The following is a 144,179-nucleotide window of genomic DNA, read 5'->3' as shown; positions in this document are numbered from 1 at the left end:
CACATGTGGAGCTCATTTAAACCCACCAGTCAAGCACCTGAGAGAGAATTCTGATTACCACCTCAGAGCATTGGCTCACTCCATCCAGTGTCCCATCACTGACGCAACTTTTGCAGGTCAGTTGGTTTGTTTGCAAGATTTTTAATTTAGGTGGAAATTTGGGGGGAAATTATATTTATATTTTGGGAAATTCCACTGAGGCACTTGTGGAACATAGCCTTGCCTAAATCTATCCTTCCGATCAGAATAATATATAAGGGATTTTTTTTTTCTTTATTTCAGGGCCATTGCCCTTTTTATTCCCCTGTAGCTGAAATTTTACTTATCAGTACATCTGTTTCATGAAATTCTCATGTGCTCTTACAAGTTCTTCAAAAAGCATAGTTGAGCAATACTGCTTTAACAAGCACCTTTATTTGTACTTTATTATTTGAAACATTTGTTCTGTAAGGATAAAGTTTTTTTTATTTTAGAAAAGCAGGGCTGGACCACTCACTGGGATTGATAATGAAATACAGACCCTTTACTTCTGGGTCACCACTTCACCTCTAGATCCGGTCAGTCAGTAGTGGCCAAAAGTTGATCTCATTTGATGTCTGTTTCAGTTGCCCTTGTGGAACAAGAGTGGTGATCTCAGTCTAGTTCTCAGTGAACAGGCATCCACAGCAAAAAATCTATCATCTTAATCAGAGTGAATTGGCACTCTTGTTAGTAGGCTCACCAGAGGGGACAACAAATGAATGGCCTGTGGATCATGAACAGGGATTTCTCCTGGTCTCACAACCAGTATTGAAACACGTTGGCAAGACAACGTGAGAGGTATGTTCTTCTGTTTCCAGATCCATTATGTAGCATTTATCTCTGTTGGTTACATATGATGTCCACAAGCTCAAGTTTTTTCAGCTGTAGATGTCAAACCGGCAATAGCTAATACAATCATGGCTAGCAAAACTCATAACTTTCAAGAAGCAAACACTGTCATGGCACTCTTTTGAAACACGCTCAAGCATTTACAATTCATATTCATTCATTTTAAGTGGTGTCTTGATCATTGCAAAGGAATGATCTCACATTGTGAAATTACTCATTTAAAGAAAAACAGCTTTTCAGTTTGAGTTTAGCTCTTCTGTGCATTATAACAAAGGGAAAATACCTCACTGGGGCAAAAGAATTGTTCGATACTTTGATGCAGCTGTTTGTTGCAACAAGCTTGTGTTTAACAAAAGTACGGTGATCAGTGTTATAACTAAGACTAAAAACAACAGACAAGGTAGCAGCTCCAGCAACCCTAACTATCAGCAACCCTAACTATCGCCCCTTCCATTTTAATGCTCTCGATCAGAGTACCTAAACTGAGAGGTGAGATGATTAGCCAATATGTTTTTCTTTTTCTCAAAGAACATGTTCACATCTCTGTATCACTTTTTTCAGATCCAAAAGATATGTAAATGTAATTAGGTAACATATCATTCACTGCTCTTTGAGGTAAGTAGTTAACTATTTTCCCATCACAAGAACTTGGGCTTGTCTACACTGGCACTTTGCAGTGCTGCAACTTTCTCGCTCAGGGTGTGAAAAAACACACCCCTGAGCACAGCAAGTTTCAGCACTGTAAAGTGCCAGTATAGACAGTGCACTGGTAGCTATTCCCCTCGTAGAGGTGGGAGGGGTTTGAGCTCTTTAACGTTGCTAGTGAAGATGTGCCCAAGGGCAGATGTATTGTGTAATACTACATGAAGACAACAGTGACAATTGATGTTTGTAGAAGGCACCTCAGTGTTATGAAAAACTGATTAATAGATGTTTTGTGTAACAAAAGATATCACTGACTAGCTTTTGGGAATGTTGGAGGGTTTGGTCATGGGATATAGAGCCTTTCATTGTCAGGTCATCAGTGCAAATCCAACTCCAGGATAGTAACAAATGAAAGTTGTGATCATGTGATAGCTCTCTTGTGTCTCATAGGAAATGAACTTGTGGTTCAGATGACAGGTTTCCACAGCAACAAAACACAGTTGCTGCTAATAAACACCCATCTTGACAATTTCTGCAGAAATAAAGCTAAAGATTCACTGCATAGAAAAATTACATTAGTCTTTCAGTGTAAGAGGTCACCTTTCCTGCGCTGTGGAGGAGCTGTGCTGGTTTCATAGATAAAGATATCATTCCCATATTTGGCGCTTTGTGTGAGCATTACATTGACTAACACTGGAAATAACTCGAGGATATTGCACCATCCTCTGATGAAAAGGTTTAGAATAAGAAACTGATTTAATTACAACATAAATATATGCCAAGACTCTAATGGTCCTTGGCATGTATACTATAATGTGAAATTTCCTTAGCGGGAAAGGTGGGGAATTTATAAGAAATTTGGGATTACATGTAATTAAAAATCATATCTATAGCACTATAACCTTACATAAAGTTTTACAAACAGTTGGGTGTGTTTGCTGTCTGGAAGATATAAAATAAGGCAAACAAAGGCAAGGCACAGTCCAATAGTGTGAGAAAGAGAAGTTGGGAAATTAGAGGTGGTGAGTAGATGAATTCTTGGAACAAGGGAGTTTCAAGAAGGGAGTGAACTGGAATAGGGAGAGAGCCATTGGCAGATGATGATAGGGAGAATGCCCTGTTAGAAAGGAGGCAGAAAGTGGAGAGTGATGGAAAGAGATGAAAGGAGCAGTAAAGCAAGGAGATTGGGGAGAACAAGAGGAAGTCAGAGAAAAACATACAGGGAAGCAAAATTATGTAAAGCCTTGTACATGAGGATGAGGGACTTAAGTTTAATGCACAAATAGTTAGGATGGCTAGATGGGTCTTTCAGAGTGGGTGACCTGGACAGATATTGGAAAGATATTTTAAACAGTGCCCCTTAGAATAGAGTGGAGTGGGAGAAATGAGGTCAGATTTATACTACTCCAGGCAACAAGTAGCCAAGACCTGGGCAAGGGTTTACCAGTAGAGTAATGAGGAAAGGGCAGAATGGGTGGTATCAAAGGGCAAAAAGCAACACAGCACATTGAGAAACTGGTCATGGCGAGAGGAAAATAGAGGATGTGTGCCCAGCAGATGAGAAAAATGCTGAAATTTTCATTTCAGGAAACAATTGCTGGAGGAAAGAATCTCTCCAAAACTTAACTTGATGGCAGCATTTTCCATGGTCTCCTCTCTTCCTGAACCACTGCATATGTTATAAGTTGCTGGTCATGGTGTATCATGGGAGATGTAGTCTAGCTGGGGAATCCAAGACATGGAGAAGAATGAGGGAATAGGGCACCCAAACTAGAACTGCCATAAGTAAGGCTACAATTTAGTCACTAGTATTTTTAGTAAAAGTCATGAACAGGTGTTGGGCAATAAACAAAAAGTCACAGTCCCTGGCCTGTCTATGACTTGTACTATAAATACCCCTGACTAAATCTCGGTCAGGGCACCACCTCTGCTGCTCGGGGTGGGATGGGCGGGCGGATTGCTGCAGCTGCTGCTCGGTGGTGGCGGGGGGCCACTGCTGCTGCTCGGTGGGGTGGGGGGGCAGCCCAGGACACTGCTGCTGCTCGGTGGGGGCAGGGGGCAGCTTGGGATGCCGCTGCTGCTGCTCGGTGGGTGTGGGGGGCAACAGCCCCAGTTGCTCAGGAGGCTCTGGGGTCAGCTGAATCAGCCACTGCAGAAGTCCCAAAGGTCCCAGAAAGTCACAATCTGTGACTTCTGATCTCTGTGAAAGACTTGCAGCCTTACCCATAAAACAATGCAGAAGCATTTCAGAAATTACATTTTTCAGCCAAAATAAGAAAAGTGTAAACTTTTAAGTTTTGGCTGTTTGGTTTTTTTCAATGAAAAGTCAGGATTTCTTCAGAAAGCAAACATTTTTTCATGAAAAATTTCATTGAGTTGAAAACCCAATTTTCAGTCAATAAACAGTTTCAACAGAGTTTTTTTGACCGTCTTTAGGCAGGATATGGAAGAGAAGAGGGGGAGCAGGACAAAGGCTGGTGGTAGAGAAACAGATACAGGAATAATCTCGATAGGGGTGTCAGAGGAAACTGTGGAAGTACGTGAGGGTGCAAAGAGTGAAAGGGTACAAAGAGAGGAGGAGAGAACCATAAATAGAATTCTGGAGAACACTAACAAGTAGGGCACAATTAAGGCTTAGGAGATGCTGAAGGAGCAGCCAGCTAAGCAAAGCATAAGCAAGAGAGCAGAATTATACGCGGAAACCAAGGGAAAGATGAGGAAAGGGAGAATAATCAGCTGTGTCAAAGCTACAGACAGATCATGAGAAATAAAGGTTGGAGAAGTGAGCGTTTGATTTGCTGTGGAAGAGGTCATTGGTGTCCTTTGTAAGAGCAGTTTTATTGGAGTGGAGAGGGCAGAACCCAGATTGTTGATTCTGAATGAATTGAAGAGGAAGTACAGAGTCTGATATTAACACCATGCTCTAGCACTGTGGAGTCAAAGGGGAGAAAAACAATAACTTGATCCCCCTTGCCTAGTAACAACCATTGTGTTTACTTTTGGTTTCTCCCTACCTCAAGATGAGGAATACAGGACTAGGTTTGAAGGCAGAGGAAAAATGGTCAGAAGGGAGAGAACAATTAAAAATCCCCACTCAGGCTGGAAAGCAGGCAGCATGAGGCAGCTGCCATTCCCTCAATTCCCTGTGGGCATGCAGAGAGGGGGAATGGGTGGGAGGAACCTTGACTCTACTCCTTCCTCAGCCAGCACTTGTTTCCTGCCCTGCTCAGCACCGATTGTGGTTATAATCTAGTTCTTTTATTTTTAAGCAAACTCACTTGTTTAAATGTGTCTCTAAACCTCACCCATCATTTTACCACCCCATGACAGATTGTCTCTTATAAACATCTTACGAAAAGGTGTTTCTTCCTTTTAGGAATATAAATTGGGAGCTGCCTGCAGTGTGTTAAAAGGAGTCACAGTTCTAGCACTGCTTCTTATAGTTTAATGATTTAATTAAACACACAGGTCTGGGACTGTCCAAGTTTGCTGTTGGAACTAATTTACTGGTAATCATCAAGTACTAACATGGCCTGATTTCTTTTATTTTTTAACCTCTTATTTATTGAATACCAGTCTTTCTTTCTTTGCTCAGTATACAGGAAATGGCTAGTAAATTGGGTTAAAGTTCCAAAAGATCCTTTGAAGATTACATTTATAGGGCTTTGTGGTGTACATGCCTTTTATGAGTTTTTCTCCTGTACCTTTACATTTAAAGGCATCTGGATAAGGATGGCAGAGTTGATGCAGCACGTCACAAAAAGGGAAGTGCTGTGCTCTCATTGTGACATTATTTTTGTTCTTTCTTGTTTTACTGTTTTTTCTCATGTTAAGTAATTCAGACTGGAAATATATGGTCACTGTGTAAGGAAAAAGCTAAGAGGACTATGGCTATGTCTACACTTGCAGATGTAGAGTGCTGGGAGTTAAACTCTCTGAGACAACAGCAGGGAAAGCGCTGCGTTGTGTTTACACTGTCAGCTGCAAGCGCAGCAATGTGGCCACATTAGCAGCTCTTGCAATGCCACAGAGAGCAGTGCATTGCAGTAGCTTTCCCAGTGTGCAAGTGGCTGCAGCATGTTTTTCAAATGTGGGGGTGGTAGAGTGTGACAGGGAGTGTGTTGTGTGTATGTAGGGGGAGAGACAGTGTGTTTTGGCGGCAGAGAGTGTGTCAGCATGCTGTCTTATAAGTTCAGACAGTGGCAGGGGGAAACCCCAACATCAGCCCACACTCCCATCCCCCACCTCTCTCATGCACACATGCCTGCCTCCACTGCAGCAGCATTCTACAGTAATGGTTTGCTTTGTGTCCCAGAGCAGATAAGCATGCTGGATGTCAGAACAGAGCTTTGAAAGGGGCTCTCCGCATGCCTGCAGCTGAGTTCAAAACAATGACCAGAGTGGCCACTTGACTTCAAGGGATGTTTCCAGAGGCCGATCACAGCACAGTAATGCAACACATCTATAGTGAAACTCGGGCATTTCAGCCAGGGTGCAGCAAGCTCTGTGCTTCTCGTTGAGGTGGTTTACAGGAGTGCTCCAGTTGCAGAGTCCAGGCACTCTAAGTGCCTTGCCAGTGTAGACACCTCAGATGTTAGGGTGCCTGGGACTGATTTAATGTGCTCTAACTTGCAGTGAAGCCAAGCCTTAAAGCTTACACTGGTGTAAATCAAGAGTAGCCCTATTTAGGTCAATGCAATGACACCACATTAAGTTGGTTTGAGAGTAGATTCAACCAATCCAATTAAGTTCAGCTATGACTTAATTTGCATAGCTGTCTGCACCGTAAGCCTTGTTTTCATTCTCAAATTTCTAATTCCTACCAACAGAAATAAGGTGAATTTTCTATTGTCTACCTGTTCTATTACTAACTAGAGAAGTGGTTCTCAAACTTTTGAATCGGTGACCCCTTTCACATAGCAAACCTCTGAGTGCAACCCTCCTAACAAATTTAAAATACTTTTTTATATCTTTAGCACCATTATAAATGCTGGAGGCAGAGCGGGGTTTGAGGTGGCGGCTAACAGCTCGCAACCCCCCATGTAATTACCTCAAACCCCCTGTTTGAAGACCCCTGAACTAGAGAAACAAATCTTGCAAGTTATGTTATCTGAAACTAAAATAAGTAGTTTTATGTCATGCCAACCACAGTCAAATTCAGAAAATAGTTTGTTAAAAAAGATGAGTGAAAAATGTCAGTGTTCCATTTCAACATTTTTTAAATGACACAGTTGACTTTTCATTTCAAAACAATGTTTCATTTTGAAAATTTATCTGTTATGTGCTTTTTAAAAAGTAAAAAACTCAAATAAAAAAATGAAAAAAAAATTGTTTCAGGTTTTGTTCAACCTAAAATTAATTTGTTTTTGTTTTAGTGCGGAAAAGCCAAAAAACGTCCATTTCAGGTTGAATTTCCATTTTTTAATATGTTTTCGGTTCAGCAAAAAAATTGAAGCAAAAAAAATCAGTAATGCACTCAGTTCCAACTGAGTGCTCTGTAATTTCCAAAGCATTTCTTATCCACTTATTACATTTCATTTATTTCTTTATGCAAAATCTTTGCTTACTGTGCCCTTATTATGTGTTCAGAGCTCTGTGGGTCTGATCTAAAACTCATTGAAGTCAAGTGCTCTATGCTTATATTATTCTTACACTGGAAAACCACATGCTCATCATCTGTAAATAAAACCTCTTGTACTAAGGTACCCATTATGTGTACCAAGACCAAATGTGGGCTGCAGACCACCCTCTGACCACTGATTCCCTGGAAATGCAGATTGCTAGCCAGCTGCAGGGTTTTATTTCTATGTACATAAGCCACAAACAGTTTTTATTCCTCTTGCTAAGAAGACACATTTCAAGTTAATATTGTGGTGCCCTTTTATTTTTGATTAAAAACAATAATGTAAATGTACATAAAGTAACAGAATAATGATATTTAGCTCTTTAGCTTCTTCCCATGAAGTGGTATTTCACAACACATATGGGAAGTGGGGGCACAGAAAAGTTAATGGAGAGTTTAGCAAGTTGTGGGGTGTGATGTTCATTCTCTAACCTCTGTGACTTCCTGAGCTGGGGGAGCAGGTTGAACAGTGCCATAGAGATGCATTTCTCACTCCACAAGCAGAGGCGGAGAGCCTCTCTTCCACACTGAAAAGGAACAGCCCCAAATAAGAACAATCTGTAGTAAGCTGCGAGGCCATCAGGAAGTGTTGTGCTCTCCTTGGCTGTCTTTAGGCTCTCCCCAAGCCAGTTCTTTCATACAAGTTTTTCTGTCTATTTTTTGATACCTTGTGACTTTGACGCTTTGTCTGTCTTGAATTTTTCTTTAGTACCTATCAACGTAATAGTTAAATTCTCTCTAAATTCAATTGTTTCTAGCTAATTCTCTTGCCAGTCTTTTCCTTGTACTCTTCGGGATACTTCTGCTTCCCTTTGATTTTAAAATGTTGCTCCTCTTCTGAGACCTCCTGGCCTGGAGTATATTTTCTATTTCCTTGTCTATCATAGGCATCCTGAAAGTACCCATTACTGCTAATATTACTCCCTCCTCCATGTTGTTTTTTACTGCTTCGATATCCCAAGTCTCCTAGTGTTTTGCAAAATCCACATTTATTCATGAGTTAGGGCCTATAATTTTCACAAGAGGAAAAAGGTGAGATAAGAGTTTGAACTAGATGAAAAATGCCCTATATTTCCTTCTTCATTAAATATCTGCTTCAGAAAATCATCTCAACTTGATTTGAACAGAATGCAACAGAGAAATGCGCCTCTCTTCCTAGTACTTAATTCTATCCCCATTTAAGTAAGTATCAAAATTTTGGCTGACCTCAGAAGAAATAGGATCAGATGCCCAGTGATTTCCCAGATCTTAATGATTTTTATATCTTTGGTATATATTTTCCTGGAGAAAAATGCCAAATCTATTTGCTCTCATTTTTCACTACAAAGTTTTGGCATATCCAGTTAACTGAGAGATCTTTATATGTTCTCTCCAGAAGCTGCAGATTATGACAAACCTGCTCCATTGCAACTACAGCAGAATCGCCTATTGCTTTCCTCTGGTTTTGTTTTAATTTGACCGCAGGGAGCTAATTGCAGGAGATGCATGCTGAGCTTGATTTTAACGCAGTTGGGATATCCAAATGTCCCTGTTTTCTCACCATGATCATAATGTCTTTGTTGAAGGTGAAATAACACATTTTGCCTCATTATCAATATTACGAAGCTCGGTTTGAACACCAGAAGGAATTAAAATATTGAATCTGAAGGTCCTTAATTTTCTTCTTTGTTTTATTTTCCTTCTTGACCCTTTCATTCTGAGAGGATTTAGCAATAAGAAATGATTGCCATCAATATTATGGGAATGTCACTTACCCAGTGTTGCTTTCTAGAAAATCTAAAACTTCAGCTTTTTTACTTTGGTTCAGAAAAATTCCGATTCAGGAAACCAGTTAACCATGCTGTTATTAAGCAAGTGCTTTCCTGAACTGGGTTTTGAATGACTGTACTGCATAAAGGTTGAATGGACACTCTCTTGAAATACTTTGCTGACCATAAGTGCTGCTGAAGAAACAAACACATGCACGCACACAAATCAATTTGAAAATGAAACTGAATTTCTTGGTTTTTTCTTGCTGAGATGAAAAGCCAAAATAATTTTGTTCAGGTCAAACAAAATGTTTTGAATGTTAATTCAAATCAAAGTTTCATTTTGAAAATGTTGTATTGAATCAGCATTTCATCTCGACAATGGTGATTCAAAATGAAATCTTGAAATGTTTCATTTTGATATTTTTGAAACAAACCCTGTGAACATTTCTGAATTTTTTTTCATTTTTTTCCACTGAAACTATTTATTTGAATTCAACTCATACTCACTAATAGATTCACTGCTTTCCCCCACCACATGCATTTTTTTGTGAATTTACTATTTGCTGAAAAAAATCACCCAGCTACAATCATAAGTAATGCAGCCAACCCAAACTCGTGCTAAGACCTTCAGCATTAAACCATATAGGTGTTTCTTTTTGTGGATTCTAAGAGTGAAAGACAATTAGAAAATAGTCTCCCCATCAGTTGTTATAAGCTCACCATGGTATCTGCCTGCCTTCCAAGAGACATCAAATAAAAATAGTTTCAATCTCTGCTAGCCAGAGCAAGTTTAAAGTTATTGCTGGGATTTTTCAAAATGTATTTTTATTAATTGAAGTCAACAGAACTACATTATACCAGGCAGATAAAGCATAAAGATGCTGATGTGATTGAAATGGTTATTTGAGGAAAGTTAAACTGAAGAGATTCAACTCTTAAACTATTTGATTTAATGCAGTGCTCTAAAATATGAGCTAATTTCTACTCTCAGATTAGCTTTAATCTAGAACAACTCACTGAAGTCAATGGAGTTATTCCATTTTTCTGTTGGTGTAGCTGAAACCAACTTTGAAGACATTTCCAATCAAGAGTACCTCCTACAGTACCGCCTGATGGTTTAAATGTAATAGTTTTGCTTTTGTCATTTATGATGCAGTTTAAAGGAAACAAAAAAATTGATTTGACTAATGGGGTTAGTGGATTGGGTTTTAGTTTGGGTCTGTCCTTTGAAAGGAAGTGAGTTCCTAGAGAAGAGAGACAGAACTGAGAATTGAGAACTATGAAGTAAAAGATGAGCTGCACAAAGCCATGACTTTGCTTGTTCCACCATGATCCATTGATCTATGTAGTATAAGGATAAACCTATGATTGTTAAAACCAATAGCAAGACTCCCAATAAGAGTGGTGCAGGATCAAAGTTTATATGTATACCCTTGTGCTAGCGGTGGACAAGCTGAGAATATAGTACTGTTAAGCAGCAACAAGCCTCTGCTATCCAGTTTTTCTTCCTCAACAACATTAACTGAACTGTAGAAAGCCTTGCATCATGAAAGGCTTTAGCAGTGATGCAAACTGAAGAGTTTGTGGCAAGCTGAACCAGTAGAGTTTTGGCTGTATAATTTGCACCATTGATGAGGCATGAATATTTGTAAAGCACTTTGAAAATAACATTGCTATGTGGAGTAAGGGCTGTTTTGTTTTTTTTATTTTTGTTCGTGGTGATGGCAACTCTGGCAAATCTCAGTATCAAGCAATGTCAATCAGATTTTCTAGATATATCAAGATACACTAATCAATGTTCTTCCACATTGATTTGACTAGCAAGCTCTAAAATGCATATAAGTAAGTAGTCAGATTTGAAACTTTAACACTTGAACACTGGCGATAGGCCAAATCCAGAATCTGGATTCTGAACCCCTTGAATTTCAACACGTCAGAGTCCCTGGATTGGAAATGTCCACTCTAGTTTCATTTGCAAGCAGATCCAAGTGCTGAAGGAGTCTATGTTCTACTTCAGATTTTAAAGCAGCTGAAACCTCATAAGAAGAGCTGGTCTCATGAAATGTATACCATTTGAAGGACAATATTTTCAAGGATGATGTTTGAGATTTTGCCGCCATTGGACCTGAATCCCCACCTGATCTCAAGCTGAATACAGCTCCACAGCTCATCCCTTCTTAAAACTGGAAAAGACATTCTCAGTACATGCCTTCTGGACCTTGATATTATATTGAGTTTGATGGACATCTTTATCTCAGCTGTATTTGCAGATACATAATGATGCAGATATAAGTATCAAGAAGTTAATAATAAACTCAAAGATACACTGCTTGATCAGAAGTCTTAGTATTTTGTTGAGTTGACAGCACTATAGACAATAATTTTTATGTAGACACCAGGGTGATTTTTTTTAAAGTTCTTCCAGTACTAATCACCTCTCAATACTTCTCATCCATAGCTCACCCAGACAATTCTCGAAGCATCCATCAGAGCTTACATAATGTTGTTCAACAAAGCTGGTACAGTCCCAACAAAAGAGGGGTCCAAAGGTGAACCCCTGAATGCGGACACCCCTGAATGCTCTGTGCTCAAAATCCAGAATCCCAGTGTTGTACATTGGGCCAATCTCTAATACAAATGGGATTTCTTGGCAATCAGTCATTTCTTACCTTGGGAAGGGCTGGTTCTTTCTGTTGCCTGAAGGGAAATACAAAGGCCAAATCCCCACCCATTATGAGCACAGCATTCTTCCTTTATAAAAGCAGCAGTTTATATCTGAAAGCAGACTAAAACATTGCTTCAGTCTCACCTCAAAGAAACTTCCTGACTAGCTGGAAGAATGAAGCTCTTCACGCTCTTTGGCTTACTATCTGTCTTGATCCTGTGCCTCAGTGTTTTCTCTACAGAAGGTACAGTAACCTCCTACTAGCCATATCCGTGATGCTCTTATTTTTTTCTAGTCTTACATATTTGCTATTTTTAGGCTGATTTCACAATCTCTAAAACTACCAACACCTGCTACTCTGAGTTTAGCAATTAACTTTGCAAAGGAGTTAGACCTGAAGAACTTGGTCTTGTACCAGAGCTTTCCATTTGTTTTATACTGTCATCTCTGCACTGCAGAGCCACCTGTCTTGCTCTCTGTTGCACAGTGTGTAGTATGCTAGTTTAAATCTTTCATCAGCTAAGTAACCTATTGCTGTGTTTCCCAGAGAACACGTGTTTGCCAGTACTTTCATGTGAACACTATTATAATCATATTTTCTGATTAGTTCACACTGTGGTGGGCACAAAAGGGGCCAAGCAGGGACATGCCCTTCTCAATAATCAGTGTGGTCACAGAACTCCTCTGGCCCAAGACCACTTTATTGCAAGAGCAACTGTTAGAACTAGCACCAGTCCTAGAGCAATGATGGGAGAATTTCTGAAAACATTGGGTGTACATGTGGCATCTCCTGCTGATCCTTCACCTTTCTCAGACTCTCCTCTCACTCTCCAGTCCTCAAACTCACTTCCTGTCCTATAAGTTCATCTACTTTGCACCTTGTGACTGTCTCTCTGTAATAGATTTGAATGAAGCTTAGTGTATTAAAAACAAATCTTATTGTACAAGAGCTTGGTATGCACTGTTCAGATCTAGTGATCAAGGAAAAAACAAGGCTTAAATGGCTAGATCTCTTCAAATCAATTCTCCCTACTCCCCAATGTGCACTGAAAATCTATCATTTCTTTGCCTAAAGCAGTTTGTCATGCATTGACTGTATTGACTGCCAACATCTGACTTTCCGAGAGAGAGAGAAAATCTTTGTGATGTACTTAGCCAATTGTATCAACTAGCAATGATGGATGAGCAGCAAACTCCATTCCTATTTCCTGCTGGTGATCAAGTTCTACACTGAAGCATCGCTTCTGATGACCCTTTTACTACGTGTTCTGCTTCGCAGTAAAGCTCCAGCTATCTTTGCTCAAAGATTTTCTATAAATGAAATAAAATCAGTATCTATAGATTATATTCAGATATACACATTTACATACTCCACATCTTTTTGGTAACGTTATTTTTCACCCCTAGGTCGGGACAGTCGAAAACACTGCTGCAGACGGATTCAAAAAATGCGCACAGGTAATAATATATCTGAGTTTTTAGGTAGATTAATTACTTGGTATTTCTAAATTAATCATAATACCTAGCACCATAGTACTTTTTATCTGTAAATCTGACAGCACTTTAGCAACGGTAAGTAAGCAATATTATCCTTGCTGTACAAACAGGGAAAATGAGACACAGAGAGGTTGTGACTTGCCAGTATCATGCAATAAATCAGAGGCTGAGCTATGAATAAAAGTGATGTGTTCTGATTTTCAGTCCTGTGCCATATCCAGTGGATAACATTGCCTCCACTTGAACATGTTAATTGCTAGATAAGTTTTAGTGTTAATATTAGCTGAATAGAAAGAGGAACAACAAAAAAGTCTAGTATTACTGGTATAAGATGTGTGTGCTCTTCTCAGTATAATCAGCTATCCTCAAACCTTCAGTGTTCTACAGGAATTTGGATCCATCACAATATCACCATGTGTAGTTCACCTTGCTTTCTTCCATGCATAGTCCTTTATCAAGCTTTTGCCTTTTCTACCCATCTCCCAGCTAAGTCCTGTCATAATAAGTTGGAGTCTTGGGCTTTGGCACAAGTTTTAAAAGAGTGGGTGTGTAAGGGAAATAAAAATATATATACGTGAGAGGTAAACATACCTTTTTCCACGGCATAAGAGTGAGTACAACTGAAACCACTTTAGGCCAGAGAATAAAACAATCAGAGAAGGCTAATTCACTCCTGTTTTAATTTGTAATGACCGTCTATCGGTACATGCTATGCAAAAAGCATTGCTATTGTTTTGAAGGCAGGTATAACATTTTTCTGATATCAGTGTTTCTTATAAATAAGAAGAAGAGAACCCACAATGGCAAATAGGGTCATTCTGTGGTTTGCATGGTCCTTCTCTTGTCCTTTGTCTGCTCAGGTCCCACTTGAATTCTCAGTGCATATTTTATTAGAGATTAAATAAAGCACATCTCTGTGAATCAAAGAATTTTATTTTGTTTCTGTTAGGCTTGTAGCTATTCCTGCACCCTTCAGCTTACAAATATCCAACTCAGCCTTAGCAGGGAAGTTAAAGAATTATGTGGGCAGGAGTGCACTTGTATTCAGATAGAACTGAAATGTTTCTAATAAGATGCATTTCCTGCTGTGACACAAGGAGAGCACATGTTCCATAGGGAAATGAGAAAGGAACATTGTATAGCATGGGCAAGACATGGAAGTATTCACAATTTAAGCTGTCTTGGTCAGTAAGACACAAACCAAGATTTTCAAAAATGAAAAATGCTGGCCACTCAACTTCACTCTCTAGTTGAGCACCCAAAATCATTAGTCATTTTTTAAAAGCTTGACCATAGCTCTATGGTATTTTTGAGGGTATCAGTGTTTAGTGTCAGAAGCCGCATCTACATTTGGAACTGGGGGTGTGAGCCCCAGCTTGAGTGCGAACACATGCACTAGCTCTCATAGAGCTGGCATGCTAAAAATAATAGAGAAGCCATGCTAGCAGGTGTGGGGTATATATGAGGTGGGTAGCACATGCTACCACTCACCACTGCCATGCTGTTGCAGTCACACTGCTATGCTTAGTGCAGTAACTTGACGAGAGTTCGCCCAACCATGGCTACTTGAGCTGGGAATCACCCACCCCACACACACACCTACAGGTGTAGACACAGCCACAGTCAGGATCTCAGTGTAAGTATTCACATCTACAATTAAGCATTCACTTTGTGCATTCTCTTTTATTTGTTTAAAATTTCCTGTATTACTGCCCATTCTTGCCAGTCAGCTCACTTGTTGGGATGTCACAAAATGCAAACACGCAAAGCATGTATTGATGTATTTTCCCAGTTCTAGTTAATGATATTTTTGGCAGCTAAAGAAATATTTCCTAAAGAAGAAATAAATTTTCAAAGCTGCTTTTCAAAACATCTGTCTCCATTTCACTAGTTAGTGAATCTGGTGGTTGACCCAAAATAAGACCCTGCTCTTGAGAATACTCAGTGCTTACCTTTCTGCATGTCAGTGGTCTCATTAACATAAATGAAGCACATGCATAGGTCTTTGTAGATCAGTCTCTGTATTCTTTAGAAATCACTACATGTATAAAGGGCAAGAGTAAATATTGCAGAATAAAGCTTTTAATTTTAAAATGTTTTCAAATTAATTTTGAAATTACCTTTTTGTTTACATTTCTTAAATTAACCTTTCGTTAAAGATTTTGTTAAGATTTAACTTTGGTTAAATTAATCTTTTTTCTTTTTTAAGTATATTGACTTGGCAAACTGGGGATGGCACCAATTCCATCTTATCTGAGTAGTGTGAAGATGTGATTCTCTCAGAAATATGATTTAATTATCGTGCAGAATGGAGCCTGAGGATTTTTCCGGATACTGACTCAGTTATGCCTTGCAGCATTGCCAGTGCATTCCCAGGCAAGCCTGAACACACTTGGCAGTGTTACTCTCCTTTTCCATGTAGATCAAAGAGAGGAAGGGTTCATTCTTTGCTACTGATTGGGATAGAAGGGAATGGATGCTTTGTCCCAGTTGAATCTACTCTCTCTTCAGAGTACTGAACTGAAATCTCCAGTCTTTGTTAATCTGACTGAGAAATCTTCTAGGGTGTCAAGTATCAGGGTGTAGCCGTGTTAGTCTGTATCCACAAAAACAAAAAGAAGTCTGGTGGCACCTTAAAGACTAACAGCTTTATTTGGGCATAAGTTTTCGTGGATAAAAGGCCCACTTCTTCAGATGCCTTCTAGGGTGTGAAGATCTGACAAAATTTCAAACTCCATTTGTAAAACAGTCAGTTGCTCTTTCTGATTGGTTTTTGGAGGTGCTAATGGAGTAGAATGTCCCTCAGGTGAGGGCTTTTTCATTGTGCCCCTTTACAAATTCTTAGGTCTGCTGTTTTCCATGTGCAAATACCCATAAGTTTCATGGATCATTGGAGAGGGCTCTGCTGGGAAAAAGAGATGTATGAAAGGAGCTCCTCATAACAATCTACAAAGCCACCACATTGTCCTTAAACTTCTCCTCTGCCATGATGCCTACAAAAACTCATTGATGGTTAGACTGACAGCTGGTGTGCTGTGACCTCTGCTTCTCACATTGTTTATCTCTCACTGTTCCCTCGTGCTCCCCATAGTCTGTCTATCTGTATCTTTCTGTTGTCTTTTGCCACATACTCAGATTGTAATCTCTTCAGAGTATGAGTTTGCTCAGTTCCCAGCACAATGGGCCTCCTGAGACTGCTAATTACAAATAATAAATAATTATCAGTAGCTCCCCTTTCTCCACTGCTCAAAGTGTGCCTCTTAATTGTAGGTTCACCTATACAAAAACACCACATCTGAACCCACTCTGATCCTGATCTAGAGACAGGTCTTTGTCAAAATTGGTCAAACCAGCATTCAAATATGATTCTGGAGCTGAACTTCCCAGCCCAGGCCCATCTCTTCTGTGTTCATATTGAATTACTGGGGTAATGGTAGATCTTGTGTCATAGGCTTGCCTGCTGCTTTCTCTTTAAGTAAGAATGATTTTTTTAACTTTTTAAGACATTTTGAACAAAAACAAGATAGTTGTTCCTTAAACATTCCTTGATTCCTGTTGCATTTTCCCTAGATCAAGTCATACTCATCTGAGGTTTGGTCTATGCTTAAAACTACCAACATAGATATGTCAGTCAGAGGTATGAAATAAACCACACCCCGGACTGTCATAGCTATGCCAACAAAAACTCCAGTGTAGACACAGCTATGCCGACATAATAGTGCTCCTGTCAGCATAGCTAACATCATTCAGAGAGATAGTGTTTCTATCCTATCAGAAAATCTCCTTCTATTGGAATGTACATTGTGTCCATACAGTTACCATAGGACCATGCGTGCAAAGGCCTTAGTGCAGACATAGCCTGAGACATCGGACAACCAGATCTGGGGATTCAAATGGAGAGTATGACTTTAGGGGGAAAATAAGCAACCAGTTTCAGATTAAATTTTAACAAACAAAGATCCTGATTTCCTAAATACAGTTCTAATACAAAAACTGAGGCAATAAAAATGATGAAAAATATAAAACATTCAATATTGTCAACCAGATAGTTCATTCTAAGTGGGCTGGAGTGTGTGGTGGGGTGAGCCAACATGCACCAGTTCATTTGCTGTGAGTAATGGGTTAGAGTCGGGGTCGTTTTGGCCCTATGCCCATCCAGTCCTTTGCCTTTCTGCGGAGACGGCCAACAGCAATGATAAATACAATGGCAGTTTCTATGATGGGGCATCTGTCCATTGGGAATTAGTCACTTCCATCAGCCAAATGGTGAAAGACTTTGCATTCTATTATCAAACCCCTAAAATATCCAATCATTCTTCTTTTGGCTTCTAGTGTATATAGAGTAACGGGATATTTTCAGATCACTGATGTTCTTAATACTAGGCTGTCAGGGCCTGATCCAAAGCCTGTTCAAGTCAATGAGAGACTTTCAGGTGACTTCAGTAGACTGTGGATCGGACTCTAGTATCGATTACTCTAATGTAGCAGGTTGGTATCCAAAGGCTGAATTTTTTGGGTCAAGGTAAAGGCTTCAATTTGTTCTATTATTAAAAATGTACACATTTCTGCATCCTTGTAGTTAAACATTTCCTCCTCCTCTCTCTCCTTTCCATCTGTATTTTACAGACACAGTTGGCCACCTAAAGAGACGCCACTGCAGACCATGTAATCGCCCAAAAGGAATCCTTCTGCCTCCTTGGAAAGCAGGACCGCTTCCTCAGAGTTAAAGTGAACAGCCTCAGCATCGCGTAAAAGGCCTGTGGTCCATAGTAGTCTACTTGTCACCACATATCATAACGCTTTTATTTGGTTTGGGGCCCTCTATAGGGGAATCATCCTTTCAGTAGACAAATCAGGAGTGTATATGCTTTTCAGTCACTAATGTTAATCTATTCATAGCGTTCTCTCCTCTCCTTTGCATAAGGTTAAAATTCTCCAGCTATGGTGCTAAAGCCTTTCTGTGAAGTGAGCTGTCATTGGTCTTCAAGCTTTCCACAGTTACACATCAGCCCTCCATTCCATTAGTGGATCTCTCCCAATAAGTGGTAGAGTGAACAGATCCAGCTAGAAAGCCTTCCACACCATCACTCTGTGTGACATAATTTTGGCACGTAAATCTGTGCTGGTTGGGGAGGGGCAGTTTGTATTTCCTTTCGTCATTCAGTTTTTTTCCCTAAACCCATGTTTCTGGAAATGATTTATCTTAGATCAGCAAATGGATCACAATTTTAGACAGATTTCTGGATGCTGATATTTGCCTCTATGCAGAGGACGGGGATGAAGCCCATCGAGGCAACGCTTAAGTCTTGCATGAGTACTTAGAATTTGTGCTGGCCCTCTCCAGAAAGCTGAATTTCTTCCACGTGAGAAAGAGCTCTACCTTTTGAGCAAAAGCTCATAACCACGACAGAGGAGCAAACAGGTCAATTTGAAGTATTCATTAAGGACCTGATATAAAGCCAGTGGAAAGCTTTCCACTGACTTCATTGGGCTTTGGATCAAGCTCTAAAATGCAGACGCCTTATCTCTAGGAGAAGCATTACTTGGTTGATGAGCAATATTCAGAAAATGCCGTAATATTAATTATTTAACCCTGTTCTTTCTGAAATTCTAGGGCAATTGTTCCTCTAAGTACTCCTGAACTTAGTGTTTCATGGCACATAAACAAAAGCACATTTTGAAAGGGTGGAATAGAATGATACCAAGGCAGTGGAAAATTGAGGACAACAGAAAGTGCACTCAGACCTGATTGGTAGGGCTCCTTCGCAGTTAATTCTATAAGTATCGTGATTCCCAGTTCAGACATTAGATGGGTTCCATCATTTCTTACATTTACATTTTTGCTTGGTGTTTAATACTCTCATTGTAATATAGGCTCCCTATCTCCATGCGCAGGAACTAAAGAATTGGCTTTCAATGAAGATAGACAAGTGCCAAATATCATTAGTCTCAGAAGTCAGAAATGTGAATCAGCCATTTGAATGTTCTAGTTCATTGGCACATGTTAATTTCAGTTTGTTCATTGTTTTGTAGTTTGCTGAATGAATCTTTCTAATACAAGTAAATGTAACACATATATTTTGGATTGTGAGCTGTTTGGGGCAAGGAGGATGACTTACTGTCTAAAAATCACCATATACATTTATAGATGAAGAAATTATTTTAGTAGTAATAACCAGTACTGGGATTCTGGTCTCTAACATTAGTTTAACTCCATTTGTTTTCATCTCAAAGCAAGTGACATGTTCTCTGAAAAAATTAGCCCTTTAAAACAATATATTTGAAGCTTAGTGCCAGCTGGGACAGATGATGATGGTGGATGCTTCCACAATAACCCAATCCCAGCTGATGGGAGAAGGGGAAGAAAGAGAGTTTGAAACTGGATAACAAAAACTTAAGTTCAAAAATACATTAGCAGTAGTAGAAAAATATATTCTGTGGAATTTTTCCCATTAAAGGTCCTGACTCTGCAAACTCTTACACATGTGAGTTACTTTATTTACATCTATAGTCAAACTGAACACAGTAGGACTACTTGCATGAATAAAGTTACTTGAGAGCAGGAACATCTTCAGCATCAGGCTCTAATCCTGAAAGGGCAAACTAAAGTATTTTTGCTACATAATAGCATGCAACTAGAATCTGCATGTGGCATAAGTTACAAGCACTTGTTCTTCCCTTCCCGTTCTTTTCTCTTGGATTATGTATGTTTAGCATTACTTAGATCTAAAAATATTTTGCTTGCTGCATTTAAAATAGGCCAATAAATATATTGTACAAAATGTAGGCTGACCAGATAGCAAGTATGAAAAATTGGGACGGGGGTAGCGGGTAATAGGATTCTGTAAAAGAAAAAGCCCCAAATATCAGGACTGTCAGGACATCTGGTCACCCTAACAAAACCTACCCTCGCTTATCTTGCAAATGTATTAGGTTAAATATGTTTAAATAGAACAACCATGTACCCTACAAGTTACAATAAAGATATTTTTGAATGAATAAGTGTTGGACTCTGAGCTTCTGTGATTCCTGGAGTGACCCATAGGATAGTCCAATAACCAGAAATTGGAAGGAGGGTAGTAAGAGCGGTAATATTAGAAAGTAAACATCATGACAGGCAGAAGTCTTTACTGAAAAGGAGGAAGAAGGGTTCTGACTTCTTTCAAAAGCAGTTATTAGAAGAAATAAAATGGCATACAATCATGTTTTCCTTACACCTGAAGGAATAAAAAAAAGATTATTATGTAGCCACTGGTCATTGTGTGTTGTTTGTCCCCCTTTTCGGTCAACAGGCCTTTTAAGTATAGAAGACTCAAGGGATGAGATGGGGGCCAGGCTACCCCATTCCAAATAACACCAACTGTACAAAAGCCCTGGTGACAGCAGGAGCAGACAAAGGAGAGAGGAAGTGGTACCAAGGTAAGACTGAGTCTCAACAAGAAGACACAGCTGTCTCTTTAGGATCCAGGGCCAGGAGCCTTATAATGAAGGGTAAAGTAAGGTTCCCCTCCCTCCCAATCAACCAATTAATTCCCCCAGCCAATCAAAACAAAATCCTATGGGGGAAAGCAGTACTTAAGACTCCCTGCTCTCAGTGAGGGAGGGCTCCTGGAGGGATACACAGCTCTGCTGGTAAACTGGCAACCCTCTGGAAGTCTTCATCCCAGGCTGTGGGCAAACAATGAGAAACTACTCCAGCCAGAAGACACCCTGGCTGCTTTCAAGGTTTGAGTTTAAAATAATTATGATTTTATAAGACATTGTCAGCCAGGCCACATGGGGCTGGTGCCAGGAAATGTAAAGAGCCCACCAAGGAACAGACAGGCTCCAGGCAGTAAGCCCACTGCAGTATCGATCCAGTTCACCAATGTACAGATACAGAACAAGAGTGCTGCCATCTTACTTTTCCCTAAGAACTTGACCCAGAGCCCAGTGAAATCAATAGAGAGACTCCCATTGATGTCAATGGACATTGGATCCAGCCCTAAGTGCTCTCCTTATGATTCCACTTCATGCATTATTGCTATGGTACACATCATAATAATCATCTCACAGTTGAGCACAGCAGTCCAACACCAGCTGAGCACAGCAGTCTGGGAATTTTTAAAGGGTGCACTATTAAGAAAACTCATAGAATTGTAGGACTGGTAGGGACCTCTAGAGCTCTTCTAGTCTAGTTCCCCTGCACTCATGGCAGGACTAAATATTATCTAAACCATCCCTGACAGGTGTTTGTCTAACCTGCTCTTAAGAATCTCCAATTATGGAGATTCCACAACCTCCCTAGGCAATTTATTCCAGTGCTTAACCACCCTGACAGTTAGGAAGTTTTTTCTAATGTCCAGCCTAAACCTGCCTTGCTTCAATTTAAGCCCATTGCTCCTTGTCCTATCCTCAGAGGTTAAGGAGAACATTTGGTCTACCTCCTCCTTGTAACAAAACTTTTATATACTTGAAAACTGTTATCATGTCCCCCCTCAGTCTTGTCTTCTCCTCCAGAATAAACAAATGCATTTTTTTCAATCTTCCCTCATAGGTCATGTTTTCTAGACCTTTAATCATTTTTGTTGCTATTCTCTGGACTTTCTCCAATTTGTCCATCTTTCCTGAAATTTGGTGCTCCAAACTGGACACTATACTCCAGTTGAGGTCTAATCAGAGTGGGATAGAGAGGAAGAATTATTTCTTGTGTCTTGCTTATAACACTCCTGCTAATACATCCCAGAATCATGTTTGCTTTTTTTTTTTTTTTGCAACAATGTTACACTGTTGACTCATTTAGCTTGTGACCCACTATGACCCCCAGATCCCTTTCTGCGGTACTCCTTCCTAGGCAATTAGCTCCCAGTTTGTATGTGTGCAAGTGATTGTTCCTTCCAAAGTGGAGTACTTTGTATTTATCCTCTATTGAATTTCATGCTATCTATTTCAGACCATTTCTCCAGTTTGTCCAGGTCATTTTGAATATTAATCCTATCCTCCAAAGCACTTGCAATCCCTTGCAGCTTGGTATCATCTGCAAACTTGATAAGTGTACACTCTATGCTATTATCTAAATTATTGACAAATATATTGAACAGAACTGGACCCAGGACTGATCCCTGTGGGACCGCACTTGATTTGCCCTTCTAGCTTGACTGTGAACCGCTGATAACTACTCTCTCAGAATGGTTTTCCAACCAGTTATTCACTCACCCTATAGTAGCTCCATCTAAGTTATATTTTGCTAGTTTGTTTATGAGAAGATCATGTGAGACAGAACCAAAACCTTTCTAAAGTCAAGACATACCACATCTAACACTTCCCCTCATCCACAAGGCTTATTACTCTGTCAAACAAAGCTTGGTTTAACACAATTTGTTCTTGACAAATCCATGCTAATTGTTGCTTATCACTTTATGATCTTCTAGATGTTTGCAAACTGATTGCATAATTATTTGCGTCATTATCTTTGTGGGTGCTGAAATTAAGCTGACTGGTCTGTAATTCCCTGGATTGTCCTTATTTACTTAGCAACAAACATCCGGGAAGTTTACCCACCAGGAAAGGATGTATTTCCTCATTCCATTGGAAAAACCTTAACTGATAAGCTCTTATCTCCCAAATCAGACAGCTGGACCCACCAGGTATGCACAGTTGGCTGAGTCACTGATACTTCATTTGTAGAACTCTGAAATATTAGTTCATCTCTTTCCAGTGCCTGTGGGGGGAAAGTGAGTGTTCCCCATGCAACTCACCGACCATGCTATGACTTCTTCTCACTGCTCTCCTGTGGTACATTTTCTTTTTCATCCCAAAGTCACTTGTGCTCCAATTCAGAGCCTGTAATTAATACTGTAAGATTTAGTACTGAGCTATCAAGTTTATTGATTGTGTCCTGCCTGGCTGATGATCTACACAGTACTGCATAAACACCACTAAGGGGTCCTGTCTTTCCAGGTGCTAAAGATTCTGATCTGGCAGCTATTGGCACTGAAGAAATCCCCTAAGTATGAGTTCTATCCCCTCAAGCATATAGGTGCAGGAGTGAAAGCACTCTTTCCTGGAAAAGCAGAAAGATGGGTTTGGGAACAGGGTTGAAGTTTGAGCTCCTGAGTCATAGCTCAACCCTCAAAATTTATTTTTGCCTCACATGCATTTCCTTATAAATGCCTTCAGGTGAAGGGAGATTAATGTCACATTTTCTACTTGACTCATCGTCTGTGCGGGAATGGCTAAGGACAGGGATTTGCTGTGGGATAATCATCTTATAGTCATAACAACACCATCTGTCCAGCCTACAAAAGTGTAAATCAACAAATTGGGTCACTGAATGTCACTGAGAGCAGCCAAACTGAGAACATACTCATCTTGCTGTATGCAGTGTCGTTGTAGCTGTGTTGGTCCCAGGATATTACAGAGACAATGTGGGTGAGGTAATATATCTTATTGGACTAATTCTTTAGTGAGAGAGACAAGCTTTCCCATCATCTCAAACACACACACACACACACACACACACACACACACACACACACACACACAAATTCTGGAATTGCAACATACTGGTTCCAATTTCTGAAAATGAGTCAAACAATCTGCTAGTCACGTTCCTGAGAGCTGGTTAGCACTTGTTTATAGAAATACAAAGCAGATGTCCCTGGGGGAGTTGAATGTCTTTCCTCCATCATGAGTATCTTTAAGACCAATGTTGCAGAAAAGGAAGGAGGAATTAGTTTGTATGGAAAAAATAGATGCACAACATGTTTCCATAATTACAAGTGCAAAATGGGCTGTTGTGAATGGAACTAGACAATTATAACCTGCTAAACTACCATTTGCATGTGCAACTGTGGTAAATGTAGTATTTGAGTACACTGAAGGGAACAAATATTTCCTGAGCCCTAGGCTCCCTGAATACAAATGTTAACTTTATCTAAATGTTAACCATCTTCCCCTTCTCTACTTATAAGATGGCTGTCTGCTATGAGTAAAGGGGCTGCAGTATTCAGCAATGTCAATCCAGCAAATTTTGCTACCCTAACACTTTTGAAAGGGGGACTATCTAAAGGTCATTAGGAACCAAGGCCCTCAATTAAAATCTGTCATAACTTATTTTTGATTGTACTTTTCTGAATTAGGCGGGCAGGAGGTTCTCCTCACTTTTGCTTTTTGTTCCTCCTCCAAAGGCTTTTTACTGTACTGACCCAGCAAAGGATTAAACACAAATCCCTCCAGGGTTTATCAAAGCTGTTCTTGGGCAAACACAAAGGGCTACCTTGAATGAAGCGATGTTCCTCTTATAGTGTATTCAGAGCCCAACACACTGCCAGCCCCCCCCAAGGGATTGTTAACTGACCATCTTTTCAGCCTACACCTCCATGCCTAATAGTATTAAGATGACTTCCTGGGTAATATTTGCATAAGAACTAATCTGTAAAGTGAAGATCTCCCCCATAATTATCTTCCATTTCCCCCACCCATGCTCCTCATTAATAATCCACAAGTATAACTTTGACATTTCCCCCCAATTTTATTGCATACTGTGTTCACATGTTTCTCAGTAGATTTATTACAGCAGCTCAATAGGTAATTATGCCTCTTTGATGAGCCTACTGGAAAGTTCCAGCAGTGGTGGTAGTTGTTTGGTTTGTTTGTTTGTTTGTCTTTCCTTGTAGACCCTGCTCATGCAAACTTCCTGTGTAGCAGCAGGAAGAGGCGGCTTCCTTCCATCTTAATAAGGAAGAAATGTAATCATTGTTAAGGAGCTGGAAAGGAATATTGCTGATTTCTGGTGAGTTTTTATTGAAAGAGAACCATTTCTCTAAGTCCCAGCCAGAAATCATGTACGCTGTGTAAATGCGAAAGTCAGATTTAAGAGCTTTGGTTTTTTATATGTAGAATGTAGCTATTTTCATAATAAAGCATTAGGTTAGGTAAGTGCTGGCCATTTAACCATCTCCATGTCTAGGACCTTGGCTACACTGGCACTTTACAGCACTGCAACTTTCTCGCTCAGGGGTGTGAAAAAAACACCCCCCTGAGCGCTGTAAAGCGCCAGTGTAAACAGTGCCGCAGCGCTGGGAGCGCGGCTCCCAGCGCTGCAAGCTAAACCCCATCAGCATGTGGAGTATGTGCAGCGCTGAGAGAGAGCTCTCTCCCAGCGCTGGCACTGCGACCACACACACACTTCACACTCGCTGTGACCACACTCGCCGTGGCAGCACTTTGAAGTTTCAAGTGTAGCCATACCCTCAGATGAACCAGTTAGGCTCAACAAAGGACAATATGCCCTAAGAGAAAGTTGGGATATACTAGCACAGAGCAACTATATGCTCTCACTTCCTGACACTTTATGGTCTGGCCTTTATTGCTTCATGTACCTAACAAGGGTGTGACTGGGGTTATCTGAGCTTTATAGGTCCAGGGGTACAGACCCAAGTGTTATTTCAGTCAACTGTACATTATTGTGGTAGCTCTAGGGCCCGTTTCAGCAGGGGCACAAATATAAGGTACTGTGGACAGCAGGTGTTCAGCAGAGGGGCAAAGGGATGCCAAGAGTGAATGGTGCTCTAAAGGAAGGGGAGGGAGAGGAGAGAATGTCAAGAAACTTCAACTGGATTGAAGGACGGTCTTGCTTCGGTAACATGTTTGCTAAGCCTTAATAGTAAATCACAGAGCTGCCCAGATACCGTCTGATGAGCAAGCCAGAAATGCCAATAAAAAAATTAACTTACACTCCATGTTAGCTTCCTTTACAGAATCCTTTCATTATTTATTTTTAACACTTTATCTGACACCATTACCTGGAGAAGGTTATCTGAGCTGCTGGCCTGTGGCACAGCACAGCCAATAAGGGCACAGATCGGGATATGGAGCATAGCAGAGTAAGCTGGTGACACAGAGAAGTGGTGTTTGGCTGTCTGAGCTACTCAACAGTGGGGAAGTCCAGTCTGTGGTATGACTGTGTACAGATCAGGAAGAACCAATCTCCTCTTAAAGGGAAAAAAGAAATGCATGTGATTCCGCACTTACTCCCTGTCCCAGATTCTCAGCCACTCTCTGGTTACTTTATGCAAGTATACATAGATGGGGTTTTGTCACCCTCCCACTTGCCCTTTAGTCATGTGATTGCTCTTTTTGTGGTTTTATTATTCCCCAGAAGATCTATAGGGGTCACTAATTGTGCACTACTACACATCTCAGTTTAATGTTTATTCACACAAGTAGGGAGCGGGGGCAGAGCAGAAGGAACCTATGGCAGAGAGAACCCAGAGTGTTCTATTGTTCTTGATTCCATTCCCGCCCAACCTTTGCTGCCCTGAGAAACCAGCAGCTCCTCCTCCTCTCTGATCACATTTCCTGCTGGTGAAGGTTTTTAAGGTGGTTTTACACTCATGCTCTGATATCACAATAACATCTAAGCATGGATGGCTATGAAAACAAACTTCTTATATAAAGGACAGGAGGTACTGAAACACAGTGCCATAACAAGGGCGAGGCGAGTGAGGCACTTGCCTTGGGTGCACAAAGCTGAGGGGTGCAGCCCTACTGCAATCGGCGGTGCTTCGGTGGCAGCTCTACAATTCGGCAGCGGGTTCCTGAGTCCCTGTCAGAGGGAAGGACCTGCTGCTGAATTGCCACCGCTGCTTCATTCATTCTTTGGCGGCAATTCAGCGGTTGGTTCTTCTCTCCAAGAGAGACACAGGAACCCGCCACTGAATTGCCACCAAACAATGAATGAAGTGGCAGCAGCAAATCCTTCCCGCCCACAGGAACTCACAGACCCACCGCTGAAGAGCCTGCAGCCTGGCCTTGCCTCAGGCACAAAAATTCCTTGTTATGGCTCTGCTGAAACCTGTAAAGGCTTCCTGGGTAACCTTTGCTGGAATCCTCTTTAAGGCCTTTCTATTACAGTTTTGCTTCTGAATATTAGCTAGATTCAAAACACTTGTGAAAAGATTGAATGCAATAATCATAGATTAGATTATTAGGGTTGGAAGGGACCTCAGGAGGTCATCTAGTCCAACCCCCTGCTCAAAGCAGGACCAATCCCCAAATGGCCCCCTCAAGGATTGAACTCACAACCCTGGGTTTATGTGCATACAGAAAACTTGTCTCTCATTAACCCCTACAAGAGCACAGGCCATAGTTAGTTCAGGCATCCCTCTCTTGTTCTTGTGTTCATCACAACTATAGTTAAACCTTTTCAAAGGAGGTGCAGGAATGAGAGAGAGAGGGAGTTAGTTCAGACCCCATTGCACCTGCAGCTGATATAGACATCCTGGAATTAATTCATTTTATACCTAATCAGTTTGTTTTTTTTTCTTCCAGATTAATGAGAAAACAATCACTGAATTGGAAAATTGAGATTTTTAGAAACCTTTAAACCTGTCAAATGAAACTCTGACCAGCCACATTTTATGCATGTCCTTAACTTTGCATAAGTGGATAGTCCCAGTGAAGTCGATGGTTATTCATGTGCATACTGTTAAGCACCCATAATTGCTTTAGAAAATCTTGGCCTTTCTGTTTAGACTCTTAAGCCATTCCCTTGACCACTGTTGCAGATCCCTCTCTGAATAAGTGCAGTGACTCTCAGTCATTTGGTTTGTCAGTTTTCACCATGGAAATGCTGCAGTGTTGTAAAGTCAGAATCACTATAAGATCTCATAGGAGATGAAAATGTGAAGGCAGAAGCCTGTTTTAATAATACAAATATCTTTGTTAATTAAGAAAAGTAGTAAGAAAAAGGAAGAGACCATTCAAAAGCCCATAAATGGGTTGAAGTTTACCGCAACAGTATCTGGATGATTTTTACTAGTGTAAAAGTCCCTCTTTAAAAATTGTGTTTTGTTTTGTTTTTTTAAAGGTACTAATTTTTTGTAATGGTTATGTTTCTATTGCTCCAGAGGACACTAGCTATGGGTTTAGAATGGCTGAAATGGAATATATTATTGATCTCTTATCTCCATTGTTAAACATAGCAAAGTTAAGCAAGTAAGCACTAAACCCAGGTTTAACTGTGCCTCAGATAAAGTTGTATTGACCCTTCATATTCCAATAGTAAACATCTTTAGCTAAGTGACTGGAAGACAGAAAACAAAAAGCAGAATGACAGCCTCACCTGAAAGCCCCACAAGCAAAAGTGCATAAGCATGTGCTTAACTTTAAGGCATGTAGCCCCATTGACCCATTTTTTTAAATCAACTCTCTTTGACTTCTGTGAGAGTAAAGTTTGGCCAATGCTGAGCGTTTTTTAAAATCCTGCCCTGAATCTTGAAAAGGGAGATCAACTGGATTGTTGTGACTATAACCTGATACTCTCTCTTTAGACTTATTTCAGAGTAGCAGCCATGTTAGTCTGTATCCGCAAAAAGAACAGGAGTACTTGTGGCACCTTAAAGACTAAGGGTATGTCTACATCTAAAATTTTGCAGCGCTGGTTGTTACAGCTGTATTAGTACAGCTGTATAGGGCCAGCGCTGCAGAGTGGCCACACTTACAGCAACCAGCGCTGCAAGTGGTGTTAGATGTGGCCATACTGCAGCGCTGTTGGGCGGCTTCAAGGGGGGTTCAGGGAACGCGAGAGCAAACCGGGGAAGGAGACCAGCTTCCCCGCGGTTTGCTCTCACGTTCCCCGAACCCCCCTGCAAACCGCAGGGAAGGAGACCTGCTTGCACGGAGGTTCGGGGAACGCGAGAGCAAACCGGGGAAGGAGACCAGCTTCCCCGCGGTTTGCTCTCGCGTTCCCCGAACCCCCCTGCAAACCGCAGGGAAGGAGACCTGCTTGCACGGAGGTTCGGGGAACGCGAGAGCAAACCGGGGAAGGAGACCAGCTTCGCCGCGGTTTGCTCTCGCGTTCCCCGAACCACTCTGCAAACCGCAGGGAAGGAGACCTGCTTGTTCGGGGAACGCGAGAGCAAACCAGGGAAGGAGACCAGCTTCGCCGCGGTTTGCTCTCGCGTTCCCCGAACCACTCTGCAAACCGCAGGGAAGGAGACCTGCTTGTTCGGGGAACGCGAGAGCAAACCAGGGAAGGAGACCAGCTTCGCCGCGGTTTGCTCTCGCGTTCCCCGAACCACCCTGCAAACCGCAGGGAAGGAGACCTGCTTGCTCGGGGTTCGGGGAACGCGAGAGCAAACCGGGGAAGGAGACCAGCTTGATTACCAGAGGCTTCCTCAGGTATGCTGGGATACCTGCTTATTCCACGGAGGTCAAGAAAAGCGCTGGTAAGTGTCTACACTTGATTACCAGCGCTGGATCACCAGCGCTGGATCCTCTACACCCGAGACAAAACGGGAGTACGGCCAGCACTGCAAACAGGGAGTTGCAGCGCTGGTGATGCCCTGCAGATGTGTACACCTCCTAAGTTGCAGCGCTGTAACCCCCTCACCAGCGCTGCAACTTTGTGATGTAGACAAGCCCTAACAAATTTATTTCAGCATAAGCTTTCATGGGCTACAGCTCACTGCTTTGAATGCATAGAATGGAACACACAGAGAGGAGATATTTATACAAACAGAGAACATGAAAAGGTGGAAGTATGCATACCAACTAGAAGAGTCCAATCGACTGAGATGAGCTACCGTCAGCAGGAGAAAAAAAAACTTTGAAGTGATAATTGAGATGACCTATAGAAGGCATGAGGAGAACTTAACATAGGGAAATAGATTCAATTAGTGTAATGACCCAACTATTCCCAGTCTCTGTTTAAACCTAAGTTAATTATATCTAATTTGCATATTAATTCGAGTTCAGCCGTCTCTCTTTGGAGTCTGTTTTTGAAGGTTTTTTTGTTGCAAAATTGCCACCTTCAAGTCTGTCACTGAGTGGTTAGAGAGGTTGAAGTGTTCTCCCACTGGTTTTTGAATGTTATGATTCCTGATGTCAGATTTGTGTCAATTTATTCTTTTGCGTAGAGACTGTCTGGTTTGGCCAATGTACATGGCAGAGGGGCATTGCTGGCACATGATGGTATATATCACATTGGTAGATGTGCATGTGAACGAGCCCCTGATGGTGTGGCTGATGTGATTAGGTCCTATGATGATGTCACTTGAATAGATATGTGGACAGAGCTGACATCGGGCTTTGTTGCAAGGATAGGTTCCTGGGTTAGTGTTTATATTGTATGGTGTGTGGTTGCTGGTGAGTATTTGCTTCAGGTTGGGAGGCTGTCTGTAAGCGAGGACTGGCCTGTCTCCCAAGATCTGTGAGAGAGAGGGATCATCTTTCAGGATAGGTTGTAGATCTTTGGTGATGCGCTGGAGAGGTTTTAGTTGGGGGCTGTAGGTGATGGCTTGTGGCCTTCTGTTATTTTCTTTGTTGGGCCTGTCCAGTAGTAGGTGGCTTCTGGGTACTCTTCTGGCTCTGTCAATCTGTTTTTTCACTTCAGCAGGTGGGTATTGTAGTTTTAAGAATGCTTGATAGAGATCTTGTAGGTGTTTATCTCTGTCTGAGGGATTGGAGCAAATATGGTTGTATCTTAGAGCTTGGCTGTAGACAGTGGATCGTGTGGTGTGTCCTGGATGGAAGCTGGAGGCATTTCATTATGTCCCTTTGACAGGCCTGTCGATGTTATAATCCACATTAGCAGTAGTAACTTCTGTTAAACAAATTAGATGTTTATTTATTAGTTGATTGATTGGATAGCAACATCTCATTCCCTCAGAATAATAAACAATAGTTTTGCAGGCAGAACAATAAAAGAGAGCAATTCTTGCAGGCATGGCCTTGGACTTGCTCCTAAATGGAGTCATTTAAACAAAGCCATAGCACATTCCATTGCACCACATCCATCATTGGCCATGCTGCCAAGTGAACATGCCCTAAACAAATACCCTGGGGTATTCCAGAAGCCATCCACTGTTTCCCAGTCCCTGTCATATCGAAATAAATGGAGCCATCTCTGTGTCTGATGTTTATCTTGAAAAATAATAAGACTGTTGAAAATGTAAGTGAATTTTGCAGGAGCCCCTAAAAATTCTCTCTCCTGCAGCAAGGTGTTCATTATTGAGCTCAAGTGACAAATACTACCTTTTTCTGCAAGAATATAGACTATCACTAGAACACTATAAACAGCTAGCAAAATGTAATCAGGATGAAGCACGTGGGAGCTGAAATGCCAGCAGAGATACTTCCGCCCCTTCCTCCCCTACCCAGAATGAATGATTATACAGAAAGAACAGGTTGTGGACAGGTGGTCTGAGATTTTTATTGCTGCTACTTTGGCAGAATTATCAAGGGGTGGAAATTTAACTGTTCTGTACCTGTCATGATCTATAGCTGCCTCACAAGTATGTTGGAACGTGTATCTGATTGTTGCATGAAAATAACTCTAGAAATGCAACATCTTTTTTCTTAAGCATTTGTCTTTTTCTAGTCTCCCTCTGTTTTGTCCTCCATTTGAAGTTCATTAGTTACATTGGAAACAGGGACATCTCTGTTCTGGCTTCCTCCACAAGAGCTGTTTGCACCACGGTTTGTGAAATACCAGTGTTCCCTGATGTGAAGGGAATACATTTTGGATACTAAAAGCAGAGAGGTCTAAAGAGCCAAGTGTAAGTTCTATTCATTGACAATCACTCTGCTTTATTTACTGTGTTACCTAGGAGGATTCGTTGGTTCCTGATGTAGTACAGTGGTATTGGCACATAGTATGTGCTAAGGTAGCGCTATATAAACAATTCAGTATAACAACTTGCATCGAGAATATTCCCAAAGAAGGAAAGTATGATGCATTTCCAGATTATGATCCAGCTGAAATATGAGGTGAGGTTTGAGGCATTAGAAGAGGAACCCACAGCTATTTTGCAATCTGAAATCTGATTGTAGGTGCTCATGTTGTACCTCGGCCTCATACTGAGAATATTTAAGTTATAAAGTGAATATTTACTCCTGCAAACTTTGGCTGTAAAGTTGTGAGAAGATTTCTTTAATTGTAAGTGTTATGCTGGTTACAGTTTTATTTAAGGTTAACTGAAGTAATATATCTCATGTTATATGGCTCCTTTCTTTGCTCTTTCATCTTGGTCTAACTGAGTGCAAATAAACACTTTTACGGCCAGGTGGAACTCAAATTCTTTCCTGTTTAAAATCTCTTCTCACCAGACTTGGTAATAGCTACACGGGGCAGTTCAATTAACTCTGTGGGGTGGGAGGAGAGGGACTGTGGATTTTGTTTTTCTATTCACTGCAGTGCTTCATTTGTAATGAAAGAGGTGCCCGGGATCAAGCAATGTTTTACACTTTCATAACTTATGCAGCAAGCCGAGAGGTGCTGGGGCTATGAACTGCCTAGCTTAGAGGGGCTGGGGCTCAGCCCTGGCAAACTCTGGCACAAACTAAACACTGCTTCACTGTTACCCTAGCTAGTCATTGTTAAATAAGGGAAGATGTCTGGAATGTCTATTTTATGCTGTATCCATGGGACATATACAAGATACACGATAACCTGGAAAACGTGTTTAAAATCAAATCCACACACGTTGCAAATTTCTAGGGATCTCATCTCTTGTGGAGGGACTATTCTAAAACAAAAAGGGGGGCTGGGAAGGACCTATATGTGATCTCCACTGGGCTATGGGCAGCCTTTTCCTCCTAAGCAGGATAGTTATTGTGTGGGGCACAGTACTCCAGGTCAGTTATGTACTTTCCTTTTTCTTGCAATTGTGGTAGATGCCTTTGAGGATGCTGTTGGAATCTGTCTCACTATAAAATAGCAGGCTCAGCAATATTTTTTTCTACTTAATGTCTGCAGTTAGGGAAAGCAGCCACACCCCCTTGTGGTGGCAGCAAAATAGCACAGCCTCTAGGGAATGAACTGAGATTAACGAGTATCTAGAGTATGTAGAAAGGACTGTCCTATTATCCCATTCACCTCCATTCCCTTGGTGTGTATGAACCAAGGATACTGTCATGGGTAGGAGAATGGACATATAGAGGAAGGGTACTGTAGATACAATTCTAATAGGTGATACTGGCAGTAGAACCTCTGGACCTAATCAGGTAAAGAATGTGAGTGAAGCCAAACAGCAAAAATTAAGATGTTTGTACACCAATGTGAGGAGCCTAGGTAACAAGATGGAGGAACTAGAGTTACTGGTGCAGGAAGTGAAACCTGATATTATAGGGATAACAGAAACATGGTGAATAATAGTCATGACTGGAGTGCAGGTACTGAAGGGTATGTGCTGTTTAGGAAAGACAGAAATAAAGGCAAAGGTGGTGGAGTAGCATTGTATATCAATGATGAGGTAGACTGTAAAGAAATAAGAAGGGATGGAATGGATAAGACAGAGTCTGTCTGGGCAAAAATCACATTGGGGAAGAAAGCCGCTAAAGCCTCCCCTGAGATAGTGCTTGGAGTGTGCTATAGACCACCGGGATCTGATTTGGATATGGATAGAGACCTTTTTAATGTTTTTAATGAAATAAATACTAACTGGAATTGTGTGATCATGGGAGACTTTAACTTCCTAGATATAGACTGGAGGACAAGTGCTAGTAACAATAATAGGGCTCAGATTTTCCTGGATGTGGTAGCTGATGGATTCCTTCATCAAGCAGTTGAAGAACCAACAAGAGGGGATGCCATTTTAGATTTGGTTTTGGGGAGTAGTGAGGACCTCATAGAAGAAATGGTTGTAGGTGACAACCTTGGTTTGAGCGATCATGAGCTAGTTCAGTTTAAACTAAATGGAAGGATAAACAAAAATAGATCCGTGACTAGGGTTTTTGTTTTCAAATGGGCTATCTTTAAAGAATTAAGGAAATTAGTTAGGGAAGTTGATTCGACTGAAGAACTTGGGGATCTAAAGGTAGAGGAAGCCAGGTCAAAGTAGCAGAAACTATTAGAAGCTTGCATCCCAAGAAAGGGGAAAAAATTCATAGGCAGAAATTGTAGACCCAAGCTGGATGAGCAAACATCTCAGAGAGGTGATTAAGAAAAAGCAGAAAAGGAATGGAAGATGGGAGTGATCAGCAAGGAAAGCTACCTTATTGAGGTCAGAACATGTAGGGATAAAATTAGAAAGGCCAAAAGCCATGTAGAGTTTTCCCTTGAAAAGGGAATTAAAACCAATAGTAAAAGGTTCTATAGCCATATAAATAAGAAGAAAACAAAGAAGGAAGAAGTGGGATCACTAAACACTGGGGATGGGGTGGAGGTTAAGGATAATCTAGGCATGGACCAATATCTAAACAAACACTTTGCCTCAGTCTTTAATGCAGCGAATGAGGAGCTTAGGGATAATGGTAGGATGACAAATGGGAATGAGGATATGGAGGTAAATATTACCACATCTGAGGTAGAAGCCAAACTCCAACAGCTTAATGGGACAAAATCAGGGGTCCCAGATAATCGTCATCCAAGAATATTAAAGGAACTGGAACATGAAACTGCAAGCCCATTAGCAAGAATTTTTAATGAATCTGTAAACTCAGGGGTTCCACCATATGACTGGAGAATTGCTGACATAGTTCCTATCTTTAAGAAAAGGGAAAAAGGTGATCCGGGCAACTACAGGCCTGTCAGTTTGACATCTGTAGTATGCAAGGTCTTGGAAAAAATTTTGAAGGGAAAAAGTAGTCAAGGACATTGAGGCCAATGGTAATTGGGACAAAATACAACATGGTCTTACAAAAGGTAGATCATGCCAAACTAACCTGATCTCCTTCTTTGAGAAGGTAACAAATTTTTTAGACAAAGGAAATGCAGTGGATCTAATTTACCTTGATTTCATTAAGGCTTTTCATATGGTTCCACAGAGGAATTATTAGCTAAATTGGAAAAAATGGGTATCAATATGAAAACTGAAAGGTGAATAAGGAATTGGTTAAAGAGGAGACTACAACGGGTTGTACTGAAAGGTGAATTGTCAGGCTGGAGGGAGGTTACTAGTGGAGTTACTCAGGGATCGGTTTTGGGACCAATCTTATTTAACCTTTTTATTACTGACCTTGGCACAAAAAGTGAGAATGTGCTAATAAAGTTTGTGGATGACACAAAGCTGGGAGGTATTGCCAATAAAGAGAAGGACCAGGATATCATGCAGGAAGATCTGGATGATCTTGTATACTGGAGTCATAGTAATAGGATGAAATTTAATAGTGAAAAGTGCAAGGTCATGCATTTAGGAATTAATAACAAGAACTATTGTTATAAGCTGGGGAGGCATCAGTTGGAAGTAACAGAGGAGGAGAAGGACCTCGGAGTATTGGTTGATCACAGGATGACTATGAGCCGTCAATGTGCTATGGCTGTGAAAGAAGCCAATGTGGTCTTGGGATGCATCAGGCGAGGTATTTCCAGTAGAGATAAGGAGGTTTAATACCATTATACAAGGCACTGGTGAGACCTCATCTGGAATATTGTGTGCAGTTCCGGTCTCCCATGTTTAAGAAGGATGAATTCAAAGTGGAACAGGTTCAGAAAAGGGCTACTAGGATGATCCGAGGAATGGAAAACCTGTCTAATGAAAGGAGATTCAAAGAGCTTGGTTTGTTTAGCCTAACCAAAAGAAGGCTGAGGGGAGATATGATTGCTCTCTATAAATATATCAGGGGAATAAATACCAGGGAGGGAGAGGAATTATTTAAGCTCAGTACCAATGTGGACACAAGAACAAATGGATATAAACTGGCTATCAGGAAGTTTAGACTTGAAATTAGATGAAGGTTTCTAACCATCAGAGAAGTGAAGTTCTGGAACAGCCTTCCAAGGGGAGTAGAAGGGGGCAGAAGACATATCTGGCTTCAAGACTAAGCTTGATAAGTTTATGGAGGGGATGGTATAATGGGATAGCCTAATTTTGGCAATCAATTCATGTTTGACTACTAGCGGTAAATATGCCCAATGGTCTGTGATGAGATGTTAGATGGCGTGGGATCTAAGTTACTACACAGAATTCTTTCCAGGGTGTCTGGCTGGTGAGTCTTGCCAACGTGCTCAGGGTTTAGCTGATTGCCATATTTGGGATCAGGAAGGAATTTTCCTCCAGGGCAGATTGGCAGAAGCCCTGGGGGGGATTCGCCTTCCTCTGCAGTGTGGGGCACAGGTCACTTGCTGGAAGGTTCTCTGCACCTTGAAATCTTTAAACCATGATTTAAGGACTTCAATGGCTCAGACACAGGTTTGATACAGGAGTGGGTGGGTGAGATTCTGTGTCCTGCATTGTGCAGGAGGTCAGACTAGATGATCATAATGGTTCCTTCTGACCTTAAAGTCTATGATTCTATGATTTAGTGCCATGATATCCTCTTGCAGGGAAGAGGTACGGTTTTCCAGCTGATGAAATGGGAAAGGGCATGAGCCAAAGGGAACTCTAGAGATTAGCTTTGCTCTGCCAGAGAACATAGATTCAGTGCAGTGAGGCTGTAGGGATGCATGCTGACCCAGACGGAGGTTCGCACAGTGCTGGAAGGAGGTTTGAAGTTTGTTTCTCTGCTTTTCTTCCTTGTTCCCATTTGCCCCAATTCTCACCTCCTTCCATCCCTCCTGGGACTGTGGGACAGCTGAACAAGGTACCAGTCCACTCCTCTTCCCAAGCCAGTCCAAACAGCACTCCTCACTCTTCCTGATGCATGGGGCCAAAGCAGGGAGCCTAGTCTGTTAAAGAGTCCGTAGAGTTGGGGAGAAACTAAGGAGTTTTTCCCGCATAGAAAAGTCAGAGAAAATAGTTGTTTGTTTATTTTTCACTGAAAATACAGACGTTTCTGTTAAAAAATATATTTCTGTAAAAAAAAAATTCAGTTCCAAATGGTACCTCCATGCTTCATGGGAGTTGTAGTTCAGATCTAATGCTCCCATTCTCCTTTATGGGCCAGGGATTTTAGCCAGACTACATCTCCCACAATGCTCCGCTTTCTTTTGTGAGGGGAAGGGAGAGTATCTTAATAGTCCCTGGCCAGGGTGCATCAAGAGAGATGTAGTTTGGCAAGAGGGTCTGGCCCATAGAAAAGAATGGAAGTTTAAATCCCCCCAAGTACAACCTCCAGGAGATACAGTGGCATCCTTTTCAATTGAAATATTTTAGTTTTCAGATGAAAATAAAACTCTTTTCAGTTTAGGCATTTGTTTTTTCAATAAAGTAGTGAAATTATCCACAGGCAGTGGATACTTTTCACCAAAATCTTTGTTTAGTTTAAAACCCATTTTTCTGTTTAAAAAAAAAAAAGTTTTGATGGAAAAATGACCAGCCCTAAGAGGCAGGAAGGTTTTGAATAGCCCAAAACATAAGCTCAATTGCTAATTTTCAAAGTACTGCTGCCTTTATTTACAAACTATACACAGTTTATTAGTGAAAAATGGATCAAAATGCAATATGTTGAGCCAGTAAAAAAAATCACAGATGGTCCAAATCAGAGAGTAATTAGGAAATGATTAAAAAGAAAAGCAGTGCCTTCTGCATACTGAGAAGTAGCAAACCCCCACTCTTCAAAACTCACATGTGCTGAGGGAAACTAACCCTTTCATTAGTTAATTCCAGAGCTGAAGATAATCAACTGTATCCTTCCTGAAGCAGTTTCAGTACATGACTATCATAACCTTAGTCCCAGATTTGGACCTTAGCGTCCAAAATATGGGGGTTAGCATGAAAACCTCCAAGCTTAGTTACCAGCTTGGACCTGGTACTTGCTGCCACCACCCAAAAAATTAGAGTGTTTTGGGGCACTCTGGTCCCCCTGAAAAACCTTCCCTGGGGACCCCAAGACCCAAATCCCTTGAGTCTCACAACAAAGGGAAATAATCCTTTTTCCCTTCCCCCCTCCAGGTGCTCCTGGAGAGATACACAGACACAAGCTCTGTGAACCTACCCTCTCCGTTCCCAATCCTGGAAACAAAAAGGACTTTCCTATTCCCCCAGAGGGAATGCAAAATCAGGCTAGCCAATTCAACACACACCGATCTCCCCTGATTTCTTCCTCCCACCAATTCCCTGGTGAGTACAGACTCAATTTCCCTGAAGTAAAGAAAAACTCCAACAGGTCTTAAAAGAAAGCTTTATATAAAAAGAAAGAAAAAATACAAATGGTCTCTCTGTATTAAGATGATACAATACAGGGTCAATTGCTTAAAAGAATATTGAATAAACAGCCTTATTCAAAAAGAATACAAATCAAAGCACTCCAGCACTTATATTCATGCAAATACCAAAGAAAAGAAACCATATAACTTACTATCTGATCTCTTTGTCCTTACACTTAGAAACAGAAGACTAGAAAGTAGAAACTACTTCTCCAAAGCTCAGAGAAAGCAGGCAGCCAGAAAACAAAGACCTCAGACACACAATTCCCTCCACCCAAAGTTGAAAAAATCCGGTTTCCTGATTGGTCCTCTGGTCAGGTGCTCCAGGTGAAAGAGATATTAACCCTTAGCTATCTGTTTATGACAATGACAAAAACATGTTTTTTTCCTGTTTTGTCTAAAGCAAAAACAGCTAAGAATTTCCACAGTAACTAACAGTTTGGGTGCCTCAGTTTTGGCTGCCCTACTTGAGAAGGTTGAGACCTGAATTTTGGACTCAGGTTTGTTTTGGGGGTGGGGGTGTTTTGTTTTATTTTTTTTAATCAGGTCCTTTAAGGTGTCTTAAGTTGGACACCCAAAAATGGAGGCACCCAAAGTCTCTAGTCACTTCTGAAAATTTTGGTCATAATTCACTGTCAGTCAAGTAACTTTTCTTTTTCTGTTTCTCTGGTGCATTCAAGAGCCCTAAGGGAAAGAGAGGCTGTGGCTGGGAACAAAACCTTGCCAAGCAATTCTGTATCTTAGCAGTGGCATGACTTAATACATCCCTTCTAGTGTCTCCATCCTGTGTCTGCAGCCATACTTGCCTCCAAAGCTCCTGAATAGGGAAGGCACAAGCTGCTTCCTGTCAAGCAGCAGCACAAGGGTGAATTGGCCCCTCTGTATATATCTTAGGGCTCAGTGAAAATAATCATCAGATTATAAAATGTTTAACTCTAAAAGGTTTCTGTTTTCTTGTGATGTTGCAAAAATGTAAGTTTTTGTGAAAAACATGCAAGTTTTGGATAGGATTTTTGCCTTGCAAATAGGATTTTTTTAAAAGTTCACCTACAAATGGTCCCATTTTAGAGCAAAAACCTCAACATTTGGAAATTCCTTTTGATCCAAAAATCTATTTTTGCATATTTCAAGAGAGGAAGAGGCTTTTGCAAAATGTTGCAGAAATGCAAAACTTAGCAGGTGCAAAATCACCCACAATTAAATTGTAAAAATGTTCACCCAAAACATTCTTGAAAAATTATTTTAGTTTTGCACCACCCTAATTTTACTCCTGAGCCTTGAATCTTGGGACAGAGTGACATTGCTCTACTTCAGATATTAAGCTCTCCATTGATACGCTGGGTGCTGGTTGGTTTTTTGGACTAGTACTTTTTATGCTGTTTTTGTGGATTGTGCTTTTACTCCATATCAACCCTAGGTATGCTAAATCAGCTCAACTGAAATCAAGAGCAAGACTGTCTAGCAAAGTAGTGAGATGAGAGCTTGCATGCAAGTACTGAAGTGAAATTTGTCACACCTACTGTACTTTAGCACTTCCTGCTGCAGACATGTGAAAATAGCTTGAACAATTCACACTCATGCAGTTCTGTGAGAGTTGCTAGTGAGATACAGTACACAATTCCTCTGAAAACCATCTGATATACATTAGCAGCTACACCAAGCTGAATCATATAGGGCATAATTCTGCCTTGTCCCGCATGGATGTGGGAGACACATCCTCCCCCATTCTCCCCCCCAATACTCCCAAATGGCTATTTTCTCATTCTCTAGGAAGGGGCATGCATGCCTGATAAACCTGGTGGCTTCAGTGGGAAAAGGTCAGGTTCCATCCCCTTTCTCCCAACTACTGGCACTGCTGATTGTGCTGCTCTGTGCCATTCTCCCTATGTGAGGCAGAATGGCTCCAGGAATCTCTGCTTGGCCATTACAGCTTCTTCTTCATGGCCCAGACAGGAAATGCAGGGTGTAGCTTCAACTCATTCTTGAGATTTTTTAATACAATGCAGAGTGCACTTACCTGCTGAATTAACTTTAATGCGCACACACACACACATAGTGAAGAAAAGATGCAATTTTCCTCTGGAAGTTTTCACCAGGAGATGATCTGTCATGTGTATCCAGTGCAGAAAGAGAAGGCTTATGTAGAAGGTGGTGTTTCAAGCTATTTAATTTGAATGATTTAATATGAATATACATCTTTTCACTCATAAAAAGGTAAAGGGGTTAGAGCAGGTGTGTGTCTAAACCTTGTCCAAGTGAAGGCTGCATTAATAACTTGCAGAAGACTGAAGGCCACACCTAGTTCACATGAAGCAGAGCAGAAAGCTGATACCCTCTACTCCCTTTTTTTGTTTGTCTCTCTCTTTAAAGTGTATACTTTTAATTTAGCGCGGGTGAAAGGGACCAGATTGGCAACCAAGGAAAGCAAAATCCTGTATTTACCCACTGAACAGGTACAGCATGGGCAGACTTCTCCATAACATCTGGCTAATGTGATGTGCTTTGACATGGAGTGACTACCTATGATGCTGAAAATATACTTTATCTCCATGCCCATTCAGCCTTTGGCCTCTGTGCTGAGACTGCCAAAGCAGGTGACAATTAGTGCCTCTTGTGGTGATGGTGACTAATCTGGGCCCTTATTCGTTGCCCCATGAACTCTAGTACATCTCCCTTCTGTGAACAAACAACCATCCAAAAGAGTCTCTCTATACTCCATTATGGGAACTGCTGTTGCAGAGAGACTCTTGAGAGTATTATTGTACCTCTCCTGATAAGAAGAGTTTTTATTTATACTTACTATGCTCAGATGGGCTGGGGCTTCATGGAGGTTTTCATTCAACTGCAGGAGTGTTGACTGCAGCTGTTACTGATGTTACATCCTGTTTCTTCTGCTTTATTCATTTGTCTTCCAGGGTGCTAGCCATGATGTCCTGGAATGGGACGTGCTCACACAGAAATCTTAACTGAAATATAGTAGGTATTAGAAATGGTTGGATAATTGGTGGGAGAGAAGAAAGTTTGCAAATATATTTGACTTTTTTTTTCTGGTTTCCATCAATTTCAAAACATTCCACATTTTCCAACCAGTTCTGCCAGGTGTAGGTATGGGGGTGTACACACAAAAAGGGTGTTGGCTAGGGCAGAGGTTGACAACTTTTCAGAAGTGGTGTGCCTAGTCTTCATTTACTCACTCTAATTTAATGTTTCATGTGCCAGTAATACGTTTTAACATTTTTAGGTCTCTTTCTATAAGTCTATAATATATAACTAAACTATTGTATGTAAAGTAAATAAAGTTTTTAAAATGTTTGAGACATCATTAAAAATTAAATTAAAATGCAGAGGCCCCACCCCCACCCCGACCAGTGGCCAGGACCTGGGCAGTGTGAGTGCCACTGAAAATCCGCTCGCGTGCCGCCTTTGGCACGTGTGCCATAGGTTACCTACCCCTGGGCTATGGTTTCCAAATGAGTCTAAGAAATTAGGGGTACAAATCTAGTGAAATTCAGGGGGAGTTTGGTGCCATGCTTCTTTGAAAATCCCAGCCCTAGAAACTAAGAATTTGATCCTGTTCCCTCAAAATCAATGGTCATGCTCTCACTGATATCAGTGGGGCAGAATCAGGCACTAGCAGCAGGAAAAACCTACTGCCACTCTTGCTGGTAAAGTACCCTATAGAAATAACTCACTGCATGTTCTCTTTATCCTGCCATTGTGTCCTTCCCTTGAGATCCTTGTCTCATACTTTAAAGGCCTGACGGCAGCATTTGGGCTCAGTGGATGAAGAGCTTAGAACATGGCCTTTTAGGAGCGAGAAGAGGTCAGTTAAGGGACAGACAGCATGTGTGGTGAGAGCCATCTGTCCTCAAGGGTAGTGCTAAAACCACACACACACACACACACACACACACACACACACACACACACACACACACACACACACACACACACACAGTCCCATTGACTCTGTTGAGGACTCTGTTTTCACTTTGTGTTTTGGTGCTAGCTACCTGAGCTGCCACCATTGCCCTTCCTTTTGAGCTACATATGCCTCAGTTTTCTCTGCCAACCAACATTGCAACTGGCAGGCTGGTTTTCTTCTCCTCTCTCGGGAGTCACATGGTTCCTGCTTGTAGGCTATTTTGTATATGTTGCTATACTATCACTGTTGCCTTAGTATTGTTGTTATTGTTAATAAGCTAACTTGTCTCACTGATAGTAATTATTTAACAGCACCTGTCATAAGCAGACAGATAAGGGTTAATGTCTCTTTTACCTGTGAAACGTTAAGAAGCGCAGTAAACCTGGCTGATACCTGACCAGAGGACCAATGGGGGGACAAGATACTTTCAAATCTTGGTGGAGGGAAGTCTTTTGTGTGTGCTCTTTGTTTTGGGGGTTGTTCGCTCTTGTGACTAAGAGGGACCAGGCTCTCCAAATCTTTCTGAACCAGTCTCTCATGTTTCGAACTTGTAAGTAATAGCCAGCCAAGGTGTGTTAGTCTTATTTTTGTTTTCTCAACTTGTAAATGTTCCTTTTTTGCTGAGAGGATTTTACCTCTGTTTGCTATCCCTTTGAACCTAAGGCTAGAGGGGGTTCCTCTGGGCTATATGAATCTGATTACCCTGTAAAGTATTTTCCATCCTGATTTTACAGAGATGATTTTTACTTTTCTTTCTTTAATTAAAAGCTTTCTTTTTAAGAACCTGATTGATTTTTCCTTGTTTTAAGATCCAAGGGGATTGGATCTGGACTCACGAGGGATTGGTGGGGGGAAAGGAGGTGGGATGGTTAATTTCTGCTTGTTTTAAGATCCCAGGGATTTGGATCCGTGTTCACCAGGGAATTGGTGAAGTCCCTCAAGGCAACCCAGGGAGGGGAAAGTTTTGGGGGGACAGAAAGTGCTCCAGACACTGGAATTCTAGGTGGTGGCAGTGTACCAGATCTCAGCTAGTAATTAAGCTTAGAAGTGTTCATGCAGGTCTTCACATCTGTACCCTAAAGTTCAGAGTGGGGAAGGAACCTTGATAGCACCCTAGATTTACACAGAGCCTTTGCTAATAATACTCCACTAATTTTAATGTTCTTTTTACCGTGCTGAGGCCTTACATTCACCTGTCCTGCAGGAAGAGTGTCCATACAGGAACACAATGTGTTCCAGTGGGATTCCCCCTGCAGGCCAGAAAACCTTGTGTTGGGGTTTAATGCTTGAGGACAGTGTGTATCTGGTGCAAAGATGTATCTCTTCTGGATTCTGTGTCTTTGCTTTGGCTTCTGTTTCCCTGGCTGATGATCTGCATGTGACCATCTGTATAGATAACAGGCTTTAATTAGTGATGCCTTTTGTATTGTGGAAAATGCATAAAATAAAGTATATTGGGCCAGATTGTCCTCTCCACATCTGTGGTCAGAGAGGATGAAAACTAGGTGGATTCAAGCAGGAAGTGAGGCAGGCTGCCTCTTCAGCACCATCCTACCCTTCTTCCCACACTGCAGAATACACCAGTGGCTGCTTTGCAGTGACCAGGCTCCAGGAGCAGAGAGGGAGCTGTTTTGTCCATGGAATTATCCCCATGGAAAATCAGATAATAAGATCATGCTGACTCTCTCAGCATTCACTTCCTCACTGTTCTGAAACTCCCCCTGAGGGTGGTATCAGGGGCAGCAGCTGCCTAGAAGCTTAAGGGAGAGGGTCAGGAGGTTGTGAAGCAGCTCAGGCCTCTGTAGAGGTGATCGTAGCTTCTGACTGGTCCCCCAAAATCTGTGTGTGTGTTGACCAAATCCCCTGCTATTTCCTTGAGTAGGATGGGAAACACTTACTACCCTCTATCCACATGGAATGAATGAATGATCACGAAAGTGCTGACAAATGGAGTACGTCCACGGGGACCCAGTCTGCAGCTGCTGCATGGTGGGGCCTTTAGGACATGGACAACACAGTGCAAATTATTCCCACCAAGGATCAGTCCTACTCCATCGGCAATGGCTTCCATCCAGCAAAGCACGGAAGTGTGTGAGTAATCCTAGTGAAGGTAAGCACGTGCGTAAATGCTGTGCTTTGGATCCAGACCATGGGGTATGCTTTAGAGAGAACTACCTTTAGGAAGAGAGAGATTATTTTCATTCTCCATGATCAGTTGGTATTCTCTACCTTTACTGAAAGCTGCTAGCAAGAGTGCCTAGATAGTGCAGTTGTCATGGGTGAGTATGGTTACGTGGCCACCTGTCCACTGGAAACTGGACTGATCTCACTAACGCCATCACTTCCAATTCAATTTCAGTCCCAATGTATATAGTTCATGCCTGCCAGAAGAAAAAGTAACTTTAATCACACCAGAGTAGCAAAGTGGTTTATTTAAAAAAAAAATCCTGGGCAAAGAGAAAAAGGACTTGTGTTAATTTCTTGCTGACTTCTGAGGGGGTTGTTTTTTGTGTGCTGTTCTGTAAATTCAAAAACATCATTAAAATACATTAGAGCATTCTGCATCAAGCTGACAGCTAGAAGGCTGCTTAAACATCTCCCTTTAGGAATTATTACCATTTGCCAAGTTTCTCTTATGTTTTGTTTATAAGCATTTTCCAGTGTGGGTTTCTTTCCCCCCGAATTTACTGAATATGTATATATTTGTGTAGCATGACATACACTTTTAACTGTATGAAACAGAAAACAAAGAGAAAAAAACCTATTTCATTAATATTTTCTTTGGAATGCTTTTTTGTAAAAGTTTCAGGGTGTTAATTATAAGTTATATACCAGCTATAAAAGATGCATCAAAAACTTAACTGAAATCCAAACATTTAAAAAACAAATCTTTAGGCCATCTCATGAATTAAAAAAAAAAACCATCGCTGGCTTCTGTCTAGGATATTTTCTGTTGTAATTGATGACTGTCCTCCTTTAAAGTATTGATATTAAAGTACCATGCATTTGTTTTGAGTTCCTCCCCCTTTGTTTCTCAATTAACCAAAATCTAACTTAAATAAAAATCCCTCTTAGTTCTGAAAAGCAGAGGAGTAAATTAGAGAATAAGACATTTTTAAAAATTCAACTTTACCTGCCTTCTGGCTTCTATATTCAAGCAGTGAAGAATGGTTCATTAGGTAACCTAAACACAGTGCAAACAACCAACCCTGTGAGACTGATGTTGATTCCTCCCAAACTTGTATCAGAAATGAGTCCCACAGCTCCTTGCAAAGTAATTGGTCTAATTAGGTGGTAGGAAGGAGCTTCTTTAAATTCCTCAGAAATTAAGACGTGTCATCCGCTTAACATCTTAACATCTGTTACTGCCTCTTGCACATTTCACCACCGCACAGGTCTGAAGGAGACTTGGCAAGTCCCTTTAGACCAAAAAAACAAACCAAAACACCTTTGAAACAGAGAAGAAATTAGCCTTTCCTTCAGTGGGATGAAGCATGTAAGGCATTTTGCCCCATCCTTATTTCTCAATTTGGTGCATGTTTGCCTGGGTGAGTACGGCTTTCTCTTTGTTAATAAACAAATAGAAGGACATGGCATATCCTATAGTAATCCTTACTGATGGGATAATGTGGTCCTGAAATTGTTTCCTGAGAGACTGGTCACTGTGCACTTTACCCCCTCCTCCTGTTTGCATATTTGCAATTTCATTTCAAATGGGCTATTTTGATTTTTAATTATTAGTGATTAGAATGACAACTAATTTGCTTTCTCTTTTTTTTCTTTAACTATATTGTCTGGCAGCAAGTAAGTAACTATTTAATTATGGCTTATTGCTCATTCAGTAGGTGTAATTTCCAAATATGTTTAGAATATTGATAGGTTATTACTTAGTCATTGGCCGGATGTCAGACATACACACACAGAGTGTATGGGAACTGCATACAGAAATGGTGAATGGGCATGAAGGGTACTTTGCAACACGCCGTTTCTGAATATTTGAGGCTCTTTAAACATATCCTGTTTAGTTCTTTTTTTCTGCACTCATCTTCTTTAAATGCTGCTGTGCGGTATTTATGTGAATTATTGGTACAACACCATAGGGGAGCAATTTAACATATATATAATTTAAAAGGTAAAAAGTTCATGAGTGTAATTGGATATGTTACATACAAACTCATATTATTTCCCAAAGGGCTCATCATTCTTTGTACACAGAGAGAGGCAGGGTAGGAAATCTAAGTTACTGCAGTTTATGAAATGCTTTTCTTTGGATTCTGCTTTGTTTTTAATTGCAGCTCAGGCAAATTATGCCCCCTACTTCTTTGATAATGGAGCCAGCAGCACTAATGGGAACATGGCACTTCTGAGCCTCTCAGAAGACACACCTGTTGGTCAGTATCACAGTAAATGTGTTTAAATTCCAAAATTGCTGTCCTTTGTTGCCTGACTCATTACAGAGGTATGGGAAAGCATACAATTTATTTTATCACAGTGTCCATTAACATATGCCCAAAATGTTCTAGTAGCTTTGCCTTTGATGGACTTAAATGTTATTCTTTCTCTCTTTGTTGACCTCGCTTCATTTAAAATGACTTGTTTGACTGCAAACTGCATTTTAAAATCATTATTCTTCTCTCACACACTATTGGTCACCTGATTCACCCAGAGCATCTGAGCATGCGTGTTGTGAGGTCATAAATGATTTGTGACATTAAGAGAGATTCTTGTCTGCCCAGGCAGATGTTTATGGGAAGAGAACAAAGTTGTTGATAATTATTAATGAGAGCTTAACTGTACATTGAAATGAAAATAAGAGAGAACACACATGAGGTTTTTCTTCAAATAATCATTATCCTTTTTATGTTTAAAGTAGAAATGGTTGAATATTTACTGTCACAATATTTTTGTGATAATTTTTTTTTGAGTAACCAGGGTAAAAAAAATATTTTTTTAATTGAAAAATTTGGAGATTTTATTTCCCAACAAGCTCTACTTTAAAGGTTTTATGGTTTAAAAAAAATAACGTAGCAATGCATCCAAATGCAGCACTGGAACTCTGTTTTGTGTTTACTCTTGTCTGGCTGTAGTTACTAGCTTTTGAATGAGCCCCATAAAAAGTAGGCACTATCTGTTCTGGTTGGAATTAAAGTGAGTGAGATGTTAAAAAGTGCTCAGCATTGGCCTAATTCTGCTCCCACTGTCATCAATGGGGCAACACCATGCTTTGGAAAATTTCACCCTAAAGTTTCTTAGGCATGTTTTGTAACAGGAGGTGTTTGTCATAGTGTGATTGGGAAAAGTATCCCCAGCCCACTCTTGTTTGGAGTGCTATGTACTGGTTGCTTACACTCCAGACACATCTGCATTTCAGTGGTGGTGAAGATATAGTCTGTGGAAAGGATCAATATAGCAAAAATGATCCTTCTCTTCCTTTTGGGATTGATGGCATGGATTCTCTTCAGTTTCTGCAGCTGTAGGACAAAGGGCCACTCCCAGTGGGGGCAGACTACAGCAACGCCAGCCTGAGGTCTTGTCTACACTCAAGTTTTAGGTTGGATCATGAATTTTAGGTTAACATAGTTACATTGCTCGGCTGTGTGAAAAATCCACATCCCTGAGTGATGTAGCTATGCCAACTTAAACCTCAGTGTAGATGCAGGTAGGTCAACGGAAGAATGCTTCCATTGACCTAGCTACCACTGCTTGAGAGGTTGATGGTCCTTCAGTGATGGAAAAGCCCTTTCTATCGCTGTAGGCCGTATCTACACTAAGAGGTTCTGGCTGCATAGCTATGGTGCCGTAGCTATGCTGCTACAGTCACCATAATGTAGACGTAGTCTGAGTCTTCTTTACTCCTTCCTGGGCTCTGTGACATGGGGGATAAGAATTTCTTCTTCAGCTCTTCCCACCAATGGGAGAGTGGCAACATCAACCACAGAAGAGGGGAAGGAATGATAATCCTTGGAATGTACCATCTAACGCATAGCTTATAGTGTTACGTGATGCATTTTCCAGTGGAATTAGCTCAGATGGAGACTGCCCATGGTGAACCTGAGGTTCACTATAAGCAGACTGAACAGGAGTACTTGTGGCACTTTAGAGACTAACAAATTTATTTCAGCATAAGCTTTCGTGGGCTACAGCTCACTTCTTCAGATGCATAGAGTGGAACATCCGAAGAAATGAGCTGTACCCACGAAAGCTTATGCTAAAATAAATTTGTTAGTCTCTAAGGTGCCACAAGTACTCCTGTTCTTTTTGCGGATACAGACTAACATGGCTGCTATTCTGAAACCTGTCTATAAGCAGACTGAAGCTGCAGAGCCAATGGGAATTTGCTCTCTGAATTCAGCAATCGAAGGCCAGCACCAGTGTACCCACGCCAAGCAAATCCCCAGTGCAGTCAGGAAAGTTGTGATTTGCACCAGTGGATACTACCCCTGACACTCAGGTAGAGCCCAGCTTTCCTTGTCTGCACTTGGGGTTTGTTCTGGGGAAGCTACGTCAGTGGCTGGCCAGTGACTACTGGAATCGAGGCAAAATCCCAACACAGACCAAGCCTATAAGAGGACTGAAAATCCATTAGTATACAATGAAGCAAAATGTGACTCTTGTGTCATTTCAAACAGGATGAAATTCACCCCGATGCTAAGGGTTCACTCAAAAATAATCAAATCACTTAAACCCCAGGCAGGGGCTGCAGGTTGGTAGGTGGTTAGGAGCAGGAGAGGGAGGTGTATTTTTGGCTTAGATCTCAGGTGGTCTCAGAGTCCCAGCTAGAACTGCCTCTCTGATAGGCAACTAGCTAGGCTCAGAAACTTAAGAAGATGTTGGGCAGCTCTCATAAGGGGAGACATGGGATTGCTGTCCAGAAGCCAGGAGATAGTGGCCCTGCAATTTAAGTGCTTCTCCAAGCCTCTCTGGTCTGAGATTTCCTTGTCTGATTGGGCTGGAAGTAGCGTGAAAACATCTATTCTGGCAGTACTTTGGTATGTTCCTTTCCAGTCTTGCTAAGAACTTGGATGTGCCATGAAGAAAAATGAGAAAATAAAATCAAATTTACCTGCAGGCCAATTCAATGCATTCCTCTGTTACTAATTTAACAGATAGTCTAGATGTGTCATGGTTTGAAAAATGGTTCACTGTCAAACAGGAAGGAAATATCTAGTGGGGTCTCACAGGGGACTGTTCTAGGTCCAGTGCTATTCAATATTTCCATGGATGACACCAATATTTTACGGATGACACCAAGCTGGAATGGGTTGCAAGCACTTTGGAGGACAGGATTAGAATTCAAATGACCTTGAAAAATTGGAGAATTGGTCTGAAATCAATAAGATGAAATTCAGTAAAGACATGGTCAAAGTACTTTACTTAGGAAGGAAACATCAAATGCTGACTACAAAATGGGGAATAACTGTCAAGGCAGTAGTACTGCGGACAGGTATCTGGGATGATAGTGGATCTCAGACTGAATGTGAGTCAACAGTGTGATGCAGTTGTGAAAAAGGCGAACATCATTCTGGTGTGTATTAAGAGTATCATATGTCAGACACAGGAGGTAACTGCTCTTATCTCTTGGCACTGGTGAGACCTCAGCTGAGTACTGTGTCCAGTTTGAGGTACCACACCTTAGGAAAGATGTGAACAATTTGGAAAGATCAGAGAGCTACAAAAAATGTAAAAGGTTTAGAAAACCTGACCTATGAGGAAGGGTTGAAAAAATTGGGCATGTGTAGTTTAGAGAAGATAAGGCTGAGGGGGAACCTGATAACAATCTTCAAATATGTAAAAGATTGTTATGAAGAGGATAGTGATCAATTGTTCTCCATGTCCACTGAGGATAGGACAAGAAGTAATTTGCTTAGTTTGCAGTAAGGGAGATTTAGGTTCATTATTAGGAAAAACTTTGTAACTGTACTGATACTATAATCACCTGAACAAGTTACCGAAGGAGGTTGTGGAATCCCCATCACTGGAGGATTTTAAGAATAGGCTGGACAAACACCTGTCAGGGATGGTCTAGGTATACTTGGTCCTGCCTTGGTCAGCACAGCGGAGGCTGAACTAGAAGAACTCTTGATGTCCTTTTCAGCCCTACATTTCTATGGTTTTATTATTCTAAGGCTCCCCCAAATGAAGGATCCATATGGGGCAGCTGCTCCAGTGCTAATGTGCTGTTTATTGAGCTCTGCCTGTGTGCTGAGTGCTACACTAAGCAAAGATCCCTGCCGTCCCGGAGGTTGCAGCTAAAGAGCCAGATTATTGCTTTATCAGTTACTGTTGTGTTTTCCCCTGTCTCTATATGAATAATACTCGATTTGCTTCTGTTTATGACAAGAGGGGGCTGTTTGCTTGTATCCACTGATAGGATTTTGATTGGATTTTTAATTTACTTCTTTTTCAGCAAGTGGAGTCAGTGTGCCTAGTATAGTTTTTTAATTGGCGTTAACACAGTGCTGGGAAGTGTTCCCAGGGTGTTAATGATATGGAGAGCTTGTGCATTCAGATATAACTCATCCAATATTAGGAGCTGAGACTCAACTGGAAGAGAAATTGCAATCAAACAATTCAATTTCAATGGCACATAACCAGGTGTATCAGTTATACCTGAAAAAACAGCTCAGGAAACAGTAGGGCATAAAGATCAATGAACCCCATTATTTCCTATTGGGAGACCTCAGAAATCTCAGACTTGACATGAATGTCAGTGTTTCATATTACCTTCAGCAGTAGAAATTTCCTGCTGCCCTTATAAGAAAGTCACTAAAAACTGCGGCAGGTAAAATGTTTCAATTACCATAAGAGATTTTTGATATGACTAGAGCATAGGCGTGCAAAGAAGATGCCAGATTGTATGGCTAATATTTGACTTACAGTGGTGTTCCCTCTGTGCATATCCTCTTTTCCCCTATAAAGGATGAAAACTGCAAAGGATGAAAACCTTACTGAGTTTTTGATCACTTAGTTTCCATCCTGCAGAGACTTCAGTGGGAAGGGGTGTATTTGCGTAAGTTCATGCTGAAATACATTCCCACACACTTACATAAAATTCTTCTTCTGTAGCCCTTATGCTGCATTGTCTACTGGATGATTATGTGTTTCTTGGGAGTGATATTATTATTGACAATTATGTGTACTGGGGCAGTTCCTAGGAGTCCTGATGATGGAACAGGGCCCCGTTATGTTAGGTGCTATACAAACACAACAAAAAGGAGACCCCTGCCTGAAAGAGTAGTTAGTGTATAAGACTGACAACCAGGATTTCTAGGTTGCCACTGGCTTGCTGTGAGAGCTTGGATCCTTTTGACTTAGTTTCCCCATCTGTACAATGGGCATATTATTTGCTGTGCAGCGGTATTGTTGGGCTTAATTAAAGGGATTTGCTTTACATAGACGAAAGGTATCACATATTGCAAATATCAAGTGCTATTTTTATCACTAATGTTCATGGCATCTGAAACACCCAGTATAGCTTTTTAAACAGATAATACAACTGGAACAGCTGCCACAGACAAATATGCTAGAAACCTCCAGCAGGATGTCTCAGAGAGGTAGAAGAAAGCAGCTGGAAGGCAGAAAAATAGTTACACATTTGAAGAGGAAATAGACAGGATAGAGATATATAAGTTTGAAGAAACAGAGAGTGAGAAATATAACAGTGAGGCAATTAAAAAGTGGAAAGTTATAATGACAAAAAAAAAGAGTGAGAAAAAGACCACATTGACATTGAAGTCATTGGAATCAATCCAGATATATGCCTCTGTCAATGAGAGCAGAATCTGGCCTGAAATGTGTGTAACATCAAGACAAAGATTTTCAGAAACAAAAAAATTTGAAGTCAATGAGAGCTGCTGGTTGTTCATCTCTTTTGAAAATCGGCTCCCTTATATAGGAAGTCAAGATGTAGACACCTCACTGTGACACCCCATTTTTTGAGAGAAATCTCAAACCAAGTTTTTTTCTTTTTCACCTTTTATTTTGCAGTAAAGCAAAAATAATGTTGATTCCTCTGCCTTTTCCTAGTTATTTGGTGAATTACAAAGTTATATTTATAATTTTCCTGGGAGTTTTTAAATGGAAAAGCCTAAGGAAAACATGATTTGGTTTGCAATTTTGTGCACCTATTTTCCAAACTCTTCGTACTCACTGGGGATGGGTTAAGCTGGATCTTGGCAATATATACTACCAGCATACCTCTTCTTCCTCTGTTACTCTTTGCAATATTTAAACTTTCATTTTAAGAAAACACCACATTTTTAGCACTTCCAAAGCAGGGATTGCCATACAAATGAGACCTGATGCACTGCAGTCTGACTGAATATTCCAATAGCCTCTCAAAATAATCCCTCTATCCTTGCGGATAACCAAATATGCTGAGTGTCAGCTTCAGATGCCATGTTGCTTGATGTTCCAGAGCCCTTTAGCCCTCTGCTCCATTGTATTGTGCCTTGATAGGTTTAATTTCTATATCTGAAGAGTGAGCAAGTGATCTTTGAAAAGCTTTTTATTACAAAATCTGAGAAAATACAATAAAACATTCATGGTGCATAGTTGCTATTGACAGCACCACAATCCACAGCACATCAGCTGTAGTTAGGGAGCTAGTAATCTGCAGCAGCATTGTCTATCTCTGCTGCTAAAATAACCACATGTGCTATAGTGCAGACATCAAAAGGATATTGAACTGCTGCATGATTTTAAGATGCTTTATAACTTAGGGTAAAAATCTTGCAAAACTCAGTGTTTCTGAATGGTTTAAACCAGGAACGAGGCAAAACTTGGTGGTTTCATCAGACAGTACACACTAACCTTGTGTGAATCCTTAAATCTGGAGCCCACTTTTGCCACGTTTATTTTTAGGAGAGCATAGTTCACCTCTGTGGGCTGTGCTTGGATCATTCATGCTGCCACTGACAGAGCCAGGAAAAAAGATCTTCCTTCTAATCACCTTGCCACACAACTTCCTCAGCCACGATCCTTCCTTTAGGAGAAGGAGCTATGACTTTTTGTGGGCAGTCTGTGGTATAAGCAAATTTCACTGTTCACCCAGCTGGAAGAATTACTCAGCTACAATACTTTTGCCACAATGTAAAATATAAGTTTCCATAAGCGTGGCTTTGTGTACTGAACCCTCAGAATTTCAAGGGAGAAAAGTTCTGAGCATAATTTTTAGGGTTGTTTGTAGTTCTTACTAGAAAGAATGATCTTCCTAGTGTTAGAGCATTGGACCGGACCTGAGCTCTACTTCTGATTCTGGCACTAACTTGTCGTATGATCTTGGGTAATTCACATTACTTGTTTGTGCTCAGTTTACCCACCTGTAAAATGGGGATAATGCCACCTGTCAGGCCCAGTTAATTGATGCTAGAAAAGTATTTTAAGATCCTGGGATGAAGGGTGTTGTATAAATGCAAAGTAGGACAATGGACTTTCAAGGATGTTGCCCAGTAAATGCCCCACAATGTTTTGAAAATGCAGTTTCCTCAGGAAATGTCACTTTTGATAAAAAGAATCAATTCACCACACAAGCTGGCACTTTCTTCTCAAGTGTTTAAAAATAGAAATAATATCTCTTTTGACCATCTTGTAGGTGAATTAGACTGATTAATTTATAGGATTTATTCATTTGCGTGCGAGTGACTGGCTGATTGGGTGTGTTGTGTAAAGAATTTAAATGAAGGGAAAGCTAAGTGGAAGAAAGGAGGTTGACATTTACTTAGTTCTGAGACTGGGTAAGCCTGTGGTCATTCTGACATCTCTATCAGGGGAGAGTTCCATAGTCCAGGTCCAGCTCTTGTGGAAGTTGTCTTCAGCATTCACGGGGCTTCACATATTGACTTACAGTTCCATTGTTCCAATGAGGCATAGCTGTCCTGTGAGGATGGGCAGCAGTCTTCCTGTCAGCTGCAGATGGAAGTGGACATTTTAATGCTCCCATGGCTGGCTGGGCACCCTATAGCATTGAGGACCCCAATGGTGTGGATGAGCTTAACAATCCGTGGACAGTTACCCTCAATAGTGGGGAATGTTACAGAGGATACAAATCATTCAGAGCTCTTACTTCTTCCTACCAGCATCACCTCAGCCTTGCTTGGGTTCAGGGTTAGTCAGCTACTCTTCATCCAAATGAATTGTATGAGGAGAGAGGATTGAACTTTGTGGTATTCTGCAGCTGAAGGCTCTGGAAGGGGAGGACCAGTTGCCCACACTGATTATCTGGGTTTAACCAATAAGCAAAAAATAATGAATCGTAAATATTGAACTGTATACTTATGATCTGGTATTTGCTTCTGACCTTAAACTCTGTGACTCTATGAATACATTCCTAGAAATCGGAGCTGGTTTACAAAACTTCACTAACCATAAAAAAGGAGCTAAATGCATAAGGAATACTTCACTGAAAACATATCCTGGTTGAAATTGGAAAGTCTTGGGAATTACTAAATCTCTTTTTAGGTACACATGTGTACACTCTGAATGGAACTGACCCAGAAGGAGATCCTGTGACCTACGGAATGACCTATGAAACTGGGTCAAGAAGTTACTTTGCCATTGATACAAACTTTGGAAATGTCACCTTGATTGAGGAGCTTGATAGAGAGGTAAAGTACAATGAAATGGTACCCATCTGCATGTTTCTATAATGGATTCAAGTTCTTAATTTGATTAGTAGTTTTAAGGGAGAGTGTCAGTTCAGACCCTGGTATAAATGATAACTTGAAGTCTTTCAGTCATCATTTGAGGACTTGAGTTATTCAGTCAGAGGTTATGGATCTGTTACAGGCCTGCAACGTGTGGGGAGGTCAGACTAGATGATCATGACAGTCCCTTCTGGCCATAAAATCTGAGTCTATTTGGCCTCCAAATCATGTAAACTTATTCTGCAGTCTAATTCTATCCATATTAATATAATACAGTATATTATTGCACTTGTCACCTCCTTTTCCAGTTCATTTATAACACTGCTTCTACTACAGAATCCTGGAGTACCCAACTGTTAAACTCTTGCCAAGTAGAAAATTCACTGTTTATTCCTATGCTGTTTTCTGTTTTTTTCCTGATGCAGCTAAGGTTCTCTAATCCTAGGAGATGGAATCTGAATTTCTTTAGGATTCTCCTAGATGTGGGATGAATTGGGTTCTCTGTAATTATTTTTCAAGGATAGATTGATTATGATACCAAAAATGAATATTGCTCAGCATATATGCTCTTTCCCACATACACACAAGCATATTTTCTTAGGGGTTAGACCCTCAATTAAGTACCATGCTACCACTGTTGAATTTCCTTAAATATTTCATTTGGGATGGATTACAAATAAATAGAAATAAGTCACTAAAATGGGTTAAGAAACATGTATCCAGTTAAATGAAAGTCCTTCCTGTCAGCTCAGGAAAGTCCCACCAAACATGGCATATTAGGCAACCTTGTTCCAAGATGAGATGCTCTAAACTCCTGATTTGACCTATTTTGGAGGCAAATCCTTTTCAAGTGAGACTGCCCAATATTTATTAAATCCCTTAAACTACTATGCACTAAACGAGCAGAAGTTTCACACAATACCTTTTGAGTTAGTATTTTCTTGAAAAATGCAAAGGTTGACTTCCAGCAGCTCTCACATAGGAACTGCTGGATCAAATTGCGTGGTCCATCTAGTCCAGCATTCTGTCTTCAACAGTGGCCAATACTGGATGCCTCAGAGGGAAATACAAGAAACCTCACAAAATGTCGATGTAGGCTAATTCCCGCCCCCCATGAAAGACTCATCATAATCCCTCATAGTTAGAGATCATCTTATGCCCCAAAACATGAGGCCTTATTTCCTTTCCAATACCCTCTTTGTTAGTGTTAACTGTTTATAACTCTGGGTATTCTTGTGATCCATTTAAATACGCAAACGCTCCTTGAATAATTTTTCTAAATACTGGGCCTCTGTTTAAATGAATTGTCTTTGTTTGCAGAAAGAAGATGAGATTGAAGTTATAGTCAGTATTTCAGATGGCCTGAGTACAGTGAGTATTCACATGTGCCAAAGCTTGTCAAGCTCATCCTTTCTGCATTAGCTACCTTTCAGACAGTATCTTGTTTTATAAGAAAACATGATCCAGTGAGGGTCTTATGCCACTTATGCTCTTCGATGAAATCACAGTAACTCAGACCTAAATCCAACTCCTTGCAGTCATTTCAAACTGATTTTGGATTCTGTGGTCCAAAGCAAAAGTCTGACTCAAAGTAGGCTGTAAAACCATGGTATCTTTTCATATAAGGTGTCACCTTAGGCTGAGACCACAGTAGGTCTCAAGCCCAAAGAAGAGTTGGGCCTGGTCAATTTTTGGAGACCTCTAATGAAAAATTCAGTGTTGCAGGAGTTAGTGTTGGAGAGTCAGTAGCTGACGTTCCTCCCTTTGAGTCACTACTGAACTTGCATGGTATGGCATTGCACTAAGAAGCTTTGTATTGCGTGGGGTGCTGTTTTTGTTTGTTTGTTTTTGTTTTGTTGTTGGTTTGTTGTTATTGTTGAAGGTCTGATTATTAAGTGCCTGATATCATTTTCATAAGAGTAATTGAAGTGACTGCACCAATAACCTGACCTAATTCCACTTGAGTCTCATACATTTCCCTGTTGTTTTTATTTGTTTTAAAGATAGGAAGGATGGTTTTATGATTAAGGCACAGGACTAGTAGTCAGAAAACTTGGGCATTATTTCTGGATGTGCCACAAAACTATCCATGGGAACTTGGGCAAGTCACGTAGGCCCAGATCCTCAAAGGTATTTCAGTGCCTAACTCCCATTGATTTCAGTGGAAGTTAGGCAGCAACATACCTTTGAGGATCTGGGCCTTAATCTCTGTGTTTTCATTTTCTCCTCTGGAAAACTGGAATAATGATACTCTGCAATGCTTCCTTACTCAGAGGAGTGTAGTGAGAATAAGTGTTTAGGAGGCTCAGATATAATGAGCAGTGCCATAGAAATCTCCTTAAATAAAAATGGTGCAGTTTTGCTGGGAATTGATGTTAGCTACTGCATTCCATCCCAGAAGAGGTGCTTTATGTTGGATGTCAGAGTGAGCTCTCTAGGTATAAATGGGACCAGATTTTCAAAGTTAGCTGCACACATTTGCACACACACAATTAATGCACACTAACACCAGTGGTATCAAATGAGGTATCTGTGCAAATCATCACCAGCTAGGCACCTAGGTAGCCTTGCCTATGCACAGATATCTCATTTGTGTGCATGCATCAGGTATGTTTTGAAGCTCTTGAAGAGTCTAGTAAGTGTGAAACTAACTTTGAAAATCAGCCCCATAATATGTTGTTCATAGAGTGCTCTGAGACTTTTGAAAGTAATTATATACATCAGTAAATAATACTCTCATGGAAAGCTTTACATTGCCTTTCCTTTTTTTTGCAGCGGGGGGTTTAGGGGGAGGAAATTCTTTAAGAAGCCCATGATGTTCTCTCCATTTTCCTACTGAATGATGGTAGCTTGACATTCCACAACAAAGCAGTTTTTCACTGCTATTGAACTCCTTAGCCAGTCGGGATCATAGTATGCAAATGAACAAGCGTATAGTGCTGTTTAGTTTATTTCAATAAGTGTTCATCATATTCCACTCCAGGTTGCTGAAAAAGTCCGAATCCTTGTTACAGATGCTAATGATGAGAGTCCAGAGTTTATCAACACACCTTACATAGTCCAAGTCCCAGAGGTTGGTTGAGGGTTTTTTCCATGCTATGTTTGAATGGGGAGCAGGGAAGAGAAGCTATTGTGTTTTCTGTAACATACCATCACTAATGTGATTAACTCAGTGTGTAGCTGGTTAGGTTTTGAGTGTCACTAAAGTGTACGGTTAGTGACGAAGTCATGCTGTGGTGTTCTCCACTGTCTGAATGCGTGTGGTCTCCCATGGGAAAGCTGTGATGCTTATTTGCACACTCTTTTCCATAAGAAGCCTGCTCCTGCTCCCATTGAAGTCAATGGGGATTTTACCACTGACTTCAGTGGGAGGAGGAGCAACATCATAGAAGAGGAAGATTTCTGTCTCCTTGACCCCTACACAGACATTTCTCTCTTCCTGTTTCTGCCCCAATCTTTCCCTTATTTTTAATACATTTTCTTCCTCTTTCATCTCTTAATTTCCCTCACTTTCATCCCCACTCATACATGTGCCCATTCACTCTCCATCACATTCTGTGTTTCATTCTCTCCTGCCTTTCAATCACTTTTCCTTCTACCTTCTGAATCCCCCATTCCTACCTTCTTTTCTTTTTTTGGTTTCTCATTCCTTTCCAGCTCTCTCTCATTCATTCCTCATTTCTTGCCTCTCTCATCTTTTCTCTCATTACTCTGCCAGTCCCCTTGATTTTAGTAACTGTTTTGATTCACAGAACACTCCCTCTGGGCGCAGTATTTTTAAGATCGAGGCAGCGGACAAAGACACAGGTTCCGGAGGAAGTATCACCTACTTCTTGCAGGTACTGGCATTACATGTATGTTTAAAAGTAATCTCATTTACTGAGGTGCTCAGGCCTCAGGAGGATAAAAACAAGGCCATGGAGCTTGTTAGAAGTGTCACCATAACAGTAGGAGTGATCCCAGACAATGCATGAGATAAATAGTTTCTAAATTAATATGCACCTCCTAGGAAAAGGCTGGGGTGGTTGACTGTGGACTGGGAACTGTTTGCATTCAGCTTCAGTTCAGGATTCAATCATCTTCAGCCGTATTCATGCCTTCTCTGATCCCTCCTCAGTCTTCCTCAGCTGCTTCTAGCCACACGTGGTTCTCTGCAGTGCTTCAGCTACAGCACTCCTGCTTCTCAGGGTTGGTTTTTTTGTTTGTTTGTTTTTACTGTAGTAGTTCTACTGGTACAACCTCTGGTGCAGATGCAGTTAGATCAGAAAGAGGTAGCTTAGACCAGTATAGATTATTTCCCTTCCTCTATGAGAATAAGCTAAATAATAATAATATTAATAATAATAAGCTACCAGTATAAGTACATTTACACCAATATAACTGCATACACAGTACGGGTGATGTACCGCTTTAACTGTGCCAAGATAACTAAAGCTGTGCAACTTTTATACTAAGTAAGGCCTTAGTGTGGGAGGAGTGAACAACATGGCTGAATTATCAGGTGGGTCAGAAAACCTCTATTGCACTCCCGATAACTCTGGATAAAAGTCAGACAGCTGAGAAGGTCAGTGGAGAGAGAACTCTCCTGTGACTGGTTCTGCATTGTGATCTGATGGTGCAGTAGGGTCCATCTGCCAAAAAACTAATACATACAGCTAAATATTTTTCTATTACCTCCATCATATATATTCACACATCCTTTCATTTTTGCTGCTCTCCTCCTGCTCAGACTTGCAACACTGATTAATTTATCCAGTGTTTTAAGGTTCTAATAGAATATCTGTCTCCTGCCACATCATTGGCATTCTCTTGTTTCCTGCTTCCTTTTCTCCTCCCCACTTATTCTTGTTTATCGGGAGCCTAGGCAAGTAGCAACTATCACTTTTGCACTATCTCAGTGAAGAGAAGTACAAACAAGGGCACTGCCTTGGGTGAACTGATAACAGATATTTGAAAGGCATGTTTGAAAGGATTGACCACGTTCCCTCGTCAAGACAATCCTGTAAAGAAAAGGTGGCTACAACCTGAGCTACTGTTGCTAAAAACTTAGCCTGCCGCTGAATAATTTTGATTCTCCCTAGTAAGAGGAAGTGGTACACATAGACTAACTCATTCATTACAGTATTTACTTAGACAAAAGTGAGTGCAGGAATCATTGTCTACTTGAGAAAATGCAAATATTTATGTAGAATTAAAGCTAATCGTCTTAACATGAGATAACTGAAAGAAAAAACATCCTAAACCAAGTACTGTAATCAGACAAAAAAGACACAAAAAGCAAACACAATGATCTTACTGCAAAGGAAATCTAACTCTCCTTTAAATTCAATGCCACTTACAAATCCACTCTGCAATTCTGACAAGTCCCTCAGATCAGGTCACTATGTGAAAACTCATTTCTCTCACAGAAATTGAGTCTCTTACTTTTTTTCACAGTCATTTTTGTTCTGCGTTTTGCCACTCTGTTCCACTTTTGAGATGCTAGTGACCCTCATTTTCTTCTAAGCAAGAGGCAGAGCTAGCAGACAATATGTTGCGTTGTTTAATGTCACCCGTAGTCAGTCACTGAAGAGGCACATTATTTGCAGAGCATTTTTCTAATACCATGACAATTTTCACAGGCTGTGCTTTTGTTTGACAGCACATTTCTATCTGTCCTATCCCCTTGTTAGGAGTTGCTCATTAACTCCTAAAACTTTCACCTTTGTGGCAGAAATTTTCTAGATTTGTGCTCTTCCTGAAGGTAATTTTTGTTGGTTTGAGGAAAAATTGGTTTAGTCATTTTTGAATATGAGGACACTGAAAAAATGTGTTTTCCCATTATAAAAAAATGATTGATTGCAAACTTTTTGTGAACAATGCTAGATGCAGCCAGGTTAGATGAATGCAGAAAATTTGGCACAAACATAGCCTTACTGTTAAGAGAAGCCTTTGAGTGTCCTGTTGAAATTTGCTTTTGGTATGACCAAGTTATGATCCTTTGAAAATCTCATATGTAATTCATTTTGCATAGGGTTTTTCACTAACCTCACAAAATGTGCAGCGAAGAAAGGCCATGCCATGCATGTATATATGACTAACATATCAGTCTAGCAAAAAGTCCACTTAAAGTGTGCATTGGTTGAAGCAAAAGGCTCCATGAGAGCTATTGGCTCACTCCCTGAGAGCTCCCAAGTATCACATAACAGCGGCACGCTCTCTCTCACGTGTTGACCTTTTACAATATACAGGATAGAACATTCTAGTAGTGGTGTCTACTCAAATATGTCAAGATTTTCAACACAACCAGTGAATTTTGGGTGCTTCAATGTTTGGTACCCACCATGAGACACCTTATAAAGCCCTGATTTTCAGAGGGTAAATGCTCAGCACCTTATCAAAATCAGGCTTCTTTAAAACACTTCAGATGAGGCACCCAAAATTCAGCAATCACCTTTGAAAATCCTGGCCAGTGTTCCTGATAATGGATTGTACATGAACAATTACCAGTTTCTTGGAAGCCAGTAGAATTTTGAAGCCCTGAAGAGGGGGACAGCTTTTTTGTGGGTTGGGGTTTTTTTTTTTCATCTTTTTATTTTCTAAAACAAAAAACCCAACTAATTCCATTCAATAAACTGTTAACAGAATATTGTGGCTACATAGTTAAATATTAACGGCTGGGAAATGTCTAAGTTAAGGTTGCTGCATTATTTTGAATAATAAGAAAATTGTGATCTGTTCATAAATTGTTCCTGATTCACGTGAATGAATCACGTGAATCATTCATTACAGACTGTTTACCCACCTCTGTTTATTATTCTAGTCTATATCTTTAGCAAGCTAAATAAAAGTCCAAATACCAATCTTGTTTCCATACCAGTAATCTTTCACCACTTCTCCTCTTCTTTTATTCTAGAACATCCGTACTAATAAGTTTACCATAGACCGACACAGTGGTGTTCTTCGCATCAAAACAGGGATCACTCTAGACTATGAAAAATCAAGAACTCATTTTGTCACCGTGGTAGCAAAGGTATCAAGCTCTTTACTGAAAGGAGAGGCAGGGAGGGGAAGGACTTTAACTGTGGAAAGCCACAGCTGAGGATGGCCCAAAGAAGAATGGGGAAGAATTAGACCCAGAGGAGTATGCGTTCTGAGTTACCCTCATTCTGGCTAGTGTGGTAATCCGCAGTGTGTGCACTGTAGTAGGGAACCCACCATTATGAAGGCATGAAGCAATATCTAGGAGTCGGAGTTACCAGCACATAAAGTAGAGTAATTAACTGCAGTACTGGCAGTGTTTGTGTGCATCACTGCTCTTTGTCAGTACAGCAGGTGGAGAATAGTCATGTTGCAGAACAGAGGTGACACATCTCTTCTCCAAAAGCCATATATTTTCTTCCCTCTCTTATGGGCTGACTAATGGACCATAGTTATTCATATCCTGTAGAGGCAGCTGCACATTCCACTCCTCTCCCCACGACTATAAATCCTATGGAGTATGTGCTTGTGGCACTGCTGTAGACTCATAACAGACTGTAAAACTATTGAGTCTGAGGTACAGAGACTTGCAGAAATATATGGGACCTGTAGTTCTGACAGACATGTTTGGGCAGGTGCTATGAGGTGATACTTCTGCTGGGCCACAAAAAACATTTTTGAGGACCTACTAAGTGCTCTTGTGTTTTGTGAGTAGAGGTTGACCTGGGCATCATTTAATTTTTTGGGGCCAGATTTGAGCCGGGGAGGAGTTTGTGGCAAAATGTGGTCCAAATTCACCTGTCTTTGTTATAGTAGAGAGAGGCTGGGATTGGGGGAGAGTGGACATATCCCTACATAAAAGTGCTTTATTCTTGTTACAGTGGGGATGCAAAACAATTCACTGCTTTAATAGCCAGCATAATTATTAAGGGGTTAAAATCTTCTCATATACTGAGTCGTCTCGCTAATTGGCTCCATCGTGTCAGTAGCACAAACAGAGTTGATCACACCGTGGCCACTTAACAATTCCCAGCTTTATGCTCTTCAACACCTTTGACTGTATCACAAGAGTCCCTGACTTTGATCACACACAGAATGTAATCTTCCCCAGCAATGCACTTCCTGGAGCAGTGTCTTTTGTTATGCCCTACATTTAGCATGAAAAATTATAGATGTTCCTCCAGATTTGGCCTCTTCTTCTCACTCACCTGTTTCCTGCAAAGAATGATTTTCTTTCTTAGGTGGCATTGATAAATAGGGGCTCAAACACAAAATAACACATGTGATTCCATGTACCAGCACAGCCAAGTTTTAATGTAAAAAATTACTCCAGGGAGACTCAGTACTGTCTGCTTAATAAAAGAGGGAACCAAACAAACCACAAACAGAGGGAATAGGACAGAGCAGTTTTCTGTAACTCTTGGCATTCGTTGATTAGCTCTAAAGATATCTGTTTGTCTGTTTCCATCTGTTATTGACCATTTTCTTACTAAGATTAGAATAAATATCTCCACAATTCTTGTTATGATGATTCTGGCCCTGTATGTATTGCAGAAGATACGTTAGTTTTGGGAGTGCACTAATCGGGGTGTGTGGTTCTGTGAGCTGACAAATCTCCAGTCAGTAGTTCCAGTGGGTGAATTTCAGCATATTGACTTGACAATGTGTTCTGTTGTAGGATGGTGGTGGGAAGCTCAGGGGAGACAACAAGGTGTTTTCAGCCACAACCACAGTCACTATCAATGTGGAAGATGTTCAGGACACCCCTCCCATGTTCATTGGGACTCCCTACTATGGCTACGTGTATGAGGACACCCTGGCTGTGAGTATCACTTTCACCCCTGCAGGAGACCCAGAAGCAATGGGGAAATGTTTCAACATGACAAACCAGTGGGGCCAGATGTCACAGTCATTTGCAGCACCAGCCTTAGAATTTTGGAGACCTACATTCACATTCTGACTTGAATTTTAAGTGAAATGAGTCAGGTAAATCTCATGCTAGTACTTATTTGTGCCCATCACAAAATCACAGAGAGCCTGCTCTAGCTCTCTTTGAACCAAAGGGATTTTTTACTTGTTCAAGTAGGGTCATGATTAACAGCGACTCCATGGTAGGGACTTGCAGCACTTCTGAAAGTGGTTGAGAGCTCAAATGCGCGATCCCCATTAACTCAACCAGCCCTGCAGAGGCCTCTGACTATTGCTGCAAGTGGAGATCTTTGACCTAAATGAACCTGTACTTACCATCTGAGAGGTCTGTTTTGGAGCCATCAGCTAGGGTATGAGCCAAGGAAAACTCTATGACTGCGCTATAAGCTACCAGATCCCAGACATCATCTCCCTTGGAGTCACTAGGGAGGAGGTGACCCTCACATGCTAATAACGTGTGCTCTTCTCTGCTGAATGATGGCTCCGGAGGTGGAATGGGCCAAGCGGCCTTTGCAGCCTGCAGAGTCAGCTGACAGCTCTGAAACCAAACTGTCAATCGGGCAAATAACTTGCGCATGGAGAGAGGAGGTCAGTGGCTACACAGCAAGTATGTGGCTGCCGCTGAGGAGATATCTCCATCAGGTTCCATTTCTATTCCATGGCCACAGAGCCCAGGCAGACTGTGGAGCTTCTGAGTGCTCCACAGTATGGAAGAATCCTGAGTAAAAATTCAGAAAGGGTATTAACCATAGCATCTAGTCCACAGGGTATTAGTCATAGCCATAGTCCATCAAGTCCACTATCCTGCTTCCAGCTGTGCCTTATACTGGATGCTTCAAAGAAAAGTGAAACAAACCATATCTCTAGCCAATTGTTATATATGAAGGAGGTGGAAATTCATCCCTAAGCCTAGTGCAGACCTGCTTTAATTCTTAAGCATGAGATTTTGATTTACCCTCTCTTAGCACATATGACTGCAAATGGTATTAATAGTCATAAAGTTACTGAGTTGTAGACTCTGACTTCTAGTGACAGTGTGGCTATATTCTGTCTACCTACATTTCCCTTGCAGTTTCAGTAGATGCAGTTTTCTTTACTTTCTGTCCTAAATTATAACTTAGCATTGCTGTCTGCTGTTAAGTAGTTGCTGTAGTTCTTTACCTAAAGTGCTGCATTTCAGCAGGGTGGTGAGGTAGAAGAGATTACTGTATATATTGTAGGTAGTTTTTAAGGCACTTTGCAATCCTTTGGATTGAAAGAGGCTATAAAAAATGTGATATATACTAATTTACTCTGTGTAGTTACCAAGTGATCTTGAAAGGCCCATATCTATCAAGTGCACAGAGTACATGGTATTTACTGTGGAAACCATGGGTTAGTAAGTATTAATTACATCCAATCTGAGCCCTGCAATTTACACTATTATGATGATACAATGATGGAAATACTAGTGTCCTTCCCAGCATGGCTTCAGCCATTACAGCAAATTTCTCACAGAGAAATGCACCTGCTGCTTTCCTCTTATTTACACATTCAGCTTTAGTTCCATGAAGTTGCTCCTTTTTTTTTTCTGGGTGGTGCTGTTCTTGGCATTAACATTTTTAACCCAGGACAAAGTGTTCTACCTCTATCCATGGGACTGCACTGGAGTTCTTCCAATAGCCGTTCTTTAAATCTATCTTCCAGCATAAAAAAGTTAGAAATAGAACACTGACATTTTCTGTGGCTGTTTATTCATCTTTTTTCTCTGTGAATATCTTGTTCATCAATATGGCAAAGAAATCAAGTAATTCTTTGAGGAAGGGTTTTGCCAGCACATGCGGTAAACTGTGTTATTGCTATTGCTCTGACAGAACCTTGCCATTGTTCGAAGTATACAGTTGTTGTCATGAAAATATTTCCAATCACTATTTGCAACTATTTAACATTATCTCTATCTCTATGTTGATGTAGATTGAAATTTACAAAGGGGCCCAGAATGTGCCACCCTGGCTCATTGTGTTGAGTATTTTTACTCAGGGAGCAGTCCCAGTTCAATCAATAGGCCTACCTGTGTGAGGCAATTGTGCAAAACTTATTGATGTTGGTAACCATCTGCCCCACAGCAATGTTAATTAGGCAAAATGAAAGACTGCTAAATTTTAAAGACAACCGCAAATGTTCCTTGTTGTTTCATAGCACTTACCAATCACATTGCCTTGGGATCCATAGGTTGTTTCTGCTGTCTATCTTGATTTTATTGGAGAGAACAGAAAGGGCCATCTACTGCTTGGTGAATTACATGGCAATCGGATGTTGCAATTCAAAGCACTGGAAACCTGTGGAGTAGTTACTAGTACATATATATTTGAGGTCTACAACAGTTGAGTGACATTTCCAGGATCAAATCAGAGGACTTGAGCCTGCAAGGTGTTGGGCATTTCAACACTTTTGTTATCATTAAGAACTGAGAGAGGACCTTGCAAGACAAGTCCTAAGTGAGGAGTTTTAGGAAATGAAGTACCCTCATTAAATGAATATAATGTCTCTGTGAGGAGAGGAGAGGAGAGAAGAAATAGAGCTGACTTCCTCTGCTTAAAATCAGAGGTGGACACGAACCAAAAGTCTTAAAACTGAGTTCTCTCAACCTTTTGGATGGCCAGGGAATTCCAGTCTGCACCTGAATTTTGTAAGTGGCTCCAGTCTTTGCAATGTCATGAGCCTAACTAAAACCTAGAGGGTGAACACTCCCAAAGTGTGACTTAGAAGCTTTCATCCAAATGTATGGCTTGTGCCCATCTCTGGTTCTTTTTTACCAGGCTCTGCCCACTTACCATGGTGGTCTGTTCCCTAGAAAGTAAAGAGCAACAGTACTTAAAACCATTGCAGAATAGAATTCACTGCCTCGGTTTGGGATAATGTACTCAGCATTGCCATGAAATGCTTACATGGGTTTAGTAACCATTCCACAGGGGAGCAGAGCAGCATTCTCTGATTCCATAGTTGCTCAAAAAGGCTGTCGGAAAAAGCAGAAGAGCAGGTGGGAAAAGGACAAGGCAGCACAGTATTTTGGCAACAGAAAGGATTAACAGTTGTGAGCCAGAGTTACACTTTGCCACTACTGTGCGACCCACAAGCCAGAAAAGTTGCTTCTGCCTTTCCCATGGATCCTTACATTTTGCTGACACTAAAATGATTGGCATGATCTTGGCTCAGGATGCTGCAGTGGGGATGCTCTCATTCTCAAAGAATGGCACAGATGGCACTGAATATAATCATAATCATCAACACAAGGAAAACCTAAAATAGGCTTTGCAGCAAGGGCTAGTTGCAGCTGATTTCCTGAGCACAGGCTATCCCTTGTTTCAACTAATAATTAGGACATCCCCTAGGTCTCCTTCAGTCAATCCCTGAACTAACTTGGTCTTGGTCAGCTATATTGCCTGACCAGGTAGCCTAGCCCATAAGCCAGAAAACATTCCATCTTGATAATGAATAGTCCCAGGTCAAGCGCTTGCAGTCCTGCGACATTCCTACCTCCCGTTCACCAAATTCAATGGCATAGACATCCCCCATTTTAATCGCCACTTTACTCTCACACGAGCTGACCTGTCAGCACACAGCATTTCACATTTTACCTGACCTTCCGTATCAACTCCCAGTGCAGAACAGGAAAGCGTCTACAAGCAGTACAGGCCTCACAATAGCCTGGAACAACCAATCCCTCTGTTGCAGCACATGGATGGGCAATGGGAGTTTTAATGGTAGAAGAGTAAAGGCAAAAAAGCCCCAGATCCCTTAATAGGGGGAAGATGCCTGCCCCAAATGCTAATCCTGAGCACGCTCAGGGCCTGTAGATCAACCAGTCAAATGGCCTGATACAAAGTCAAGCTGTGACTTATTTTCTGGCAGGAGCATGGGCCCCTGCTGTCGTCCTCATGCAGCCACAGCAAGAGCTGGTTATAGGGGAGGAACTGGCTGGAGTGGATTTTATTAATATTCGCTAGCAATTTCATTGCTCTTTGCTCTCACTGCCTAAGCTGTAATTCCTCATTTCTCCTTAGGACTCTGAGGTACTAACAGTCATTGCTCTTGACGGTGACCGAGGAAAGCCTAATAATATTCATTACTGTCTCGTGAATGGTGAGTAGACAGAGTTGGCATGAAATCCTAAGGGATGTCAAAGCTAGACATGACATTAAATCAGAACGTAGCATGCTAGAGTCTAGTAAAGTTGAAGATACCTCTCATGAAATAGGGTCAGACACCTAAATCTATTCCTGGCTCTTGTCTAGCTGGGAGCAGCCCAGAGATTATTCACTGAGGTTTAGTATTTGCTTCATGGAGCTACATTGCTCATCTTGGAATAATTTATTTTGCTTATTTATTGTTTAAGAACCAACATTGTGCCTGGCACTTTACTAGACATAAATGATCCCTGCACTAAGGGACTTTCCCATCTAAACTGGTAGCCAGCAGAAGAACACATTGGGAGACCCATGCAACTTCAGGGCCAGCAGATTTTATTCACGTTTCCATGTACATTGTAGTGAGGTTTCACTAGCAGGAAGTGTGGGAGCAGAAAGGAGAGGAGGGAACCAATCATGGTTCTGGAGTGGGAAGAGATGGAGACTATTCCAGCTACTCAAAGCCCTGGAGGTGGGGGAATAGGTATGGTAGGAAGAACATTGCCTTACTTCCTCGCACCCCCATGCAAACACTGGCCTCAGTCAAGAGAGGCCCCTATTCTACACCTTGAGTTTGTGCTCTCAAAATGGAAGGAAACCATAAATGCTATTGTTAATTATTTGTGAATAGTAATTATTATTACACTTTTTGTTGAAAATCACTTTTTTGTTTTAAAAAGGAAACCCTAAGCTTCAAAATATGCTGTTTTACAGAATGTACATAATGTCACACTCTGAGTTACCAGTTTCCCTATGGTAATTGGGCAATATCATGATGTATTGTTGCTTGAAACAACTATTGACCTCAGCTTCTTCTCAGTCAGGCTTTACTTTTCAGGCTTATGAATCTTAATGATTTACTGCCACATACGTCTGTATCATTCAGTGTGGTGTCTAATGAACTTTAATGAAGTTGCAGGTATTGCAGATATTCACAAAACAAGGCATTATTGGACATTTTAAAATGAGCATTAAAGTCAAATTATAGAGAAGAATGACTTTCCTGTAATCAGCCTTTATTTCTGAAGGGGCGACTCTTCCAGGTTTGAGTTTTTCTTTTCAGATTGATTTCCTTGCAGCAACAGTGGACCTGTCCATGAGTGCATGGGCTCTGCCACAAAACCCAATTCATGGCCAGATTTCCATACATGCTACAGAGCAGGGAGAGAAATATCCGGCGTAAGTCTCCCTTTCAGACTAATGAAGTATTTTCAGCCAAGCTCTTTTCCTGTGCCATTTCCTACCTGCTTTCTTCATGAAGCAGGCTACCTTTATCAGAGGAGATGGGGCAAAGATGAGGCAGCAAGCACCTAAGTGATTATTATATTTCCAGAAGCTGCCTTCTGCTTCGCTCCGCGAATTAGCCATGTCAGAAAGGGAGCATAGTACAAACAGTGCAACTGATGCTCTGCCCAGACACATGAAAGAGTGGGTTTGCTGAAATCAGTACATAGCCCTACCAGCTCCCTCAGCCAGATTCTGCCTGTGAGCCTCAGTGGGTGTTCAGGTCAGAATTTGACCCTATATCCACAGAAGGCTTTTTTACACAGTATCATCTTTTAAGAGGTTGAGTTTTTAAATGCCCAGATATCTAAGGCCCCTAGAGATATGTGCTGCAGAAGGAATGACTGTTTTCTGGTTAGATTGTCAGACTTCTCACTTTAGCTGATATTAGCGAGAGAGGTTCTTGTTTTTGCAAAGGCATTCTTAAGTATTTGCTAATTAAACTGAGAAGGCTCATTTTTATTTCTGTCTGCATATGAAATCAATACGTACAAAAGTGACTGGTAATTTTGAATATCCGACTTCAGACACCTTAATGGAAACTGAATTTCAGCACTTTGTGAAAATCACGCCATTTTAAGGCATTGCAATCACGGAACCCAAAATCAATGGTATCCAAAGCACAAATCACTGTTGAAAAATTTGTCCAGTGAATCCCATTCCCATTTTATCCCCTCTTTCTAACACAGAAGTACTGCCTTGTTGAGTTTATTGTGCATCTGGGGGATAGCATTACACAGAAGGAGAAATGCTGTCGACCTTGCTCTGATCTCCTCCCTGATGTAGAATCCCTTCTGTATATTGTGCATATCTCTCTGATCTTTCTTTTGCTAACTAACTGTTAGGACCCCACATCCCTTTGAAAACAGATGGCACAGTTTTGGAAACTTTGGGAAATATTTAGCCCTAGGTGATATATTTTATGCATTTTCCTCTACATTTTTGCCTTTGGTTAAAGCAAAAGTCTGTAGACACAAGACTGCATGAGCTTATTTGTACCATGAAACACATCAAAATATGTGTCAGTATTTGTAGAATAGACTGATTTGAGAAGTTTGTCCTGTCTGCTATTTTATATTTTATGAATATTGGCTACTGTCCAATGATTCCTGCACCGGCAACTGATGTTAATATAGCATACACTATGATCAAACAGCTTCAGGGTATATTTCCCTCTCAGATCCAAAACTGGACCTATGGTGTGTATCATGAAGCAATCTACTGCAACACTCAGTTGATTAAATGGTGGAATTAACATGAATTTGATCATGACCACCTTCAGACAGGAAGCATGCATCGTGCAATGAATTTCAAGGGTGATACAGGCAGTCTGATGCAGGCAAGTGACATCCTTGTGGAAGCAAATCTGTGGTGTTTCAGTCATCAGCCATGCTCTAAGAGTGAAAGTATATAACTGTGGCATTAGAATTCACAAACTTATGAATAAGGCAATGAATGGTTTGAAATGGATGGCAGCTAGTGATTCCATGAACAATGATGTTCTCCACAGGATGAGAAGAGATGCTTCTTGGAGAAAGCTCCAAATGGATTGAAGCATTTGAAGATGTAGAGAAGGCACACAGAGAAAACAGTGGAAACACAGAATGCTCTGGCAGGCGGACATTATGAACAGCATCCAATCACCCTTCCAGCTCATGGATACTTATATTACCCAAGGAAAAAAATGTTCAGATACATTTCTCTTCTGGGAAAACTATTTAATGGATTTCTCCCAACTACTGATGGATTACGTAGCAGCAAAGAGAGAAAAAAAACAGTCCATGTAGCTTGAGATATTGGTAAAGATTATTCCACTTGACTTCCTGTATGGTCATGTGAATTATGCTAAATAGGGTTGTGTAAATGTAGCAGAAGACAGACTTCTGCGGGAAGAGAAGCCAGATATATATTATAACCTAATTGATAATGGGGGAGCAGTATACCAGACTGCCAGACTCTTTAGCGTTATATGGCATAAGCATCAAGCAATCACTCAACAAGCACTGCGGGAAGCATCAGCATCTCTGCACAAAAGATAAGGCTTTGAGCAAGTATTATCTGACTGCACATTTATGTTTTTTTGCAGTGTTGTTGTAGCCATGTTGTTCCCAGGGTATTAGAGAGACAAGGTGAGTGAAGTAATGTCTGTTATTGGACCAGCTTCTATTGCTGAAAGAGAGAAGCTTTCAAGCTAGATGGAGTGATCCAGAGTTTGATAAAGCCCAAGGAGTGTTTCATTAGACATTCAGGAGTTCATAGTGTTATGTAGGGATTACATAAGAGTACATTATTATACTTTGTAATTCACATGATATAGTCATGCAAGATATTCTACAGCCCTCTTACCAAGAGTCATTGCTGTTATATAAATAGGTTACATATATCATCATTGTGTTCAGTGATTGTAAAAAGATAATTACATTTGTATCGTGGGTACTTTAGACTTATGCTTCTGGGCAAGCAGATGTCAGAAATATATGTTTTATTATTAGGGGGTAGAAAGTCTTATCTATAAAACTTCACAACTCAATCCATTGCACAAATAATGACAAATATTTTAAGGTATTACATGATACAAATGAGCTCAGACTGTTATGTGAGGAGCTCAGACTGTCGTGTTTTAATCAAAGGCAAAAAAAAGTATGGGAAAATGCATAAAATACCACCTGGGGCAAAATATTTCCCAAACTTTCTAAAACAGTACTATTTTTGAGTACATAGTTGCATTATCAATTGTATTTAGAAGCTTTCTGCCAATTTGGGTTAAAAATTAAATTGTTTCTGTGAGTTATGGCTGTTCGTATGATTTTTTTTTTTTTTTTTTGCTCAATAATATTTAAACATTACATGATACAGAAAAACTGCACCACTCCAAGCATCTACATCCACCCTGGTGATGACCACCAGCTATATGCCTGAAATGTGGTAGCAATGAAATTTTTACCTCCTTACTATCCAAAGTGAGTTCAGGCCGATAAGTTACTATTCCTTGCAGAGACTGCGTTAGGATCCTTACCTCATAGTCCATTGTCACCTAGTGGCTAGACAGGAACTACAACTTCTTTTTTATACAAAACACTGTACATTTTACTGCTCATGTTTTTTTAGAACTCTTCTTTTTCAGGAAGTTGGAAACTGTGATCATCATAATCAAATGTCCCTTTCTCTTATGACAGGAAGTGAAGGATCTTTTGAAATAAATAATATGACTGGAGCTATTTCTGTTATAAAAAACCCAAGTAAACTAAAGAAAGAAGTGTATGAACTAAAAATTCAGGTATGCTCCATAGTTTCCCTGTGCCCATGATCTACTAGCCATCAGTGTCAATGTGTGTTAAAAACAGGTAACATAAACCAAGTCCTAAGTGCTACATGTTGTATTTGTATGTTCAAAGGTCAGCATCACCTTATATAAATCAGCATAATTTCCCATTGTTTGCCCAGATATTCAAAGTGCCCCAATTACTTCTTGGAAATAAAACCTAATAGTCACAAATTAATTCCCAGCTCTACAGTCTTCTTTCCCTTAGGTGGGTTGTCTGCTCATTCTCTGTTTTCAATTTTTATTACTGAGAATGGAAATTAATGAATTATTAAATCCATATCTGCTGGAATGGATTACTATTAAATCTATAATCATTGAGAGGGTTAAGATAAATGATGCTGAATAGTGGATCATAGCTATTAAATCCATATTCACTTGACTGGGTCTCTAACACAAAAGTTTGACACGCACGTCCAAGGTTAGAATTGGAAAGAGAACAGAATTTTAAAGAGATGGGATATGAATGTGACATGCTGCCTAAATTTACACAGGATTCTAACGATCAATGTTTTAATGGCACAGGGTCACATCATTAGGCTCTTATCAATTTTTCCTCACACAAACATGCATAGAAAGCAATGGCAATTTTCCTGAATAAGAACTAGATTAAGTCTTTAGAAGGGCCTTGTGACTTAGCCCAAACATAGATAAATAAATGCTGAATTATTTTATACTAAAAACAATAGTAAAGGGCCAGATTCTTAGCTTGTGTAAATTGGTGGGATGCTATCGACTTCAAGATGAGAATCTGGCCCTACATGCTTGGAGATTTAAGACATAAAATCCTCTAGAGAAATTTATGTTAAAATCATGTTGCATCATGCTGTACCATCAAGTCAATTGATGCAAGTGGAACAAAGGTTGAAATATTGGGCCATAATTGGTGTTGGTTTGAACACCCTTTGACTGAAATGGGTGTACACCAGGGATTAATTTAACCAGTTAGGGTTTGATTCCGCAGTTACTGATAACCAATTTCTTACACAAAGCAGCAGCCAGAGTTTTCTCTATAGTGGAAGAAACATCAGAGGCACAGCTAATGAGAGAGTATTGCTTGGGTGAACCTCAACAAGTCTGGTGGTTCAGTTCAGTTCAGTTTGGTTGCCTGTCCATGAGGTCAGCAAAGCAGGCCTATAAATCTGAAAACAGTCCCTCCAGAAGGAAATTTCTTGTACTTTCTTCTTCCCATATGCCCCCCAAATACTCCAAAAGCACAGTTCTTCAGCACTCATACTCTCTGCCAGAACCAAGAAGAGCATGGGTACCTGAAAAATAACCTGGAGGAAAATCCAAGCTTTTTGGAACTTCAAAGAGTTTTGGGTTCCTATTTACCTTGCACCTTCATTCTGGGCAAAAGTTCAGATCATCTCTTATTTTATGTCAATTGGATAATTCGTCCCTAGAGAGCAGTTTTCATTCTAGGACAGAGGTGGATTGTGGAGCTCTTTTCTGAAGACTTGGCCTCATGGCCAATGCAGGACCATTGGTTTAGTTAAGCTTTTGGATGGCTGAGCACAAATACGATTTTCTGCAAATTTGTAGCTCTCTAGAATGAAATCCTGACCTCACTGAAAGTCAGTGCAGTTTGACTTCAGTAGAACTAAGATTCCACCCCTAAGCTTCAGACCAAGGTTTCTAACATGAATTTAAAGATATAGACAAATGTAAAGGCATCAGGTATACTCAACTCATATACAAAATTACCCTTAATATGAATGTGATTTGTTCACACAGATTAAGGCCCTCTGAAGGCATGAGAGAAGAAACATTTTAAATGAACTGATAGTTCTCCACAAAGAAAGCACTATAGTTTGTTTCTTTTACCTATCACAGGCATCAGAAATAAGTCTAGATGGTGATGTGACAGCATATGCTTTTGCCACTGTGACTATAAGGGTCGTTGACCTCAACAACCACCCACCAACTTTCTATGGAGAAAATGAGCCCCAGAATCGGTTTGAATTGACAATGTATGAGCACCCACCTGAGGGTGAAATCCTGAGGGGCCTGAAAATTACTGTCAACGATTCAGATCAGGTGAGTTTTTGTGGAGAGTATCTATCTAGTCTGACTTTCTAAGGGTTTTCTGCAGCACCCTTCACTGTAATATCTGGGCACCTAAATTTTGGGGAAGAGGAAGGATAGGTTATTAGTATTATAATACAATTGCCCATTAACAGTGCTGTGAATGCCTAAAAGAGAGGTACGGTCTGTTGGCCTGAACCCCAAGAGTTCTAACCTCAGCTCAGACACTGACTCCTGCCGGACCTAAGGCCTTCTCTAAACTATGTGGGAAAGTCGATCTAAGCTACGCAATTTGAATTACGTTAGTAGTATAACTGAAGTTGACATAGCTTAGACCTACTTACTGCGGGGTCCACACTATGCTATGTCGATGGGAGACACACTCCGATTGACTCCCCTTACTCTTCTCATTCTGGTGAATTACAGGAGTCAATGGGAGAGCGATCTGCGGTCGATATTGTGGGTCTTCACTAGACCTGCTAAATTGACCACCAATATATCAATCACCACTCGTCAATCCCCCCAGTAAGTGTACGCAAACCCTTAGACATTTTAGGCTCTATTTACAATCTCCAACTAGTTTTACCACTAGTATAACTCCATTGAGTTCAGTGGAGTTGTGCATGATTTACAATGACATGGGTTCAGCATCAGACTTGTCACCTCTCTCACTTAGTTTCTCCATTTGTAAAATGAGGATAATACATTCTTGCATAATTCCTAGAGGTAATAGGAGGACTACTTAGCATTTTACAACTTCAAAATGCTTTACAAATAGTAGCTTTATTATTGCTGTCTCCCACAGCCTTATGGAGACAATACAGTCCTTGTCCCTTTCATTGCTTCTGTTAGTAAAACCTGTAACGTATCATTCTTCTGGTCTTTATCTTTTAACATGAGTTGAAGTGCATGGTTTGATAAAGCTTATACCCCAAGAAGAGCATCCTATAGCCAGAGAAGGAAGAAGAACAAAGACTCTATGAAGCCCACTTGGGACCTTACCCTGTAGTTCTAACTGACCTAAGAAGCACTTAGATACTATGGCAATAGTTGCTATAGGAAACCCTAAGATAGCTACTGTACCACGGGCCTCCATTTGAGTTAGCCTGACGTTTAGGGAGTGACAACATCCCAAAACTGTATTCCGTTAACATCAATGCTCTTATGTCACTGTACTCAGTATTGTGCTGTTACTATTGTATTGCAGTCAAACCCAATGGCTTCCCCCTGCTGCTCTGCAGCAAGCAGATAAACGACTATTTATGTATGAGTGCTGAGTCAGTCCTGTCGTTGTCGCTGCTGCTGCAGCAACAGAAGGAAGCAAACTGAAAAACTGCTATGCTGGCTTTTTCTCTACTTGGAGTTTAAAAAAAAAAAAAAAAGTCACATAGGTTACAACCAGACTATAAAATTTACAGAAAGCATTTGTACCTATATCAAATACATTTCTGAACATGTTTAGTGCTGCACAGTGTCACACAATGTTTTTTTTCTTTTAAAGGCCTAAAGGCAAATTATTCCCCTTCTGCACACACACTCATTCAAGGCAAAATGTAAAATAAACAATGTTTCTTACTTTACATACCAAGTCCTTGGCTCACTTTGCTTAGGGGTGGCATGGGATGGAGCTGGAGGTACAGCCTCTAATTTCTGCAAAGCCTGAGGAGTATGGAGTGGAAGCCCATCTGGAGTCCTATGCATAGGGGATCTTTGCCTGGCTGGGAAGATAGCATTCCACTCATTCCATGCACATCAGTCACATCCAGCTGGTATTTGTATGTGTCACTCCACTCTCCACTGCAGGTAATAAGGAGCCAATGGGCTTTCCTTTAATTGTGGGAGTTTGGATTCCAGTGCAACACAAGCCGCTGAGCTTGAACCTGAAAATATTCAGATTTGCTTTGGGGATTGACACTGGCTTTTTTCCCTTTGAGATGGGCAAGTACTGAAGCAGTGACTGCCCAGCCTTAGTCCACCCATGTGGACATCAGCAAGTGGGGGCTGTCCTGTTTCTACATCACCACTACTAGAAGTACTGCATCCTGGAGGGACATCAGCATCAGCCAATCAGTGATTGTGGCTGGTGGCGACAGTTGGGAATCACAGCTGTTGAGAGATTGGTACCTGCTATTAGTTAATAAATCACATTCAGCTCATCTTGCCCCATCCTTTATAGGAATGCATAAATATCTGCCAGATTAATGGCTAAAATGGCTATCTATATGAACCTTCCTTCTTTTGCCATTCCCCTGCCATGTTCAGATAAAACTTGACAGAATTGTTCTGGTGTACAATAGCTTGATCCTTTATCACAGTGCATGGCAGAATGCCCTAGGTTGATGCCTTTTATGTATGGTTATTGTTCAGTGATTTCACTTGTTTTCCACTGTTCCACCACTGGGTCATCCTTTGCCTCCAGTCATCTGTTCTCTGCAGGTTAGAGGGAGCTTCCTAAACCAGAAACAATGAGACAAAGCAGTGCAGCACATAAAAAGCTTCATTGCTCTATATACACATACCTACAGCACTGACTAAGCTCACTAAGTCCTGTCCAGCAATGCATCAATCACACTGCATAGCACAGGATGGATTCTCTGGAGACCCTTGCTTCCGTGGTTGTTATAAAATCCTGGTGAGGAAGATGGAAGGGATAAACCTTACTAGACTCACCAATCTATGTGCTCCTGGTTCCTTGCAACACAACCGACTTAGGGGACACAAGCCTTGAAGCTTAGTCAAAGCCTCTTTCTCACATAAATTACCCACCTAGCCAGCCCTAGTGCAGTGTTTTTCCTTTGTAATTGGAGGAATAATTAATCTATGTTTTTTAAAAAGCCACATGTGCCCTGTGACCAGAGCTGCAGCGATTACTTTAGTAAGCTTCTTAGCACTCTTTTACCCAGGAGATGGAGAACAGAAGGTTCTAAGCAGTCAGACACACATTCTAATTATACATGTACTGAATAAAAATGGAGCCTATGCCATGCAACAGTAAATGCAGCCTTGCTGCTGAAAGCAAAGCAACATCACTTTGTACTGCTTTTACTTTCATACCTATGCTTTGTTCCCAGGGGGCCAATGCTAAATTCAACCTCCGGCTAGTTGGACCCGGTGGCATTTTCCGAGTTGTTCCCCAAACCGTCCTGAATGAGGCTCAGGTTACCATAATAGTGGAGAATTCTGCTGCAATAGATTATGAGAAGTTCCAGTTGTTAACCTTTAAGGTATAGTATGTTCCTTGCCTGCTCCATTTAAAAGGTTCGTATACATGAGGGTTTTTGACTTCTGGTTTCAACTGAGGCTGTCTAACTGAATGCTAATGCTGTTATAGCCCTGTAAATGAAGCTCACCAAGCCAAATTCTTCCCTCAGGTCATTGACTGCTGTTGTGTTTAATGAGTGTAACTGAAGACCATGGGCTGTCTTTGGCCCAGTGAATGCAAGGAGTTCTAGCTGTTACATTTATATAGAAATTTCATTTTGTGATGTTTCTGAAGCACTGTAGACTATGCACATCAGGGTGACTATTTCACTTATGCCAATAAACTCATTAGATGCAGTCCTGGCCCCACAGATTTTAGTGAATCCAGGATTTCACCTACTCAGTCTTAGGCACATGGTCTTGCTTTACAGTATGTTATTGCTGGAACTGGTGGAAGACCCCAGTTGATGGGTAATTAGTTTTCTATTGTAGCTCCTTGCCTTCAGTGCCTTGTTACTCGTAAAATATTTTATCCAAGTTATAGTCGGTACTAATGGGCTCTGCATCTTTTGTATACAAAGAGGCAGTTTCTGTAATGATTGGAGGGAGTAGTGTGGGAGTCAGATTGCCTGGGTTCTTTGCCCAGGATTTGCCATGTGACCTCAGCAAGTCACTTCACTGCTGTCTCAGTTCCACCATTTGTCATGTTTGTAAAGCATCTGGTGCTCCTTAGATTCAAGGTGCTCTAGAAATACAGCATATTATTATTGTACTCAGATGGAAGCTTCATGACCAATTATAAAGCATTGCCCAAATCAGTTATAAGTAGTGCAGATTTATTCAAGGTAAGTTACTAAAAGACCACTAAAGAAATTACACAGCTCATGAATACCTTGAATTCTATATTGAACCAACAAGCTCATGAATATTGAAAGAATTCAGGTGAATGCTATTGCAATGAACACCAAAAGCAGTAATTACAAGTGAACAGGATTTTTTTTATTCCCTATAAGATCTCTCACTTTATTTGGATAAAATGATTTGCACAAGAGTTTTAAAATGAACTGCACAGATTTTGCTGAAAATGCAAAGCCTGTTTCTAAATTCCCTGTTGGGAAAGGAAGGTGGCGAGAAAATCGGATATCCAGGTTTGAAATGTGGCAATTTTTTTCAAATAACTCACTAGCTATCTTATAGACTTAACAAGTTCAAGCCACTTGCTACCCCCACTACCAGAGTGAGTTCTTTCAGTTAACATTTTAGACAAGATTTAGGCTGGTTTCTGTTCTAATGCTTATCCCCAACAAGTATCAGAGGGGTAGCCGTGTTAGTCTGGATCTGTAAAAGCAGCAAAGAAGTGAATACCCACTTCGTCATGCATCTGAGGAAGTGGGTATTGACCCACGAAAGCTCATACTCCAAATCATCTGTTAGTCTATAAGGTGCCACAGGATTCTTTGCTGCTATCCCCAACAGTTCATCAAAACTGTCATACCTTCCCTAATCAGTGATTAACTCCTTCCCTGCTAGTTTCTGTGCCTATTAGCATATCATAGAAATCAATGACACATTAGTCTGCCCTTAGTGTATACAGCAGCATGCCAGGTCCATTCTCCAGGATGTGGGTGGAAAGCACAATACCCTGGGAGTGATCTACAACTGTTTGACCAGAACACATTCTGAGGAATTGATAAAGACAATGGCTCAGTGGAGAGCTTCTTCCCTCCAGTTCTCACAGTGATTCACCCTTTGGGGCATTTGCTAGATTCTCCAGTTCTCCTGGATACCCAGTTAGCAGCACAGTGGCCAGAAACATCTTTTTTTTTTTTTTTCAAAAGACTGTACAAATGAGCCCACTCCTCTAGGCCTGGAGCCCATTGTAACTCAGGCATTTGACACTTCCAAACTGGACTGTTTTTGAGGGTACGTCTACCCTACAGCATAATTTCGAATTAACTTAAACCGGTTTTATAAAACAGATATTATAAAGTCGATTTTATGCGTCCACACTAGGCACATTAATTCGGCGGTGTGCGTCCATGGTCCTAGGCTACTAGGTGTGCGTCCACCTAGGCTAGGTCCGGAGCGTTGCACTGTGGGTAGCTATCCCGTAGCTATCCCATAGTTCCCGCAGTCTTCTCTGACCCTTGGAATTCTGGGTTACTACCCCAGTACCTGATGGGGCAAAAATCATTGTCGCGGGTGGTTCTGGGTACAGCCTCACCCCCCCTTCCTGAAAGCAGCAGACAGCCATTTCACGCCTTTTTTTACTGGGTGAACTGAGCAAACGCCATAGCACAGCAAGCATGGACCCTGCTCAGCTCAGTAGCGCGATCGTGGACGTTGTAAACACCTCACGCATTCTCTTCTGTCTATGGTGAACCATGAACTGCAAACGCAGGAGAGGAGGAGGCAGCTATGGCAGCGCCGCGACGAGAGTGATGAGGACATGGACACTGATTTCTCCCTAACCGCAGGCCCTCGCTCTTTGGAGCTCCTGAAGATAATGGGGGAGGTTCTACCCATTGAACGCCGATTTTGAGCCCGGGAAACAAGCACAGACTGGTGGGACCACATAGTTTTGCAGGTGTGGGACGATTCGCAGTGGCTGCGGAACTTTCGCATGCGTAAGAGCACTTTCTTTGAACTTTGTGACTTGCTTTCCCCTGCCCTGAAACACCATAATACCAGGATGAGAGCAGCCCTCACAGTGGAGAAGCAAGTGGCAATACCCCTCTGGAAGCTTGCAACGCCAGACAGCTACCGGTCAGTCGGGAATCAATTTGGAGTGGGAAAATCTACGGTGGGGGCTGCTGTGTTGCAAGTAGCCAAAGCAATCATTAAGCTGCTGCTACGAAAGGTTGTGACTCTGGGAAACGTGCAGGTCATAGTGGATGGCTTTGCTGCAATGGGATTCCCTAACTGTGGGGGGGCGATAGATGGAACCCAAATCCCTATCTTGGCACCGGAGCACCAGGCCACCCAGTACATAAACCGCAAGGGTTACTTTTCAATGGTGCTGCAAGCACTGGTGGATCACAAGGGACATTTCACCAACATCCACGTGGGATGGCCAGGAAGGGTTCATGACGCTCGTGTCTTCAGAAGCACTGCTCTGTTTAAACGGCTGCAGCAAGGTACTTACTTCCTGGACCAGAAAATAACAGTTGGGGATGTTGAAATGCCTGTAGTTATCCTGGGGGACCCAGCCTACCCCTTTATGCCATGGCTCATGAAGCCATATACAGGCAGCCTGGACAGTGGTCAGGAGCTGTTCAACTGCAGGCTGAGCAAGTGCAGAATGGTGGTAGAATGTGCATTTGGCCATTAAAAAGCCGCTGGAGAACGTTACTCGCTCAGACCTCAGCCAAACCAATGTCCCCTTTGTTATTGCTGCTTGCTGTGTGCGCCACAATCTCTGTGAAAGTAAGGGGGAAACCTTTACAGCGGGGTGGGAGGCTGAGGCAAATCACCTGGCCGCTGATTACGCGCAGCCAGACACCAGGGTGATTAGAAGAGCTCACCAGGAAGCGGGGGGCATCAGAGAAGCCTTGAAAACGAGTTTCATCACAGGCCAGGGGTACAGTGTGACTGTTGTGTTTGTTTCCCCTTCATGAACCTCCCCCCCTTTATTGACTCCTCCTGTAAGCAACCCACCCTCCCCCTTTGATTACAGCTTGCTTCTGGAAATGAAGTTACTATCGTTTAAAAAGCATGTATTCTTTATTAAAAGTCATTCCCTGTAAGCAACCCACACTCCCCCTTCGATTACAGCTTGCTTATGGAAATAGTTACTATCATTTAAGAAGCATGTAATTATAAAAAGAGGCAGAGAATTAACAAGGTATCCCGGGTGTGGTTTGAGAGGAGGATAGGAGGGAAGAAAAAGGCCATTAAGGACATTTCAATGTAATGACAGCCTTTTGGTTGGACTGTCCACGGGGGTGGAGTGGGCGGGTGCAGAAAGCCTTCCCCCACGCATTCTTACACGTCTGGGTGTGGAAGATATGGAACATGGTGAGTATTGAGGGTGGTTAAACATGGGCTGGAGCGGCACTCTGTGACCCTGCTGCTCTTCCTGAAGATCCACCAGACATCGGAGGATGTCAGTTTGATAATGCAGCAGCTCCAGCGTTGCATCCCGCCACCGCTGATCTTCCTGCCGCCACCTCTCATCTCGAGCGTCTCTCCTATCCTCACGTTCGTTCCTCCTATCCTCACGTTGGTCCCTCCTGTCCTCACGTTCACTGGCATCTTTCCTGTACTTTGCTACCACGTCCTTCCACTCCCCCAGATGAGCTCTTTCATTGCGGGTTACTGCCATGATTTCTGTGAACATTTCATCTCGTGTCCTCTTCTTCCTCCTCCTTATCTGAGCTAGCCTTCGGGATGGAGTAGGGAGGCTTGAAAAATTTGCAGCTGCATGAGTGGGGGAAAATAGTGATAGAAGGATTATAAAAGATACATTTCACAGAACAATGCTTATACTCTTTCACAGTGAACAACACTATTCACCTTACATAGCACATGTGATTTCACTACAAGGTCACATTTGGATTCTTTTAGTATTGAGTGCCTGCGGCTGTGGTGTAACAGATCAACACAGACGCAGGTCAGGGTATCACAATTCAGCTTGCATGCGGTCATGGTAAGGCATACAGCTTCTCCCTGTGCTGCTGCTTTTACAAGGAGCAGCCGACGCCAAACCCTAACCTTAACACTGGAATTGCTTTACCCCTCCCCCCACCACATGGCTGGTATAATGGCAGATCACTGCTAATCACCCCCCCTTTTTCCTCCCACCCCCCCCCCACCACGTGGCTGGTAGTTGGGAAGATTCCTGCTGGCCAAATGCTAAAAAGCTCAGCGCCATTAACCCCCTCTCCCCTTCCCCCGCTTGGCTACCTGCAAGGAAGGATTTCTTTTAAGCAACAGGCAAGCAGCCCAGTAGGAATGGCCAGCTCTGTCCCCTTAATAAAATTCCTTAATTTCAACCAGGTTACCATGAATGATATCACTCTGCTGAGGATAACAGAGCGAGATAAAGAACGGATGTTTCTTGAATGCCTGCAATCACCGGGACCATACGCAGCTAGGCTTTATCATGCAATGATACCAGATTACTTGCTACATGCATGGCGTGGTAAAGTGTCCTACCATGGTGGACGGAACAAGGCTGCCTTGCCCAGAAACCTTCTGCAAAGGCTTTTGGAGTACCTCCAGGAGCACTTCATGGAGATGTCCCTGGAGGATTTCTGCTCCATCCCCAGACATGTTAACAAACTGTTCCAGTAACTTTAATGCCTGCTAATGCATGCCAAGCCCTCATGGCAAATTACTCATTAAAAAACGCTTGCTTTTAAACTATGTTTTATATTTACAAAAGTACACTCACCAGAGGTCGCTTCCATGGCTTCACTGTCTGGGCTAGTGGCTTGGGAGGGCAGGGACGGTAATTCCGTCTGGGTCACAAAAAGCTCCTGGCTGCTGGGGAGAATGGAGTGCTGTGTTCTCGCAGCAAGCTCATCCTCCTCTTCCTCCTCGTCATCTTCCCCCTCCGCTGAATACTCATCCATGGTTGAGATTATAACCCCCACCTCGGAATCCACGGACAAGGGGGGGGTAGTGGTGGCGCAGCCCCCTAAAATTGCATGCAGCTCAGCGTAGAAGCGGCATGTTTTTGGCCCTGATCCGGATCTACCGTTTGCTGCTTTGGCTTTCTGGTAGGCTTGTCTGAGCTCCTTCACTTTCACTGTGCACTGCCCTGAGTCCCTGGTGTGGCCTCTCTCCCTCATGGTATTGGAAATTTTTTCAAAAGTTTTTTCATTTCGTCTTTTGGAACGCAGTTCTGTTAGCACTGAATCCTCTCCCCATATAGCAATAAGATCCAGTACCTCTCGTGCGGTCCATGCTGGAGCTCTTTTTCTATTCTCAGGAGACTGCATTGTTACCTGTGCTGATGAGCTCAAAATGGTCACCTGTGCTGATGAGAGCTCCACGCTGGCCAAACAGGAAATGCAATTCAAAAGTTCGCAGGGCTTTTCCTGTATACCTGGCCAGTGCATTAGAGTTCAGGTACCTGTCCAGAGCAGCCACTGGTGCACTGTGGGATACCGCCCGGAGGCCAATAACTTCAATTTGTGGCCACACTAACCCTAAATCGATATGCTAATATCGATTGTAGCGTTACTCCTCTCGTTGGGGAGGAGTACAGAAATCGATTTTAAGAGCCCGTTAAATCGATTTAAAGTGCATTGTAGTGTGGACGGGTACAGCGTTAAATCGATTTAACGCTGTTAAAATCAATTTAACTGCGTAGTGTGGAACAGGCCTTACAGTGGGCTAATCTAGAAAGCCACTTAGCAGCTCGATCAGGTGCAGCATGCAGCTGCTTGCCTTTTCAGAGGGGCAGAATGATAACACATCACGCTGACTAGTGCTCTGTCTAGCTGTCTAGCTGGTGCAGTAGTTCATTTCAACATGAAAGTCAAGGTGCTGGTCACTATCTAATAAAGTCCTAATTGCTCAGGCCCGGTAGTCACAAAGGCTGTCTTTTCCCCTAAGCTTCACCAGGACATCTACACGCAGAAGGTATGATTCAAACAGGTTGAAGCTCAAGGGAATTTGGGCTAGGAGTTCTTATTAGTGGAACCTCTGGAATTTGATCCTACTTTAAATACATGACTCCCAGCCTGGCTGTATTTATGGTGAGATGAAAATGCATTTCTTGTTCTAGGCTTTTCAATGACACCGGGTTCTGCAGGCCTTGATATTTTATCTAGTAGCTGCTGTCTCCCATCCTAAGTCCATCCAATGAAGTTAAGTCACCTTCTGTGAATAGCTGCAGAACACTGGAGTGATGCACATTATATGCATCACTCCAGTGTTCTGCAGCTATTCACAGAAGGTGACTTTAGCCTCTGTGTCTGCAAAATGTTCACCAGCAGATTGTGCTTCTGTCATTTTATTCATTATTCAAGCTAATTCAGTGTATTTGAGACATTTTTTAAAATCTGGAACAGTTCTCTGCAGATATTTGATTTTCAATATGCACTCTCTGAGCTATGCTGGAAACTGATTAGTCAGTCAGGAAAGCATTTCTACTGTAAATAATGACACATACAGATTTAAAATTTGGTTTCTGCACATTCTTGGAATTCCCTTCCCACAAAAATTCAGTTGGATTGCTCAAACTTTCAAGGAAAGCAAACACAAAGTGGGCACGGACATAGCTGAAGTTTATTTTAAAATGTTTATCAATTTAAGAAATGAGTTTGATTTTTGCATGATTTGCCCAGTTACACAAAGCATGCTTTCCTTCCTGTGGTGTTGGTTTCCATTCTAACTGGGATAAAATGCACCTAGGCACAGTGATAGATGCCTTCCAAACACTTGCAATAATAATAGTAGAATTCACTATTTTATCTTCTTAGCTTCTTGCCATAGAGGTGAACACTCCTGAGAAATTTAGCTCAACGGCGGATATAGTGATACGTCTCTTGGACACCAATGACAACGTCCCAAAGTTCTCATCTGACTATTATATTGCCAGGATTCCAGAGAATTCCCCAGGGGGGTCCAATGTAGTGGCTGTAACGGTAAGCTTTATTCAGTCTTCCAGAGATGTATCTGATCTAACTATCTGTCTATGGAAACTGCCAAAGCATGTCAGTGGCTCTGTCCTCCTAATAACTTCTTATTCTTTATAAGCTCTATTCTACTCCCATGCTGAATTCAATGGGAGTTTTGTCATTGACCTCAACATGGGTTGGAGTCATTCCTGTGTTTGTTGGCTGTTCACCTGCTGAAACATCTTTAAATCAATGAGTAAAACAAAACCTGCTCTTGCAGTCTCATAATTAAGTGCATTTGGAATCAAGGCCATGTGGACTCACAGCTATCACCATACCTAGAGTAGCAGGTATATTAAGCTCTCATGTGTAGAGCTACTCAGTGTCTGATATTGTTATGTTAGCACGCAATGCTCAGCAAGGTAGCTGTTGTTTCAGCAAAGCCTTTTCAGACAATGTGTCTGAAATGCCATTTTTATTTTACTTTATGTGGTTTTTTAAGCCACAAAAATGTCCTACACTCCAGCTGAAAGATTCAGTGGTAGCTGAGCGAGGCTGGCATTGTTGTAAGAAAGACTTGGATTTGATTGAGGTTGAACAAAAAGAAAGGAAAATGGCTGCTAGTGAATTTCTAGTCCCATCTTCCATAGATTGTCAAGGTGACATGATTGCTACATGCATAATTATGATGTTCATGAGCAAGACTATAAAAAAGCACCAGATTTGGAAAAGAATGACCCCAATGTAAGAACTGCTTTCGTGTGTTCAGAAATGGGAAGAATTTGTTTATACATTTACCAATATCTCACACTGCCAGAGGAAGAAAAGCAAAAGGTCAGAGACCCTGTGAGCACTGAAGAAACATTTCCAGCCTAAAAGGAATGTTATACATCTGTTTAACGCAACTACTAGAGTCAGAGCTAGAACCCATAGATCAGTAAGTCACACAAAGCTGAGGCAGTCGACAAGCATGTGTAAATTTGGGAGTGATACAAGATCCCATAGGGCTGGGCACCAGAGGCGTCGATGCCCGAGGCAGGATGCTAAGGGAGCCCAAACTAGTCTGTGTGCTGCAGAGGCAGTGAAATGACACACATGCTACTGATATATATGCTAACTGCATATCCTGGAGGTGAAAACACTAAACTCTATATAGGGAAGAACATCAAAACAAGAAAGAAGAGGCTCACCATAGGACACACTGGCACCAAGGCAGCACAGCATAGAGGTTATCATGTTCCTTACTGTAGTAGTCAGAAGTAGAACAGCGTCCAACACTGAAGTGGTCTGCAGAAAATGTTAAAAAAAAAAAATTAAGCAAGGGAGGGAACCAGTTATACACTCAACAGCGCCCCGCCTACATCACATGTCTCTGCATGTAGAGGTAGATGGACAGACATACTGATGTAATAAAAAATTTCCCATAGGTACCAAAGAAAACATAAATAGTTCCCTCTAGCAAGTCCACTGCTTCTCCCAACCCTGAGCCCATGGAGAAACTGATAAGAATGCAGAACAAAGTTGCAACATCTGAAGAGATATCTGCAATGCAACCTCAGCCCACAAGCACAAGAATGATCAAAACACCAGCCAGAATGAAATAATGTTATGTACAAATATCAACTAAATATACCACAGTGGAGAGTCTTCTTAAAAAATCTTTGTGTTGTTTAAAAGACAGTTTTGACCAGGGACAATGCACTCGTATTTAGCTGATCTCTAGTAAAGTTTGAGAATGAGTTGTTTGTTTGGTCAATGCACTAACGCACTCCTTACTCCTATGAAAGAAAGGATGTTACAAGATAATGTCAAATGCCTAAGAATGGAGTCACCCAATAAGCATTATAGATTTTACTGCTTATGTTCATGTAGAGTGCTTAGGATGTGGTTATATCAAAAAGCTTTGATGTATCACTCATTACCATTTGATTTTGTAAGATTTTGGCAACTTCCAACATGCAAATTGTTAATGAAGATTCCATAAATATACTGACAAAATATTTTAAAGGGGGAAAAATCTGTTTGGCTTTCAGAGTGCTGTTATTAGGCACAACAGGAAAATATACTTTACTACAGATTAATAAATCAGGACTCCTTTGAATTCTTTTCTTAAGGCTACAGACCCAGATTCAGGACTCTGGGGAGAAGTCAAATACTCCATATATGGAACAGGAGCTGATCTGTAAGTAAAAAGCTAACATTTGAAATACATTAAAAAGAGAAATCACTACTGACAAAATAAGAGGGTTAAGACAGCGGCTGACATCTCAGACTAATGCATGTTGAGATTATCTGGGGGAGGCACTTACCCTATGTCTTTTTCCTGAGTTGTTTCTGTTAAAATATTTTCTCCTGCAAAAAACAGGCGAAAACTTGTTGTATGAGTCTATGGTGTTTTACCCACATGCTCCTAAAGAAACATAGGGCAGCTAAGTGACAACGCATAGCATCTGTTCAAACTATCATTTCAAAAAATACTTTTTGCAGGAAGAAGAATTGTTTGTGCTGGTTATTGTGAAAGTTCTGTGGACCACACATGCCCCCACACACTCCTGTTTAGCTGCAAAAACGGTACCATTTCAACACTCAACCCAATGTACAGAGAAGACCAAAAATTCATGAGAACCATCTCTACAAATTCCCACAACATTCTCTGAGGTCTGACACTGTTAGCACTTCTAGCATTGATGGCTGGCACATATTAGAACTGTTGCAGCAGGGCACGGAGGAAGGGAACAGGATGTTCACCGGGTCTCTAATAGATACCTAGCTCCTGCTTCCTGTTGTAGGAAAGATGAAAATGAGCACCCCTTTGATCAGCTCTCCAACCCCGCCCCAGTTATTGCAAATGTAATAATTGGCTGGGGCTCCTAGCCATCTCAAATATGGCTAGTCATCTCTCTCGGTTCTGCTGAACCCCTCACCCCTGTGACTTAAGAGGTTGGAGAGAAGAGCTTGCAAATGCGTATATTGTCCAGACTTTCATCCCCCTCTTCTGCAAAATTTTATTTCTTCTATACATTCCCCATCTGGTTTTAAAGCTCCGCTCCCCACTTTGAGTAGGATGCTAATTATGGCAGTCAAATCCAGAATTTCAGGGGGTTATTGGGAAACATCCAAACAAGGGCGCACATACAGGAGCTTCTAAATCATGGCTTATTTTGAGCTTCTCACTAAATCCTCAAGCAACCTGTTAATTGGGTAGAAGCAAGCAAGCAAAGGCCATCCGATGCACTCAGACCTATTAAGTTTAAAATGTAACAGCTGGTGCCAAAACACTTCTGAAGGCTTGGGGAAAAAAAGATGTTGTGGGGAAAAAAAGTGTGTGCAAATTTATTCTGATTCTCGCACTCCTAAAGCTAAAATAGAATTTAATCAGGGAAATGAGGTTACTGTGAGGTTTTTTGTTTTCCTAAACATGGAACTTTTTTGGTTAAGGCAGTGGATTGAGACTCAGGAAATCTGGGTTGAATTTCCAGCTCTGCCACAAACTTCCAGCGTGAGCTCAGGTGCATCACTTAGGCTTGTGCTGCATGCAATTCTTGTACCAATTTAACTGTTTCAGTTAGGGCTGTGATGTTTCTGCCAGAACAGTTAAATTGGTACATCTCCTAACATGGATGTAGTTGTACTGGTATAAAGGTGCATTATACTGGAATATTCCCCCTCCCAAATAGGAATGGCAATATTCGTATGTGAAAAGATCGACTCACCACTGGCACCTCCTCATGGCGGGGTGTGGTATAGCAGCACTCTGTCCACTGGGGTCTCCTGCCACTAGCTGCTCTGCCTCTGTGGTGGCCTGCCTCTTCCTGTGACTTGGCCCTCTGGTCAGGTCACTTCAAAGTCTCTCCCCTTCCAGGGTAGTTGGTGAACAAAAAGAAGGGGGAATTAATGCAAATAAATGGAGTTAGTAAAGGATAGAGGGGAGTGACTCCTTCTCAGCATGTATCCAGATCTGTCCCTCCCTTCCCTCAGGCAGGGAACATCAGTTAGTGGTTGTCTGGGAAGCTCCTGCCTTCCAGGGCCGGCTCCAGGCACCAGCAAAGGAAGCAGGTGCTTGGGGCGGCCAATGGAAAGAGGCGGCACGTCCGGGTCTTAGGCGGCGGATCTCTCAGTCCCTCTCTTCCTCTTTGAGCTGCCACCGAAGTGCCGCCAAAGAGGAAGAGAGGGAGTGAAGGACCCACCAGCAAATTGCCACTGCAGAATGAAGCAGGACTACTGAGCTGCCGCCAAAGTGCCACCGATCGGCTTTATCTTTTTTCTTTTTTTTCTTTTTTTTTGCTTCGCCACTTGGGGTGGCAAAAAAGCTGGAGCCAGCCCTGCTTTCTTCAGTCAGCCTTTCCTTGGGAGCTGAGGGTTGAAGATCTGTTTCTTTTGACCTGGTCTGACAACAAGTGAGCAGTTCTGCCCCCCTTTCAAAGCTCCTCCTCCAGCCTGTGCATTTCTTGCAGATTTTACCACGTGGGGGTGGCTGAGCCCAGACCAGTTCCTTAACCCCTGGTTGTCCAGTGTGGGTTTTGTCTACCCCATCAGACAGTATAACTCTGCCTTATACCAGTATAGCTGAGCCCCCACCAGGATGCTGAACCACTGTAACTATATTGGTATAACTAAAGTGATACAATTTTTGTGTGTAGACAAAGCTTCAATCTCTCTGTGCCTCAGTTCCTTATCTGTAAAATGGAGATAATAAAACTACCTTTTGTAGTTTTGTCTTTTTAGATTGTAAGCACTTCAGCACAGGGACTGTCTCATTCCATGGATTTGCACCGCACTCAGCATAATAGGATCTCACTCTTCATTAGAGTTTGTGGGTACTATTGTAATACAAACAACTCATAAGCATAGATAATAACAATGCCAATTTTATAGTAATTATATATTGAGCTCAAAATTGGAATGCACAAAAATATTTGATTCTATTTTGCATTAATTACAGGATATGTAAAACCTTTCATTTTTACAAAACCTGCATTTGGGGCCTAAACTGACAGGGTCCTTTGAAAAGACAGGATGTTGGCATCTTTAAGTGAAATTCAATCTTTTGCCTGTCACTCTTGCCAGTGGCTCAGTAATTAAAAACGCATAGAATTGAACTCACTCTGGATAATTCTGAATATCTGCAACCTCCCAGTACCAGAAACAGTGATTAGTTTTTGGAGGACACAATCTCTCTGCACATTTTAGGAGGCTTAGCGGAACCATTTAGCTTACCCATTCTGAGACGCTAACTAGGAGTCAAATATTGTATGCAACACACTTTCCTCTGGTATTCAGCTGGGATCAATCAATCTTATTTTATTCAGGACACGATCTAATACATTGTACTTATAACCTGAATAAATATGCAGTTCTCTAATGTTTCTACACAAAGAGATCACATTTGGGAAAAAGCCATCACACTGAGCATTGCATGAGTACAAAAGCTTCTATGAAATGCAACTGAAAGGGCTAACACGCAAAGAATAGAAGAACATCACATAATAATAATTCTGTTTTTTCAAAACAAAAAGGACAAGCAAAAATATGTAGGGTCAGTGATTTGGGATCTGTCAGGTTTTAGGTCTGTTTTTGGAACAGAAGAGGCCTTGTATAAGGCTCCCAGCTGCATAGATTCCAGCATTATACCACTACCCACATCTTTAAATACTCATCTGCATTAGACCATAACTGAACTGTACTGTACAATAGGCTCCGTTCTCAGCTAGGCAGAGTTTACACTCAGTGCAACTGAGAAGAATGTGGAGGAAAGCTGTCTCTAGTCCACCTTTCCACTACCTCAGTCCTGGGCTGAGGCATCCAGCATAATTTAGAGCAGCAGCCAAAGATCTGGTGAAGTGTTATATGGCACAGAATCGCAGATTATTAGGGTTGGAAGGGACCTCGGGAGATCATCTAGTCCAACCCCATGTACTGCACCTTTTCTGTGTCTGGTGTGAACCCCCACCCCCAACAAAGCCCTGCCCATCCTAGATGCACCACCCCACATTGCAAGGCAGGGAAATGGTTGGCATAGAACAAGCTATGCCAGCTTTGTGCCATACAAGCTTTCCCAATGTCAGAGGAAACCCTCAACTGCTTCTTTAGGGGGCCTATGTGTTTGTCCATTGACTGTTTAGCCTTTGGTGTAAGCCGTGTGACACCACTGAGCAGAGTGAACAAGACAAGATATAAATTAACTTGAGCTTGCATCTGTTCTGGGTATCAATATCTGACCTCAACAGTTCAATAGTCTAGACTAGGATGTGAGCATCCTCAATGTGACACTCAAAATGCTTGATTTTTATGCATCTCCTCCAGATTTCTAATCCATCCATCAACAGGAATTATTTATACCCAGCCATGGGCCACATTAGATGCTGAAGTCACTGCAAAGTACAACTTCTATGTGAAGGCAGAAGACACAGACGGGAAGTATAGCTTGGCTGAGGTATTTATCACTGTACTAGATGTCAATGACCATTCTCCGGAGTTCAATAAGAACATCCAGGAAAAGACTATGATCATTGGATCACCAGTGAAAATAGAGGTGAGGAATGAAACAATGTCTGCTTTGAACATCCTACCCCAAAGTGTGCATATGTGGGATGAGGGTGAACAAACACATTTGTTTCCCTCTAGTATATTTTAGTTTGCCTGTTGGGTGTGGCAGTGAGGAATAGAGATCTAAAACATGGACTGATAATATTTTACATACTGTTCAAAAGGGTAAATGCATCAAAAGAAGTGTAATTCTGTAAAAAATAGTAAACCCAAGTTACATCATTTAAATTATCAGTTTGCACATAGTTTGCTGTATAGTGCTAGATTTTAAAATAAGTTAATCACCATTGGCACAGATGCCATGGAGTGAGTAAATGTGCATGGGGATTGAAACTGGGCTACTCTTCAAAACAGAAATCAAATCCATTGTGTGGGAATACTTGCATCTGTCCGTGTAGTTACTTTGGTTCTGTAATGAGAGGGCTTCAGTGTCCAAGTAGTGTATGTAATGCTGTGGTGTGAAATATGAAAAAAAAATGCAGATATGTACAGTTAAATGAGAATCTGCCTAAAATATATTTTAGCAAACGTACATTAGCAAGTCTGATGACAAGAATATACATATGGTTAGCAAAAGTAAATATTGAAGTATAATAACAAAAACAAATGTAGTTTGGTGGTGTACAGAGCTTGCAATTGTTCTGGGTACCAATATCTGACTCAGCAGTTCACTGTCAAATTAAAAGCAGCAAAGAATCCTGTGGCACCTTATAGACTAACAGACGTTTTGGAGCATGAGCTTTCGTGGGTGAATACCCACTTCCTCAGATGCTTGTGACATGCATCTGAGGAAGTGGGTATTCACCCACGAAAGCTCATGCTCCAAAACGTCTGTTAGTCTATAAGGTGCCACAGGATTCTTTGCTGCTTTTACAGATCCAGACTAACACGGCTACCCCTCTGATACTTGACACTGTCAAATTGTTTTCTATCAACTTCAACTGTAAGAGTAAAGTATTCCGTCTAGTCTGGCTGCAGGGAAATACCCATTAAATTAGTACAAGATGCCTGCTATTATAAAGTGAATCATTTATAACCATCACATCCATGGATACATAATATTTGGACTTTCTTTCTTGTTTACTTTAATCTAAAATAAAAATTGTTCAGATGGAAAGGATTGCTAATTTTGTCATCTAAGATCACACAGTAATATCTCAGTATTCTCACAGCAGATGCTATGACTAGCCCTAATGTGGACAAATACATGCCCAGGAACTTTTACATTCTCCCGTCACCCAAATTCATCAGCAATACATCTCTCTTTTCAACATTTCTCCTAAACAGGCTATAGATCAAGATGCAGAAGAACCCAACAACATTGTAGACTATTCCATTATGCAAGCAGATCCAGCCAATGTGTTTGATATAGATCAAAGCACTGGGGAAATAAAGCTGAAGTCCTATATCAGGTCCCTGGATATCATTCACAACATCACCAAGAACAAAGACTGCATATGGTCTGTGGTAGTCCAAGCCAAGGACCGGGGCTCCCCTTCATTTAGCACGACGGCGGTGCTGAAGATTGATATCACAGAAGAGGTAAGCAGATATTGAACAAAAGTGACCAGCCTTGGGAGTTGTTGGGTGGAACCAAAGAGGAGTTTCCACTCACACCATTTCTAAAGAGCACTGTTTAATATTTCAAGAGTTGATAATAGCAAAAAACTAAAATAAAATGCCAGCCATCAGTTTTCCCAACAGATTTTTGGTTGCTCTATCGTTTAATGCCTTTCCAGAACCCTGAGGGCCAATCAAGTTCTATGGACTCAGAGGCCTAAGAAAATCCTGACTGGAGGAGAGGGGAAAGGGCTGGGGTGGGTTAGAATCTGGCTGGGAGATTAGTTCCTTTCATCTGATGTCAGACAGTTAAGGATCTATGTGCCTCTGAGACCAAACTTCAGTCAGACTACTACATTTCTGAGCTGTTGGTCAAGAGAGATGAAAGGGAATTGGACCAAAAATTGCCCTACGGCTTGGAGAGCAGCTGATCAGAACTGGAACTGTGGGGGCAGTCAGACCAAAGACTAACTGTAATCCATCTCTCTCCCCTGTGACAGCAGCATTGCCTTCTGGGTGTAGTAACCTCCATAATCTCAGTGTGGGTAAAAGAAAGAGGTGAATGCATAGAAGGTACTTGAGAAGGCAGAGAACTCAGAACGTTCTCCCAGCTCCTCCAAGGAGCTCCATACTTAGCCTCTGCTGAAGGACTATTTCTAAGAACTTTTAGATACCAAATTTAAGTTTTATAAATATATATTAAGATATACAGAGATCAGTCTAAGGAATATCTGTGTGGATTTCCTATGACTAAAATATTTTCTTGATCTTAAAAAATAATTCAGTATCAGCAGCATTCTAAAAAGTAAGCAGGCGCCTGCAGCAGAATGATCTTCAGAGCATGAGAACCAGAAAATGTTACTGACTGGAAGTTGACTGGAGACAAATAAATGATCCAGTTTAATTTCATTGTTCAACAAAAGTGAAATGCAAAAAGTAAACATACAAATGCGTGTTTAAAAATAAATTCATTTTTATGTATTTTAATAATCCTCAATGGTGGTAGTAATCGAAACAAAAAGACTTTAAAATATACAGTATTATGCATTTGTTGGCAGTGTCCCTTCAGTCCAACTTGTTTATATGTTAAAATCAGGCTTGAAGTGTGCTTTCATTTATGATAAACCCCTTATACTCTGTACTGGGCCCTTAAGGGGGGTGTCAGAGAGGTGCAAATGAGCTTTGATGCAAAAGAGACTGACCTCTTGCCTTTTACTATCTGGACCACATCCACAGGGCATAAATGCAAATCTCTTCATGCTAACAGTGACTTCCCTTCTCTTGCTTTTGTCCAAAATGCAGCCAAAGTTCTGTATCCTTTAAATATTAGCATCTCTCTCCTTTTCTAATTTTTTTCTGTTTCCCCTCTCATGTTCCCATAATATCAATCACGCAAGGTAAAGGGATTTGTGAACTACTGGAAGCTCCCTGTGCACATATTCTGAGCCCATTGATTGTTATCCATCTCATAACAGATAAAAGGCTTCATCAGAGAAAACTCATTTTAACTCTCTCTTTAAAAATGATGAACCAGATTCTGCTTTGAGCGATACCTGTGTAAATCTAGAATAGCTCTACAGATACTCCGAATTCATACCACTACCACTCCTAGAAGAATCCAGTCCAGCATGTCAGATGTTTGACCGTTTCTGAGTTGTGGAATATTTCTACAACAAACAGGATAAAGTGCTTAACCCCCCTGAAGAAAACTGCAGTTATCTGTGGCAGCTTATCGTTGGTGATAACCTATGCCTTAATTAGAATAAAGATTTCCACTTTCACATTTAATACTAGGTGACATGGAACTACATAATATTGAATTTTGAGCCACCCATTAATTCTAAGAACATTTCCAGTTCTTCCAATGTTAAATAACCATTAACCCATCCTTTCACACAATTTCCAGCCATAGAGTGTGGATGGACTTAGCTACTGACCTCATAGTAATGTGTGCCTGGCTATTAGTCCAGCAAGCTACAGCTGCTGAGCAAGATACATCACCGAAATCCGGGCCTTGACATCAGTCAGCATATTGGAGGTACCGAGCCAGTGAGCTCACAGGGACCTATGACTTGTCATCAGCACAGCAAGCTAGACAAGATGAATGAGATTAAAAGAAATGGGAATGCGCTGGTGAGCAATTCCCCCTGCTCTGCTAAAAGTAGTGGGAGAATTCCCTCCTTTCTATATTCTGTGGACTAGGAACTGAGTTCCCCCATGTCCCCTGTCCATCTCCCTCTCTTGAACTTGGGGATGTCAGCTCCCCAGACCTCCCCATTCTTCTCTCTGGTCACTGGCTGGCAAAAGGAGGACTCCTCCGGTGAGAGAATCTGAGGAGAGAGTGGCAGGAGAAGCTGTTGGTTGGCTGGTTATCTAAAGTTTCCAAGATGTTGGATGGGATGGGATCTGAGTTACTGCAGAGAATCCTTTTCTGAGTGCTGGCTGGTGAGTCTTGCCCACATGCTCAGGGTTTAGCTGATCGCCATATTTGGGGTCGGGAAGGAATTTTCCTCCGGGGCAGATTGGCAGAGGCCCTGGAGGTTTTTCGCCTTCCTCTGCAGTGTGGGGCATGGGTCACTTGCTGGTGGATTCTCTGCAGCTTGAGGTCTTCAAACCACAATTTGAAGACTTCAGTAACTCGGACATAGGTTAGGGGTTTGTTATAGAAGTGGATGGGTAGGGTTCTGTGGCCTGCCTTGTGCAGGGGGTCGGACTAGATGATCACATTGGTCCCTTCTGATCCTGGAGTCTGAGTCTATGAGTCTGAGTCTAAGAATTCCTGCCAGTGGGTGAAGCAACTTTGGTTCCTAATAAGAGAATGTGTCCATTTGGGAGTTCCCTGCCTGCCTCCTGTGGAAAATATCAGTCCCTCAGCAAGTTTCACCTCCCCTCCTGAGGTGCAGAGAGGGATGGAGAGAGCATCTACCACTTCCAGTTCCCCCTGCTCCTCCAGGAGAAAAGGCAAACCTGCCACCAGCTTTTTCTTCCCCAGGCAAAATGCAGGGGCAACAGAAAAGTCATGTGAGTGTCCTCTCCCCTCCTGGAATTCTCTAGTGAGGAGTGTTGGCGAGCAGAAGTGGGGAAAGTAGCTGGGAAACCAAGGGATGTTGTTCTGTGTATTTCTACACCCTGCATGTGTTCATGCACTTTGGGCCTGCTATATTTTCTACATTAATGACTTCCTGTTAGTAGGCTGACCAGAAAGGGTGGCAGGTAATAAGCACCTATATAAGACAAAGCCGGAAATATCTGGACTGTCATAAAATCCGGACATCTGGTCAGCCTACTTGCTAGCAACCTGCTGATATTGTGTATCCTCCATTCAGTCCAACTCCAGATAGAATGATTTTCAGTGTTCCATCTCCCAAATATTGCATTTATGGATTTCAGGTCCCTATATTCCACTTAGAATTATAGAACTGGAAGGGACTGCGAGAGGTCATCTAGTCCAGTCCCGTCCCCTGCACTCATGGCAGGACTAAGTATTATCTAGACCATCCTTAACAGATGTTTGTCAAACCTGTTCTTAAAAATCCCCAATGACAGAGATTCCACAATCTCCCTAGGCCAGTGGTTCTCAAACTAGGGCCGCTGCGATTGGCCAAACCTGCAGACGCGGCAGGTAAACAAACCGGCCTAGCCCGCCAGGTGCTTTCCCTTTACAAACAGCAGCCCTAGTTTGAGAACCACGGCCGTAGGCAATTTATTCCAGTGCTTAACCACTCTGACAGTTAGGAAGTTTTTCCTAATGTCCAACCAAAACTGCCCTTGCTGCAATTTAAGCCCATTGCTTCTTGTCCTATCCTCAGAAGTTAAGAACAATTTTTCTCCCTGCTCCTTGTAACAACCTTTTATAACAACCTTCATAATTAGCCCACTCAGGCAGGAGCTACAAAACGAATCTTGTAGCATGCCGTACAGAAAAATCCTTGCACAGTGCTTGATCACTTCTTACATCACTTGTAGTTTTTCAGTGGTGACCAGAGTTACTTGCGAAAAATACTCTCAGATTCAGCCTGTGGAGGAGATTCAAATTTCCAAATACAAAATCTGCTGTGGATGGATTCTCTTTCTCTTTCTTTGTGACCACCTCTGCTAAGTTTCTGTCCTGTTAGCACACGGAAGAGTCCATCTGGGTTGTCTCTCTTATGTCTGAGGTTATAACTGGTAGAAAAGAGTCCATATAGCATCTAAAATCTAGTCTGGACAATACAATCTTAATCATGTAGAGGAAACAGTCTTTTGTTAGGATTATGCACCAGCTACACACAGGCTATAGGTGAATGTGTCTTTTCTCTCTTCTCTGTGCATACGCTATCTCTGTATGCTGAGTGATTTTTTTTTAACTACTCCCTTCTAGATGCAGAGTTTTTCTGACAGCATAACTAGAGGTTTCTCACAGTGTTAATCACACTGAGTAATTAAACAGGCATATTTTTCTGATTAACATTTACCATTGCAATTAGTGCAAGGCTGTGCCCTTCGTGATAGATGCCTTGAGGCTAAGTGCGTCAGTAGAGCACATCAAAAAGACCTTTTGCTCTTTGAATAATACAGCAATAAAAAAACCTAGAAGCTGTTTAATTTAACTGAGTCTGGTTTTATGGAAATTGGTATTGCTTGGTGCCCAGTACTTTTCTTTATCTCCTATCCTTGCTTGACAGACTAAGAAACATATGCTGAAGAAGCAACTTTTTTCCTTTATTTTTTTTTCCATTATGTCTGCTTAAAATTTATTCTCTAGGGCCAATATTTTCAAATGTGAGTGACTAAAGCGAGGCGCCTAAGGCTCCAGTTCTGTAGGGTGTTCCACGTGGATGGATCCCTGCATACACACAGAACCCCATTAACTTCACTGGGACTCTGCAAATTTATGGGGCTATTTGGCCACAGCTATTTGCAGGACTGGGCATAAGTCCATCTTTAGGCTCCTAAAGTCAGTGATATATTTGGGCATTCAGCAGCTTGGGCATTTATTTAGTCTTCTGAACTATAGATGATGATGATGATGATGATGATGATAGAACAAATATATAATGGATAATATGAAAAAGTACAGGAGATAAGCCTATACATTAAGCATGAGAGACAAGACAGGGTGTAATAAGGTAGAAATTTAAAATGGAAAGATTTTTATATAGGAATTAAGAAAGGGGTTTTTTTTAACACCAGGATGATCAGGGAAAGAGAGAGCTTGCCACAATAGCTAGATATTTATAGCATTAGTATACGTAAAGAAGTTCTTAAAATCAGTTTCCACAAATGTAAGGTGAGGCTAGCAATCAATGAATGCCCAGTGATGAGACAGAATTTCTCTCACCTGGATTGACCTTACCTTTGGGAAAGGCCACTTAGATTGTCCTTTGGAAATAGCTTAATGATGAGTGGTTATTATAAAGTGGCATGCAGCAAGATTGCTCTTGAACAACTCTTTTGTCATAAAGCACATTATCTTTTATTTCTCTGTGCTTTATAACACACCCTAGGCACCTTTATCCTGGACTAGTTTCCACATCCTGAATGTGTCCTATTGCCTGGGGAAACTGACAAAGGAATTGTATTGAAGCTCAGTGATGCCTCATCCACCGATGAGTTTTCATCATGATGAGCAGGACGGTACATGCAATGTTCCCAACATTAAAATAGAGATAGGTCTGAACTAGAACCCAAGATATGAATTTCCCAAAATTTTAGGGAAGTTCAGATACAGATGTAAATTTTGCTGCCCAGGCTCATCTCTGTGTCGGTGTGCATTTAATTCCCCACACATGAAAAAATTCTACCCCGAGTTACTTAACCGTATATGAAAGTTTGATGAACTAAGTGTCAGATAAACCCTGCTAAGTAGTACATGACCTGAAATGAGTTCCATTAATAATGAGTGTTTGTCAAAATCAATTCTGTAGCATGACACTGAAGGTTGCATAGTATAGGAACAACAAAGGGAGAAAAAGTACATATACTGAAGAAAGATTGAGGCGTCTTTGTGGCACCTTAGAGACTAACAAATTTATCTGAGCATAAGCTTTCATGGGCTAAAACCCACTTCATTGGATGCATGCAATGGAAAACACAGTCTGAAGATGTATATACACAGAGGACATGAAAAAATGAGTGTTGCCATATTAACGATACTGAGAGTAATCAGTTAAGGTGGTCTATTATCAGCTGGAGGAAAAAAACTTCTGTAGTGTTAATCAGGATGGCCCATTTCCAACAGTTGACAAAAAGGTGTGAATAACAGTGGGGAGGGGGGGAATTAGCATGGGGAAATAGGTTTTACTTTGTGTAATGACCCATCCACTCCCAGTCGTTGTTCAAGCCTAATTTAATGGTGTCCAGTTTGCAAATTAATTCCAATTTTGCAGTTTCTCGTTGGAATCTGGTTTTGACATTTTTTTATTGGAGTATTGCAACTTTGAGGTCTGTAATTGAATGATCAGGGAGGTTGAAGTGTTCCCTGACTGGTTTTTGAATGTTATAATTCTTTACATCTGATTTGTGTCCATTTATTCTTTTGCTTAGAGACTGTTCTGTTTGGCTAATGTACATGGCAGAGGGGCATTGCTGGCACATGATGGCATATATCACATTGGTAGATGTGCAGGTGAACGAGCCTCTGATAGTATGGCTGATGTGATTAGGTCCTATGATGGTGTCCCCTGAATAGATATGTGGACAGAGTTGGCAATGGGCTTTGTTGCAAGTATAGGTTCCTGGGTTAGTGTTTTTGTTGTGTGGTGTGTGGTTGCTGGTGAGTATTTGCTTCAGGTTGGAGGGCTATCTGTAAGTGAGGACTGGCCTGTCTTCCAAGATCTGTGAGTGTGAGGGATTGTCCTTCAGGATAGGTTGTAGATCCTTGATGTTGCACTGGAAGGTTTTAGTTGGGGGCTGAAGGCGATGGCTAGTGGCGTTCTGTTACTTTCTTTGTGGGGCCTGTCCTGTAGTAGGTGATTTCTGGGTACTCTTCTGGTTCTGTCAATCTGTTTCTTCACTTCAACAGATGGGTATTCTAGTTGTAAGAATGCTTGATAGAAATCTTGTAAGTGTTTGTCTGTGTCTGAGGGATTGGAGCAAATGCAGTTGTATCTTAGAGCTTGGCTGTAGACAATGGATCATGTTGTGTGGTCTGGATGAAAGCTGGAGGCATGTAGGCAAGTATAGCAGTCAGTAGGTTTTCGGTATAGGGTAATGTTTATGTGACCATCGTTTATTAGCACTGTAGTATCCAGGAAGTCAATCTCTTTTGTGGACTGGTCCAGGCTGAGGTTGGTGGTGGGATGGAAATTGTTTAAATCATGGTGGAATTCCTCAAGGACTTCTTTTCCATGGATCCAGAGGATGAAGATGTTATCAATCCTGATATTCTATGAGTCTATGAGTCTATGAGTCTATCAATGTAGTGCAAGTAGAGTAGGGCTGTTAGGGGACGAGAGCTGAGGAAACATTGTTCTAAGTCAGCCATAAAAAATGTTGGCATACTGTGGAACCATGCAGGTATCCAGAGCAGTTCTCCTGACTTGAAGGTATTAATTGTCCCCAAATCTGAAATAGTTGTGGGTGAGGACAAAGTTCAGCCACCAGGTTTGCTGTGACATTATCGGGGATACTGTTCCTGACAGCTTGTAGTCCATCTTTGTGTGGAATGTTGTTGTAGAGGGCTTCTACATCTTTAGTGGCCAGGATGATGTTTTCTGCAAGATCACTGAAGAGGTTGCTATTTATTCTTCTTTCTTGCATTAATCCCATCAAATGGGGTCCACTCTGTGAGACCACTGCCTCCGAAGTGCTCATTCAATGCCATATCTTCTGTCATTCCTCATGCTAACATATCTTTGTTTATGGCATCCCACCACTTCTTCTCAGGTCGGTCTCTGTCTTTTTCCTTGATCTGTTGGACTCTTTTACCCACATAGTTGTCAGGACTCGACTTGACCAAGCCATCTGAGATGACACATTCCTCATTTTTTCCTTTCTGGATGTTACTCTGAGCATGTCTCAAACATACACATTCCTTACATGATCTTTCTTGCTTACACCATGCATCCATCTCACTATTTGCATTTCTGTGGAATAGATCATTTGCTCTTGTTTCTTCTTTGTTGCCCAACATTCAGTGCCATGCATTAAAAATGTACGAACCACCATTTTAAAGACTTTCTCTTTTAATCTTACCTGTATCCTACTGTCCCATATTACACCACTTATCTGTTTCCATTTGAGCCAGGCATTTATTATCCTAGTTCTAATTTGGTCCTCTGTTTCCCCAGATCCTGGAACTCATACTTTTGGATACTTGTAAACTTTGTATTTTTTATCTTGTCCTCCCAGCTAGTTTCATGGATAATTCTTCAGTGTTCACAATAGTAAAATAGCATACCATATACTCTGTTCTTCCTCTGCTTAGTTTGAGCCTGTGTATGTTCAACACATATCTCTGTTAGTCTAGAAGAGGATTCTTGATAATCTATCATCTGTAAACAGCATGCACTAAGCTATGCCCCTTGTGCAGGTACCCAGCATGAGGCTAAACAAGAAAGGGCTCACTGTTGATCCTGATGCACTCCCACCTTTCCAATAGTTCATCTGTTTTACCATGGGGAAGTTTGGATCCAGATGTAAATTTTGCTGCTCAGGCTAATCTCTGTATTATCTGAAAGCCATGAATAAATGGGATTAGCCAGCGCTATCTATGTTAGCAGAATAGAGCTGTTCCAGAGGGATACAGCTTAAAGATGTAATTGCTCAGATTCCATCTGCATGGCAATATAGCCTTGAGCTCTGTTAGTAAATCTTAACCTTTTCAGACCACTTTTTCTTGTGTGTTAAATTTATTTGCATATTAACTATTATCCCAAAATCTTTATATTAGCAAAGAGTGTGTTTAAATTTTAAGGCCCAGAGTGTTGGTTCTTAACTTGTGAGTGACCTGTACTCAGGATTTTTTATCTGATTGAGTGCTGGGCTGTATTTAACTATCCTCAGCGTCTCCAAGTCTGTGGAATATAGGTGTCCAGGGAAAAGACCCCCCCAAACTAATAAAAGTATCTACAGAAAAGTGTGTGATAAATAAAACTGGGTGATTGATAAGGGATATTTGTTATGACAGATGTTTTCTGTAAGGAACTGGGTGATGAATATGGAATAATTTTTTTACAGAAGAGTTCTGAAATGGATAAAGCAATAACCCACTGAAAGATGTTTTTAACTCATTAAGAACTGTTGATTTCACAGCAGTTAGTAATAATGACTGGGTTAGAGATTCCTTTTTTACTCATCAGTCAGATAAACAGAGGATTATAAGGGAAATGCCATCAGTAATTAGGAAAACAGAACATATGATAAAAATTAATAATGGGAAAGTATTTTCCCTCCAAAAAAGAGTTTTTGTCTCACACCCTATAAAAGAACAGAGGTTTGGGGAGTTAGACTAAGAATGAACCCTGTCAGTATTCCACTAGGTACAGTGAAAGGGACCAAACTACCCTCTCTTCACTATCTTCAGAGTTATGTCTTCTTTCTGTATTCTGTATAGTGCAGTATTAATCTTTGATTAAATAATTCCATTTGATCCTATTTGACAATCTCAAATAATTATTAAATTCAAATACACAACAGTTCATGTTAGAAGATTCAGAATTTAACTCCCTAGAACTGTCTCCCATCTCACTGAATTTGGGACCTGTTCAGAGCATTTATATTTATAATAGCTTGCTTTATGCCAAAACTAAAACATCACTGGTTTAATCAGATTCATCTTATATTGAAAATATTTTCTTTCCTAAGTATTTATGTTCTTCATCATTTGTATGGTTTAAAGTACATATGAGAAGATGGATTTTTCTAATTTCATATTGAAAATATTATGCATTTTGCCACTCTAATATGGTACACAAACATTTTGCTAATGTCAGGAATTTACAGGAGACATGTAAGAAACAGCATGTAAAAATATACTGACATGGAATTCTCAGTCAATCAAAATGGTATGACTATAATAGTTGGGGTTTTAACCACTTATATAATCAGTTGCGGGTGCCTGATTTGCATAAGCACTCTGGCCCAGTTTGTGTGATTAACATACAGACCAACCTTGGGAGTGGAATGGATCTACATAACCCCAAGGGGAAGGTGAGGAAGTATTTAGGCCCTGGATTTTAAACATTTTGGCCTCAGATCTATCCAGCTCAGATATGATTATTAAACATGAAACATCCTCAAGTTATTATACTGGAAACGAAATGAATTGGCCAGTGAAAACTGGCCAGCTTTTTAATACTTTGTAGATCAGCACATAGGAATGGGTATGGAAAATATTACTGTAATTTCTTCAGATATGAATATTAAGCAATAGTATGCCACTGTATGTTTGAGACACATGAAATATATGCATACACAGAATTTAAATAATTCTAATTCCAAAAGCTTCTGTAGTATTTTCACAAACATGAATTGTTCTGCATGTTTAAATAGCCCAGTCTTCTCAAGTTTAAATAGGAAGGAAGCTAGCCCTTAACAATTCTTTCACAGCACATCAAAGGAGTTAAAACACCAATTTTAACGGGGGAAGATTCTTTGATGTTTACTGCTGTGATTTTCACAGTTACAATGAGAAAATTAGCCAGTGAGGAGCTGTGAATAATTATAGAGCTAATGAAACATGGCAAAAGTTTCAAGGTTGCTAAGAGGTTTATAACAATTTTGAAGAATGGAAAGCCCAAGTCTGGAACAAGGTTTACGTTGAAAAGAATAAATAAGCTGTTGAGAACTACTTCTATTCTTTAGTTATCATCTACCTTTGCCTACTTCCTGTTGTGCTGATGATTCTTGTACTGCCCAAGTGTTTTAGAAATAGTGGCATAGCCTATATGTCTGCCAATGACAGTTTAGGCTTGAGTCACCTTCACAAGTCTCAACTGGTAAGTAGTATTAACAGAGAGACAAAGTGAGTGAGGTGATATCTTTTATTGGACCAACTTGTGGTGGGGAAAGAGACAAGCTTTTGAGCTTACACAGAGCTCTTCTTCAGGTCACTGAAGTTGATCCAGTAAAAGATATTACCTCACCCATTTCATCATTCTAATGTCTTGGGACCAACACAGTTACAACTACACTGCAAACAAGTATTATTTGTAGTCTTTTAAGTTCCATATTTGAACAGCGTGTATGGTGAAGATATACTATTGTGATGTACCAGGCTTTTTCTTCCTGTCCTTCCCTTAGCTGGGTAAGGCTTTAATTAAAAGAACATGAGCATGCCATATCAGATTAATATGGCTTCTTACAGACTAAAATGTGAGCTAATTTTCTTGGTGTTTTTCCCTATGTGATACTTTGCCCCACACATCCACCACTCCCGGTCATTTAAAAGGGAATTTCATTTTGTGTGTTCACTAGTGTGAAGCTTTCTAGCTTGTGTAGAATGATATTAAGGAGAGCCTGGGATGCTTTTGTTCCATGAGTTTGTATATGATGTAGATACTTGTATGTTTATGAGCAACTCGGACTCTCATTCCAAGAAGCTGTGCTCTTACTTGGGTAGACCTGTGAGGACACCTAGTAAGCCCTTACCCTCATGCAGGTGTAACTGTTGTTGGGGTGCTGGGGATCATTTAGATCACATGAATCACCAGTAACATGATGCTTTCCCATGAACATGTGCCAATGCTAGGGGAGAACATGAACAATGGAGGGGTGGGAAATAATCCGACTGCTCTAAAACAGTGAATAGAAATCTTTTGTGTTCATCATCTATCACAGTTCTCCTGGCTCTGGAGCTGGTGAGGGATGGGCAAAATGTAGGATTAGTTCACACGATTAGCAATTTTTATTTTAGCTGGTATGTAGGATAAAGATTTACATCACACATGGTTATCTGAAATTAGGCATTATGTCTCTCCAGAGTGCTATGCTCAAATTTACAAATTGGCAGTTTCTTTGGAATATAATGGTGCACAGGTTGATAAGTTTTCTCTTTATTTTTGACATTTCCAGATCAAGTCAAGGGTAAAATCCTATATTTTAGGCCTCAAGAAACATCCATGGACAATATTTGGAATTTGCATGAGTGGCGTCCTTTCCACCATTTCTGTAACAATGGTGATCTCCACCATCACATATTGGAAAAGTGTGAAAAGATCCAGACTTCATCCTCAGGGCAAAGTCCGAAAAATTATACGGGGACCTCCAAAGCACTCAGTGTGCTGAGCTGCAAAATGAACTGTTCATTCATTTGTCCTTAATATGTCATATATAGTGCACATTAGCTCTTATTTAGTTTTTTTAAAACAGAAATCTTGGTCAGCTCAGGTCTGTTACCTCAAACAGTTTTGTTATGTCTGTAAAAGAGTACTAGAAAACAGAATGCAACACAGATCTGCTAGAGACTTATTGTGTACATTGCAATCAAAAAAACACGGTTGCTTCAAAATATCTTTAATGCCATATTCAGTAACGGTCCCATAAACTGTATCATGTGCAGATCTTCTCAAAAGCTTGTATTCCACTTATTGGGATTCAACAGTATTATTCTTTCTTTTAAATTAATCCTAAAATACAGCATAACAGTTCAGCTACATATTGCAGAACTAATTCTCTTAAATACTCCAGTATCACACAGGATTGATCCAAATCATTGCAGTAACATCATGTAAGTTTCGGTGTTTGGCCATTACAGTACAATACTGTAGGGATTTCTTTTTGTCCAGTTTGATTTTAAATCTAAATGACCCAAATTCAAAGGTAAAATAATCAAATTGGTTATTTATTTATTTACAAAAAGACAACTTATCTTGGTCAACCCTCATAGTTACATATTTTGGACAAATGAAATTATAGAATCTCTGTCTGTCCCATAGAGTAAGTCACATGTTCTCTTTGTACTCTTTTACAGACTCTTCACAAAGGGCCAATGGCCGCCTTTTTGATGCAAACTAAAGATAACCCCATGAAAGCCTTAGGAGTGCTAGCTGGTGTCATGGGCATAATGGTGGTGATCACAATCATGATCTCTACTGCCATGTTCTGGCGCAATAAGAGATCCAACAAAATCATGCCGGTGAGACGGATCATAAAAAAGAGACAGATCCAGCAACCCAGGATGGTCAGGATGGAGTGGCTGAAATTCAAGTGGTCCAGCAATCCTGCCGAGAAGTTTGCCATTGAGGATGACACACAGAGTCTGCAGAATGAGAACAGCAACAATAACATCCAGGTGCCCTCTCTGCCACCTACTGCCCCAGCCCTGCCCCCTCCCCCAGTTTTAGCACCCAAGATAAATACCACTGAGTGGAGAGTGACCACAGTATCAGGCTCCCTAAGCCCCAAGTTTATAAACAAGCCAGGGAAGAAAAGGGGCCTCAACAGCACCCATAATGCACTGGTGTCAGAGCTCAAACAGAAGTTTGAAAAGAGGAACATAGCCAGCAGCAACCCTCATATCTAGTGCATCTGCAGCAGCCACTCATGGAGATCACATAGCCATGCAGTGTATGGAGAGAAGTGCATGGTGTGATTGAGCTTTTCAATTGCTTTCAATACAAAAGGAACTAAAAGCAGTTCCCCACTGCCACAATCACCTGTTACTTTGCACAAGTATTACATGCTAGTATATTTTGCAATGGAATTAGTTCACATATAATATCAGTGTCGGTTGCTAGAATTTTATTCAGATCATTTCTAAAAACTAGTTTCCTCCCTGCACTGTATGACCAAGGTGCTAATTGTCCTGATGAAGGCCATAATTTTCAGGAGGGGCCAGTGATTTTGGGGATGTCCAACTTGAGGTTCTTTCAAGAGACATGATTGTCAGAGGAGCTATGCACCCTCAGCTCCAGTTGATGTCAATCCTTATCATGGCTGGAAGATAGCCACCATGGTGCCTAAAACTAGGCATTTAAAATCACACCACACCTGAAAATGTTGACTTTCTTGTAGAACCAGCAGCATATTAGCATAGGAGGTTATTTTTTTTTAATTTAGGCAAGCTGTTATTCTCTGAGTAAGTACATTATGAATGGATACTTACACTCTTAGGTGTATGCCATGTTTTGCAACAGCTTGTGGAGCGACGTGCTTAGAACTTAAGTATCCTTGATCCCAGATATGAACAGCCAGGCTTTGAGAAGTTTTTCGTTTTCATGCAGCTTACTCTGGATTTTGCCAGAGCAGCTTTGACATAATGCTTTCCTCCATTTCCCAGCCAAACATCCCTGCCAAAGGAAAGTCCCACTCATTCTTTCCAAAAACAGTTGGTGATGGGTCCAAATATGGAAACTGTAGCATCTGCAAGAGGTGGGGCTAGTGCTAAAGCAATGCTGCTCCCTACAGGTAGGGCAATGGGGGAGAAGCAAGAAGTGATTAAAGCAGGAAGACTGAAATGTAAAAACTGAGCAAAAAAGACATGAAAAGTACAAGCAGTCTCCTGGAAGCTGGGTCCATCAGTCAGGAGCATGTCTTTAAAAATAAAAAAAGTCCTTTACCTAGATCTTGGGAAAGTGTTGGTGCGACATGTTTCAGCTTCTGTCATGGACTGCTGTAGGGGGCTTTCAGGTGACATAAAATTTCCATTTTGGCCCAAAACATTAGTGTCCTAATTATGCTGCAGTTAAAAAGCTATTCTCATTTGCATCTGAAGCACCTATTTTTTTCTGTAGTTTGTAGCATGGCAATAAAGAGTCTAACCTAGGCTTACCCTCTTTCATTAGTATTGTTAAAGGAAAGCTCTTTACTCATTTCTGAATGGGTGAAATTAACAATGCAGAAGGGAGCAGGTAAAGCTGTTTTTCTGTATTCCTGAAATGAGCACTGAAGTACAATCTGTCTTCTGCTTTGGATCAATCCAGCAAAACAGCTGTAACTGCAGTTTAATTAGGGCTTGGCTACACTGGAGAGTTGCAGCACTGGTGGTGGGTTTACAGCACTGTAACTTAGTAACTGTTCACACCTGCAAGGCACATCCAGCGCTGCAACTCCCTGGCTGCAGCGCTGGCTGTACACCTGGTCTGCTGGGTGTAACGATTGCAGCACTGGTGATGCAGCACTGCTCATCAAGTGTGGCCACCAAAAGCGCTGTTATTGGCCTCCAGGGTATTAGGAGGTATCCCAGAATGCTCGCTCAAAACAAACCGGAAGAATGGCTGAACTCCAAGCTCCCCCGAGCTGCTTATCTAAAAAACAAACACAGCTCCTGTTTGCTCGAGCGAGTGGAGGCAGGCAGGGGAATTGCTTTGGAAGGTTCACGGCTGTTTGCTTGAAGAGAGAAGTCACACGGCAGAGGAGGAGGGGGAAATCCATGTTGAGCAGCTGCTTATGTGGTCTGAAGGCTATTTAGGAGTGCATAATTTGCATTTAGTGAATAAGAGAGGGGTGGGGAAAGGGCTCAAAACTTTTAAATTGATTGCAGGTTGGTGATGTGTATGTTCCAGCTTTAGAACTTGCAAGGCAGGGAGCTGAGAGATCCAAAAATCCACTCTCTCTCTCTCCCCCACGATCCCCCTCACCCCCCTCTTTTGAAAAGCACGTTGCAGCCACTTGAACGCTGGGATAGCTGCCCACAATGCACCACTCCCAACAGTGCTGCAAATGTGGCCACACTGCAGCGCTTTCCCTACACAGCTGTACGAAGACAGCTGTAACTCCCAGCGCTGTACAACTGTAAGTGTAGCCATACCCTTAGATGCTTAAGGCAGGTTAACAGTGCCATTGCCTCACTGATTTGTTAAAAAGCAGCTGGCCAGTACTACTGAATATAGCACCTTGTTTCCAACTCCAAAGATGAGGCCAAAGGTGACACTTTTAAAAGTATGCCCTCCTGGACACAGTCATTCTGTGGGACATTGTACCACAGTGTGCTAATGCTTTGACACAAACATCACAGTGTCATATTACATTGGCCCCAGAAATATTTCAGATTCCTCTTGGTGTCACTGAAGCATACAGGGCTATGCCATGAAAATCAGGATGGGTGGCAACCCCAAGCCAGAGGAAGGTGAAGTATTCTGAATAACCATCTCTCTTCTAACCTACTATTTTGTTGGATTATATTGCATCTGCTGCTGACCTATAGACCTGCTGGACCAATTGGTCTGACCTAGTTCCTGGGTCCATGGATCCCTCCTTAACTCCTTTATCCCTAAACCATCATATAGTCCCTTTTCTCTACATCTGTCATCCCTGCATGACTGCTTATTGCATCACATTTTCTCCATCAGGGAAGGTGAGATGAGCCATCTGCCCTCGGGCAATGTCTATGCCACGCCTGAAATGACTCAACAGATGGTGTCATAGAGCACTGTGGTTCTCTATATGTTTCCTCCTGTCTGCCCACATCTCTCCCACCCCATCAGCTCAAAAACAGCATGGGTTGCAGACTGCAGCTGAGTTCCCACAGTCCCTAAAAGAATTGGAATGTGTTGCCTAAACTAGAGCCTTAAATAATTGTAAAAAATCTTGGCCCACAATCATGTATTGATTCTTGGCAGCAGTACCAGGAATTATAAGTGAACGTGTAATCTTCAGTAGGATGTTCCTATAACCACACTTCGCTGCCTGTTTTTAGGCCCTGTTTAAAACCATGTATTCTTTTCAGCAGAACAATGAGGCCTGTCTCACTAAGATTCAGACCTTTGTAAAATAGCCATTTGAAGTCACTCTGTTGTAGGTTTGACAGTTTGGTTCAAGCAGGTACAATGAAACTTAGCTTCGCTTTCAAAGTATTCCCTTTGGGTCGATCTGTCTAGAAAAGACAAACACTATGTCAGATGCTTTGGCTGAAGCTCAGAGCCGTAGATGTGCACGATAACCAGAGAAAGCAGTGGCACAGAAAACCCTTTTGAAATGCACTTAGAGCCAGTTTAACCAGTTCCCTTGCAAATATATTATAAATCTTGGCTGTGATTTCCACCTATTTCCACCAATGTGACGCCATTGGCTAACACCTGGTTTAGCCTGGCAGGTGGAGAAGCAGTTCCATCCACACTGTGAAGGCTCCAAACTATTACTACGTCTATTAATTTCTGGATAAATTTCTCATAAAAGGAGAGAATATTTTATATTTCACATTTTGAGTTGAGGCAAGTGGTATTTCCAAAGGGCTAGAGATAGGTATACAATATACTGTGAGAAATTGCACAGTGATATACATAGTACTTTGGGACTATGGGCCTGAGTCTATTCCATTATATCACTACAGCGACACTGACCTAAAACTGGTATAGAGGCTGCAGAGTCATACCTTATATAAAAACAATGCGGAGTCTTGTGGCACCTTGAAGACTAACACATTTATTTGGGCATAAGTTTTTGTGGGCTAAAACCCACTTCATCAGATGCATGGAGTGAAAAATACAGTGAGCAGTATAAATATTACAGCACGTGAAAAGATGGGAGTTGTCTTACCACGTGGGGGGTCAGTGCTAAGGAGGCCAATTCAATTAAGGTAGAAGTGACCTATTCTCAACAGTTGACAAAAGGGGTGAATATCAAAGAAGGAAAATTTGTTAGTCTCTAACATGTCACAAGGACTCCTCATTGTTTTTGCTGATACAAACTAACACAGTTACCACTCTGATACCTTATACAGCAATAAAAGATAGGATTTCTGCCTCTCTACCTGCAAAGCAATAGTTTACAGCCACCAGTGTACTAATTACTGGAGCTTTTTCTGTTTGAATTCTTACATTGAAGGGTGTAGGAAGATTTCTTCACTGAAGTCTAGAAATGAGGATTATGGCATACCAAGGTATACCAGTGTGGACATTTTATTATGCAAAACAATTAAGAAGCATTTGCAGTGAAGTAGAACTGTGCAAAGAATGGTTGAGTGGGCCAAATGTAACTTTGAAACATTTACTTAAAATAGAGTTTAATTGGGCTTTTGCTATTCCTCACTGAGCAAATTTATAGAAATGGAGCATGTTTTAAAAGAAATAGTGGCTTGAGATAGTGGTGACGACTGAGACTCATAGCACAAAACACTACAGGCAAAATTCTCTGCTGGCATCCCTCCACTAAGGCCATGTCTACATCTAAAATTTTGCAGCGCTGGTTGTTACAGCTGTATTAGTACAGCTGTATAGGGCCAGCGCTGCAGAGTGGCCACACTTACAGCAACCAGCGCTGCAAGTGGTGTTAGATGTGGCCACACTGCAGCGCTGTTGGGCGGCTTCAAGGGGGGTTCGGGGAACGCGAGAGCAAACCGGGAAAGGAGACCAGCTTCGCAGCGGTTTGCTCTCGCGTTCCCCGAACCACCCTGCAAACCGCAGGGAAGGAGACCTGCTAGCTCAGGGGTCCGGGGAACGAGAGAGCAAACCGGGAAAGGAGACCAGCTTCGCTGCGGTTTGCTCTCGCGTTCCCTGAACCACCCTGCAAACCGCAGGGAAGGAGACCTGCTTGCTCGGGGGTTCGGGGAACAAGAGAGCAAACCGGGAAAGGAGACCAGCTTCGCTGCGGTTTGCTCTCGCGTTCCCCGAACCACCCTGCAAACCGCAGGGAAGGAGACCTGCTTGCTCAGGGGTTCGGGGAACGAGAGAGCAAACCGGGAAAGGAGACCAGCTTCGCCGCGGTTTGCTCTCGCGTTCCCCGAACCCCCCAGCAAACCTCAGGGAAGGAGACCTGCTTGCTCGGGGTTCGGGGAACGCGAGAGCAAACCGGGGAAGGAGACCAGCTTGATTACCAGAGGCTTCCTCAGGTATGCTGGGATACCTGCTTATTCCACGGAGGTCAAGAAAAGCGCTGGTAAGTGTCTATACTTGATTACCAGCGCTGGATCACCAGCACTGGATCCTCTACACCCGAGACAAAACGGGAGTACGGCCAGCGTTGCAAACAGGGAGTTGCAGTGCTGGTGGTGCCCTGCAGATGTGTACACCTCCTAAGTTGCAGCGCTGTAACTCCCTCACAAGCGCTGCAACTTTCTGATGTAGACAAGCCCTAAGTCAGGTGGCAAGCCTATTTTTTTTTCTATTCAGCTCTGGTTGCTATTGTCATTGCTGTTGCTGCTGGCAACTTTTCCCCTGGTTCTTTCATTTCTTCATCTTTGTTATCTGGCACAACGCACAACAGTATATTGTTTGCTCTTGTTCTTTGGGTTCTGGCTAGACTTGAAGGACCAGTTCATCAGCTTGTAAATCAGTCTGAGTTCAGATGAGCGAGGCCAATTTACACTAGCTGACGATCTGGCCCCATGTTCTGGATGATTGCAACCCTAACATCTCCACACACTTTTTCAATTTTTGCCTAAATGTTCAGCTTCTTTAGGGCACCATTTACTAAACAACAGTGAACAGCGTTTGCACAGCTCTAGAGTCCAGGCCCCACCCCCACGAATAGTGAGATAACATCATAACCGCCCAGGGAGGAGCACTCTGTTTTGGTATACAAATGTCTGTGATCTTGAAGTAATGATCTGTACGTTTCATTAGTTATGTTTCTGAATCTGTTTATACAACATTTCATAAAGTACCAAAAGCTAATAACTATTGTCTGGACCCCTGTCTTCATGAAGATGTATTTTAGGCAGTATTTATTGTTCATTCTAATATGATGAAGCCCTGTAAGGACCATTTAATTAAATGAGACTTAACAGGAATTATAAGATAATAGTCTTAAAGAAACATTTAAGGGAAAAAAAGATTGTTTATTATATGTTGTGAGACTTTTTTCCCAATGAATACAGCTGTTACCAGTTACACTGTATTCCATATGTTTTTATTAATAAAATCCACAAAAGATACCCAGCTATTATGGCATCCGTGTTTTCTGTTTCTCTTGGCAGTGGAATCTTTCCTATTTTTTGCTGCTTTTAGCTTAAGTTTTAGGACACTATAAAAAAGGCAACATCGTGGTTGTCCTTTGTGCATCTGCAAGTCGGACAGTTTGATGACAAAAATGAGGTTTGGGGAGGAAAGGGTTAATTTTGCAGCACCATTCATTGGAAAGTGGTTCTCTTCTGCTGCCTGTCAACAGCAAAATTTGCAGGGTAAGCTCCATGTTGCAGAATCTTTTCTGCAGGCGATAAATAGGAGGGTGAAGGGCTTTGTAAAGCTCGCTGAATTCTAACAGGCAGACCTGGCAGCTAGGAGAAAAACAGCTCTTGATGCAGACACTGAGCAAATTTGGTACAGAAATGAAATTACTACTATTATGTAATTGTATTTGGAACCCCACTGCCTATGTACTTGTGATAATAGGTGTGTGTGGAGGTCCAGTTTCACAGAACCAGTTTATTTATTAAAAAGATGGATTTTTTTTTATTATTCTTTTTTAATGCCCTAGACATGAGTTAATGGACTTTACTCATTGTTTATTATTGTTTCATCTGTCTCAAAGTGGAACATGAGAAATGGTTTAGAAGTGGTCTGTAGTATGTATCTTCTATATGTAGCCCTCTGTACCTGTATTATTTCCTGTAACCTTCTACACTAATATTGCATTGATATAGCCTACATGTCCCACAGTAGCATAACAACAGAGGGTCTGTTCTTTGACTTTGGCAGTGAGATGCCACCATCCAAAGAGTTAACTGATGAAAAGGGCAGAAATTTTGGCAGTGCTGCAACATCACAAGCAGATATTCTCTAGCATGCTGGGTTTCGCTCATAAGATTGACCCTGAAGGCCCAGAGCCTGCCTTCAGCAGGGTTTAGCGACCCACTGACCAAGTACAGCAGCAAATTTGTAAAAAAAATTATGTAATATACTAGAAATTGGGATAATTATAGGGTCTGAGAGTTCACTGATCTCACCACTTGTTATGTTGCTGAAGAGAGACAAGACTATAAAGTTTTGTGTTGAGTATATAAAACTTAACGGTGTCACAGTACTTGACACCTATCCTAGGCCCAGAATTGTTGACATGTTAGATGCTTTAGGCACTGCAAAAATACCTCACGTACTGTGGCCTTGATTAAAGGCTATTAGCAAATATCTTCAGACAGTGAAGCATGGAGAAAATCCACTTTTATTACTGATAGGGACTTTGAGTTCTTACCTTTGGGGTTAATTAATGCAGGGGCCACCTCTCAATCAAGTGTTAAATGTATTACAAGACTTTGTGGAGGCTTATATAGTATATATTGCAATAGTTAGCAAAGATTGGTCAGATCATAAAAAATAGTTGGGAATTGTGCTTACTGTAAGGGTATCAAAATATAATATAGGAGCTGCCAAAGTTCCTTACTTAGGACATTGGTATGGGGGATGGCAAAATTTTCCTGCTCCCTGGAAGATAGAACCTATTGTTAACTGGCCCAGTCTTTCATAGGTTTGGTTAATATTACCACCAATTTGTACCTGGTTTTAGTGACATTGCTAGTAAAAACTTGTGCAAACTTGTACAAAAAAATGAAGACAAATTAAATAGTAGGGACAAAGGTATGTCAGTGTTGGTGTCACTAGGCATAAATCTAGGTAACCAATGGTAACAGATGTCCATGGGAGTCTTTCCACTGATTTCAATGAGAAGTGGATCAGGCCTTTGCAGCTGAGTTAGGTCTGCAGGATTTGAACTTAAGGCACCTGAGAGTGAGTTAAGTAGCCTAGATTAGAATTGAGTACCCTCAACTAGGCTTCCAAGTGTGAAAGTTAGACCCACGGTTTAATTTCAGGACATAAGGGCTAGACTGCACCTTTTGGCATAGCCCCTAGAGGCACCTTTGTGAGGCACAATTCTCTTCCTGCTTTTGGAGATAGTGGTCTGCTAGTGTATATACTAGCAGAAATTACAGCAGCTGGCACACTGGGGGAAGGGCCAAGACACACGGTACAAGTTGTCTGTGCAGGAGCATAAGAGTGGTTCTTATTCCTCTGCACAGCGGTGTAGGTAAAGTCACAAGCTAACCCTGATGGAACAGCTCATCATTAGATAGCATAGGACTGCAACATCAAGCAGAACAGACTTGGTCATTAGCATATTCAACTGTATTGGCCAATGTTTCTTTTGTAAGAGGTTAGCTGGTCTCTGCCCTCTGGAGGGAGGAGCATTCATTTTGCATTAATTTTAAGTAAATCCCCTTTTCAAGACATATTTTATTGTGTGCGTCATTGAGACATTTACAGTCCCAGTCATTTTTTAAAAGAACTCCATGTGACAAAAATCACTTTGGTAGGTGCTCTGTGCCTCAGTTTCCCTGCTCCATCTCCAGCCACTTCAGTGGCCAATTCTTAGATAGGCAGAATCCAGTGCCAAATAATGTTCACTCCAGGGGGTAAATGAAAAATCCAATGCAACAGTCAGTCAGCTATCTCACACTGAGTCTTCAGTTCGAGTGACACGCTCATTGGCCTTCATTCCTCACGTGTTCACACCTGCTCCAAGGAAACCCAGGCCTTCCTACTCTGGGTTCCACTTCAGGGACACCATCACAAGCAGCAATCCACCTGCCCAGACCCCTTTGTTTGACTACTTGGACCACTGCCTATATCAACGTGCCTTTGGGCCTTTCCCACAGCCTCTTCCGGGCCTCACTACCTCTTCCCTGAAGAAAGCCTACTAGCTCTTTCTGCAACCCATCTGGCTCTACTATGGGAGATCCTTCCTACAGATCTCACTGTTAATGTGGATCTCCTGTAGGAGCCTTCCTCCCTGCAAATCCCTTTTCCAACCAAGCTAAGCAGGCTCACTCTTAAAGGAAACCTCAACATTCACCGCCTGAAGAGAATGTTACCTTAGTGGAGGTGGGGGCTGAGCCTATCCCCTTTAAATGGCCAGCCCTTCCTAAGACATTCCTTCACTCATCAGCTGTGCAATATAGATGTTGTAAGTTGACAGATAGGAAATTTTGGTGAGATCATGTAATATGACCTTATTTAATCACTGGCCATACAGGTTTCTTTTCAAATATGGCAAGTATATTAAGAAGACCAAACATGCACAGGGAATGGGCAAAACTCTGGGTATTCTGAAAATCAATATTTTATTTTAAAACCATATTTTACAACTAAGAATTACTTGTCAAGCCTACAAAACCACTTAGAACAAACTGGAAAGTAAGAGTCAATGAACTAAACAGTTATAGACAAATATTTGTGCAATCAACTATGACATTAATAAGCATTAGAGAAGAAAATGTAACCTCATATTAAAAAAAAAAACCTGTGAAAGCATTGTTTACTTCTTTTTACTAAAGTATTACCATAAAACCTAGGAGACGACAGAGTGAATCTCAGCCAATCTTATTAAGATCCATCTAAAGCACTGTTTTTAGCTCTGCTTTGTTTTCTGAGAACTTCTGCAGCAACTCATTTGCATGTAGACCAGATAGCCACAAATCAAAGTGTAGGCTACAAATCAAGGGTCTTCCAGCTCCTGAGAAACACAGCTGTAATAACACTGTGAAAAGGTGTGTAACTGATTTTCCTTACAAGGAAAAACTTTAATTTTCAAATGTAAGGACATGCATTACTTGGATTGTAAGCTCTTTGGAGCAGGGGCCATCTTTCTGTTCTGTGTTCACCTAGCACCGTGGAGGTCCTGGTGCATGACTGGGACTCTCATGTGCTATCACAATACAAATTAATAAATGCATTTCCTTGGGACAGGAGCTGTTTTTTCCTCCTATGTTCTGTGCAAGGCTGATCATACAGTTGGACCTGACTGTATGGATAACCATAAATTATAAGTTTAATGATTCTCCCCTTTTAAAAACATACTTTGTTTCAAAGATTCTGCAGGGAATACAGAGCTGCTTCAGTAGGAACAACCACTGTTCTTCTAGAAGTTCCACGATCCAGCAAACTCCTGCAGTCTGTGATGTGTCTGACTCCCTTTCTGTAAGTACATTGAAATAAGGAGTGTGATGTCATTAATAATTCCCTGCCTGTACAAGTACCATGGATAGTTGCACAGTTGAAATTCGATTTATCTATTCGAAATTAAAGCTGTGAGCTGGATTGCACTACCAGACAAGTGTAAAGGGACCTTAATAGAAATGAATAACAGATTCTGTAGGAGAAATATGGTCCCCACTGAAGTCAATGAGAATTTTGCCAGGAGTTCCCTGTGTATTTCAAATATAATATTTGTGGATGCATGTAGGTTTGTACAAAAGGAAAATGGGAGAAACCTGAGCTTTAGCAATCTGGACTTTTGAATAACAGTAATGGCTGAAAACACAATTATTTGCCAAAATAATATTGCTGGATTTGATCCTTAATAGAGCTGGCTAAAAAAATTTCAACAAAACTGTTTTTTCAGTGGAAAAAAAGGCTCTTTGAGAGGAATGAACATGTTTGTGGAAAATGTAGATTACTTAAGGTTTGGCATTTTCTTTGGAAAACCATAAAAAATGTGAGAAATGTCAGAAAACCTAAAAAAGATTCCTACATAAGACAACTGGCATTTTTGTACCAGCTTTAGATTAGATCTTAACTGAAGACACATAGACCCAGAGCCTAGAAGATACATACCTTTGAGGTTCTGGGGCTTAGTTAGTACACTAGTAATGCAGTAGTTGATGTAATCCAATAATAGCACAGCTAAATATTTAACTTAACACTTTGTTTCAGACAATCAGAGACTATTCCCCTTTGAAGACTAGCTCCATGTGATGTTTAATGTTACAAAGTGCAGCTGTTTTTCAATCATCTATGTGCAAAATACTTCTTAAATTTCCTTCAAAATGGAAAAAAAAAGTGTTTATTTTCACATGGCGATAACTCAAAAACTGTTAACACTTTTTTTTGCCTGTGAACTTATCCCAACAAAAAACAACAAAAACATATCAATTTGCACCAAGACCAAAGTCCTGGAAAGTTATAAGCAAGCAAGAGAAACAGGGTTGTAAGGAAAGTTATCTTGAAAGCGCTAGTGTTCAGTGTCCCCAAATGCTGTAATACATATGAATACACCAAAGAGCACAGGATAAAAGAATGTATTTAACAATGAGAGATCAAAAATAATTCTTTTCCACTTCTGAAACTCTGTGGTCAATTAAGCTATGCAAGTGAGAGACTGACTTAGAATTTCATTTCATCATTGGGTATCATTTTGTCTATCAGCATTAAGGTGCTGAAGGAGCCATTTTTGTGGCTCAAATAGTTAATAGGCTGGGAATATAGATATATATATAGATATAGATAGATATACATACATATGAAAATACTAGAATAAATTTATCTCAGTAATTTCCCCAAGGGTTGTCCATGTATGAAATAATTTGTAAAGATTACAATGCCATGTATCTGTCCTCTATTTAATTGAATTTCCCAGGTAGCTGAAAGTATGTATATCGGCTCCCCTGCCAGCAACGTGCATGCCATGCACTACTCTCCTGCTTACCAATAACCCCATTTTTCCTTAAAGTTTCAGATGTTGCCAAAATCCTTTGAAAAACAAGGTTGTATGTCTGCATAGCACATTCCCAGTGTTTATGTAACACAGAGCCCTAGGTTTATGTATACTTTTGTTGGCCCTTCTATATTTAACTTGATCTACTCTAATATGGGATTGAATTTTTATCAGCTAATAGAGATCAGCGCTATTTCTGTGATTAGGTTTATGTTTGTCGGGCTTCTCCTTGTCCTCCGGAGACCTTGGCTTTCTCTTGTCTTCACTGGAGTCTCGGTAACACAGCCCTTCCTCGCTGCCAGTTGGCAAGCTGTCAAAGGTGTTTTCTTTGTTGCCTGCTCTCAGATTCTTCTGCCCTTTGCGATTCTTGTGGCAGAATCCAGCGCACTTCTCCATGCAGTTAAGCCGAGTTTCTGTGGTGCATGCATACATCCCAGCGGGAACTGCCAGCACCATGGCACAAACAATGATGATGATATGGATGAGCTTCTCCCTCTGTTCTAGTTCACTGATGTCACTGCCTGTGACAAACACAATGCATTGGCCCTTTCGGGGTGTCTGGTTCCTTATGGTGACACACACCTCATACTTGGTAGCTGGGAGCAAGTCATTGACTGAGTATGTGTTGGTGCCCGGGCCAATGTAAATCATCTCCTTCTCAGAGTCGTCATACTTCCCAAAGTGGAGGGTGTACCAAGTTTCTCCTGGATTCTCAGTCACTGCATACCACTCCAGCGTAATTCCATACACCGTCTGTTTGGCTATCCTAACATCAACATAGGCATTCTCTTCTGAGACAGAGGAAGAGAAAGATGAGGAAGAAGCTACCATTCTGGGAGCCTGGACTTTCAGGGAGATTATAGTAGAGGTGTTGCCAATGAAGTTGGCAGCTGTGCAGGTGTAATTGCCCTCATCCATAAGGTGAGCTGAAGGAATCACCAACTCTGATTTCATTGTATCTTCACTGATGTGTGTAGTGGACACTGGAGAGAAAAGGAGATCAAGAGCAGTCATGTCAGGCTGTACTACTCACCACCAGTTGTGTTATAGGCACAGGGACTCTAGCAATTTACTTCATCCCCTGACTGTGAGTTACCCTGAGGGAAATAAGGACTTCTTGGTTGATAGGGCTCAGGAAATTATGACTCAAAATCCCAAACAAAAACTAATCTCAGACATAAAATTTAATGAAAATATTTTGGCTGTTTCTTTTACCTACCCCTCCATTTTCTAACCAGTCTAACTCATTGAATAATGTTCCATCTCATGGGAACAGCATGATATCACATGACAGATGTGTGCTTTGTGGAGGAGGGGAGAAATAGGTCTGGAACATGGTAACCTACTTGCTTCATCAGAAATGCAGAACACAGGTGTTACGACTACATTAAATACAGATGAACAGCTAGGCCAGCAAAAAGTTATGTATGACCCAAGGTGTGGACATAGTGTATTGCTACCTACGCTGTCCAGGCTTAGATATATACACAGCTAAGATCAACATTAGAGGAAAATGTCATGATATGTTTTTATCATTTTCAGATCTTTGATTGAAATCACTGTTTCCCTAGCTCCTTGGAAGCTAGTGATGATATTCAGTATCTTAATTGCATTTCTCCCATTGCCTTACTGGTTGTTATTGTACATTTGCTCATTAATGTGCTGGATTGCTGATGTACACACATACAGATTTTCTAAATACAGGTGAAATCATTAAAAAATAGAGAGGAAAAAGCACAAAGCGCTCCTATTTTTATCTCTCAGCAAAAGCCTCCTTATTCTTACATGCTCTGCAGTTCAAATGGCTTACATAAGTGATAATAAATCAAAGAGAAAGTGTTTTAATGGACATGGACATGTATGCTGGGCTAAATTCTATCATCCATTATACCAGACAAGGCAAATTTCAGCCTCAGAGGAATTTGTTGAAGAAAATTATGAGCAACATAAGGTGGATTGGATGGAAACTGAAAAACAATCTTAACAATAGCATTTGCTACTAGTTGAAAATATTCTGTCTAATCTATTTAGATATAGTGGTTATGGATATATGAAGAGAGAATATATAGAATTGATGTAATATGTGGCTTGTTAAGGGAAAATGACAAATGCTGATAAAACATTAAAATAAAAGAAAATAATATTCTGGGATTCATGATTAACACTATTTCTTTAAGTGTCAGGAGTCGTGGTGCCACTCAGAATTCTGTGTAGAAAATTGGATGCATTATAAAAAATGATCTTATGAAAATACATAAATTGTACTACTGAAGGCAGTCAGTAAGAGAGGGAGTCTCTTAAGGATCTAAGCTATGGGGGAAAAAAGAGGAATGGTAATAAATTTTGGATTGTAGTCTTTGGAGAAGAGATGACCTCGTTAAGAGAGATAAAATCCAGAAGGGAATAGAGCAAGCGGACTCTGTGACCTATTGTTTTATGCAAGAACCAGGGGAATATATTTTGGTATGTAGAAAAACTTGTAGGTTTACTTTATCAGTTAGATAACAGAGCTGCTGTATTGTCTGTGTGAAAAGCCATAAGATCATAAGAAACGTTAGGAACAGGAAAAGGTCTGTATGTACCTGCCCTTGGATAATCTATCTTTTTTTTTCAGTCTCCTGTTTTTCATCATACTTATGATCACAGAAAAGAGAGAAGCTTGTTGGTGAAAGTCTCTGCTTCTCCCTTCCCAAATTGACTCTGAAATCCTACCTGAAATAGCTTTGCTGCTCTTAGTCTCCATGGCTGTTCTGCACCGTTTCTGACCTGAGCCTGCTAACTGTGTTATTTCAAATAATTGTAACGGTTAGGTGCTGTATGAATGACTCACTAGTAGGCAAGGAACTAACTTCCACTCCTCACATTGTAAATAAAAAATAGACACCATTGCTTACCATTAAATGCCCTTAAATGTTTTAGGCCATAGGTCCACCAGACTGCTGGAGAGGGGCTGCCCTGTACCAAGCAGACCATAGTAACATTCAATCCCACATGCACAGTCAGGTTGGAGTCAAGGGATGAGGTTATTGGCTTCATGCAACTGTTGAGCTCCACTTCATGAAAGAACTTTCCTGCCCTAAATTTCGGGCTTGAACAACTTAAATAAGAATTCATGAGAATAACTGGTGGGCTAACAGATTTGATAAACTGGACAAGTCCCCTAAGGCGACAGTCACAGATCCATGGGTTATCATGTAAAGCCAGGACAGCGTTGGAACTAGCTTCCATCTTCTTCTCAGACTGCTGGGTTTTCTGGTACACAGGCCAATTATAGAAGACATCCCTGGATATGACAGTAAGCTGATTTGAGGATAAGTCTAAGTAGGTCAGGTTGGGCAGATACCTGAGTGCATGCTCTGGAAGAACATCCAGTCTATTGTGCTTTAGATCCAATATTTTTAAAGCTGGAGTGTCTTGAAATGTTGTCCATGGAACTGAACTTAATTTGTTTCCCTGCAATCTCAGCTCTGTCAGATCCTTCAGGTATTCTAAGCTCTTTAGGTGCATAACTGTGATATTATTAAAATTCAGCCAAAGGTATTCCAAGGCACTGGCATTGGAGAATGACCCACGAGGCAGTTCTGTTAGATGAGAGTTTTCTATTCTAATTTTTCTGATGTCTTGAGGGATGTCTCCAGGTATCTTTCTCAAGGATGTAGACATGCACAGCAAACTCCTAAAGAGGAAATCAGGAAAGCTTTAGCTAACACACTGTGCTCATGGGTAACAAACTGTTCTACCTAATATGACAGTGGGAACTGGAAACAGGATACTCTCGTAAGCACTGTATTATTAGATATGGTTAACCTCCCTCTCCCTGCAAAAGAAAAATTTAACCCAATAAAAACTATCTTAAAATACATATCCCAGATACCTTATTATTTACTTAAACTAGTAATACGCAAACAATATTAGAGCTATCCACAACATACTGCTATCTGTTATTGGCTAGTATTCACAAGACAGCCCAATCCACACTAAGAATTTCCAAAACACTCTTCTGAAGATTATTATTAAGATGCCAACATTTCTTACCTTCCAAAGCTATCACTGGAGCAGGAGCATCCTATAACACAATAAGAAAGAGCTGAGTTTATCCTGTAAAAGGCCAGAAGAAGAAAAATGATGCGACGAATGGGGTCCATATTCTTCTTTAAGAAAACACAGGGTGTGTACCAGACATGCCAGCAGCTTCCAAGTAGCAAATCCTATTAGCCATAATCTTTCTTGACACAGGAGTAAGCCCTGCCTGAGACCACACCACAAGGGGTACATGTAACATGGCTAATTTTCTACCTCAAATCTCCAAAATCATCCATGGAACCAAGTGAAAATATTAATATCTCCTGGGTAAGATCTCCATTGGCCAATGAAGTGAGTGCTATTTAAACTGGATGATACTGTTTAGAGAAAACATCTTTCTCTGAAATATTCAGAAATAGCCAAAAAATGGAACAGCTTCTGTTTCTCTCCACACAAAAATGTTTAGCTAATTAATTTTAAACTCCCTTGGTTGCTAGAATTATCCTGGTGATCATCTGAGTAGAAACTCCATATTAAAGCCCAGATTTTATCCCCTTTACTCAGATTTAGCAATGAGTCATTCCAATTAAATGAATGAGACTATTTGCAGAACAAAGTACTATACCTTATGAGCAAAAAATCTGTCCTTAAATGTAGCAGTTCTTCAGGAAAACTTGAATATTACACTATTTTTTCCTGAAACTAAAAAGCTGTTATGGACAGAGGTGGCAGACCTAGGGGCTGGGGTATGGGCTAGTGCAGGGCAGGAGTGGGCAAACTATGGCCCGGGGGCCGTAGCCGGCCCTTCAGACATTTTAATCCGGCCCTCGAGCTCTTGCCAGGAAGTGGAATCCGGGGTTTGCGCCGCTCTGGTGCTCCAGCTTGGGAATGGGGTTGGGGCTTGTCCCACTCCACGCATGCCATGGCTCCGCGTGGCTCTCAGAAGCAGCTGCATGTCCCCCTACCATCTCCTACATGGAGGCACAGCCAGGTGGCTCTGCGTGCTGCCCCTTCCGCAGGCGCCACCCCCGCTGCTCCCAATGGCTGGCACTCACCTGAGGGACTGCATCCCTGACCCCCCTCACATCCCAATTGCCTGCCCCAGCACTGATCCCCCTCTTGTCCTCCAAACCCCAGCCTGGAGCACCCTCCTGAAACCCCAACACCTCATCCCCACACCAGCTGGAGACCACACATACACACCAGTCCGGAGCCCCTTCCCGCACCCTGAACTCCTTATTTCTGGCCCCACCCCAGACCCTGCAGCCTGAGTCCTCACCCCCCCTCGCATCCCAACCCCCAGTTTCATGAGCATTCATGGCCCCCTCATACAATTTCCATACCCAGATGTGGCCCTCAGACCAAAAACTTTGCCCAGCCCTGGACTAATGCCTCCACAATGGTAATATTGTGAGGGTTGATCTATGTTCCCACCCCATGTGTTGTTTTTAAGTGAGTTGTTTCATATGCTCAAGCTGGGCAGGGCTCTGCAACTGTTAGAGGTGGAGGTGAGAGTAGGGCCATAGGGGCTGAAGCAGCCACCATGGCACTCAGGATCAGGCCAGCAGCAGCTACTCTCATGGAGCAAGCGGGTCTGCCAAGACCCCCCTTCCCAACCTGCTCCCTCCCAAGTCTCAGTAGCTCCCCTCACTTGCCATGCAGAGCACCCACTCTGTTCCCCCACCTATCCCTGACACCCCACCTTCTACTCCTGTTGAAGAGCACCTACTTCCTAACCCTGACACCCCAACCTCCCGCTCTGCCCCAGTTTCTCCCCATCCCTCATACAGAACACACACCGACTCCCCCAGACCACCTCCCACTCCCCAACTGTCCCTGTTCCCGGTGGTTAGTACATTTCGGTTTCACTGTGCACCTTCACCCCTAATTTGTTGTTATAATTGTCAGCTTTCACCTGAAGGTTTCAGAATGATGTATTCGTGTTTTTCTGAGGACATCTAGTGTGCACAGTTCTTATTACAGTTTGCAGCAGGCATCATTGTCAATGGAAAAGAGATTAGCCACGCTACCAATCAGCATGAAGCTGGGTCACAAATTGAGATTAGAGTGAACCTACTTAACCTATAACCTTACAAGACCAGGATAGAAAGGTATTTGTAGTTTTCCACTGGCAGATTAGATCTATACATGACTTTCAGGTATTTTCTGATAGCACAGCAGTTGTCATCACTGTAAACATAGTGTCTGATCTTGCAGCTTTTTAATGTCACGTGGAGTTTAGCATTCAATTTCAATGGGCGAAGGACCAGATCTATACAGTGTATTGTTAGAGCAACCACATACATCTTTTTCACTGGGTGTGCTCAGTGATTTATGGAATGAACTTAACATGTAGTTATATTAGGGTTCCTGTCGGGCTATGTCACTAGCTAATCTATATTAAGGATTTAACTTCCATTGCACTGTACACCCAGTTATACTCTGTGGTGTAGAACTTCGCCATTTTTCAACTGAAATGATATATTTTTACGTATCAATCAGTGATCATTGAAAGGAATTAATGTATGAGAAAGGCACAAACAACAGCTCTAAATCCTCCATAACAGTCCACATTTTTGGCCTGATCCCGCCAATGCTTACTACTTGGTGTAGTGCTAACTCCAAGGAATAGTCCCATTGACCTTGTAAATGCTATGCTCAGTGCTAAGTGTCTTCAGAATCATGCCCTAAAAGAGGCAAAGCCTCTACACTCCTATCTGATATTAAGGAGAAAGAATGATACAGTTATGAGTGCACTGGTGCCAATCAGATAACTCCAGGGGAGTCATAGTGATTTAAAACTTGTGTCCAGGAGTAGCAAAACAAGCCCATTGCTCTCTGGATATATTAATCTGAGCATTAAAATCATAGAATCATAGAATATTAGGATTGGAAGGGACCTCAGGAGGTCATCTAATCCAACCCTCTGTTCAAAGCAGGCCCAATCCCCAGACAGATTTTTACCCCAGTTCCCTAAATGGCCCCTCTCAAGGATTGAACTCACAACCCTGGGTTTAGCAGGCCAAACGAGTGCATAGAGAATATTGACAAAAAATTTTAATATGCAAGTACAACTCTGAAAAACAGCTGAGATATTTTATAAAAACAACCAGACAACTAAAGATTAATGATGTCTCAGATCCTGGCACCCTCTCTCATGGGAGTAGTGATGGCTCTTTTCATATAAGTAAGATGAGAAGGATTTGGCCGTGTGCCATTATCCTTCTTTTAGTAGTAACATGTATGAAAACTGGGGCAGGGGAGGGAAATTTTCTGATCAGTAATTTGCAACTTTAGTCTACCACAGGATTTGACACAGCTTGCTGAGCATACTTACATAGACATTATGGTGATGGGCACTTTGGAAATCCTGCTAGATTGATTCCAGCATTTAGGGATAGTGGCAGTCTGGAACATAATTTAAAGATAGATTAAAAAAAGTAGTGAGAAATATGGACTCTGAGCCTCAGCTAGTATAAATCAGTTTCACTCCGTTAAGGTCACCAGAATGACACTGATTTACACCAGCTAAAGGATCTGGCCCTTGAAGTCTACTTTTAAAATCACTTTTATAAGCCTGGATGTTGCTGTCCCACTGTGTGGATAGAATCCAAAACAGTCTTCTCTTTGCCCTGCTGACAGCAATTTCAGCCTCAGCTGCAGCTGTTCCAAAGGCTGGTGAGCTTCATCTCACTAAGAATTTATTATACTACAGGAAAATGGAGACTGTCCATGGTAATTTGAAATTCATGATTCCTTGCAAATATTTCTAGCATCACTTTAAACTAGCTTAAGTAAAGGGTATAAGAAAAGGCTCCTGCATTTGGTAGCTAAGCAGGGAGTGCTGTAGTGACAACACATGCAATTCTTGATGGCAAGAAGTGTCCTCTGTTCAGCATTAATCCTTCCATCCTATTAAGAAGCTGCATTGAGGAGCTCTCAAAGGAGCCCAGTACAGACTCCTGGACTAGCAGAATGCTGGTTTTCAGTGGTATTGGGCTAAAGAAGAGGGAAACGGTGATACCATCAGGGCATCAATTGCTTTACTACAGTTTGTTACTATAAATATTCTAAGAGCACAATACCTTTATAAAAAAAATTGAGAGTAGTGGGAGCATATTGATATCATGCATGGAACTGGATTATACACTCCCCCACATAGCAGGTGAAATTCACATGTTGGCAGATGGTCAGTGCAAGCCCTTTCATATCAATTAACCCCAGGTGTGGCTAGGCCAAGCAGCTATGTAGGGACCCTCTTTGCTTCCTGTGCACTAGAAAGAAGGGCTTTGTGCTGGTGTTGAATATGTTGGTGAGAAGAGGGCTGTAGGGACCCAGTCAAAGGAGGGCCCACTGGATCTGCCTTTTTGCTGTGCAACAGCTGAGATGTCATCTTTCAGATGAGGATTAAAACCAGTGTCCTGGCCTCTTGCTATCATTAAAGATCACACAGCATCAAGATTAGGAATGTTAACCCTTATGTCCTGGCTGAATCCCAACCCTAACAATTATATTGTCTACCTAAATTCTACTACAGATTCACAGGCTATGGTATTCTTCAGGACCTACTATCCTCAACTATTGTACTACAGTGTTTCTGTGAGTTATGAAGAGCTTCTTAAGACATACTTGCATTTAAGCGATCCTCATACACCTCTCACTTTCCTCGCTGTACCTTGTGAAGCTTAGGACTCAGTTATGGCTCTGAAGAGCCTGAGTCATGCCAGGGAGGAGAGAAGGAAGTACATGCTACTCAAGTGGCAGTGCTTGAAAGTAATAAACCATTGCAAGGCATAAGAATATTATATATCTATATTCTTAGGAGAGATGTGGAAAGAAGACACCTTTTGCAACACCTTCATCAACCCCAACTTCTAGTGGACCAACATGAGGGAAGGGTCATAAACTAGGATTCACTTATTTAATATCTGTATATTTGAGATCCATGATGAAAGTGCTAGCAATGTATGAAGTATAGCTATTTATTAATTACCCCATAAACAGCAATCACGTTGCTTTTTCTGTACTACTTTTTCTGGTCAGGCCACAGACAAATCATAATGTGAGATGCTCAGAAATGTGCAGTTGTTAACTTTCAGAATAATGATTGTAACTAGTAAACTATTCCCAGCTTTAGGTTATTTAGCCAAAAGTAACTACAGCAATTTAAATAAATACATTAAAAACAAAGAAAGAAAACTGCCATTTCTCTGGTCTCATTTCTTCACCCATTAGTTCTCATGACACTAAGCCTAATGCACAAACAGGCCAGAAGATGCCTTTTCAAACTAATGTTCCCAGCTGTTGTAAGCATTATAGTAGAGCAGAACCACCTCAATAGTTAAAGTTGATAGTAGTATAAAGTTTAGCAGACAATTTTTCTAAGTGTTCTAAAGTCTACATACATACTCTTGAGGATAAGTGTTAAACTTAATAAAATGCTTAATAAAATGTTGCAGCTGAAGTGATCTGTTGGCCAGAGAGTCAAATTTAAACAAATAGTATATCCACATTCTCAATGGTAAATCTTTGTATCGGACTGTTGTCAGTTCAATATAGTTGCAGGCAGCCAGCCACACTAGTTAATTCCTGATGGCATGTACCACTGGTCATCCCCAGGGCAGGACTGTCCTGTGCACTGAATGAACCAGACAGAGGTCCTGGGCAAAATATAATACAGGATCATGTAATTAAAGGTTGTTTCATAATGCACACAAGAAGTCCAAATAAAGCTTGCATGGTAAAACAGTCAGGTTGGGTTTCCCTGAGTTGACACTGCTTGATTTTGCAACCCTATAATCCTTTATTTTGTATTTCCTAATTTTTTATGGTTTAATTTATTGATCAGAGCAACCTTAACTAATGTTACATGAAGTTTCTTGTTTGTGAATTATTATTCATTAATATGACATCCCAACTAATGCCAAAAATGCAGCATGGGTTGACTAAAAAAAATATTGTGAAAAGTGGTCAAAAAAATCTGCAAACTCCCCAAATAAACTTCAAAAAGACCACAAAAAGTCCCAACAGAGCTCAAAAGCAGCTCCTTTTAGTGAAAGGAGAGAGGAAAGAGCATAAAACTTCACCATTGTGCCAATGCCTAATAAAATCAGGGCTCACGTCCAGCCTGATGATTTGGCTGCAGGAGGAGTCCATGTGAAGTTCTTCTTGTGTTGTTAGTGGGATGGTTTCTGTTTATCAGTGTGCTGTTCAGTGTTATCTTGAAAGTATTCTTTGAATCAGAGATGGCGAAAGTAGGCTTCCATATCGCCACAGAAATGTATCATGTTCATGGGGGTGGTGGGGCAAAAAGAGAGTCCCCAACATACTCTTCTGTCAGGTTGAGTTTTATAAAGTTTTCCTCAGTGAAGCAACGTATCAGCTGCTCAATTCTCTTCATCATCAGTCAAGTTTCCTGGCCTCTGGTTCTGAGTGAACTTGAGTCCTAGAAGTTTGCTCCATTTAAAGCAATACTATATCAAGAGGAATTTGGTATCACACAGGAGTGAATCTCTCTGACATTGCTGCTGGGAATAGTTCTGACACATGAGATCCAAGGCAGTCAGTTGCTGCAATTTTTCCATGTAACGTAAACATATACAACTTTGGGGGAAGATTTTCAAAAGCACTCAGAGTTGAACTAATTTCACTCCCACTGCAGTTATTTCCAGTGACTTGATCTGGACAGATTTCAGCCTACATGGAGCACTTCTGAAAATCCCATCTTTGTTCAACATCAACACATGTACACACCTGGCACTTGCAGTTCTACTCGCAATCTTTCTGAGTCAGACAACACTGCTAATATGTTCCATCTTAGATCATCAACACAACCACAGAATCAAAATAGACAGTGAGATGTGACCAGTTGTACCAGTGAAAGAATATTACAAAACAATTCACAAAATTTGCATTATCCTCCCTGATTCATTCATAAAGGGATGGGCTTCATTACTCTCTTGAAGCACCATAACATGAGGTGAGACCCTCCTCTCACACTGAATTAGTGAATATACAACATGGTTTCCTAACACTTCACTTTAAGTTAAATTCTGCCCTCTGGTTCCATTTGAATCTACGCAAATATATCCAAGGGACAGAGAGAGAGAGAGAGAGAGAGAGAGAGAGTGTGTGTGTGTGTGTTCTCTTTGGAGCTAATTTGCAGACTTTTGTGATCATTTTTCACCATTTTAAGGTAATTTTGAGACACTTTTTGTGTTATTTTAGAGGGCTTTTTATACTTTATTCAGGCACTTTAAACTCTTTTAGAGTACAGCTGAATATTATTATCTGAGAGTTTCTAGCCCTTTTTGGACCAGTTTGGGGGCACTTTGAAATGGTTCTTTTGTGGGAGCTTTTTACCTTTTCATTTGATTGTACCCATTAAACACTTTTTTCAGACCTCTTCGATGCTGTTTTGACTTTTTAGTGTATTTTTCAAGCATTTAAAAACAAATAATGACTTTTCATATAATAGTTTTTCATCATTTGTGACTATTTGGGGCCTTTCTTTGCACTCTTCCCTTGAGCTTCATTTATACTTACATGACACTTTTTTGGCCATTTAAACACTTTAAAGAAACATTTTTGGATCATTTTTCCAGAGGTTAAAAGACAATTTTAGTTACTTTTAAAAAAAAGGCTTTTAGATCTTGACGTTTTTAGTACATTTTAGATGCTCTTTTAAAAAAAACAGTTTTGCCATTTTTAGGGGCATTGTTTTAATCATTTACTTGCACTTTGGAGGATGTTAGAAACACACATTTTAAAAATAGTTGGACACATTTTTCATGCTGCAAGGGTGCCCTTTTTTTATATACTTTGAAACAATTTTGAACAAGTCTTTACAATAGCTTCCCCCCCCCCCCCCGCTTCTTTGGCATTTTGGGGATAGTTCTTGAACTTTATTTTAACCATTTTTGATACTTTGGGGGCACCTTTTTTGATTGTCTTTTATGTCCTATTTTGACACTTCTGTTTGTTTTTCAGGCAATTTTTAACACATTGAACCATTTTACACTTTTCAACATATGCCAGATCATTTTTTAACCCAATTCCCATAGTGATCCTAAATGTCAAAGAGAGAAATTTGTCAAACCCATCACCAAAAAGTGTCATAAAACTTTTTAAAAGCATCCAGTATATGTCAATCACTGGTCCAAAATGTCCAGCAAAAGGATGAAAATTACAGAAAAAGTGTCAAAGTTTTATAATAGCATCCACCACCTTCTAATATTGGTCCAAAATGCACCCCAACACTTTACAAAAAGACCCCACATCCTTTTATAAATTGTCCTAGAAAGCTGCAAAGAGTGTATAAAACTGAATTTTTAAAGGCATAAGTTTCCCTAAAGTGCTAAATGGGCCAGAAAGTATTTTTAAAGGATCCAAAAAGAGTCTGAGAATAGTCCCAGGAAAAAAAAATGCTCAGAAATGTGAGCTGCACCAACTATAGAGTTGATAATGCTCCAAAACTGCTAGCCAAGTATTAAAAAAAACTACTCAAAAATTTTGTCCCAAGTGTTTGAAATCCCTTAAATAACTATTACATGTTTAAAAAGTCCAAAACTTCCCCAAAAGTGTCATAATGATCCAAAACATGTTTTAAATAGTCAATATAATTAGTTTGTATATGTCCTCTGTACAAAATCTCCAGAAGTTTCAGATGTGGAATCTCAAAGGTGGTTTAATCAATGTTGTAAGGTTAAGGTTGATTTTGTAAAAGTTCTCCTCTAAAAGAGGTTACAAAGGAGAAACAAAAGCAAGGCAAATGGAATCCAAAGACAAATTCCAAAGTAGATTCAGTTCTAGATGGCAGTAATGATGATTAGTGGATAAGTCAATTTGCAGAAACATTTTAGGTCTATTGAAAATAGTACTCAAAATAACCAACTAAGGAAGCATATTAAATGCTAATGTGTCCAAATCAGGGGAAGTACCAGAGGATTTATTTTTATTATTCTTTTTGAAAAGTTCACTGAGATGTTGGAGACATTCCTCCTAACAAATTTTAAAAAAGGACCTCCACCAGTCTTTGTTCACTCTCACCTCAAACACATACCCAAGTGACTCACCTCAAACACATACCCAAGTGTGGTTCAGACATATACAGGGGCTTGTTCTATACCATTGTCAGGGCTGGCTGGTGGGCAGCCTGTTTGCACTAACCAGTTACCAAGTTGCAGCCAGGAGACAAGTATCAGGGTGGGAGGTCAAGCCAGGTCAGGATACCAGGAAATCAGGGCCAGGCACCAAGTTGCAGATGGCAGGCAAGTAGCAGAGTTGAGGTTGTGCCAGGCCAGGATACAAGGGAGTCAGGGTCAGGCACTACAGACAGCAAGCAAGTAGAAGAGTTGGGAGTGAAGCAGGGTCAGAAGCCAGAGTCTGGGATTCACAGCAAGGCAAGGTCAAGAGAGGAAGTAGGCAGACAGTCTGCATCATTGCTCAGACAGCTCCCTGCGCTGGCTTCCTAGTTTATATACCAGCATGAACCAATCAGTGGGCTGCAGGGGGCTTCACTCAAGCCCTGCTGGGTGGTACTTTCTGCAGTGTCTAGCTTCACAGGGTCCTCCAGCAGAAACCCAGCCTGAGCTTCCAATGACAATGCAGAAGTGGCAGTGGCCCAGAACCCCCATGGTCCCTTTCAACTATTCTCTTTTGGGAAATCTATATATTACCAATGGAATTGCATTGGCAGTGCAGTAGCCAGAGTGCTGGTGTAGACAGGGCTTGGGTGTTCACTTCCATTTTTACTACAAGAGGCTGCTAGACAACTCTCTGACACCACATTCTACAAGCCATTACCCTTTGACCCCACTGAGGACTACCAAAAGAAACTACATAATCTGGTCAAGAAACTCCCTAAAGAAGCACAGGAACAAATCTACACTGACATACCTCTACAGCCCTGAGCAGGGGTATTCTACCTGCTACCCAAAAATCCATAAACCTGGGAATCCTGGATGCCCCATCATCTCAGGCATTGGCACCCTGACAGCAGGATTATCTAGCTATGTAGACTCTCTCCTCAGGCCCTACGCTACCAGCACTCCCAGCTATCTTCGAGACACCACTGACTTTCTGAGAAAACTACAGTCCTTTGGCGATTTTCCAGAAAACACCATCCTAGCCACTATGGATGTAGAAACTCTCTACACCAACATTCCACACAAAGGTGGACTACAAGCCATTCGGAATAGAATCCCCAATACCGCCATGGCAAACCTGGTGGCTGAACTTTGTGACTTTGTCCTCACCCACAATTATTTCAAATTTGAGGACAATTTATACCTTCAAGGCAGTGGGACTGCTATGGGTACCCCATGGCCTCACAGTATGCCAACATTTTTATGGCTGACTTAGAAAAACGCTTTCTCAGCTCTTGTCCCCTAACACCCTTACTCTACTTTCACTACATTGATGACATCTTCATCATCTGGACCCATGGGAAGAAGGCCCTTGAGGAATTCCACCAAGATTTCAACGATATCCACCCTACCATCAACCTCAGCCTGGACCAGTCCACACAACAAGTCCACTTCCTAGACACTACAGTGTTAATAAGCGATGGTCACATAAACACCACCTTATACCAGAAACCTATTGACCGCTATACTTACCTACATGCCTCCAGCTTTCATCCAGACCACACCACACGATCCATTGTCTACAGCCAAGCTCTAAGATACAACTGCATTTGCTCCAATCCCTCAGACAGAGACAAACACCTACAGAATCTCTATCAAGCATTCTTAAAACTGCAATACCCACCTGGTGAAGTGAAGAAACAGATTGACAGAGCCAGAAGGGTACCGAGAAGTCACCTACTACAAGACAGGCCCAACAAAGAAAGTAACGTAACGCCATTAGCTGTCACCTAAAGCCCCCAACTAAAACCTCTCCAGCGCATCATCAAGGATCTACAATCTACCCTGAAGGATGATCCCTTACTCCCACAGACCTTGGGAGACAGACCAGTCCTCACCTACAGACAGCCCCCCAACTTGAAGAAAATACTCACCAGCAACTACACAACACACAATAAATACACCAACCCAGGAACCAAACCCTGCTACAAACCCTGTTGCCAACTCTGTCCAGCTATCTATTCAAGGAACACCATCATAGGACCTAACCACATCAGCCGCACCATCCAGGGCTTGTTCACCTGCACATCTACCAATGTGATATATGCCATCATGTGCCAGCAATGCCCCTCTGCCATGTACATTGGCCAAACCGGACATCTCTACGCAAAATAATAAATGGTCACAAATCTGACATCAGGAATCATAACGTTCAAAACCAGTGGGAGAACACTTCAATCTCTCAATAACTCAATGGTCACTCAATAACAGACCTAACAGTGGCAATTCTTCAACAAAAAAACTTCAAAAACAGACTCCAACATGAAGTTGCAGAACTGGAATTAATTTGCAAACTAGATACCATCAGATTGGGCCAGAATGGAAGTGGCTGGGTCATTATAAAACCTAAAGTTAATTTCCCCAATACTAATTTCTCCCTACTGTTACTCACACCTTCTTGTCAACTGTCTGTAATGGGCAACACTTTTAACACTTCAACAGTTATTTTTCCTCCCTTGGTATCCTGCTGTTAATTGATTTATCTCATTAAACCGGGGCAGGCAAACCTTTTGGCCTGAGGGCCGCATCAAGTTTCGTAAATTGTAAGGAAGGCCAGTTAGGGGAGGGGGTCATGGCCCAGCCCCACCTCCTATCTGCCCCCCCTCGGGACTCCTGCCCCATTCAACCCCACCCCGCTCCCTGACTGCCCCTGGACCCCCGCCACCCCACCCAACCCCTCCTCTCATTCCTGTTGCCCGCCCCCTGGAACCCCTGCCCCATCCAACCACCCCTTCTCCCTGTCCCCTGACTGCCCCCTGCCACCCCTTCCAACCTCCCGTCATCCCTGACTGCCCTGATACCCCTGCCCCCATTCATCCCTGTTTCCCCTTTGATCACCATCCACACCCCCACCCCCTGACCGCCACCGCAAACTCCCCTGACCTCTATACATCCCCCCTGCTCCCTGCCGCCTTACCGCACTGCCTGGAGCACTGGTGGCTGGCGGCGCTACAGCCATGCTGCCCAGCTGGAGTCAGGCCATGCTGCCGCCGCCACCACACAGCACAGAGACCAGGTCAGGCTGGGCTTTGCCGCTGCACTGCCCCAGGAGCTCACAGCCCTGCCACCCAGAGCATTGCGCCAGCGGCATAGTGAGCAAGCTGAGGCTGTTGGGGAGGGGGAACAGCAGGGAAGGGGCTGGAGGTGAGCCTCCTGGGCCAGGAGCTCAGGGGCCGAGCAGGACGGTCCCATGGGCCGTAGCTTACCCATCCTTGTGTTAGACTGACCTCACACTCGGTAAAGCAACCCCCATCCTTTCATGTATTTATACCTGCTCCTGTATTTTTCACTTCATGCATCTGATGAAGTGGGCTCTAGCACATGAAAGCTTATGCCCAAATACATTTGTGAGTCTCTAAAGTGCCACAAGGACGCCTCGTTATTTTTACCTGGGCAAGATTCAATGACTCCATGCAAATTCCAGTGCTATGTCTAAAAAATAGCACGTATCATTGCACCCATCATTGGAGCTGTGGCAATTTCCCAAAAAAGGTTAGTGTAAGCATAGCCACAGTGGGCCAAATCCTACCACTGTTGAAAATACAGAGTAAGTCCACTGAATTCAATTACTTCAGATTTATATTACTGTAACAGCAAGCAGCATTTACCCTTGCATCATTTGTATGCACTGGCATGAAAATAATTAGGTACAAAAGTGAATTCACATGCAAAGTTGTACGCAAATGGGTATGTCTGCACTAGATCTGGAAGTGTAATTTCCAGCTTGAGGAAACATACCTGTGCTAGTTCTGATCAAATTAGTATGCTAAAAATAGGAGTGAAGTCACAATAGTGTAAGAGGTAGCAGGAGCAAGCCACCCCCCAAGTACATTCCTGGTGCCTCAGATGGGTACACAGTCAAGGCAGCTAGCCTTGTTTGGTCAGAGCTAGTGCAGGTATGTCTCCTGGAGCTGAAATTTACAGCTCCAGCTTGAAGTGTAAACCTACCTGATTAGGTAACACATTTAGAATTACCTTTTATTCATGTAATACAGACAAATGCACCAAAATAGTTCCACTGTGAGTGAAGCTAATGAGTCTATTGACTCCATAGAAAAATATTACTATTTACATCACAATATATTGGAAAGAACTCTTCTTTCATGCAGGAGGTACATTTTTAATGTGTGCTTGTGTCAGCACTACTCAGGTAGAGCCAAGGCACATTTTCTAGCCAAATTAACTCAATTGATCAAGCGCTAATTTGGGCCAATCAAATTGCACAGTGTGTAAATCAAATTGTTCTATTTAGATACTGATAATTCTTCATAGATAAGTGTCAGTTTACTAAACAGGGCATGGGGCTCGTCCACAATACAAATAACAAATACTCTGCCTTCTCCCAAGTCCAACCAGCAGCTGACAGGCTTGATGACTTCTTCTCTCATGGGATGAGTTGTTTAGGGTGGCTATTGATTGTTCTTGTCTACTTAAAAGTGTAGTTCCACAATTAACAAGGAGAAGTGACTTACAATCTCTACAGAACTGAACTTTTGGGAGGGTCTAGGATATTTATTAATAATTTCAGTTCTGGAAATATTATTCTCTTTTAAGTAAATTTTCAATACCTGAGAAAGATTTTAGTTATGCATCAACTTCCATTACAGTCAATGAGAGTTATGTGACTCAGACACCAGACACCACTCTGGAAATGTAAGGGATGGTTAGATTTCATCTTGGAAGCACTTGTGCGAATGCCACAAGCAAAAACATTTTTAGTAAAGGGACCCTAGGAAAAGAATCAAATGGTGATATGATTATTTTTCTTCTTCAAGAAGAAAAACAAATAGTTATTTACATGTTACTTTCATGAAATGTCCTATACATCTAGATCTTGGGGAAGGATTGCTCATTGGTTTGCGCATTCGTCTGCTAAACACAGGATTATGAGCTCAATCCTTAAGGGGGCCACTTAGGAATCTGAGGCAAAAATCAGTACTTGGTCCTGCTAATGAAGGCAGGGGGCTGGACTCAATGACCTTTCAATGTCCCTTCCAGCTCTATGAAGTAAATAACATATATGGAGATATACATAACTTAATATGAAATAGATTTTGCTTAAACACAAAAGAGACAGCTTTTCAAAGGTATTTAGGCACCTAAAGATGCAGATAGACACTTACTGGGATTTTCAAAAATGCCTAAACGGGTTAGGATCTTCATCCCCATTGATTTGAAAATTGTATAAAGTGTTTACTAGAATCTTTATATGCCTATAAAAATCTGGCACATAGCTTTTAAATTCAAATTCCACTAGTTCTGTAGAAAATCAGTTTACATAGTGGTCTGAAATGTAAACCATGGTTTAGACAACATTGGTGTTTTTCTAATTTATGCCACATGAGATAGACTGAATGAGATGATATGTCTTTTCTATCTCTTACTTCTATAATTCACTTATATGAGACAAAGACATACTTGTTTTAGAGTAAAAAAAAAAAGTTCAGTTGTATTGATATGACTCAAGTGAGACAACAGAAAGCAAAAAAAACACACAGAAAAAATGCACTCATTGTTTTAAACATCTATTTATTCAAAAGCAAAATGTAAAAAGTGTTTGAAAAACTTAACACACTCATGATGAATATATGATGAAATATTTCTTTCCCTCGTCAATCATATATGAACAATATTTTGACCAAAATGATATATGCCCCAAAATTAGTGTTTATACTCCCCAGATACTCTATTTCTTCAGTAGTGATGTGCAGTGTGTGATGACCCTTGGCAATACAGCAAGATCACAATCATGTAATATAGTAGCCACCTATTACCACCAGTAACCTGAGGAAAACAACTGCTTCTGTAAAAGCAGCAAAGAATCCTGTGGCACCTTATAGACTAACAGACGTTTTGGAGCATGAGCTTTCGTGGGTGAATACCCACTTCCTCAGATGCATGACATGACATGACATGCATCTGAGGAAGTGCGTATTCACCCACGAAAGCTCATGCTCCAAAACGTCTGTTAGTCTATAAGGTGCCACAGGACTCTTTGCTGCTTTTACAGATCCAGACTAACACGGCTACCCTCTGATACTTAACTGCTTCTGCTCACTTTAACTGGATGAGCTAACTCACATGACACATGATGATGGCAGGCAACTGAGAAAGTAAATGCATATCTCTTGCAGTCTAGTCCTGTAAATCTTACTCATGTGAGTAATCCTTTGATCTATTCAGCTGAGTACATGCTACTCATGTCAGGAATATTTAAAATATTGTGCCCTTGATTCTTAAGGGCCAGACTATCCATTCATTTACCCTGTGTCACTATGCTGATTTCAGTGGAGTTACTCCAGACTAAAGTCACTTCAGCTTGACATTAATGTAAATCAGAGCAGAATCTGACCCAGTACAATTAAATTATTTGCCAAATATTGTATTGTAGATAATCTCACTATATAAAAACCCATTTACTGCAAGAATATCATCTTTGTGGAACGTCTAAAACCACCATTTGAAACCTAATAAGTACAAATAACAACGTTAGTCAATCACATACTTCATCAACTAATCTGCCATGCTAAAATACTAATCTGACATTGCAAAATGTTATTGGTAAATGGAGAAATCTGTGAGGGATGTGGCATTAAGTATTAAATACCAAGATCACACTTACATAATTTATTCCCTTGATTGCTACTCTTTACTATTTTTCCTCAAATCAATACATTAATGTAATAATAAATTATGATTGTCACATTTTATAGTTAATTGTGTATTTGCTTTCATGATCTATTAAGCATCAAGCTTTTAATTGTTTTGGGAGTACCAAATGAGTCTATGAATCTTCACAACATTTGTAGTTAAATTTCTATTATCATTAGAAACAACTTCATTGTTTATTAACCTAAAGGAATTCAACATAGTTGATATTAAAATATTTAGTGTACAACAAGCCAGATATTCAAACAACAATATGCAAGAATGTATTTGACAACATTACTTAATATTCTCATATTCAATCAGACAACTTCAATTTTGACAAAGGAATGCTATCTCAGGGGAATTTAGGAACAATATTAGAAATCTTTTGCTCCTATCTGATTAGATGCAACTCAGCAAACAAAACTGTGCAAAATGTTCCAAAAGAGTGGAGTATAACCAGTCCTCTCACATTGCTATCTTGAACATGTTGGGATACATTACTACTGACAATTGACCTGCAACAGCATATTCTGGTGTATGATCTACAGGGTAAAGAGTCATATATGCATTTGTGTGTGCATGTGTGTCTAACATGCCAACAATCAGCCTAGTAATATCAGCAAAAGTACTCATTGGGTTGCCCCTCTGTCTTTGGTATTGCTTCTGAGTCCATGCTAGATCGTGCAGACAGAAGCCTGTTAGACTCATCTGGGGTGTGTCTAGTCAAGTATTCTCCTTCCACTCCTTTAGTTTTGGCCCCCGGAGACAGACTTTCAAATGTGACATAGGACTCTTGAACTTCCTTGGGTTTCCGCACTAAGCATTTTTTGCAGCGCCTTTTCAATGCCCCACAGCAGACCACTAGGGTCAGAGGCACAGCAATGACACAGGCCACACTGATCACCACCACATTAATGAGTTTTTGGGTTCCACCGGCACTGGCAACTTCATCTGTGGAAAATATGATGCATTGCTCCTTCCTGGGGATCAGCCCTTTCACACAGACACACACTATGTATTTGGTCTTTGGCATCAGCCCGTCAATGGTGATTTTAGTCTTACCTGGCTCCACACTGATTCTGCGCATTTCCCTTTCTCCAAAAATGGCATAGAGGACACTGAATATGGTTGTGTTCTTTGCCTGAGGAGCTTTCCAGGCCAATGAGACACTTTGATCCGTGTCTCCTATCACTCTGACAGACCTCACTATACGTTCTGGCTCCTGTTGACCAGGGGGTAGACTTGATAGAAGATTTCTTGGATTGCTATTCTGCTCCTTAACCATATTCTGTGCCTCATTCTGGAACCCTAGATTCTCTTCTGTGTTAACACGGACTGGTCTGGCACCTAATGTAGGTGAAGTTGAGGTTGTGATAACGTACCTAGCCACCAGTTTATCATTGTAAGCAGCTGCTTCCATCCCGCTCACCTTCCCATTCCATACTCCTTTAAAGTTAGCATTAGGGTCATCAGTGTCTTCAGAATCAGTGATGATGAGGGATATGAAAGCCTCTGTAGCCCCCAGGAAGTTCTTTGCTTTACAAATGTACTCTCCAGAATCCAGATAGGAGACTACAGGCAAGCCTAGAATAGACCAGCTCATTCCATCACTAGAAATTTCTTGGTGCACTGAAAAAAAACCCAAACAAACATGGAAATTATGTAAAATAGTAAGAACATGGATTCAGCAAAATTACTATTATACATAGCAGAATGATCATTTTGTTAACCAAAATATGAAATCAAAATAAACCTAATGAAAGGATATTGGCCGTTAGTTTACTGTCAAGATCACTTTAGTTGATCTAGTTCATCCATACACCCTCTTCCAAAAACTATGACGAATTTTTTTCAGGGCAAAGCCAGAACTGGAAAACAAGCTAGGAAAGATTTCCCCATCCTTAAAAAAAATGTGTATATAAAACACTGCAAGCATGTGCATGAATGAGAGTGAAGAAAGTTGTGTTTGGAAGAGTCGATATACTTTTCTACTTATGATTCACATAAAAGAAAATCACTGCTCAAGAGGAGACTGTCTTTCAAGATGTTCATATGGTAGCTTCTAGAATGAATAAACAAAAGACAATGGATGGGAAATAATACGCTATTTGCTGTAAAATTAAAGTGAATATTTATACCATGTTACATACTGAGCACCTTACAAAAATACAATCATGTTAAGATCCAGCCTTTTGGAGAAGGAATCTTGCTAATAAAAATTGAATCAAACCAAACAAACAAAAAATTGAAGGCTTTTCCACCTTGTGGGATAAGTATTCACTGAGCGGGGAGGTTCAGCAGAAAACAATTTCCAATTTTCCTGTGACCATTATAAAATACTCTTACAGCTAGAATGAGAGCAGTTTTTCCTTTCATTCTTTCAGAAAAGTTAATATTTCAAGCTGTCATATTAGTGTTCATAAGGTTCTCCATCACTGAGAGGTACTGTATTTTTTCAGACAACTCCTCGTTGAAAGGTGGTAACGCCATTTTAATGTGGCACAAAATATATCAATCTTGACTGTAGCTAGAGTAAACTTGACATACACTTCCTAGAATGCATTCTTTATTTTGCAGAGAGGGACTCTTTGTTTGTTTTTAATGTAGGAGGCATGTTTTCAGCATGATATGTAGGCACTATCATTGGTAGCAGCTGCACCACATCATGCACAACAGAGTAAAGGCTTGTGAAGTTCACAAAAAAGGGACTTCTATTACAAGTCATTCTATAGCTGTGAAAAAAAATTATATCCATTCCCTGTCTCTGTGGCACTGAAGAATCCCATAATACTTGAAGGACACACAACGCAAATCTATTAATTTTCTATAGATCTTATAAGGAAATTATTTAATAGGCTGGTCCAATAAGCTAATACCATTCAGGGGATCACAGTTAACTTTCTGAACTTGCACCCTTAGGGAGAAATCCTGGCCCCAGTGACATGAATAGCAAAACCTCCCATGACTTGAATGGGTCTAGAAATTCACCCTTCATTTCCAAGTTCTGGAAGACCTGTGCCCACCCACATGCCAAGGGAATATCTCTTGTTGTTCTCTTTAGAGACTAATTCTGCATTCAGATGGTATCAGATCCAGCCTTTCTTGTGAAAGGAAAGATCACCATGATAGGGGGCATTTAAAGGGAACAATGACTATCCTGAAGAATCCCCACTTTAAGGGGGAAAAGCATTCAAAGCAGAGCTGGTCTGAATTTTTCCATTGGAAAATGCCAGTTCATCAAAAGTGAAATGTTTGCAGAAATAATGTTGATTTCAATGCAACTGTATTTTTAAAAAATGGGCAGAGGGGAGAGAAGAATTTTGACCTTTTTTAAATCGAAAAATATTTTCCATTTTGAAAGGATTTTTTTTCAATTGTTTTTCAATAGTATCTCTTTTTTTAATAAAAGTCAAAATCAGAATGAAACATCTCAACCAACTCGAAATAAATTTTGGGGAGAGGGGGTTGTTTTGCAGGAAATATTGAAATGTGATAATTCCTGTCCATTTTGAAATGGAAAAAAGACAAAATGGAAGATTTCTCTGAGAAATGAAAAGTTTTGTTCCCACCAAACTCCAATTGAAAGTTATTTTAATTTTGAGGGTGAGACTTAATGAGACACTATATTACATGCTTTACAGTCCTGCTTATTGCGTATGCTTTCAATAACCTTTAGGGGTTTAGTGACTTTTTCCTCTCAATATTTGTTTCATTATCTTACCAGGGCTTTTATTATTCCTTCAGTTTTCTTGTCACCTGCAAATTTGATCTTGGTTGCTTAACATCAAAGAAACATCTGACACAGCTTTATTAATTGTTTTGATAGCAGTTCAACATTGCAGACATGCGAAAGCACATAATGGAACCTCGGCCAGCCCACAACTAGTTTTTTAGGAAGACTGTTTACTATGTAATTAAAACTAATTTTACACTGCCTCTTATTTTAGCTTCACCCTTGTGATGCAAATAGGTGTGCAAACCACCTAAAAGTACTTTGCAGAGAACAGCTTGAGATCCACTATTGCAGTACATTTGTTGTGGAACAAAGAAAACATAACATACTTGATATGATAGTTTATTATATAAACATTAATATATTCACACTGAAGTATGGGTTAGTTGTATGAGCTTCAGGGAAAAAAAAACCATAAATACTGTAGAGAGATACAACATTAACATTCACCTCTTACTAACTTCCTGAGGGATAGCTCAGTGGTTAGCACATTGGCCCACTGAACCCAGGATTGTGAGTTTTGTTCTTGAGGGGGCCATTTAGGGATCTGGGGGAAAAAAATAGTTGGGGATTGGTCCTGCTTTGAGCAGGGGGTTGCACTAGATGACCTTCTGAGGTCCCTTCTAACCCTAAAATTCTATTTTCTTATTCAGCATGAGGCATATACTTCTATTTATTTGGAAGAGCTGAAGCTGATATTTGATTCAGGGTGTGCAGAAAACACAAGCCTACTTTCCAATCACACAGTGTGAAATAAAGAGCCAGAACCCACCTGTGCCATTGAGCTGATTACCATCAGCCCGTCTCCAGCTGAGTTCAGGAATAGGTACCCCAGTAGTACCACATCGCAGTAACACAGTGCTACCCAGTATGGTCTTCACTTTGGCTACAGAAGTATGTACAACAGGGCTTTGACATTTTCTTAGTTCAACTTGACTGAAGAAGACTCCAGCAAGACTCCGTGGGGTAAAGCATTTCAGTCTTGGCTCTATAAATGCTATGTTAGGAGACTGGAAGTTTAGGAAATGCACCATTTCATACAGACTGCAGTCACACACCCAAGGATTGTCCTGCAAACCTGTCAAAAGAAATCATGATAATCAACATTTCCATTGCTTATTTTTTACTTTATATTCATTAACGGACAAGTGGTGACTGGCTTATAGTCTGTTTCCAACTAGGGGCATTTGTGGCCCTGCATGTGGAATATAGCCTTGGAGTCCAGAAACCTGGGTCTTAATTCTCACTGTATGGCTTGGACCACTCTGAGCCTTACTTACCCCATCAGTAACATGGCGCTAACACAGATTTATAAACTGTTTTGGCATCTGTGGATGAAAAAGTACTATGGCAGTGCAAAGTATGATTATTTATACAATCAAAACAGATTGTTAGGAGGAGAAAACAGCCTTTCCTCAGTTAACATTGCAGTCAGCTTCTATATCTTTGGCTTGAAAAAAAGAATTGTCCTGCTGTTTTTGAGTTGCTGTTTTGAAATTTTGACTTTTGTCTAAAGTTTCTTTGTCTCCCTCTAGCTCAAAACTGGCTATTTGGGTACTACACCTTTAAATTTTCCACATAGTTATATTTCTTTGGAAACTTGTACATCAGCTATATTTGAAGAAAACAGTTGACATGAAATCTAGCAGTTTTGTTTTAAAGCATTTGGGAGAGAGGCCTTCCTCATTAATGTCAAATGATGTGAATGAGAAATTTTTGCTGTCACTTCAGTCGGAGCAGGAGCAAATACTAGGAGCAAATGCATGAGCACTTTCCCATCCACTGGCTGGTTGTAGAGCACAAAGAACAGATGGCTTCTTTTAAAATTCAGAGACCCTTTCCTTTAGATAAATTAGTAGAGGCCTCTGTTTTTAGATTTGTAGGACAAAGGTTCTAATGCAGGTGTTTGTGGTTTGCTATAGAAAGGTAACAATCGTTCAATACTGAATGCAATCAGTCCCATTGCATGATTGATTATAATCCCTTTTCTATCTCAAAAAGAAAGGAAGATCTTCATGCTTTCCCATTTTTCACATTATCAATCTCACAGGCAAATCACACATTTCCTGAAAATTTTGATTCAATTAAGATTAAACAACTAATTTTTTTCCTTTTCCAGTTTCACAAGATATCTAATTTTGATTCA

General features: G+C 41.1%; 3 protein-coding genes across 5 annotated transcripts in view; 1 reads left to right on the top strand and 2 right to left on the bottom strand.

Moving 5' to 3' along the window:
• The first annotated feature begins 45,342 nt into the window (after positions 1-45,342).
• On the top strand, positions 45,343-108,138 carry CDHR1 (cadherin related family member 1). Of its 3 annotated transcripts, XM_030571179.1 has the most exons (18): positions 45,343-45,533; positions 45,787-45,789; positions 46,281-46,376; positions 54,445-54,590; positions 55,950-56,000; positions 57,613-57,702; positions 58,382-58,468; positions 61,525-61,641; positions 63,268-63,411; positions 67,562-67,640; positions 72,145-72,245; positions 74,127-74,330; positions 77,390-77,542; positions 84,953-85,117; positions 87,205-87,272; positions 91,394-91,622; positions 92,924-93,178; positions 106,089-108,138. In XM_030571179.1, the coding sequence occupies exons 1-18, from the start codon at positions 45,473-45,475 to the stop codon at positions 106,638-106,640; spliced, it is 2,601 nt and encodes an 866-aa protein (XP_030427039.1). In that variant the 5' UTR covers positions 45,343-45,472; the 3' UTR covers positions 106,641-108,138. The 3 variants fall into 3 exon arrangements, with proteins under 3 accessions (XP_030427039.1, XP_030427040.1, XP_030427041.1); XM_030571180.1 differs by lacking the exon at positions 45,787-45,789; XM_030571181.1 differs by lacking the exon at positions 55,950-56,000.
• Positions 108,139-118,342: 10,204 nt separating this feature from the next.
• On the bottom strand, positions 118,343-122,625 carry LRIT2 (leucine rich repeat, Ig-like and transmembrane domains 2). The gene is made up of 3 exons (XM_030570669.1): positions 122,516-122,625; positions 121,375-122,156; positions 118,343-119,463 (listed from the first exon to the last, which is right to left on the bottom strand). The coding sequence occupies exons 1-3, from the start codon at positions 122,623-122,625 to the stop codon at positions 118,655-118,657; spliced, it is 1,701 nt and encodes a 566-aa protein (XP_030426529.1). The 3' UTR covers positions 118,343-118,654.
• Positions 122,626-138,916: 16,291 nt separating this feature from the next.
• Positions 138,917-144,179, bottom strand: part of LRIT1 (leucine rich repeat, Ig-like and transmembrane domains 1) — a 15,184-nt gene continuing 9,921 nt past the window's right edge. The window contains exons 3-4 of the mRNA XM_030571101.1: positions 142,806-143,111; positions 138,917-139,929 (exon numbers count right to left, since the gene is read on the bottom strand). Coding sequence (XP_030426961.1) covers positions 138,917-139,929; positions 142,806-143,111 — 1,319 coding nt within the window. The remainder of the gene's footprint in view (positions 139,930-142,805; positions 143,112-144,179) is intronic.

The sequence above is a fragment of the Gopherus evgoodei genome, chromosome 7, assembly GCF_007399415.2.
Source record: "Gopherus evgoodei ecotype Sinaloan lineage chromosome 7, rGopEvg1_v1.p, whole genome shotgun sequence".
Lineage (NCBI taxonomy): Eukaryota > Metazoa > Chordata > Testudines > Testudinidae > Gopherus > Gopherus evgoodei.
The sequence above is the reverse complement of the archived record's forward strand: the minus strand, read 5'-3'. Positions and strand labels throughout refer to the sequence as shown.

Excerpts from the sequence above, each read along its gene's own strand:
- CDHR1 (XM_030571179.1), top strand. The coding sequence starts at position 45,473 with ATGAAGCATGTAAGGCATTTTGCCCCATCCTTATTTCTCAATTTGGTG. Across the intron at positions 91,623-92,923 it reads GATCACCAGTGAAAATAGAG|GCTATAGATCAAGATGCAGA; the intron begins GTGAGGAATGAA and ends TCTCCTAAACAG. Across the intron at positions 93,179-106,088 it reads AGATTGATATCACAGAAGAG|ACTCTTCACAAAGGGCCAAT; the intron begins GTAAGCAGATAT and ends ACTCTTTTACAG.
- LRIT2 (XM_030570669.1), bottom strand. The coding sequence starts at position 122,625 with ATGGACCCCATTCGTCGCATCATTTTTCTTCTTCTGGCCTTTTACAGG. Across the intron at positions 122,157-122,515 it reads TCCAGTGATAGCTTTGGAAG|GAGTTTGCTGTGCATGTCTA; the intron begins GTAAGAAATGTT and ends TTTCCTCTTTAG. Across the intron at positions 119,464-121,374 it reads ACATTTAAGGGCATTTAATG|TGTCCACTACACACATCAGT; the intron begins GTAAGCAATGGT and ends TTTTCTCTCCAG.